General features: G+C 35.7%; 4 protein-coding genes across 5 annotated transcripts; 2 read left to right on the forward strand and 2 right to left on the reverse strand.

Annotated features, from left to right (window-relative positions):
- Positions 1 to 31426: 31426 nt before the first annotated feature.
- Positions 31427 to 38718, forward strand: LOC125838292 (protein FATTY ACID EXPORT 3, chloroplastic). Of its 2 annotated transcripts, none has more exons than XM_049517359.1 (7): positions 31427 to 31737; positions 33551 to 33944; positions 34129 to 34296; positions 35101 to 35147; positions 35259 to 35296; positions 36231 to 36333; positions 38166 to 38718. In XM_049517359.1, exons 1-6 carry the CDS (start codon positions 31540 to 31542, stop codon positions 36319 to 36321), a joined length of 936 nt encoding a protein of 311 aa, XP_049373316.1. In that variant the 5' UTR covers positions 31427 to 31539; the 3' UTR covers positions 36322 to 36333; positions 38166 to 38718. The 2 variants fall into 2 exon arrangements, with proteins under 2 accessions (XP_049373316.1, XP_049373317.1); XM_049517360.1 differs by having other exon boundaries at positions 38415 to 38432.
- Positions 38719 to 56307: 17589 nt separating this feature from the next.
- On the reverse strand, positions 56308 to 97665 carry LOC125838313 (uncharacterized). The gene is made up of 2 exons (XM_049517378.1): positions 96846 to 97665; positions 56308 to 56834 (listed from the first exon to the last, which is right to left on the reverse strand). The coding sequence occupies exons 1-2, from the start codon at positions 97663 to 97665 to the stop codon at positions 56308 to 56310; spliced, it is 1347 nt and encodes a 448-aa protein (XP_049373335.1).
- Positions 81506 to 91888, forward strand: LOC125838295 (transcription factor GTE6-like). Its single transcript, XM_049517363.1, has 9 exons — positions 81506 to 81557; positions 82013 to 82129; positions 85911 to 86126; positions 86226 to 86303; positions 86609 to 86833; positions 86974 to 87072; positions 87229 to 87287; positions 91256 to 91406; positions 91499 to 91888. The coding sequence occupies exons 1-9, from the start codon at positions 81528 to 81530 to the stop codon at positions 91703 to 91705; spliced, it is 1182 nt and encodes a 393-aa protein (XP_049373320.1). The 5' UTR covers positions 81506 to 81527; the 3' UTR covers positions 91706 to 91888.
- Positions 97666 to 100119: 2454 nt separating the features above from the next.
- LOC125838290 (vacuolar-sorting receptor 1-like) lies at positions 100120 to 106087 on the reverse strand. Its single transcript, XM_049517356.1, has 12 exons — positions 105576 to 106087; positions 104429 to 105121; positions 103649 to 103737; positions 103483 to 103552; positions 103315 to 103398; positions 102768 to 102844; positions 102576 to 102657; positions 102370 to 102452; positions 102077 to 102143; positions 101506 to 101634; positions 101106 to 101212; positions 100120 to 100475 (listed from the first exon to the last, which is right to left on the reverse strand). Exons 1-12 carry the CDS (start codon positions 105862 to 105864, stop codon positions 100380 to 100382), a joined length of 1866 nt encoding a protein of 621 aa, XP_049373313.1. The 5' UTR covers positions 105865 to 106087; the 3' UTR covers positions 100120 to 100379.
- Positions 106088 to 138618: the final 32531 nt, after the last annotated feature.

Here is a 138618-nt window from a genome sequence, read left to right on the forward strand (position 1 = left end):
CCAGGCCGACGACTGCATGAAAACTATCGGGGCAATGTCAATATTGCTGACTTAGATGGGCCTCTTGTCTTACCCTCTTTGCCTCCGGGGCACACATTTGTAGTGACCAGCAGCTTGATGCAGATGCTTACAGCAAGGGGCTTGTTCTCGGGGTCACCATCAGAGGATCCACATGCTCACATAGCCAAGCTAAGGGTGGTTTGCAAAAGCTGTGTAGGTCTACCAGACTTAGATATGGATGTCATCGGGTTGCGAATGTTCCCTCTATCACTGACAGGCGATGTTGCTTTATGGTTCACTGAGCTTCCTTATAATTCAATCTATACATGGGAGCAACTGAAGGATGTGTTCTTAGCAAGATATTATCTAGTGTCCAAGAAGCTCAATCACAAAGATAGGGTCAATAATTTTGTAGCATTACCTGGAGAGTCTGTGAGCAGCTCTTGGGACAGATTCACTTCATTTGTAAGAGGTGTTCCGAATCACCGTATTGATGATGAGTCGCTAAAAGAATATTTCTATCGAGGTCAGGATGACAACAATAAAGCAGTGCTTAATACTATTGTTGGAGGATCGTATGGTTAGTGCACATATGCGCAGATTGCAGAAAAATTGGAGAAGATCTCTCGCAACAATAAAGCATGGAGCACTAGGAAGTTGGATACTGGGAGAAACACATTTGTCGTTCATGCTACGAACAAACAGTCTACAGAGGAGATTCGTAAGAAGATGGCTCAGATGAGGACCGAGTTGGGGTTGGTATTGAAGCATGTGAGCGGAGGTGCGAAAAAGGTAAATGTTTTGAATTACTTAACTACAACGCCACCACCAGTTGAAGAGTGTTACTATGAAGAGGAAGCTTATGCGGTGAATGATTAGACGGGGGATTTCCGACCAAACGCCCAAGGATCAACACAAAAAATTGGCGCCAAGGTCAAGGAAATCAAGGTCGGAACTATGGTAACTACAACCGAGTGGGTCAATATGTTCGGGATGGGAACTTCAATCGCGACAACAATTACAACCGGAACAACTATGGCAACAGAAACGATCGGGTTAGATCCTATGTTCCTCCTCAAAATCAGGAATCTGGTACTAGGGAAGCTGGAGACAATATGGCACGTATTGAAGATATGATGCATAAGATGATAAGAAGGTTTGATGCAACTGATGAGAATGTGATGGAGATGAGAAACAACTTGTCTAGTATTGGTCAAAAGGTTGATGCCCATGTAGTGTCAATAAAACATCTGGAGCAGCAGATGACTCAGTTGTCTACTACAGTGAACCCTCGTCAACCTGGCACTCTTCCTAGCAACACCATCCAGAATCCAAAGAATGATGGTCATTGTATGGCAGTTACTACTCGATGGGGTAAGCAAACCATAGATCCACATATGCCATCTGTGGTGGATGTTGAGATTAGAAAAGAAGATGATGTGGTAGAGGTTAGGGAAGAGTCTGAGAATGCGACAGAGAAAAGAGCGGAGCTATCTCAGAAAGTGGTCTATATACCTAGACCTCCACCACCTTTTCCACAGAGATTAGTGAAGAAGACTGAAGATGGTAAATATCGCAGGATTATTATTATGTTGAAGCAGCTTTCCATCAATGTTCCTTTGATAGAGGCTTTGGAGCAAATGTCTGGGTATGCGAAGTTTATGAAAGATATGGTGACAAAGAAAAGGTCTGTGAGTTTTGAAGATGATGATAGATTGTAGTATTGTAGCGCTATTGCTGCAAAATCTCTTGTGCAGAAGAACGAAGACCCTAGTGCTTTCACGATCTCATGTACTATAGGGTTGTTACACTTTGCTAAGGCATTATGTGATCTTGGTGCTAGCATCAACCTCATGACATTGTCTATTTATAAGAAGTTGGATCTAGGGGATCCAAAGCCTACTACGATGCGGTTACTTATGGCCGATCGAACCGTGAAAAGGCCCATTGGTGTACTCCATGATGTGCTAGTAAAAGTGGAGTCATTCATCTTTCCAGCGAATTTTGTGATTCTTGACTGTGAGGTTGATTTTGATGTTCCCATCATCCTTGGGAGACCATTCATTGCCATAGGTCGTGCATTAGTTGATATGGAGAAGGGACAGATGAAGTTCAGACTGAACAATGAAGAAGCAACCTTCAATATTTGTAGGTCCATGAAGCAGAGTAGTGAGCTCCAAACGGTATCTGCTATAACTTATAGAGTTGAGAGTGGAACAGAAGTGCAAATTGAAGAGCGACTTGGTGTTGAGGCACTAGCAGCAGTGATGATGAATTTCGATAGTGATGGTATTGAAGAGTACGATGAGTTGGTAGCTGCACTAGATAGGTGTGAATATCAGTCAAAACAAAAGAAGTATGAATTAGACATGAAGAATCGTGAGTCTCCACCAGCGAAACCATCTATTGTGGAGGCACCGAAATTGGAGCTTAAGGCTCTACCACCACATTTGAGGTATGTATTCTTGGGCAGAGATAACACTTTGCCGGTCATCAATGCGGCAGATCTAAATGCGAGACAAGTAGAGTGCTTGGTTACTGTGTTAACGAGGTTCAAGCAAGCTATTGGGTAGACTATTACGGATATTATTGGGATTCCACATGGTATTTGTTCCCACAAAATCCAACTCATGCCAGATCACAAACCTAGTATTGAGCACCAAAAAAGATTAAAACCACCTATGCAAGAAGTAGTTAAAAAGGAGATCATCAAGTGGTTGGATGCTAGAATTATCTATCTCGTTGCAGATAGTAGTTAGGTATGCCCTGTTCAATGTGTGCCTAAGAAAGGTGGGATTGTTGTGGTGCCTAATGAGAGAAACAAGCTTGTTTTGATACGGCCCGTGACTAGATGGAGAGTCTGCATGGACTACCGGAAGCCAAAGGCTTGGACAGAAAAGGACCATTTCCCTATGCCATTCATGGATCAGATGTTGGATAGACTTGCTGGTAAGGGTTGGTATTGCTTTCTTGATGGTTATTCGGGCTACAATCAGATTTCTATAGTTCTGGAGGACCAAGAGAAGACCACATTTCACTTGCCCTTATGGGACTTTCGCCTCTAAACGGATTCCCTTTGGGTTGTGCAATGCTTCAGCGACCTTCCAGCGTTGCATGATGTCAATATTCTATGATATGGTGGAGGACACTACTGAGGTATTTATGGATGAGTTCTCTGTGGTAGGTGACTATTTTTATCGGTGTCTGAATCATTTGGCTGAGGTACTGAAAAGGTGTGAAGATTGCAATCTAGTGCTGAATTGGGAGGAGTGCCACTTTATGGTGAAATAAGGGATAGTTCTGGGTCATCGGATTTCTAAGAAGGTCATTGAGATTGATAGAACAAAGGTAAAAGTAATTGAAAAGCTTCCACCACCTATCTCTATAAAAGGAGTTCGAAGTTTTCTTGGGGATGCAGGTTTCTATAAGAGGTTCATCAAAGATTTCTCTAAAATTGCACATCATTTGTGCAAACTACTCGAAAAGGAGTATAAGTTTGATTTTGATGATGCTTGTCTGAGAGCATTTGGAGAGTTGAAGGAGAAATTGGTTACTGCACCTATCATTATTTCACTGGATTGAGGACAACCGTTTGAGGTAATGTGTGATGCGAGTGGAGTGGCGCTAGGTGTAGTATTAGGACAGAGGCGAGAGAAAATTCTCCATCCTATTTACTATGCTAGCAAAGCTATAAATGTGGCCTAGAAGAATTATACTATGACTGAACAAGAGCTTTTTGCAGTAGTTTTCGCATTCAAAAAATTTTGATCCTACCTGCTTGGTACTAAGGTCATAGTGCATGCTGACCATTCAGCATTGAGGTATTTGATGGCAAAGAAGGATGCAAAACCAAGGCTGATTAGATGGGTATTGTTGCTACAAGAGTTTGATTTTGTGGTAAAGGATAGAAAGGGGACTGAAAATCAAGTTGCCGATTACTTGTCCAGATTGGAGAAAGAGGCAATGTTAAAGCTTGGTGATGGGGCTGAAATTAATGATGCTTTTCCAGATGAACAACTATTAGCTGCTTCTCATGATCTTATTCCTTGGTTCGCAGACTTTGCTAATTATTTGGCAAGCGATATTGTGCCCCCGGATTTGTCTTTTCACCAAAGGAAAAAGTTTATGCATGATGTGAAGATATTCTTTTGGGATGAGCCTTACTTATATCGTTGTGTGCCCGAAGTTGAGATGTTGAGATGTTGAGTGTACTTGAAGCATGTCATTCATCGCATGTTGGTGGGCATCATAGTGGTATTCGCACTTCACATAAGATTTTGTAGTGTGGGTACTACTGGCCTAATCTACCAAGATGCTCATGATTTCGTCAAGTCTTGTGATCGTTGCCAAAGAGAAGGAAGTAATCAACAAGAAAAGAATTATCAACATAGATTTAGTGTGATACTATCTAATAGGCTAGTGTCGATTGGTGTGAAGTAATAACTAAGCCAAACATCGATGTGATGTCTAATATGAGGTAAAGGTAAGGGCTAGTAAATTATACACACGTAGCCGAACCAAGGTGCGGAGTGAAATTCTCTAGATACCGGACCAAGGATTTAGAGATACCTAACTTATCACTTTGCATATAGTACACTAGGAAAGGATTGTTATTACTAGGATTACTGTGTTATGAGCTTGTAGGGAACACGTATACCCTAGTTAATTCTCTCATCTTGATAACAACCTAAATTGACTTTTGATTACTGATTACTTATTGAGTTCTTACAATTTATTTCACAAACCCATCCCCCCTTTAATTACTTGTTTCTGGAAGTAATTTGACTAATTGAATATAATTGTTGGTTAAAGTAAAGTCTAAACCATTTTCCTCGTGGGATCGACCCAAACTTACAAGTTAGGTTCTTTACTTGATAACGATCGTTTATACTTCTTTAGGGAGGTGTAATTTGAGTGTATCAGAACTCCGGGAAGATCTTCTAGAAACACTTCTAGAAACTCATTAACTACAGGAACTGACTCAAGAGTTAGGGTTTCGGAGCTCAAATCCTTAACCCAAACTAGATGATAGAGATAACCCTTAGAGATCATCTTTCTGGCCTTAAGGTAAGAAATGAATCGACCCATAGGCGCTAAGCTACTACCCTTCTATTCTAAGATTGGTTCGTCTGGAAACTGAAAACGAATGATCCTAGTTCTACAATCGACTGAGGCATAACAGGAATGTAACCAATCCATGCCTAGAATGATATCAAAGTCTACCATTTCTAACTTTACAAGATCTACTGAGGTGATTTTCTGAGAGACTGTGACATGGCAATTTATGTATACCCGTTTAGCTATAATTGGGTCACCGACTAGAGTAGAGACTGAGAAGGGTTCTGAAAGAGTTTCTAGACTAACATTAATGTTGACTGTTATATAAGTTACAAAGGAAAGAGTAGCCCCTGAATTTAACAAAGCATAAACATCTAAGTTAAAAACTCGTAACGTACGAGTGAGTGACTACATCAGGAGAATCTTATTAATCCTAGTGAGCCTGAAGAGCATACAATCTATTTTGGCGCTATCCGCCACCTGTACCAGATGAGTTACCCTGCTGAGTCGGGCGACCTGAAGTTGTGGACTGAGCTCTACCATTGTTACCTCCTTGACCCTTTTTAGAAGAAGGACAATCTCTCAACCTGTGACCAGTCTGACCACACCCAAAACATCCTTCCTTTCTTGCAAAACACTCGTCTGGATGGTTCTTACCACACTTTGGACAAGTTGGGTAGGTTCTAGTGCCTGAAACACTCCGATCATGTCGGAACTTAGAGAATGGAACACTAGCTGAGGTGCGGGAGCTGAAGACTTTTGCTAAAACTGGAAGTGGTTTCCACCACCCGATTTCTGTTAAGAATACTCATAGTTGTCTGTCCTAGCCTTTTAATTATCCCTAGCCTGTTCCCTAAGCTTATCTCCCTCAACCTGCTAAGCATGAGTCATGAGCCTAGAGATGTTCATATTTTCCAGCAACATAGCATTCCTACACTCTGTATTCACCAAATTGGATACCCCATACAGAAACTTGTTCATTTGAGCCCTGGAATCGGCATTGGCTTACGTGGCATCCAAACATCTCCCACACTCCTCAACTACGTGGAGTCATGGAGTATGTCACGTAAGTTAAAAGGTGTATAAAATTACAAAACAAATGAGTTCGGAGGATAAGAGGACCTTAGTTTAGTTAAGGTGTGTCTCTTGAATTTCGATCATAGTCTAGGGGGGTACTTGTGCCTTATCCCTATAAATTAAGGTGATAATGTGAATTAATTAACTATAATTGATGATAAATTGTAAATGAAGACATGTGTCACGTGTTCATTATGCGTAAACATTGAATAAAGATATAATTTTACCTTAATGAAATATTATATTTGTCCCTGATATTAGAGATGACAACGGGGAAAAACAGGTGTGGTGAGGGGCAAATTGAAGTAGTCTCTTAATATCCTACACTTGACCCATATATTAAAATAAGTTTAAAGGGTTTGATATAGTACTAGTTATTGTATAAGCCAACTGCGGCTTGACTTCACGGATAAAAGGCTAAGGCGTCAACATGATTTCATTAATTACTTCAGGTAAAATTATAATCAAACCTTAATTCATTCAATTGTATATATGGATAGTGAATATATGATATTATTGGAATTGAGAAAGAAACAAATTAGAAATTTCAATGTTAGAGTTGCCGTAACTGTAGCATTTTGGGACTTGGGGATAAATAGTTTCATGGGTATCTATGACCAAGTCATTACATAATGATTATGCCTTATCATTGGACCATAATTATTATTATTATTGGGTGGGATATTGAATATAGATGAACCTTAGGAATAGGTTTGTTCAGCAATTCGTTTTCGTGGTGCGCCAGTGCTTTTTTAATCAGTTGGTTTCGACTTTAATTATTCTTATTTAATTATCACATTATGACTCAAGTTTTGATATACTGAGATATGTAATTAAATATTAGGTGTATTGCATTATAAGAATATAATTAGATTTATGATATTGGAGAAATTGGAGCTTAACCCTAGACTTGAATTTGAGAAATATGAGAGTTGACATGTTAATTGACATCAAGATTAGGAACTTGGTTATAGAGTTTAGTGGGTTTTTGGGTCTAGACTAGACATATAGTAATATGGGTGTTATTAGTTTTGAAATTTTATTGTGGTCATTTATTTGAATAGATTGCTTTGAGTTAGAAGTTCAACAAAAGGGGAATGCTCAAGTTCCGAAGTGAATTCTTGATTGATTGAGGAAAGTGGATTTCTAAACCCTTGTTAAGTGCATAGAATTGTGTATTTCCTTGTGATATGTGTTGGGGAGTAATGGGACTTGGTGATGGGTTGACTTATCCATGTTGAATAATTCTAATGATGGAAAAAGGGTAATAAAAGGCTATGTGATTAATTATTGGTGTGTGATGTTTGAGAATGATTTGAAAGGCTTATTGATTCATTATTGATGTTGTATCATGATTGTGTTGTTGTGAATTGTGCATTGTTGTGTAATGGTCATCTCCTCATTGTTTGTGAACATGCCATTTGCATTCGTGCTGAGACATGGTTGTGAAAAGTATTATGTGAATTGAGTAAGAATAATAAATTGAAGAGGATGTACCATTTCGAGGGATGTGTCGCGCGCCGCGATGGATACTATAATTTGAGGGACGAGTCATACACTACAATAGATTCTATTATCGAGGGACGTATCACACGCCACGAAAGATTATGTTATCGAGGGTCATATCGCACGCCGTGACGGATGTTGTAACAACCTGATTTCGTTGTTAGGAAAAAGCCAAAGGAGAAAGAATTGGGATCAGAAAACTTTTGAGTAGTAACTTGGGAATTCCTAGCCTAGCCTAGATTTGGAGGAAATTTGAGTCAGTGAGGTCTAGGTAAATCTGGTAATGAATGAGAGATCTAATTATGAATTTAATCACATAAGTATATAGCTAAGACGTTAAGGAACTCGTACGACTTTACGGAATTAAATTCAAGCGAGTAGAACTCCTCAAACTGATCTTAGCTTGGAAGGGTAATTCCAGAGTGTCATGGGATGAAGGTGTGTTGTGAAATGTGGGTTTGAAACTCTTAAATTAGCTCAATGGTTCCATGCAAGCCACCAAGGCAGGATTTTTCCTGCCGGGGCAGGGCCGTTGTAACGGGATAAGGTCTGCCACAGTGGGCCAGTCGTGAATTAAGTCAGAAATAAACCTTAAAAATGCCATTATTCTACAATTTTCGTTTTTGATAGCTAGGAGGCGACCCCAGGCGAGTTCTTGATAGATTTCCACGAATTTTGGTGCTAAAGGTAAGTTTTTCGATCCCTAATTCCGTTTTTCAATCCGTAGAACATAAAATCTTGATTGTATACCGTTGGGGGAGGGTTTTGAACGGTTTTGGATAGTGGGAGAAACCCTAGTTGCTCCTTAGGATCATAATTTGGATCTTGAGTTTATCATAATCCGTGTAAATTAGACCCTAATTAATGATCCCCGTATTGAATTCTTTGTTTGTAGACCTATAGAAAGCGGAAAGAATCTGAAAAGGAAAGAATCAAGTTTCTTAGGAGGATTCAAGCTTTGTTCGAGGTAGGTGATGGTTGTGATTTCATGTTGGTGTGATGTATGTTAGTAATTACTTCATCTTAATGCATGTATGTATGCGACTGTTGCACTATTGATCACACTAATCGTAAATGAGTATGATTGAATAATTGTATGCCATGAATCAACACTTGATTGTATAATTATGAGAATGTACATTGTGATTGTTATTGTAACTTGTTGAATGGATTAGGTGTTACATTCCAACACACTAACTTGGATCGGGTGCTACATTCCGGCGCATATATGGGATCGGGTGTCACGTTCGGCATACTAACTTGAATCGGTACCACATATCGATACATTAATAGTTTGTGTGTGGGTTCCATGAGAGGACCATTGACTTGTCATATTGATGTATTTTGAGAATGTGGAATTGTTCGTTGATCCTGATAAGATGACTGATATTGTACATGTTCGGTATATGCCTGTTTTATTATGTTGTGATTACTTGTATATGATTCTTTGATTGGAATAGTCGTGTGATCCTACGAGTACACTATGGTTGTGTACTGATATTGCCATTGCTCTTTCTTTGTTGAGTACAGGGAATCTTCAGGCGGCTACTAACAGACCTCGTCTAGGAAATCAATAATCAGGATCAAATTCAAGGGTGAGCCAGTTCTTCCGGGCTGCCATGAGTTCTCCTTTTGTTTATGTCCACATCTTCGGACTTAGACTAGTGCTTTAGATTCCTTGTGTTTAATTGGGTTGTACCCAATTTCTTTAGACTTATTGTTCGTTGTTAGAGTTTTGGTACATTGACTTTCAGGTTCTAGGGAATATTTTCCGCAATGTTTTGTTAGTCGTTGTTAGATCTTTTGGGAGTTTATGGGAACTCTATTTGACTCTTCCATTTAAATATGCTTCCGTAACTTTAAATGCCTAGTAATTGATTAAGTTGTGTAGTTCTTGGATTAGCTAATTAGTATTAATGGTTATCCCACTACAGGTTTCGTGTGGGTGCCGATCACGATGGTCTTGGTCGTGACAAAGTTGGTAGTAGATCCCTAGGTTTGTTGATCTCATTGTACCAAAATGAGTCTAGTAGAGTCTTGCAGAACGGTACGAAAACGACCGTACTTTTCTTCGAAAGGCTATAGGACTATGGGAAAAACTCACTTCTTTCTACTTTTTCGTGCTATGACTTGAATCCAATTGGTATCTAAGTGATACAAATTGGTATGTTTCCTCATTCACTCTATGGTCCGAACTAGAGCAACAAAAGTGGTAACACCGTCACTAGTAGGAAAGGATGTGTATTGACTACCGACAGTTGAATAAGGTCACCATTCGGAACAAGTATCCACTGTCTTGGATAGATGATCTTTTGACCAATTATAGGGTGCATCAGTTTTCTCTAAGATTGATCTAAGGTATGTCTATCATCAGTTAAATATTAGGCCTGATGATATACCAAAAACGACATTTAGGACCCGCTAGGGCACTATGAGTTTCTAGTTACGTCGTTTGGGTTGACAAATGCGCCTGCAGCTTTCGTGAGTTTGATGAATGGTGTGTTCAAACCATTTCTGGATTCGTTTGTTATAGAATTTATTGATGATATTTTGGTTTATTCAAAAAGTGAGGAAGAGCATGCCGACCATCCTCGTATTATTCTGGGCGTTCTTGAGAAACAAAAGTTGTATGCGAAATTTTCTAAGTGTGAATTTTGGTTGATTTTGGTTGCCTTTTTGGGGCATGTATTTTCAAGGTAAGGGGTAATGGTAAATACCTAAAAGATTGAAGTAGTCAGGAATTGGGTCCGACCTAGTTCTGTGATTGAAATTAAGAGTTTTGTGGGGCGCACTAGCTACTATTATCGCTTGTGAAAGGATTAAGGTCAGATTTGCAGATTTAAGTTTATAGGTGACAACATTCAAGAATTTTTTGTAACAGATGGCTAGATAATGAACACCAATTTTGGAAAATGCATTTAGTATTGTTGTCATAACATGTATGGGTTGTTTAGCGAATGATGAAATTAAGTTATGCCAATTGAGGTTAAAAGCTATACTATGATTTCCTGGAATGATTGTTAATCAAAGAGAGTCATGATACGACTACTATAATAGCAACAATGCTAACTTGGTTAAGTTATTAAGTGTGTTACAATCGTTGGGAACCTGGGCATATGAGGAGGAAATCAATAAGGTCGTGGAGGCCAGGAAAATGGTAATGTAGGTAGAGGAGCAGTGCAGCCAGGCAAGGAGGTTGCCCGTCCAGATGACATGGCTCAGTTTTATACCTTTTCGGGCCAGACCGAGGTTAAGGCGTCAAATGCAGTGATCACATGTACTATTCTTATTTGTGATCGGATGGCTACTGTTTGTTTGAATCTGAGTTCTACTTGTTCATATGTGTCAATTCAATTTGCCTTGGGATTTGATGCGGTTTGTGATGTACTTGATGCCCCATCCATGTTTCCACCCCAGTTGGAGAGTTTGTCATAGTCACCCATGTGTATCGTGTTTGTCTTGTGTGTTTATGGATTTTCAGACTTGGGTTGATTTGGTTATGCTAGATATGACTAACTTGATATAATCTTAGGCATGCTTTGGTTGTACCCCTATTATACCAGGCTTAATTGTAATACTAAGTCGGTAACTCTAGAGATCTTGGGTAGGGAAAGGTTAGAGTGGGAAGGGGTGTATACGCCTAAGCCATCTAGGATCATATCTTTAATGCGGGCTAGGAAATTGGTGGGGCAGGGTTGTTTAGTTTATTTAGCTCATATTCAGGATGTTGAGGTTGAGTCTCCCTCTATTGAGTCTATTCCTGTGGTGTCAGAATTTAGAGAACTATTTTCTACTGATTTGTCTGGTATGCCTCCGGATAGAGATATAGATTTCTGCATTGACTTGGAAACTGGCACTCGACCCATCTCCATTCCTCCTTATTACATGGCTCTGGTAGAATTGAGAGAGCTGAAAGCTCAAATCCAAGAGCTTCTTGATAAAGATTTCATCCGTCCTAGTGTTTCTTTGTGGGGTGCTCATGTCTTGTTTGTTAAGAAGAAGGAGGGTAGTACGAGGACCAGCGATTTTATCTTAAGCCATAAAAGAGTGGATTGATATCGGAATGACAAGCTTATGGATAAAGAAAGTCTCAATGAGTATACTTGGGGGAACGCAATTGAAGATTTTAGTAAGAAAATGCGTATAAAATTGGGTTAGTCATTTGAATTTGGTGGGTATACCAAAGTTGAGGTGTCATGTCGATAAAAAAGTTGACTTCGTAGTGATAACCAGGGCTAACCGAGTGTAATGGTAGTAAGAGTTCGTGATGGATTGTGATGGGATTCAACTATATAATAAGATTGTTGGTTAAGCGAATTTTGTATAGTAATTACAACTTGTGACTATCTAAGGTAGTGGTTTTCTAATATTTGGTGAGTAACGTGGTTGTATGGAAAGTTTTAAGAGATGGTGAGACACCACTCGAATAGAATTTTAAAGAGTTAGAGTTATAATGAAGGAAAATATAGTGGGATGTAGTACATCCTTTAGAGAGAGGCGAGTGTAACGACCCGAGAGCACCCCCTAGTCGTTACCGGCGTATTCGACCTCTCGGAGGTCATATACAAACCCTTAGCATTTATCATAGAAAAATAGTGGAAAATTTAAAAAAAATTCATAATATAACACAAGACATAAAAGTCACCTCATTAAACCTTTAATACAAAAATTGGAGTACTACGTCTCAAGGTAGCCATCTTAAAACATGACTACAACACAAGAGGGACACAGCCCTTACTATACAAAGAAACTACTATCTAGTACATAGAACTTAAGGAAACTCTTTAACATAAAGGTCCTTGAATCTTTAAGGACACACCCGAACTTGGGAATAGTAAGCCAAGCTCATCACTTCTAGGAAAGACCCTTTAGTCACCATCACCTACACTTGGTGTAAAACGATGAAGAAGAATGGTGTTAGTACAAGAATGCACTAAGTATGATAACCAGGTAAAACATGCTTTTAAAAGGACATTTAGTTGGAAACTATGCATCATGCCTTTTTAGAGAAACTTCAAGAACATTTAGTACATAGGCACAATATAGACCACATATATCATCATACACACGGAAACCATTCATAATAGCACATAGATCCACATATAACATTTTAGGCACATCCAATGCATACAACACATTACCTTTCTCCTTATCTTAACTCCTTTCCTCAAGTAACCCTTAGGGAATACTTGGTGTAATGTATCACCTTAAGGTTACCAAGGGTGAACTTACATATAGCCTTCATCAATCCAACCACGTATATTCATAGAGTCATAAGCATACCATAAGACATAGTCTTCACATATGAACCATCACCTAAGACAACCCCCAAGTAACACTAGTGCAATGTGCAAGTAGCATCCCATAATACTACTCCCACCAAGTGTTCCTAGGAAGCCACCATAGACTAGGCACATCATATTCAACAAGTCATAATATCTTCATTTAACATTAGACATAAGACCAACATACTTCATAACATCATATAAGGACTCATTCATTTACTACATCATTAGTCATAACCCATTTAGTTCATATCATAGGTAAACCACCCTCACAACCCCTTCACAAGCTCACTTGTGCAATGTACACATGGAGTCCCATACCCCCACATATACTAAGCAAACCCATTAAGAAGTCATAAGTGTAATTCACATGCATAATCATACTTCATGTCTTGACATAAGTAAAGTCAACCTTAACATGCTTTCATATTAACATACATAGACCATAGTCTTCATTACATAAAGAGCCTAATCATAACCTCCCTTAGAGTACACTTGTGCAATGCATAAGTAGGGTCCATAGTCCTACCTACACTAAGTAACTCTTCAAGAAATCATGACTAGAGTTCATATTCTAATCTTAGTTCATTTCTTAACTTTCGGGAGACATTGCCATAACCGACATAGACCATGTGAGCTACATGGAATCCGGTGTTCTACTCCCACACCGAAAAGAGAGGGTACTACTTGCCAAAGTAGGACCTACATACATAATAGCTATCTAGTGGATCCACTAAGCTAAGACCTACGGGGGCACGTAGTTATGGAACAAGGAGATTGCTACTAGAAAACCTTAACTTACTAAGTGTGGAGGTTTCCATCTCATGAGACAACATCTATGTTGGGAACCCGGACTTGCTAAATGTGAAGGGTCTCTTGTGGGAAGCCGGACTTGCTAAACGTGAAGCCCCCACTCTCATTTTAAACATCTTTAAGCCTTTATTTAACATGAGTTCATAAAGTAGGCTTTAGGGACTTAATCCTCATATCATATAGCTCAAAGGTTTCTAAGATGAGAACGACCTTTCATCATAGAACCTACATTATGTGAGAATGACCTTTCACATAATCATACCATATTCATAACATAGTCTAGTTTAGAGTACAATTAAGGAAACCTTTCAAGAGACTCACTTTCACTAGATTATCATAAACCTTATTCATTCATTCATGTGTGTGTGTACATATGTGAGAAAGCCTTTCACATAAACATCTTTATACAACACATATTCATACCTTGCTAATCATACAATTTGCATGCATAATAAGATGTAAGGGTGCATATAAGAGTTCACTTTTCAATAGACACCATAACATATCATATTCATAGCTATACATGTACAGTGTGTGTGCGCGTGCATATTGGTCCTCATAGTGACATATTAGCAACAACATTGATATTGAGTGTTCTTCCCTTAAAGGGATCACAACACATTCACAATGTCCCCAATTCATGAGCAATTCACATATAAAGCCCTTAGGGATTCTAGACCACACACCCACACTTCATCATAGGAGACAAGGACACATTCAACATTGAATAGGTACTCTTAACATGTATATGATCAAACATTCATATAGGGGTCATATAGGTATGGGTCATTCCACAATAGTACCTAACATAATCAATCATGTAGATCACACTTTATCCCTAAAATTATCATTCACATTATACTCCTCATCATTAACACACTTTAAACATCATGCTAGCATTGAGGATTTCATACATAACCTTCATATCATAACTTCATAAACATATGCATCATAATCATCAATTCGCTTCACATCTATTGCCTTCAAGGCCATGATTTCAACATGTATAGATAGACAAGAAGTAAACACCTCCATCATAAGTGGATCAAACCACACAACATAAATTCTCATAAGACTAAAAATTAGGTCAACTTACCAATTCTCCAAGCCATGATCACCATGGATCAATCCTCAACAATTAATAATCAATTGACATATATAGTAATAGGAATCAACAATGAAATTCAATAACATAAACATAGTCTAAGTACAATTTCATAAACAAATGGATCAACCCATAACTTTTCTCATAAGGCCATTATCCTCAACTCCTAAATATACCAACAATTCAACATGAATAAGTATAGATAATCATAGGAAACATCAATATAATCTAATCTAAACATAATTTCACCAATAGAGATCATCTTCATAAAGACCCACATCATAGGCCAATTTTCGAGAATTTGGGGATCATGGGTTCTTTAAGAATTCCTTTGAAAATTATCTTAAAAACCTTAAATCCACATTAATTCATCAATAGAATGATTTAGAAAATCGTTTGACAAGGAACCCATGTTTAGATTGAAAATTAGGAATTTTAGGTCTTTGAATCACTTTTGAAAATCTTTGATAGAACTCCTTGAATGAGAGGTTATTCAAGAATCAAGAGTTACCACACCTTAATTATTGAAGACCCATGAAATTAAAGAAGAAATTAGTTGAAAACCCATCTTTTAGCTTGAGCTTCATCAAGGTCTTTAATGGAGTTTTTGAGAGAATTTATTTTGAGAGGGAAGGGTCAATTGAAGAATAGGGTCTAATTTTAGGTTTTGGAGTTTTAACCAACTTAAAATACCCTAAAATAGGTAGAATAACCGTTTATAATAATTCCCCAAAGTACCCAAAACAACCCCTCACTTAGTTGGACCTTTTAAACAAGTCAAACTTGAGTTTTATTTTCGCAGATTTTGTCGGGAAACAAGTTCGCGACGCAGAGGTGTTCCCACAAGTTTTTTGGAAATTAAATTCGAGAGAGTAGAGTCTGTAACATGTCCGCGACGCGGACCAAGCTTTTGGCCCTTGGTGGAGCTAGTCCGCGACGCGAACATGCTACCCCCAAGCACAACTTCAAGCTGCCTTGACAGCTTTCTTGGCCAAGGTTGGGGTCCTCCTCGGGGACCCTTAGGGTGGCCCCCGGGGCATCGTATCCGAATGTTTTGACCTTAAAAACATTTATTAAGACACTAGGGTCAACTCCACTAATTTTAGACTCCAAACAACACATAAAAACATGAACAACATACTAGAACACACCAATACGTAAAAGACTAGTTTCCGAACGTCTTGGTCGTCCCTTGACATTTGACTTCCAAACTCTTTAAAACTGACTTAAAAGGCTATTCTTTATTATTTTGACAAGTTATTAATGCATAAAACCCATGTGAGGCTCTACTTTATCCTACTTTATTTTGAGGGTCGTTACAGCGAGAGCAAGAATATTTTATTTGATTGCAAAGGCTAAAGAGATATCTTCAAAGGGGTAGATAATTGGGTTCAGAGACGCGTGATTTCATTCATTTTGTTGTGGCTATGGTAATAGTGTCACAAGTCTGTCAGATTGGTTGATAACTGTTAAAAGACTTGAGAAAAGAGTGTACAGACATTAGCTCGAGTGTGATGATAAGTGCCTTGTTTTTGTTTTGAGTTTAGTAATGAGTACGATTGAATTGTTAGCGAAAGATATTGTAAGACCAATGGATATGCGATCCATGATAAGCGAAGATCCATGAATTCATAAAAATCTTCAAGGTATAAGCTAATGTTGATAGATAAGGGGATTGTGTTATACGGTTGAATTTACAATTCAATTTTTTTATTGTAAGTCTACATTCGCGATGATATATTTTGTCAAGGTATGAATTTGAAAGGTGAGAAATGATCAATCGTATCAGGGATTGAGCATTTGAAAGGACCTACACATGGGTTGAGTCGTAAAGTTGATTATTGTTGATTGTTAAAGTACCTAAGAAAGGTTTTCATTTAAAAAGTGTTGGTTTAGAGTAAGGTAATTGGTCAGAGTGTTCATGATGGCTGTTAGTATTAAGAGTGTGGAATTCAGTGGAATGATGTGAGGAGTATGTGGAGTCAACTGAATGGAAATGACTGGTATCGACTCTTCAGAGAAAACCTTTGGTGTTATTCAATACTTATTCCATAAATTCTTATGTGACCATCTATTTCATTTTGTACATAATTGTGAGTGTGATTCACTAGCTATGCTCATGTGTGTTTTCACTTTTGTGGGTAGATCCCTAGTGGTGGATCGGGTGTTCTGATCCTGCGATGTTCTCTTGATTGAGTGGGATGATTGGGAAGATTTGTTTATATTAGAGGACATACTTGGTGTCATCTTGGAGTTATTAAAGTATTTCAGTGGTTCTACATATATCACCTCGCTTATGAGAATTCATAGAAGATCTACCATGAGTAATTATACTTGTCTGATAACTTGTCGTCGAGGTCATGTATCAATTGTGTGTGGTTGAATGTGGGGATCATTGGATCCAAATCTACTATTCTTAAGGGTAATCTACAATCATAATTGCTAAATCTAGCATTCGATAGTGTGGTTAGAGGGTTTGTATACTTGGACATATCCCTCGACGAGTATATGATGTCTAAAGATCTAATTTTTTATAACTTAAGCTCATGGGAATTTATGTTGTGAGATGGAAAGGTTGATAAAACTATGATGTTTGGGTATTATGAATGTGTGTTGGTTGGTGCATGTCTACCTCTAATTGTAGCGAGTAGTGACTTAGGATTTTATCATGGTTATGTGAGAAATGATTCATCCTGATGATTGTGTCAAAGTCTTTGATAACATGTTGCAGACATGGGTACGATCAACTTTGGTGGTTATTGGGAATAGCTTTGTTGTTAGTTAAATTTACATACAATAATATTTATCACTCGAGTATTGTGATGACTTCATTGAGGCAGTGTATGAGAGGATGTGTAGGTATTCAATTGGTTGGTTTGAGGCTAAAATGTGAAACCTTTGGGGTTTGATTTAGTGATGAGATTGGGCAAGAAAGGCAAGCTTAGTCCTCGATACATTGGACCATTCAAAGTTCTTGACTATGTAGAGATAGGGGCATATCTATTGGCTTTACCTCCAAATTTATCTAGAGTCCATCCAGTGTTTCTTGCATCCATGTTGAAGAAGTATCATAGGGACGGGGATTACATCATAAAATGGGACTCAGTTTTGTTAGCCAAGACTTTCAGTATGAGGAGGAATTGGTTGCAGTTCTTGATCGCGATGTCTGGAAGCTAAGGACATGCAAGACAAGTATCCCTAAAAATTTGATGATTCAGATACTAATTTACCCTTACTTTAGCCAGTCTTTCCTAGTTGATCACTCGGAGAAGAGTGATGGGTAAATTGGTATCTATTGTAACGACCTGATTCCGTCGTCAGGGAAAACCAATGGGGAAAGAATTGGCATCAGAAAACTTTTGAGTACTTGGGAATTCCTAGCCTAGCCTAGATTTGGACCAAATCTGAATCAGTAAGGTCTAGAGAAATCTGGTAATGAATAAGACATATAATTATGAATTTGATCACCTAAGTAGATAACTAAGATGTTAAGGAACCTGTATGACTTTACAGAATTGAATTCGGGCGAGTAGAACTCCCGAAACTGATCTTAGCGTGGAATGGTAGTTCCTGAGTATCATGGAATGAAGGTGTGTTGTGAAATAGGGATTTGAAACTCTTAAATTAGCTCACTGTTTTCGTGCAAGCCGCCAAGGCATGATTTTTTCCACCCGGGCGGGGCTGCAGTAGCGGGATAGGGTCCGCCATAGCGGGCCAGTCATGAATTAAGTTTGAAAGAAACCCCAAAAATGCCATTATTCTGCATTTATTGTTTTTGAGAGCTAGGAGATGACCCCAGGAGAGTTCTTGACATATTTCCATGAATTTTGGTGCTAAAGGTAAGGTTTTCGCTCCCCAATTCCATTTTTCGATCCGTAGAACGTAAAATCTTTATCGTATATCATTGAGGGAGGGTTTTGAACGGTTATGGATGGTGGGAAAAACCCTAGTTGTACCTTAGGATCATAATTTGGGTCTTGGGCTATTGGGTTTATCATAATCCGGGTAAATTAGACCTTAATTAATGATCCCCGTATTGAATTATTTATTTGTAGACCTAGAGCAAGAAGAAAGAATCCAGAAAGGGAAGAATCACCTTTCTTAGGAGGATTCAAGCTTTGTTCATGGTAGGTGATGGTTGCGATTTCATGTTGGTGTGATGTATGTTAGTAATTACTTCATCTTAATGCATGTATGTATGCGAATGTTGCATTATTGATCACACTAATCGTAAATGAGTATGATTGAATAATTGTATGACATGAATCAACACTTGATTGTATAATTATGAGAATGTACATTGTGATTGTGATTGTGGCTTGTTGAATGGATCGGGTGTTACGTTCTAACACACTAACTTAAATCAGGTGCCACGTTCCGGCACATATATGGGATCGAGTGTAACGTCCGGCACATTAACTTGGATCGGATACCACGTACCGGTACACTAACAGTTTGGGTTTGAGAGGACCATTGACTTGTCATATTGATGTATTTTAAGAATGTAGAATTGGTCGTTGATCCTTATAAGATGACTGATATTGTACATGTTCGGTATATGTCTGTTTTATTACGTTGTGATTACTTGTATATGTTTCACTTATTGGAATAGCCATGTGATCCTACCAGTACATTGTGGTTGTGTACTGCACTTGCTTTTTCTTTGTTGAGTATAGGGCATCTTCAGGCAGTTATTGACATACCTCATCTTGGAAATCAGTAATCAGGATTGAATTCAAGGGTGAGCCAGTTCTTCCGGGCCGCCATGAGTTCTCTTTTTGTTTATGTCCGCATCTTCGGACTTAGACTAGTGCTTTAGATTCCTTGTGTTTAATTGGGTTGTACCCATTTTCTTTAGACTTATGGTTCGTTGTTAGAGTCAGGTTCTAGGGAATATTTTTCGCAATGTTTTGTTAGTCATAGTTAGATCTTTTGGGAGTTTATGGGAACTCTATTTTACTCTTGCATTTAAACCTGCTTCCATAACTTTAAATGTCTAGTAATTGATTAAGTTGTGTAGTTCTTGGGTTAGCTAATTAGTATTAATGGTTCTCCCACCGGAGGGTTAGTGTGGGTGTCAATCACGATTGTCTAGGTCATGACAGATGCAATCACGGACATGTCCTCAATAGGTCCCAGACCGAGAGACAACGGAGGTGTATCGTTAGGTCAGACATGCATCTCTATACTTGACATTGCACATCTTTATCATTGGGGAACTTGATCTTGTGTATTGCTGATCTTGTGAGTGTCTTTTCTGTGGAATTGTAATTGATGAATATTGAGCTTGTTTTTGAAGATATGAAATTGTTAGAGTGTTGTTGTGGAGTTCTGTGCTATGTAAATTGTGAACTGTTAAGTTGGTTTATGTAGGTTGTAGTTGTGGAGGTTCGGTTGGGGTGGTAAGGAGTACCCGTATTCTATTCCCTTAGCTTGTGTTTAGAAGTTTACTTGCTGAGTACCGTGTGGTTTGGTATTCACCCCTTGCTTCTACATTTTTGTAGGTTACTTGCCCGGACCTTCATGATACTTTCTCTTCTTTTCTTGTGTGAGGCTTTTTGTGGAGGTTTGTGACCCCAAGTTAACCATGTGTCTGGCATATATAAAGCATACTAAGAATAACTGAATAAGACATATACTATGCGGAAGCTAAAACAATAGATAAATGGAAATGGGGAAAACCCCAACTAATCTGAATGTATAAACCACACTAAGAGTTTAATAACAACTGAAAGATAAACTTAACAATTCAAGTTGATTCTACTACTATGTCTGAAAAAGCCTCTAACTGAGTTGAGTTACTAGGACATGCCCCCCAACTAACTCTAACAAAACTGAAAATTAAATAAGAAAACTAAAATGAAAAGCTGTCTAATGTCCTCGAAGTATGAGGACTTACCACTGAAATTGCTAAATGCGGACCGAGTACCGATCTAAGTGCGATCTAGATAGTAAGTACCTGAACCTACATCATAAAAGGATGTAGCGCAAATTATGTGTCAGTACTTGAAATGTATTGAGCATGCAAGGTATAGATATTAAGTTGAACAAATAAATATAAGCTGAGCAAGCATAACTAAGCAAGAATGTAAATACTGAAACATAACTGAAAAGCTAAGTTGAATACAATGACCAAGTACTAATTATGAAAATAACATGCTGAACCAAATGTTGAAGTATATATTGAACACCTGGTCAAATGCACTAAGAGTCTGACTGTGGGAGCTACTATTAACTAACATACACCACGTGAGCTAAATGTGGAATCCGAGGTATACGCCCCATCGAGAAGACCCAATATACCTTGCCAAGGGTATAATGCCATGACTGGCGTGATCACTAAATTTGATGCCCAACAAAGGGGACTTCTACTCCTACGGGGGCACGTAGTTCTGGACTATGAGGGTACCTTGAACCCTAGTCCAACTCGGTGTTAAGTCTACTCCCAACTGAATATATATGACACAAATACTACTGAAATACTGAATAGCTCAAAATACTGACATGTAATCTAAGAATGCAACATTTATATATTGATAATGCAACATTCGAAATCTGGATCATGATTATCTGTTTAACTGACCTAGCATGTATAATTCATGAACTAAGAAAATTTATACAAACTAGGGTTCTGAGTTTCATACAAGGAATTAAACAAACCTTTCAAGAAACAAGCTATTTCAATTTAGGATACTACAACAGCTAAATCACATTAAATATCCAAGGTTTAGAAACCCTAGATCTAAACAAGATATGGAGAATCAAGAAGCTGACTGAATTTTATGGACCTAGTGGATGAAAGGAACCCACTAGTGAAATTCCACATACCTGGTGACAAAATCTATGAAGAAATTCTTTGATTTAGGGCTGAAACTTGAAGAACACGATTGTTTGTTCTTGGGAGGTTTGGTCGACTTTTCCTCTTCTTTTAGCTACAAGTTTGGATGATTTTTGGAGAATGGGGATTTTGGGTATCTATGACTAAGTTATTAGGCTTAAACTGAGTAAAACATCGTAGTTTAAGAATCGAACGATGTAGTTTAAGTGCCCAACGCATAGGGGAAAAGACCAAAACGGCCCTGACTTAAATCTGATGAGTGCCTCCTACTACAGGACCGACGGGCCGTCGTTTGACCGACCAACCATCGTTGGGAGTTGTCGTTCATGCTCTGCCCGACAGGGCTTCACTAAAATGAGCATATTTTTTACTTTGAGATTAGAATTTAGCAAACTCGGTGAAGTTAGAAAGAGAATTCAATTATCTTCAATTTGATATGTCATGGGCCACCTAATTCATTTTGTGCTAAAAGATATGACCGTTTGAAGTTGACCCAACAGTCATTTTTCTCCAATTGGTTGTTGACCCTCACCTACGGTCTGTAGGTCCAACCACGGATCGTACTAGTCGATCGTGGGTGGGATCAGAGACCATCAAACTCCTGACCCAATGACATAACCATCCTACGGACCGTGGTTCATGGCCCTAGGTGTCATCTTTAGATTCTGAAATTCCCCTAAGTCTGGGACTAAACCACGGGACCCTACCTACGGTCTGTGGTTCTACCTACAGTCTGTGGGTGGTTTCCACTGGTTCTGACACCAGGTTCTGGAAAGCTGCATTTTTTTCATTTTCTCAAGTCTGAAGTGTTACATTAAAGGTGCCACGTTAGCATAAAAGGTGCACAAAATACGAAACAAGTGAGTTCTAGGGGTAATAGGACCTTAGTTAAGTTTAGGTGTGTCTCTGGATTTCGGTCATAGTTTAGGGGTACTTATGCCTTATCACATACTAAAAAGATGATTTATTTATTTATTTATTATGTGACTGTTTTTAATATGATACACCATATCATATATTTTTAGGGGCAACAATATGCAATAGCTATGAGAAATGTATCATGGATAATATTAAATCTTTCAAACGCGATAGAAATTTAAAATATTAATTAGAAATTAACAAACAGATATACACAAAAATAAAACCGTATAATTTTTCATATTCATTTATAATAATAATAATAATAATAATAATAATAATAATAATAATAATAATAATAATAATAATAACAATAATAATAACAATAATATTAATAATAATAATAATAATACTAATAATAATACTAATAATAATAATAACAACAACAACAACAACAACAATAATAACAATAACAATAACAATAACAACAATAACAAGAAGAACAATAAGAACAACAACAACGAGGAGGAGGAGGAGGAGGAGGAAGAGGAAGAAGAAGAGGAGGAGGAAGAAGAAGAGGAAGAAGAGTTTCATAATTTATTTTTTGTTGAATAAAAGGAAATTATTTATCTAATCAAAATAAAATAAAAAAGAATAGAATAGTATTAATTGAAATCAAAACAATACATGAACAAATCTTCAAAATATTTGAAAACCATTCAAACTTTTGTACTAATATGATCATCTCTCTTGATGAAATATTTTAAGATAATTAAGCCTCCTTCTTCATTTTGATGAACTTGTACCAAACTAATGTGAACATCCTTGCGATGAATCTTGAAGAATATTTCGATAATCTATGTGATGAATTTTTAAAGAATATATATATATATATGATCTTTATCAAAATGAAGACCATATAGTGACATTATTAAGTACATCATTGATGAAAAAGATGAAAAAAATAAAAAAGAGGAAAAAACTATACTAATGAAAAGAAAGAACGAGAAAATGAACATTCAACATCTCCATAGATAATTGCTATTTATAGATTTTATAAATCATAAGAACAGTTAGAAAGGAGTTGAAGAGACATGTTATTTAAGTAGGGAATGTAAATAGATGGAGGTTTTTTTGTAACTTATTAGATATAATTAGAATAGTAAATATGATTGAATTTTTTAATTAATAAACAAATTATTTAATGAAAAGAAATGAAGAAAAAAAGCCAAAAAAGGAGAAAAAAAGATAAATATGAATGAAGGTCATAGAGAGGTGTCACATCACCTTGTCTATGTTTCTCCTTTATATATATTATATATATGGATTAAGACTTGAATGAGTTGAGATTGAACTCAATTCAAATTATCTTGAGCCCAACCCATAAATTTTAGACAAATTAGGCGGGTTACGTATACTTGGGCTCATTTGAACACCCCTAGGAGAAATTTCACAAATAGCCACTAATATAAACTTAATTAGGCTCCATAACTATAGTTTGCTAATTACGAATCATAGCTACATATTAGAGGGAGGAGAGAGGTGAGCGAGATTTGGAGATGTAGGAGAGAGGAGTCATACTACAACTACCACAACACATGACATCAACATTTTGTGTTCATAATGTGAACTTGTAGGTGGGATGATTGAACTTGTAGCTCAAGACACGAATCGTGGAATGATACGTAGGAATTGAAGAAGTTCTACTGAGTTTTGACAAACCATGAGTTGAGATCAGACCATGAGTCATACATACAACCTATGACTCATATATTGCTAAAGGGTCTGCAATCCTATTTTGTTTAGGAAAAGATTTCTTTTGTCTATAATAATTTTCTTAGATTTTTACTTTTCAATTTATGCACCCTACATATATTATTGCATTTTTTGCTTGAAAACATACATTCTTTGATTTTTGAGCAATAAAGTACATTAATTCTTGATTCTTGAATTTGTTTCAAGATTTTGAATTTCAATTATTCATCTTGTAAGTTCATAATCATGTTTTCTACAATATATTCTAATTTTGTTTTTACAATCATTAGTAGCTAAATCACATAACTAGGATTGTGAGAATCATGATGAATTAATAAAGTATGTTAAATTAGCTAGTGATTATTGAATGGTGTTCATGAATGCATTATTCTTCTCTTCGTATGGATTGCTTTCTAATGGTTGCAAACGTTAGAAGTCACCTTAATTGTTAACTTACTTGATAAAATGGGTTGTGTAAAGGAAAATAGATTAACAACATAGATTAAGGCTACTAGCCATCGTCTAATGACTTGACCCTTAACAAGTAAAGTTAATTTGATACTAAAAGTTAGGGTCAAGATTCAAAGACTCAAAGACTGAGAGGTATTTAAAGTGATATTCATCTAATTAGGGTTGAAAAATGTTTAGGTGAACCAGTCTTACTAGTTTTACATACTAAGCATCATGATATATCACTAGTACGATACACTTATAAAGTTATGAAATCATGGAAACAAAGTGTAACACCTCAGTATTTGAAAGAGCTAAAACGAGAAAGAACTAAATTGGAAATAGCAAAATCTGAAATTTTGCAAGTTAGGCATAGCTTATAGTTTTGGGTCAACTTCAAACAATCATAACTTTCAGTACATGATGAGGTAGGAGGCCCATAAGATATAAAATGAAAGGTCTTGGAATCCTCTTTATAATGCCACCGAGTTTGCTAATTTTAGAGCTCGTATAAGGGAGATATGCCCGTTTGAAGTCAGGTTGTCCATTTAAGGAAAGTTACTCAAAAATATGAGGGGTATTTTGGTTTTTTCCTTACCCAATCAGCTTTAAGAAATTTAGTAAATAATTAGGGTTCTAAACTGATTTGTTCAGTTTTACAAATCCTAATTTATGCTAGGGTTTTGAGAGAAGTTCAAGAAGAGGAGAAAAAGGAGAAAAGTCAAGGCATTCTTCAAATTTTCTTGCAAATCGAAGGTTGTTTCGCCAAGGGTTTAATGCCTAAGAGGTATGTGAATTCTCATAGTGTTGGGTTCGTTCACCCACACACCAATCATGTTATTTTCAGCATAATTTCATTCTAGAAAGTTGAAGGATTTGAGTTCTTGATTAGTGTTCTTGAATCTTGCTTTCGTTCTTGAATTAGAATGGGTTTGATGAGTTCTTGAGATAATCGTATCGAGTTTAAGAGTTGTTTTTGAGTAGATTATGATATACTTGTATTGGGTAATTGAATCTAAGGAGAAATTGAGAAAAAGAAACGATTCTAGTCAAATTAAGATCAGAAAATGAGTTGAAAATTTTGTCGGAATCGTTTGGGGGATGGCTGGCGCACCCCAGATGCGCCAGAGGGTTTGGGGCGGCGCGCCAGTAGTGCACCATTTTTGGCTCTCTGAACTTTAGGGATTGGCGCCCCGCGCCAGCAGTGTGCCAGGGTTGCCTGCCCCCACCCTTTTTCGTCGTTTTACCTGTCTGAGTTCTCTGAAAGTGTACCTTCACTCCCTATTGATTCTAACTACTCTAAACTACTTCTAAACATCTAGAAGTCATTCAAAAACATTAATCATAACCTTGAATCCATCAATTCAAATTCAAGGTAGAGTTAAGAGTCAAGTTTTGAGAGTTCTTCAAGTCATTTTAAGAAGTCTTTTTACAATCTTTTGAACTTGTTTTAAGACTTGAGCATTGAGTTTGAGGAAGAGTAAAGTTGAGTCATTTTCTTTAAAATGATATATGGAAACTAGGTATTTCCAAGAGAAATGTTTTTTTACATTTAAGAAAAGAGGAAACACTGATTTCCAAAAGAGTTCAATAGCAGTTTTAAGTACTATCTCTTTTTAGAGAAAGTCTTTTGAGTAATAATCTCAAAGTTGAGGAAGAGTAAATGTTTTCTTAAAATCATATGAGCTAAGAATATTTTGGGACAGCAATATAGAATAATTATTACCCCCAATGAGCACAACTTCCCATATGTCGGATACAATGATGCTAACTAAATCTTTGATTCAAATGAGACATAGTGGGTATGTCTTTACCCTTGGAGGGGGAGCCATAACATAAAAATCAGCAAAACAGACCATAATTGTTAGATCAACTATGGAATCTGAATTTATTGCTTTAGAGTTAGTTGTTAATGAGGTTGAGTGGTTGATAAACTTCTTAGCAAGTATTCCAATTGGAATGAAACCAACACTTTCTGTGTCGATACATTGTGATTGCCAAGCAGCGATAGCTATAGCAAAAATAAATCTTTTCAATGAAAAGAATAGACATATATGTTTGAACATAATGTGATAAAGCATATGCTAAGAGATGAAATAATTTTCATAGACTTTGTGAAGTCAGAAATGAATTCGGCTATCCTCTCATTAAACATTTGCAAAGGAGGGTGATATTTGAAACATTGAGGGGAGTGAGACTTTTGTCAGCTTGGGAAAATCGACAATGATGGTAACCCAAACTATGTGATTGGAGATCCCATGAATTAGGTTCATATGGGTAATAACAAGTCATTAGTTGATTAAAAGGTGCACTATAAAATATGTCCCTTTCTATAGTGTGTAAACATAGTGCAAGAGTACTGTAACGCAAAGTGAGGTTGATTAAAATCTTAACTCAATTCATATCCTTTATAGGAGGTGTATTACCCCGCAGAATACACTTGATGAAGGGGCCTATATGAATGTGGAGTGAGGCCGGTCCTATGAAATTGTGACAAATTTCTAGAGCACTCATGAATACCAGACACATGCATGGCCTATTGGCGCAAAAATCGCGATGAACAACAAAGTGTGTGGAGGCATGATGTGATCAAAAAGACGCTGAATTTAGAAAAGAATTTTTGGTTCATAGAAGTTCTAAACTTCAACAACTGTTCTGTAAGTTTAATCTTATTTTATCTAAGATCTGATTTATAGTCTAAGTGACACCAATTTCAATACATTATTCTCTTTGTAAAAACCTAACAAAAATTCTTTATTTTTATTTATATTCTTTTTGAGATAAGTCGGTGATTGTTAGAAAAAAAATAATTATTATAAAAGTATTTATCTCAAAAAGATATATTAATTTTGGTCAAACTAATTTGTTGTCCAACGTTCCAATATAATGTCGTTGCCTTCAACGTTCCAATTTTCTTTACTTCAACGTTTCAATTCTTTTTATTGGATATCTTTACCTTTATGACATTTATCCTTTGGCAGTTTAGAGACTTTCTTTTTGGCATATATAAGTCATTCTTTGCTGATAGAGGAAGCAGTGGAAAACATATCAACAATTGCTTTATTCCTCTTCTTTCTTTTGCTGGATTTTATTGTTATAAAAATTTTGTTTTCTAGTTACTTTTAGAAGAATTTGTTGAATCCTAAGAAATACACCATATCTGTGAAACTTAAGGACATTGACTTACACACCTCAAGCTATCAAGAATTTGTGATTGTACAACAAGATTTACAACATAACCTCTTTTAGTTGGTATTTACAATTCTTCCATGTCATTCTTGATATGCATTTATAAATTTTAGAATGTACTCCAATTTGTTCCTATTTATATGTCACCATTTTGAATTTCACGTGCATTAAGAAACTAAGTAAGTTTACTATTTTATCCTTATATAATTTTTTGGAACTCAAGTTTTCAATTAATGAATATGAATTAATTTATTTAACCAATGAACATGAATCATTTGCTTAAGACCATCTCCAACCCATCTCTATTTTACTCTCTATTCTTTATATTTGAAGAGTAAAATAGAGAATGGATTCTCCAAGCACTCTCTATTTCACTCTCTATTCTTCAATTATAGAGAGGTGAATAGTAGTTCTCCAAATTTGGAGAACTACTATTCACCTCTCTATTTTACTTTTTGATTATTTTAATATTATTTCTATTATATTACTAATTAAGTCTTTATCATTTGTAATTATTTTCTAATGTAATATAACATCTAAAAATATATTATTAACAAAATACTACTTCGACCCAAATTAATATTTTTTATATTTTATTATTTTAAAAAGAAATTGTCACTTTAAATATGTAATTTAAAGTTATTTTATATTATTTATATTATATAAAATTATTAATTAAGTCTCTAATATTTGTAATTATTTTCTAAGTAATATAACGTCTAAAAACATATAATTGATAAGTATGCTACTTCCCTCCCGAATTAACAATTTTTTTATTTTTTATTTTTATTTTTTTTTCATCATTTTAAATATGTAATTTAAATTATAGTTATTTTTCATTATGAAGTATGCACAAAATTTACATGATAATTCAAACAATCTACTTTTATGTTATAGTGATAAATTATTAAACTACAGTTTTTAATGAGCATGAAAATATTTGATGCAATAGTTCAAAATGAAATAGAGGAAGTAAATTAGTACACGAAATAATTGGATACAAGATGAAATTGTTAATTAACAATTTTTAGCTACACCTAAATAAATAAGAACGAAAAATTGCACATTTTGAACTCCGTTATACATTAATCGAACATTTATGAGAGTAATGTAATAGTCTTGAAAGTTGATTATTTATGTAAAATTTAAAATAAATTTTACGATGAAACAATATTTACAATGTAATTATATTTCATCAATGATTTCACTTTTATTTGAATTGTTGGTTAATATGTATTATATGTAATATTTATTGCAATTTATGTTATTTAGAAATTTAGATTAAAATCTAATTTTATATTAAATGAAGAATTTGAAAAAAAAAATGAAATTTTGTATCACATAAAGATTATAGAGTGATTATTTGGAAAGAGAAGAAATGATTTATATTATGAAATAAGAAAATAAAAATGAAATAAAAATAATAATGTAATATTGAGGGGAGAGAAAAAGATTCTTTTTAGAGAGTAAAATAGAGAATTGGGTTGGAGTTGGTTGTCTGAAAAAATAGAAAACTCTATATTTGGAGAGTAAAATAGAGGATAGGGTTGGAGATGGCCTAAGCTTTTCTAAGTTGGTCAAATGTATATTTACAAGGTTAATAACTCACATGGGTAAAAAAAAAGAACAATATAGTAATTTATGCATTGATTTTATGATATGACAAGTATTATAGATCAACTATTTATAGAAATTGATGACATATAAAAACAAATAGAGGGAATATAATCTAATATCTGCATTGGCATTAAAGTAATTTATCTTCAAATTGACTAATTCGATCTTGATGACAAAGGGACAATCAATGTAGTCGTTTGCTGGCTGTGTTTTATGAAATTTGTAAATTTATATCTTCTTTTTTTGTTAGAATTTGGATCCTTTTTATGTCATGAGACGTTGCAAATTTTAACAATATCATCAAATATTTATGTATGCCTCATTCTCTGTCTTTTCTTATTTAGTTGTTTTATATGGTTTAGTATTTTATTTTTTTAAAATATATATTTTGTTGTTTGTTAACAAGTTTGCCTTATTTAAACTCACCATTAGATTTAATCCATTATAATTTTAATAAATCTTCACATCATGAAGCTCTTTAGAGAGTATATATTTGCTCTAAAATTGAAATTTTGTATATTTGATTTTTTTTAAAATAGTTACAATGACATTTGACTATTTCATAAAAAATCATTTAATAATCGAGAAGCTAATAAAATTGACCAATTAAATTAGAGAACAAGTGCTAAGATAAGTAGAAGATAAAGTAATCAAATAGTAGGACTTTTAAAATCATTAAAGTTTATGAGATATGTAAATGTAAATATACCAAATATTTTAATTTGGAATCATTTTGATGGAGTATCCTATAAGAATTATTTCTAAGCTTAATGAGATGGACAAATTAGCTAATAAATAAATAAAAAAGACTATTGTTATTGATAATACAGTAAAATCTCACTAAATTAATATAATTGGGATCGTAAAATATTATTATTTTATAGATGTATTATTTAATCAATAAATTAAATAATTATTAATTTATAGAGTGTTTTGAGATCAACCTTATGATACTCAGATAATAAAAGCTTTCAAGATGTATTATCGGAACATGTTTTATCGTAGGATATTAGTAGTTTATGAATGTGAGACTTGCAACCAATCCAAGAAAAAATAATGTTTTGGATGTTATGAATTTGACAATCTTGGCTTGGACGACAAATTTTCAGTAAAAGACAACAAAAAATTATTTTTGACAGTACAAAATATATTTGGAGGATGAAATTATAGAGAATTTGAATGAATCCACCCACTTGTGAAAATGTCATTCATGAAGCTGAGGTTATGATTAATGATTTCGGTTAGCGCAATAAAATGGACGTCAATAACTTATTGAATTATCTGAGTGAAAATGATACATATTCAGTGATCCAGAACTTGAAAGAAATTGTGGATATCATAAAAAATAATATTGACGATGAAATTGTAGATGATACGATACCTTTAGAACCAGTTATGCGTAAGAAAACACTTATCTTATCTAGAACTCTTCACAATATTATGATGTAGTTCGAAAAGACAACATCAAAACTTTTGGATGTAATAAGAAAAGTTAAAGATGAACCTTCAACTAGATTTAAAGTTTAACTCACATTTCACTAAATCGTCTTAGATATATTTGTACATCTAAAGAATTATTAATTTATAATATTAATAGGACCATATATTTATATAGGGGTCTTCTGAAAATATATTATGTTATTATCTTATTGAAATAAGTGATTTTTTCATTAGCGCAAATTGAGACTCGAAAAAAATATTATCTTAAAAAAATTATTAATTTATCAAGTATTAATTTATAATGAAGTTTTATTGTATCCTAATTGAGAAGCAAAGAATAGTCCACAGTTTTACCAGGTCACAGATTCAGTAGGGTCATGTGTCTTATTACGTGTCACAATACCTTTGCCTTTTTTCCCTCAAAACTCAGGTGATATTTTTGAGAAAAGTTAGCCATCTCAGCTACCTACGTCCCACTCCCCACTTCTGTATAAACTTTGACAAACCCTAAACCTAGCCTTTCTCCTCTCTTAAACAAAGCTTCTTCAATGGCGCTTTCTTATACTCCTACATCTCTAGGCCTTACTTCCACTCAGAGACTCTGTAATGTAAGAACTTCCCTTGTGGTTAGGTCTGTTTCCAAGGTTAGCCTTGGCTTTGGCTTCCGCTCCGGCTTGGTTCCGTTGGCTCAACATAGTTTTAGGAATAGAACGATTCTCCCCTTCGCAGCTTCACATGAGGAATCGGTGAGTGATATTCATTTAACTTGCAATTTCCTAAATGGAGTTGTTTCATTTATTATGATTTTGTTTGTAAAATGAGGAGTTTTCAACTTCTCCATTGCAGTCGAAAGTAATGGATTTATATTCTTAATACCAACAATTGTCAAGAATTTCTATTGTTTTTGAAGATTTTCTTATTGAGCATTTATCAATGGCTGTTTTCAGAGGAAAAAGGGTGCAAATTTTTCTTATTTCCGTGATGACTTTTTGTGCTTAGTAGGTCACGTGTATCGGATCAACTTAGGCATTGGTCATGGACCAAAGATTTTTAGTACTCCCTCCTCTCATTTATATTACGGTGTTGTATCAGGGGTGGAGAAGCTAGTTTAGTAGAGAAAATATCACATAAAAGTTCTGTTGCTGGTGGGGGAGGTCTCAGGTATCCCGTGGAATTAGTCGATCGAGGTGCACCACGATCATTAGAAAAAAACACAAAAATACCACATAAAAGTTTAATATTATTGGAGTGTTCTCAAACGTTGAGGTACCTTCCAAATTGGTTAAGGTCATACAAAATGTATTATACTATTCAAACTCCTAGTGGAAGTCTTTAATGTGTATTCCCAATTGACACACTAGGTGTTCAGGCCAACTTGCGGCAACTTTCACTATTCCACCAGTACGTACTACCTCCCTGCATAAGTACTAGGTAACTTAGGCAAATGAGATTTTTTTTTTAATCTCTGTTGGGATTTGAACTGTGGTCCCACGGTTTACACCCACTTTGTTGACCACTGGGCTACTCCTTTTCGGTATACCTTTCATTCACCTTTTTATGTGGTTGAGTATAATGTGAGGTCTAGAACATGGTCGCCAATTGCTATTTTCAGATTACATTACATACAAAAATGCTGGGAAAAGCTTATAAAATGGGAATTACAAGTTGTTGTTTCTTTTGCAAGCTTATACTTGCTTGTAGGCAGTTAAACATCAAACCGAAAGAGTTGTACATAATCATTGTAGTATATGTAGTACCTTTAAATATGTAAATTATATGTGAAAAAAATTGAGGGATGAACTGCTGAATTCACATAGAAGTTTAGATGCTCTACCCTCGTACCTCGAAGCCTGCCATTTCTTTTGGGACAGAGGTAGCATTATTTTATGTTACATCAACCTGATGTCTTTTTTTTTAACCAACTTCTTTACATTTCTTACCATTGTTTTGAATGAGTAGGCTGGTATGGACAGTTGAGAATAGAAAGAATATATCTATATTTTATCGACATACACACACATTTAGTTATTTGTATAGAGAAAACAAGTGTGTTTTGAGAATTAAGCAGAGCTCTATATGCTATCCCCTTTGTTATTAAGTTGGCCTTCTCTCCTTTCTGGTCCACCCCAAAGATTGACTGGTTTGCTTAAATGGAAAATATTTTCTTCTCCAAATATTGTAGTAGTATAAACTGTTTTTACGTTTTTCTTGAGAAGAATAATAAAACATGCTACATCAAGTTTGATATATAAAACAAACAAAAGTAAACTGTTTATGTTTTTTTATTATATCAAACTTGGTGCGACATGTGTTTGTATAACTATTCCACTTTCTTTACATCTCAAGCTATTATTCTAAAAACTTCCAAGCAAACTTAATATGATAATCGATTCCAATATTTCACTCTTAAACTCAAGCAAGTCAAATTAGGATTTTATTGAGAGAGGAGTAGTATGTTTAATCGGTGTGTATGACTATGTTTTGTTGATCTATATTGATCATTATGATGTTAAGCATAGTTCTTTCATGTTTATGAGTCAAAGGTTTTCATATTTTCAGAAGCCTTCAGATGTTGAATTGGAGAAGGACAATAATGATCTTAAGGAGGAGGCTGAAGCGCAAGAAGAAGCCTGGAAACAGACCCTAGCTTCCTTCAAAGAACAAGCGATGAAGGTGCAAGCTGTGTCACAAGAAGCGTATGAGGTGTATTCCGATAAAGCTATGATCATTTTGAAAGAAACTTCTGAGAAATTAAAAATTCAAGCGGATAAGGCAAGAGAAGATTGGACTATAATTGCAAAGGAAATTAGTGAGGAGAGTAAAGAATATTTAACCACTGCTGCTGAGAACTCACCTGAACCTGTGAAGGATATTGTTGAAACATTTGTTTCCTCTGCAGATGAATTGAATGACGTGTCGAAAGTGCGAGACTTTTATGTGGGAATACCTTACGGTATGTAGAAGTTATCTTTCCAAATGTTGTAGTAAGGGACCATTCGACACGCAGTTTTAAAATTTTGTTTTTATAAGTTGTTTCATGATTTTGTTTGGGTTACTATTAGTTTAAGTTCTTTAGAATGAAGCATGCAATGTCTTGAAGCCTTTAGCTTTTTCGCTGCCTTGGTGATGCTCTACAGGAACTCTTCTTTTTGCTGGTGGCTTTTTGTACTTCATGCTAAGTGGAAGCACTGCTGCCCTTAGATTTGGTGTTGTACTTGGAGGTGCTCTTTTGGCCTTAAGCGTCTCAAGTTTACGATCATGGAGAAGTGGAGAGTCGAGTTCACTAGCTTTAAAGGGACAGGCAGGTTAGCATTTGAGAGACCATATATCCTCATTTACTCTCCACTCCACATGTGCTCTTTCTAACACCTATATGCAACTCGTACAAGAATATTCTGATTTATTTGGTGCATGTATTAGTTTGCTATTACCAATTTCAGCAAAGGGTGTCATTAATTGCTTGTGAATTTGGCATGTAATTGTCATATGGAAACGATGCCACTATGTAGGGAAGACGAGTAAACTTGCAATATCAGTAAAAGAAGCAGAGAATCTCAAGTGTTAGAGATCCCTTATTTGTCTTAAATGACAAATGATCAAGTATTGAAGGAATCAGTTTCAAATTGAGTGGGATATATTAAGGATTCATATAGCTTTCCCAACTAGTTCAGGATTTAATCATAGCTGTTGTTGTACTGATATGCAAATTAGCCCTTAGTTCTATGTGCACAACTGTTAGTCTCGATCATGAACCCAAAAAAATAAAACTATTTCTTTTTACCTCAACGGAGCTTTCCAAGTTTCTTTTTCTTCTCGTTGTGAGCTGGACCTTACTCCACTGCTGCCAGCATGCTTGCAACATTTAAGGGTACACGCTGAGCATGTATAGGTTGGTTTAGGGATTTCATACCTCTATCCACTCCGTAATTTTCCGTTCTTACAGTTGTCCTGGTTGGGAAAAATTGACTTTCGGATAAGTTAACAATTTTGATTCCTCCCCTCCCTCTTTTATTTGTGATTTTAATGCTGGAATTTGTTTCTCATATTTCAAATTCTGTATTGATCAGTGCAACATTGCTTTACCTGTTATGTGCTTTCTCTTTTTGCAGCCATTGCTACCATCTTATTTGTCAGAGAATTTCGCTTGATGTTGCAGGTACGACTTCCTTTTCTTCCCCCCTCCCTTTCTCTATAGAGTCCTTATCCAGTAAATTCAATAATTTTTTAAGCAATGATTTCTGACAACTTATTTTCTCTTGCCTTGCAGAAACCGTTTATTTTCAATTTTATTACAGCCACCATCAGGTTTCATATTTCTAACCCCCAGCATACCTTGTTAATGCTACACTCTCTTTGTTAGTTTGCTGGTTTAGTTTTGCTCATTGTCCTAATAAAAATATTCTTCCTATCTTGTCTTGTCCAAATAGAAGGAAAAGAAGGATTAGACAAGAGGGGATCCGGGGGGGGAGGATTTGTCTTGATGCGAGCTAGCTCTAGATCGGGAGATATATACTTGCTACTGATAGTAGGACGAACATGTTTACTTAGAACAAGATAAACAAGTGCACCAGAGTTCTTCAAGTCCCTCAAGAAATTTTTTTCTGTCATGTTCTATCTGAAATGTTATTTGTCACTCCTTCCATCCCCATTTATCTAATGCAACTTTGACTGGACACGGAGTTTTAGAACGAAAGAAAGATTTTTGAAGCTTGTGCTACAAAACAAGCCATAGATATTTGTTAGTTATAGATTATCTCATTAAGGGTAAGATGAAAAGTTTAAAGTTAAATTGTTCGTAAATATAGAAATGTATCCTTCTTTTTGGATAGAAGGAAAGTGCATCACATAAATTGGGACAATAACATCAACATACCTACTGTAATCCCACAAGTGGGGATCACATAAAATGGGACAAAAGGAGTATTGTTCTTTTAAAATGATTTTCCTCGTTGTAAGTGAAAAGGTTGATTTTCCTCTTAATAGGAAAAAACCTTGTGTTCTGCTGTCGCTCTCTATCTTCCTGGTGTAACTTTTTGCATTCTTCCCTTAGCTTCCTCTTAAGATATTTCCATACATATGTTTTCTAGCTTGAGATTGAGCTGTAATCTTTATTGTATCCCATGAGAAAGTGATGTAGCTATATGACTTTTTGAAATAATGCATAATGTTCCCTTGCATTGTAGATTGTTGTATCTCAGGTGCTCACATTACTGTTGTTATTGGTTTTTGCTGTGTGTAGTGGAGGGGTGGCAGCATTCTATGCTTATAGGATCTTAATGGATGGTGAGCAGACAAAGGGTTCAAACTCGGCAGCACAGACAGATAGTTAAAGCTAATTCTTGGTAATGTTAATGTACATGAGCATGTTCTGTAGCAAATTATCAAATAAATGTTTTCTTTGACTTTGTTAGGAGCCCAGAAACTTTCCTAACCTTAATTCTATAAACTTTCAAACTCAACACAGAAATAAGAGCAACACTTCAACTGTTCTTTACTGTCTCCAACAAATAGAATAAGTTTTACAAATAGAGAAATAACTTCAATACATCTAACAACCAAATGTATTTAGGGGAATCTTAACCACTAAATCTGCCAGAGAAAATCCTACAGGTAACTGTTCGTCTTCCCTTCTTCCTAGTGCAATATAACACAAAATACCTGCCTAAGCACGCGTCTACTAACTGCTAGGTAACTACTAGAAATACATAAACATCATCATAATAATAATAATAATAATAAAATAAATAAATTAAGTTACAGTAAGACTTATTTTAACCTAAGTTGCGCGGGTTCTTCACTTTCGATGTGGCACCCGTGTTGGATTCTCCAAAAATACACTACTTTTGGCGACTCCGACACGCACCCCTTGACATTTTTGAAGAGTCCGGAGCAACATAGATTTTAACCTCTTCCTATGGTTATAGACCCTAGTAACAACAGGTTTAACATAATCTATCTGCTTGGAGCCTCTTGAATGCTTTTATAGATCACTTCGGCTTCCCTATTTATAGTTCCAGAAAAGTTCATGCCCACATGGTAATTAGAATTGGTGTGGTTACACAACCTAGTAATCATGGCGACCTGTTTGTTTGTCATAAAGTAATAACAATGTAATTACAAGCAGCATACTGTTTGGTTGCACAAGTGTAATTATTCAATTAAATTACTTTTAAGATAAAATTGATTGTCTAAACACTAAAGTTAATATTGAACAAATATGTGCCACTAAATGATATTAAATTAGGTTCTTAAGATACATATTGATTCATATTTTAATTTAATTTGTTATAAAAAATAAAAGAACACATTCTGTAAGAACATCATTAGATGAGATGTTTGATAAAACAATTAATATTTATAAACATAATGCCATAGCATTATTCAAATTTTTGATTAAAAAAATAATCAATCAATTGCAAGTGAAAAATGAACAACATGCAAATGTGAAAAAACAAGTTAATAGTACTAAAACAAATCAAATGAGTTTGAGCATATAACTTAAATTCAAAGTCCAAAAAAATGAAAATAAAATTAACTTACTACTCATATGTCAAATTCCAACATAATATAAAATGAGTTCAATATAACTCAAGTAAATATATTTCAAAAGAAAAGAAAAACATTAGTCTATAACCTCATTCAACAACAAAATTCTACTTTTCAGTCATTATATTCCAAGTTTGTTAAAGACTCATTCTTTCTAATATTAGGTGTAGTTTCAAAAACTAGAGTAATAATGCAGTTGCGCTAAAAGATGATAAATAAAGAAATAAGAAAAAAGTACGATCAATCACATGGAATCACTAGAGAAATAAAATGTTGGGAGATGAGATAAAGGAAATGAAACATAAAAAATATATTTAAAAAGTTAAAAAGAAGTAATAGAAATAAGAAAAGAATATAAAATTAGAATAATGATGAAAGAAATTAAAAAGTGACCTTATTATTACATAAAATGTAATTATAATTACACTGAATTCTCTCTCATACACACCCTCTCCCATAAGAATTAGAGAGTAATTACCCATCCCAATTACACCCAAATCCAATTATCAGGTGACTTTTCAAACATGCCAAACAATGCAATTACACTCAAATTTGGTTACCAGGTGGCTTTCCAAACAGGTCCACTTTCTTTCTCTAATTGCTTATTCTTGCTTCTTGAACGGTCCAGGCAAGAAACACATGCTATAGGAGTTGGAGGGAATTCAAGTTCACATCAATCTCAATCTGGTAGATAATTGCCCAATGTATGTGCTTTGAATCATCTGAAGGACCCAACACAACTAGTCCTAGAATGATAAATCTGCTCGTGCAAATCAGGCGATCTGCTGGACAAGGATGCGTCTTTCTGTGCGCCTCTAAATGTTGCAACTAGAGTATTTGTGCATTATTTCCCGGTACTAAAAAGTAGTGAGTTAAGATCTTGCTGGCAAGAACTGAGCAGGGGATTCTGCAATCCCTTGAACATTTTAAGACGACTATTATTAGGTTGTACTTGAGGAAGATTTGCTTCTTTGAGAACGTTGGTTGATGTATTAAGGCAATTGTATCTTCGTTTTAATATGTGATGGCATTTCTGCATCAGTTATCATTTCGGGGAAACAAGTGTCTAAAATTTCAAATTGGTTATGTAAGCTTCTTCAGCTGAAATTTTCTTCTTGTTCGCTCGCGCAAATCAACATTAGGACGATTGAATAACAATGCTAATAATAACTGCGACGTTTTGTGATTACGATGCTACTAGAGTCATATTTTTAACTGTTAGGTAAGAGAGAGATCTTCGCTCTACATAAATAAAAGTGGAACCAAATTTTATTGAGTATGGCCTTATATTAGTAGGCACTATATAAATTTCCTTTCTCACAATTCTTTGGCAGTTTAAATTCGTGTGTTAAATGATCGGATTGAGCGGTATTTGAACATTTTAAAATGAATTGATTTTTATTTTTAATGAATAAGTGTCAGTGATCTGTTCAAAAGTTATTTTAGTTGAAGTGGGCTAAAAATGGGATCATAACTTAACTCAGTACAATTATATTAGAACAACTTTTACATATAAGCAAACATAAATATTGTGTTATAGTAATAGTTTGTATAATTGCACTCCATAACAAATTTTATATTTGTTATGGAGCTTTTGATTTGTATAATTCACTAGATACATCAAGTTTTATACAAATTGTTTAGTTTTGTATAAATTCATTTATACATTGTAATTTGTATAATAAGATCTGTATTTGTAAAATTATAAGTGTATAGAATGAAAATATATGTATTTGTATTTGTATTTGTATTTGTATATACACTTTTCTCTCGCTTTATACAAACACAAACACATTTTATACATTTGTATACCGAATGAGTAATTGTATACCAAAAATAGCTAATTGTTATAGAATCAGATGACAAAAAAATTGGATGTTCGCTGCGAATTATAAATAAAATAAACTATGGCTATAACATTTAATTTGAATTAATAATTTGTTATTTCATACAATTTTCTCATTATATTACTACTAAGTTTTACATTCTTTGTTTTGTTAAAATTTGTTCTAGTATCTAATAAAATGTTTTTCTTATATTATGGCTAAATAAAACATGTCAAATAAAAAAAAATTATTTAAAAATATTTAGACAATTTTCATGGGTCAGCTCAATATTTAAAGGACAAATTACTTAACTACACTCCTTTACTTACCTTAATATCCATTTATTCCTACTTATTTCAAAATTTTCAAAAATCTCTTATTTACCTATATATCCCGCATGTATCCCGTGCACAACGCTATGTACCCCGCATGTATCCCGTGCACAACGCTATGTATCTCGCTATATGAAATGTATCAAACTTAATGTATCTCGTGCACAACGCTATGTATCCCGCTATATGTAATGTATCAAACCTAATGTATCTCGTGCACAACGCTATGTATCCCGCAAACATCATTTTTAAGGGATTTTTGATAAATAAAAAACTAGAAGGGATAAGATATTATTTAGTACCTATAATATGTGGTTCCTATAATTTATACATATTTAAATGGGTTGGATTAAGCACTAGTTAAAATCAATGCATTGATTGCCCCTATTTACTAGTCTTTGATTTTTGCTCCATAAATCAGCCGTATTTAATTTTTGTTTCTATTGTTCATTTAATAAAATTTCTTTACAATGACTTAATTTCACTAGGTAAACTTTTTTAGGGAATATTCGTAGTGGGTATGAATTCCGAAATATCAAGTTGATTTGTACTAGTTTGGTTTCAGTTTTGTAAGCTTCATTTGTTTTCATTTGATCAAGCCGTCTGAATTTGAATGCACATCTGAATATTAATATGTGCATTAAGATTTTGAAGTTTGAATCTGAATGCATATTTGAATATTGCGTTAAAATTTAGAGATTTGAATCTGAATATTAAGATGTTGCATTAAGATCTGAATATTAAATATAGTTATGAATTGATTATCCTTTTAATGTTTGAATATATAAAATTTGTCTTTGTTTAAAAATAATAAATATAAAATTTAAATAAAATACTAGATTGATATAATATAATATCAATAAAATATTTTAAAATTTTTATTTGGCAATTGGTGGTGGTGATAATTAATGTAAGTGATAAGAGCTTATGTCTTTTGGTGTTTTGATGATCTCCTCACAAGTGCAGGGACCTGGTCCTCTGCAGAGTACGCTCGTCCAGTGACAAAGTGCGGTACAGCTGTAAAAGCTGTTTGCGTCAGAGAGTTGGTGAAAGCTGCAGAGTACTTCACCAATCAGAAGCAAGGATGTTGCTTGTACGTTTGGTAATAACTTTTCATGGTTTATATCAAACATGAAACAACAATATTCATTCATTCATTCAAAAGAGAGAAAGATTTTCATGCTTCAAGAACAGCAAAGGGATCTAATCGATTGCTTCAAGAGCTTCTTGCATTAACTGTTATTTTATTTCCTTATAATAGTTCTTATATTGTAAGATCAGTTTGTCTTGTAAAAGAAATGTTTTCAAACTCGTTTGAATCATTGTAAGAACTAGGTTAAGGGTAACTTAGGCTCTTACTCTAAAAGGTCTATATTAATCAGTTAGGATTAGTATAGTAAGCGGTGGTGTGTCCGCTCTGGCTCATCTAAGTAATAGGAGGTATTGCTTAGAGTTGGGATTAGTAGGTTAATCCTAGTTTGTAAACTTGCTTTTGCTTTTTGCTTGGAGAAGATTAGTGAAAGAAGTTTTGAAAAGTCCTGGCAGGCCAGGTCGTGGTTTTACTCCCTTGAGCAAGGAGGTTTCCACGTAAAGTTGTTGTGCAATCTTTACTTTCAGCACTTTGTTTATTTTCTGTTATTGTAACTGTGCTGAGGACCTGGTCCCATCTAGACTAGTGGACGCATACATTCCAACAAGTGGTATCAGAGCATGTCTTTTCTCTCTGGTTAACACCAAGAAAAGGAAAGATCCTGACGGAATGGCTGCTCCACCAAATATGGAGGAAGGACAATCTTCTACCAGACCACCGCGTTTTAATGGACAATATTATGGCTGGTGGAAAAACCGAATGCACGACTACATCAACGCTGAGGATTATGAGCTATAGGACTGTCTTCAAACAGCCCATGAAGGAACTCAACGAGTAAAGGAATCTAAAGTTGATATGCTTACCACTCAGTATGAAAACTTCAGTATAAAGGAAGGTGAATCCATATTTGAGATGAACTCAAGATTCACCTCTATCACTAACGAGCTGAGAGGGTTGGGTGAGCCTATTCCTGTCCGAAAGCAAATTTGCAAGATCCTCAAAGTGCTTCCAAAATCTTGGGAAAACAAGGTGGATGCCATAACAGAAGCCAAAGATCTAACGACACTTTATATGGATGAACTGATTGGGAACCTTCAGACCTATGAGATGAACAAGAAACAGGGGACAACTGTGAAGGAAGGAAAGAAGGAGAAGTCCATTGCTTTGAAAATATCTCAAAGTAAAGAAACTGAAGAGGAGGATGAGATGGCATATGTCACTAGAAGATTTCAGAAGATTTTAAAGAAGCATGGAGGCTTCCAAAAGAAAATCCCTTCCAGCAGAACTGCTATTGCAAATGATCTCTGCCATAGGTGTGGTAAGCCTGGACACTTCATGAGAAACTGCCCAATACAAAGCAGGAAACTCATCTCATGACACCAGACCTCGCAAGAAGGACCTGGTCCCAGACCATGCTCGAAGGAAGGCACATGCGGATCAGATGGTGAGAAATGCCTTTGCGGTGTGGGGAAATGATTCAAGTGAATCAGAAGAAGATGAAAAAAATCATGAGGATGTCTCAATGATGGCCATTGAGGATAACGAAAGCATTTTTAACTCTATTTTCTCTTTGACGTCAAATTCTGACGATGAAGAGGATTCAGATGAGGTAACTCTTTTTTATCTTAAAGATGATCTAGATAATCTGCCTATAGAAAAATTGAGGAAACTTGTTGCTCTGCTTATTGATTGTGTTGATGAACGAACCACTGAAAACTTAATGTTGAATAAAAAATTAAGTCTGTGTGAAGACAGAAACTCTGCTCTTATGTCTCAAGTTGCTGAAATTAATAAAGGGATAGGTATTCTAGAGACTTGCAACATAACATCTGAGAAGGACCCTGGAAACTCAGTAGGTGGGAAGAGAAAGCTTAGTATTTTTGAGGAAGAACTGGAAGAAAAGCTAAAAAATTCTGAGTCCTAGTTAGTCATTTCTCTTGAAATAAATTCTCAATTAAGAAAAGATTTGAGTAAGGTCAAGGAAGAATTAAGTCACTCCCTTAAATGGACTGGCTCCTCTAAGATACTTTCTAATATGTCCAATCAAAGTTTCAATGGAAAGAAGGGGTTGGGATGCAGACCATTAGAGCCCCCCTATAATCCCCATAGCAAATATGTGTCTGTATCTGACAACCTTTTATGTACTCACTGTGGTCGAAATGGTCATTTGAAAGAAAATTGTGAGATTCTGAGAAAAGCTAAGGAAAGGCATGAGAGATTTGTTAGACCTGAAAATGATGATAAAAAGAGACATAAGGGACCTGATCCCCCGTATTGTTTCACAAATAACATCATGCCTCACTGGACAGAAAGGTCTCTTATCAGACCTCTTAATGATTACTGGGAACTCCGTCTGAAGTGGGTTCCTAAATCTAACAAATGATTTCTATGCAGAAGAGAGGAAGGAGTCAGTGCTGGTATATGGACAGTGGATGCTCAAGGCACATGACGGGAGACACTTCAACTTCCTCTCTTTGGAAGCACACCAAGGTGGTGGTGTGTTATTTGGTGGTGGAAATAAGGGCTCTATTCTTGGTATTGGCAGAATAGGGAGATCGGCTGATAATTCGATAAATAATGTACACTATGTGGAGGGTTTAAAATACAATCTTTTGAGCATTTCACAAATTTGTGACAAGGGAAATGAAGTCAAGTTCTTGTTTGATAGCTGTGTAGTTACAAACTGTGCAACTAAGAAAATTGCAATGTCTGCAAAAAGAGTCAAGAATATGTATGTTGCTGATCTTGATTCTATTGAAGGAGCCAGCTTGTCATGTCTGAGTGCTCAAACTGACGATGTAAATCTCTGGCATAAACGACTAGGTCATGTAAGTGCCTCTTTACTTAACAAGCTTGTTGCAGGGGACCTGGTCCGCGGATTACCAAAGCTGAAGTTCTCAAATGACAAAGTCTGTGACGCCTGTATAAAAGGAAAACAAACAAGATCATCCTTCAAGGCAAAAAGGAGTGTGAGCACTACCAGACCTCTAGAACTTCTCCACATGGATTTGTGTGGACCGGTCAGAATTCAAAGCAGAGGAGGTAAAAAATATATTCTTGTAATTGTTGATGATTTCTCCAGGTACACCTGGAATATGTTTTTGCGGAAAAAGGATGAGACTGCTGGAACTCTGATCACTTTCGTCAAAGCTATCCAATTGAAGATAAACTGCAGGATAGCTAGTATCAGATCTGATCATGGCACAGAATTTGAAAACTCTATTTTTGAAGGGTTCTGCGCAGAAAATGGAATCAACCACAACTTCTCAGCACCAAGAACTCCTCAACAAAATGGAGTTGTTGAGCGAAAAAACAGAACTCTGGTGGATATTGCTAGAACTATGTTGATTGATTCAGAACTTGCTGTGAAATTCTGGGCGGAAGCAGTTAATACAGCTTGCTATGTGACAAACAAGTGTCTTATCAGAACAATCATCAAGAAAACACCTTATGAGTTGTTAAATAACAAAAAGCCTTCAATAGCTCAGCTCAAGCCGTTTGGGTGCAAATGTTTTGTGCTGAAAAATGGAAAGGATGATCTAGGCAAATTTGATGCCAGAAGTGATGAGGGAGTATTTGTGGGGTACTCATCTACAAGCAAGGCTTACAGGGTGTTCAACAAAAGAACTTCCTGTGTTGAAGAAAGCATGCACGTCAAGTTTGATGAATTGGGCACAAGAAGACAGAACAATAAGGACTATGATGTTGAGGATCTGATGACTAAGTAGCAGGATGATCAGAGCACAGAAGAGAATGATGCAGGACAATTGAGAGGACCTGGTCCCTCAAATGTATTACAGGAAACAGTTTCTCAAAATCTTGAAGAAGATGAAGGAAATTCTGATGCTGACAGAGAAGAAGAGATTACCAAAATATCTGGATGGAAACATCAATCCTCTCATCCACTAGATAGTCTCACCTCTCCACTTGACTTAGGAATTCAAACTAGGTCTAAATCAAGAAATCTAGTTGCATATTCAGCATTCATATCATCCGTTGAACCCAAAAACATTAAGGAAGCTTTGAAGGATGTAGACTGGGTGACTTCAATGCAGGAGGAGCTTCATCAGTTTGAAAGAAGCAAGGTGTGGCACCTGGTCCCCAGACCACTTGACAGAACCATTATTGGGACCAGATGGGTCTTCAGAAACAAACTGGATGAGCATGGGATCATTACTAGGAATAAGTCAAGACTGGTAGTACAGGGTTACAACCAAGAAGAGGGAATTGATTATGATGAGACATTTGCTCCTGTAGCCAGAATGGAAGCTATTAGAATCTTAATAGCATTTGCCGCTCATATGGAATTTAAACTGTTTCAAATGGATGTCAAGAGTGCCTTCTTGAATGGAAATTTGAAGGAAGAAGTGTATGTCAAGCAGCCTCCAGGCTTTGAAGATACAGAACTGCCAAATCATGTGCTAAAGTTAGACAAGGCTCTGTATGGTCTAAAACAAGCTCCTAGAGCTTGGTATGAATGACTGTCAAAATTCCTTCTTGCAAATGAGTTCAAAAGAGGTAAAATTGATAACACTTTGTTTTTAAAATCCAGAGGCAACGAGTTGCTGATTGTGCAGGTTTATGTGGATGATATCATCTTTGGAGCCACTACAGATTTACTCTGCAAGGAGTTCTCTAATCTGATGAGCAGTGAATTTGAAATGAACATGATGGGAGAACTTACTTTCTTCCTAGGCTTGCAGATCAAACAAACCTCTCAAGGCACTTCAATATGCCAAGAAAAGTATATCAAAGAGTTGCTTACGAAATTTAATCTACTTGAAGCAAAGGTGCTGGATACTCCTATGAGCACAAGTGTGAAACTTGATAAAGATGAAAATGGTGTGGAGGTCAATCAGACCATGTATAGAGGAATTATTGGGTCACTCTTGTACCTCACTGCAAGCAGGCCCGATATAGTGTTCAGTGTAGGGATATGTTCAAGATTTCAAGCAGCACCAAAAGAGTCTCACCTTAAGGCAGCCAAACGTATCCTGAGATACTTGAAGGGAACTCAGGACCTGGTCCTCTTTTACCCTACTGATGACTCTTTTGATCTTATAGGTTATGCTGATGCAAATTATGCAGGTTTTCTCATTGATCGAAAAAGCACATCAGGCATGGCACACTTCCTGGGATCAACCTTGATTTCATGGGGAACAAAGAAGCAGAATTCTGTGGCATTGTCTACTGCAGAAGCAGAATATGTGGCTGCTGCATCATGTTGTGCACAATTGTTATGGATAAAGCAACAACTGGAAGATTTTGGGGTACTTACAGACACTATCCCTCTCGTCTGCGATAATACAAGCGCCATGACATGGCAAAAAATCCAGTCCAGCACAAGAGAACAAAGCACATAGATATAATGCATCACTTCCTAAGAGACAATGTAGAAAAGCAAAATGTGATGATGAGGTTTTGCAAAACTGAAGATCAGCTGGCAGACATCTTTACAAAGTCACTAAGTAAAGATGTCTTCATTAAAAACAGGATGCGGCTAGGGATGCTAAAAATTACCTGACCTTTCGACATTCTTTTTCCTCTTTATTTGATTATGTTAAGAAGGGCAGGTATCTATTCTTGTTGTAATGTCTGTCAAAATAGAATTCACTTTTGTACCCTAATGCAGGTATACACTCATGGTGTGTCTAGCTGAAGAGAATGTTTAATCACACTGATAGAGTTACAAACTGAAAGGAGGACCTGGTCCTCACGAGGTTAGTATCAATTATACTACACTGTCTAGAAGTCAAACATCTCTGCCACGTGTCTTTCGTCCATTCGTCATGTCAGTTCAAAACATCTTGTCGTTTTAATACCAAAGGTCACCTCCATTGGGACCCATTACCTTTCTATTTAATTTCTCTTGGAGAATGTTTTTTTTTCTTCCTCTTGTCTCCGTTTAAATCTAATTAACTTATCTCTCTAAACCTCTCTCCAAGTTCTTCCTTCTTCTTCTCAAAATGTCTATCACTGAGTCCTCTCAAAAACCTAACCCTTTTAACTTCCCTGATCCTCCTCCTGAAGAGTCTCCCTCCACCCCTGTCTGTGGTGCCGGCGAAATAGTTGAACCTCTCTGCCCGCCGGCCGACAATTTAGTCTCTCCTGTTCTTTCCTCTGGAAATACCTTGAAATGCTCTCCTACTCTGGTCCTATCTAGTGAAAAATCCTCCTTCTTGGAAGCACAATCTGTGGCAAAACCTAATGAGACCCCACCTGTCTGTGATGAACTGGTGGCCGTTCAAGGTTTAGCCTTTTTAAGAAGGGATATTCAACCCTTTTCTCTGGAGCGTGAGTTGGAGTCACCGGATCAGGTCCTTCCCAGAAGTGAGCCTATCTTTGACCAAACACCTAAATCTTTTGATGTTGGAAGCGATAAGGAAGAAGAAGAAGAGGTTCCGTTAAAATGGCGCTCAAGGGGAATGCGTGGAGCAAACCAATCTCAAATACAAGTTTCTGATTTGGAAGGAGTCAAAGGAACATCTGAGGCTGACATTGTTGAAAACTCTGCTGAAAGAGCAAAAGAACGACAGAGAAAAGGGAAGGGAAAGTTGGAAATGCCTGGTTCTAAAGGAGACAAAAAGAAGTATATTACAAGGAGTGAAGCACAAAAAGTTATGGGGAGTGCCATTGCTGCAAACAAAGCCCACACGGAAAGAACTAGGAAGAGGAGAAGAGAAGGGGTTAAGCCCGAACAACCTGCCTCTGTGCCTGTGTCTATTGCGCATAGTGATAGTGAATCTGAAGATGCTGTCAAAAATGTGTTAAAAATGAGAAGAGAAGGTGAGGAAGAAAAGATTAAATCGAAGGGAACTAAAAAGGGAGGAAGGAAATCTACTGCAAAAATTGGGAAGGAGAAAATTCAGCAATCTCTTGCACAAGGAGAAACAGGAAGAAAGCAGAGACCTGGTCCTACTCTTAAAAATCAAATCAAAGAAAAGGAGTTGACTAGAAAAGAGAGGATAGAGAATATGGAACAACAAAAGGTCTTGAATGGTAGAGTCTTTGATCCTGACATTAACACTCTGTTTGGTATGGGAAATTTGGTTGATGCTGTTACCATTCAAGGCTGGAATCATTTATTTGCACCACCAGTTCCATACTTACATGAACCTGAAGTGCGTGAGTTTTTCTACAAAATGGAACTACTGGAAGGTGGTGGAATCACAACGACTGTCCGGAATGTGGAGATTCATCTTGATGAAGAAACTCTGGGAATTATTCTTGGAGTGCCCGTTGTGGGTGTTCGAACTATTGAAGGATGCAAACCATTTACTGATTTCTCGAAGCTTGCCACCAAATGAGGAGACGTCAAGCGTGCAGGCCTTCCTAAGAAGTTCCTTAAAGGGGAGTATCAATTGATGTTTGAGTTTATTAACAAAGTAATGGTGCCCAGGACTGAGAAGAGAACTGTAGCCTCTGCTGCCGATCTTTTTCTCATGGAAAAACTTGATGAGCTTGAGGAAATTAATCTGCCAGCAATTATGCTTGAACACATGCATAGAGTAATGACATGGAAGAATGCGAAGCATGGAATTCCTTATGGGTATTTGCTTAACTTTGTCTTTAATCATTTTGAAGTTCCAGTGGGAAGAGGGGTACCTGGTACTACCAAACAAATGTTCACTATGTCTACTATACTAGAATGTGAGTGCATTGAGGGACCAGCTAAGGGCAGATCTCAGGTGGCAGATGTTTTGGAACAGCAGGCTACTCTTCGAAGGGAGGTGATCGATCTCACTAAGATTCTGTGCGATAAGGAGGTTGAAATCACCAGACTGAAATCTGAACTGCAGAAGGCAGTTTCCAGGGGACCTGGTACCAGTGAGGGTCAAGACCTGCTGCTCAAAGAATTAAGGGATGAAAACACAATGCTGCTGAAGACAAATGCTTCTCTAAATGAGGATATTAAGTCCCTAAACAAACAACTGATACAGGCCCATGAGAGTGCAAATGAGCGCATGTTGTTGTTGATGAGTACTCTTAATCCCTCTCCTCCTCCGTCCTAAATGTGTCTTGTCTCTTTTCTTTTATCCTGTGTCTCATTTTGTTTTGACTAAACTACAGTGGTCAGTATATATGATATAATGCTTTGCTTTTGTTAAGTGTCTTGTTCATGTGTGGTTTAATATTCTCTTTATGCTTACATACTCATGTTCTGTGTGGACCAAGGCCCTGAATTCTTTATTGCCTAGCATTTAACTTGAATATGTTTACTGCTTCATCTTTTCGATGATGTCAAAAGGGGGAAGTTTGTGTTGTAAGGGGATCTAGGCATCTATGGTTGTGGTTGTTAGGGGCATTGAACTAAGGGGGAACGGACTATGATTGTTAGGGATCTAGGCATCTATGGTTGTGGTTGTTAGGGGCATTGAACTAAGGGGGAACAAACTATGGTTGTTAGGGGCATTGAATTAAAGGGGAATTTGTTATGTATTTGAATGAATGCTTGTTCACTCACGTGAGGAGTTATGCAGGTTGTTTGTCATCATCAAAAAGGGGGAAATTGATAAGAGCTTACGTCTTTTGGTGTTTTGATGATCTCCTCACAAGTGCAGGGACCTGGTCCTCTGCAGAGTACGCTCGTCCAGTGACAAAGTGCGGTACAGCTGTAAAAGCTGCTGCGTCAGAGAGTTGGTGAAAGCTGCAGAGTACTTCACCAATCAGAAGCAAGGATGTTGCTTGTACGTTTGGTAATAGCTTTTCATGGTTTATATCAAACATGAAACAACAATATTCATTCATTCATTCAAAAGAGAAAGATTTTCATGCTTCAAGAACAGCAAAGGGATCTGATCGATTGCTTCAAGAGCTTCTTGCATTAGCTGTTATTTTATTTCCTTGTAATAGTTCTTATATTGTAAGATCAGTTTGTCTTGTAAAAGAAATGTTTTCAAACTCGTTTGAATCATTGTAAGAACTAGGTTAAGGGTAACTTAGGCTCTTACTCTAAAAGGTCTATATTAATCAGTTAGGATTAGTATAGTAAGCGGTGGTGTGTCCGCTCTGGCTCATCTAAGTAATAGGAGGTATTGCTTAGAGTTGGGATTAGTAGGTTAATCCTAGTTTGTAAACTTGCTTTTGCTTTTTGCTTGGAGAAGATTAGTGAAAGAAGTTTTGAAAAGTCCTGGCAAGCCAGGTCGTGGTTTTACTCTCTTGAGCAAGGAGGTTTCCACGTAAAGTTGTTGTGCAATCTTTACTTTCAGCACTTTGTTTATTTTCTGTTATTGTAACTGTGCTGAGGACCTGGTCCCATCTAGACTAGTGGACGCATACATTCCAACAGTAAGTAATTGTGTGTATCGATTTGAGATGATTACTAATAATGGTGGTTGTAGGTAATATCTTATAATACATTGATTGATTGTAGTGATTAACCGTGATTGTTGGTGATGATGGTTGATAATTAGTAGGAGGATGACGATTGACTTTGGTGATCAATGATAGTGACGGTTGCGGATGGGGTAAGGATGGTGGTTGTAAATGGAATGCGGTGTTGATTGACACTGATGGTCGTTTTGGTTGAAATGATGGTTGTGGGTGGTGGATCCAAGTGGATGGAGTAGTTATAAATTGTTATTGTTGTAGAAATTCTTAAATAGACATCTTAATAATAAACTTTGCTATAGATTGTAATCATTCAAACCTATTCAGACGCATTCAGTGGTTGTAAAATAAGAATAACAAACACACTTAGAGGTAGTTTGTAGAGTCTATTGGCAAAAATAATACATGCATTAACTCTGTGTATTAGTAATATCTTGTTTGGTACATTTTTTCATGATATGTCATTAGTTATACAGTCTATTGTGTATTAAGATGTGTAGTATCATTAGTATGGATTTTTAGGTATTAGTAATGCAGTGAATTTTATTGCATGCATTATAGCATGGTTAAAGACAACATTGTGCCTCAAAATCTTTTTTTACATCTTTTCTATCATAATTGTGAAGGATATCTTTGTAAATAATTTTTTTTATGCTATGCATGCTATTTTTAGTACACCAAATTAAGCAATGCTTAAGAAATAATATGTATATTATTAGTGCAAACATTACTAATACAAACATTATTAATGCAAGCACTACTAATGCACTCTATTTAGCATCTCTATCAAACGGTTCCTTAATGTTTTAAGATCTAAATGATTAAGATTCAAAGCTTGAAAACAAACTCAATACCTAAGATCTAAATGATAAAGATTCAGATCTTGAAAACAAACAGACTTAATAACTAAGATCTGAATTATTAGAATTAAGATCTTCATTAGGTGCAAACAAATGAAGCTTAAGAGTCATGATTTTTTGGTGCACCAAAGAACCAGACTTTTATTAAAAAGATTTTAAAATAATATTAGATTTACCTAAGACATTTTAGGGGAAATTACCTGATTAAGAAAATATATACTAGTTAATTAGTCACCATAGCTATAGTATAATTAATTACCATTCGCGATCAACATTCAGTGATAATTACATGGACTGGTTTTTCAAGATTGTATAATTTGCACATTTGTATAATATAATTTGTATAACTTTTGTATAATGTAATTTTGTATAATATAATTTGTATAACTGTTTAAAGTTCAGATGTTTGTGTTTGTATAAATTCGTTATTTCAAGTCTATACAAAAACAACTCAATTATACAAACGTACCCGCGAATTATACAAACTCACCAACAAATTATACAAACCCGTGAAAATGCAAACTATAATTATGAAGCATAATTAAATTTATTATAATGACTATTTACAAAAAATTCCCAACATTTTAAGACCCAAACCACTTATATTTTATTAAAAGAGTTTTTTCTTTCCTTTCCTATCAAGTTCGATCATTTCAATTGTGACTATTGAATTTTGTAGTTCTCAGTAATGCTGATAAATGCATTAATTATTCAGTTGTGACTGATGAATGCATTACTTGAGAGTTTTCTTTAGTTTTCAATGGCACAATACATAAACATGACCCTTAACTTGGTGTCAACTGACAATTATGACATTTAACTTTGGGTGTGCACAAGTAGACACTTAAACTTGTATAAAATTGAACAAATATAGACATATTCGTCCTACATGGTGCCCTACATGACAATTTTGTGTCCTACGTGGCATCCTACGTGTATTATGCCATGTAGGACACATGTGTCTACTTGTTCAATTTATACAAGTTTAAGTGTCTACATGTGCACACTCAAAGTTGGAGGTCATAGTTGTTCACTGAAGCCAAGTTAATGGTCATGTTTATGTATTATGCCATTTTCAATTGTGAATGATGAATGCATTAATTATTTATCACCACAGCCACGGTCTGCGGCCCTACATTGTTAGTAGGGGTGAACATAATCAAATAAAAAATCGCATCAACTTATGAATTGAATCAAATTAAAATATTATGCATTAGTTATATATGTATGTGTTTACTATGATATAATTTATAAATATTTCTTATACTTTTCATAATTTTGATCTCATAGTATATTACTTTAAGTTTGATTTAAAATGTTAATAGTCCATTTCATAGATATTAGTAGGGTTGTCAAAAGGGCGGGTTAAGTTGAAATTGGAGATATTAAAATAGGTAGAAATAAAAATTGAGTTGGGTCATGACCCGTCCTAATTTGCTTTGGGCTCAAAAAGACTCAAATAGACTTTCTCAAAATGTTCGGAAGAACTCTCAAAACTTGACTCTTAAATCTACCTTGAATTTGAATCATGAATTATGATTTATGATCGGAAAGATTTCGTGATGTTTAGGAGTGTTTTTAGATAGTTAAACATGAGAAACGATCAAGAAATCACTGTGTGGAAGCAAGTCAGTGACGCAGAGATGCATTTTGATATTTGTTCGCGAAATAACTTTTTTGGCAGAGGGGTCCGTGACCTCTCCCTGACGCAGAGAGAAAAGTTCTATTTCTGAGGAACAGGTCCGCGTCGCGGACCTGGTACCCAGATTTGCCCGGCTTTTTCCTTCTTCATTTTCTAACCCCAATTCGCCTAAATTCAATTATTTTCCTCAATTTCTCTTTAGATTCAGATACCCACTACATGTACACAATAATCTAATCAAACACAACTCTAAAATCGACACGATTTCCTCAAGAAACTCATCAATCTTATCTTAACTCATGAACGGAAGTCAATTTCAAGAACACAATTCAAGAACATCAAACCTTCAACTTTCTAGAACGAACTTAACACTGAAATTAACATGATTGGTGTGTGGGTGAATAAATCCAGAACTATGGAAGCTTACATACCTCTTAGGGATCAAATCCATGGCGAAAATCCGCAACAAAACTCAAGAACCTCGACGAATGCTTTGATCCTCTCCTCTTTTCTGCTATTTTCACTTCTTGAACTCTCAACTAAAACCCTAGGCGTATATTAGGATTATAAAACTGAACCTAATCATATTAGACCCCTAAAACCTTACTAAAGATGAATTAAATCTGATTGGGTAAGGAAAAGACCAAAATATCCCTTACTATTTTCGGGTAACTTTCCTTATTTGGACAGTCCGACTTCAAACGGATATATCTCCCTCATACATGCTCAAAACTTAGCAAACTCGGTGGCGTTGGAAAGATAATTCAACGACCTTTCATTTAATACCTTGTAAACCACCTAACTCATTCTGTACTAAAGGTTATGGTCATTTGAAGTTGACCCAAATCTTAGAAGAACTTAGGAATGACTTGAGTGAACTCTCTTTAGTTCTTCTTGAAACTCAAGGTACTACATCTAGTGACCTTAACACTTAAGAAATTTTTAATTCCTTGGTAGAACTTACTCACTACGAAGGATGATTCAAGTCTTAGCCCAAAAAATTTATGGGTGTTACAGACACCCTAGGTATATATTAATAACTCTAATAAAACTCAAACCAAATAAAATCAATACTAATGCTAACAAAACAAAATCAATTCAATACTAGAAATGACAATAATGTTAAATATTTGTTCTTTAGTTATATATTGGTTAGATAATTAAATTACATATCCTAATTTTAATTTTTTTTTAATATTTAGTCATATATTAATACTTATTTTGACATGGTTTAGTACTTTAAAGTTATGATCATTTTCAATTAAATTTATTCATTTGCAATTTTTGTTTTATGTGATTTCGTTGTTATCTTTGTTGAATATTTTAATATCATCACTCATATTATATTTTGATAGGACTAAAAAAAATATTTGAAGCGCAAATTAATTATATGTTTGTATGAATACTTTACCAAGAAAATCTGAAGCCCAAAAAAAAAATTCAAGATTGAAAAAATTGAGTTTTATTAATTTGATTTGATTTATAGATTTCAAAACCCAACACAAATAATTTTATTTGGTATCTGAAAATCAATTCAACTCAATCTATGTACTACCAGCAAAGATGTAACACTACCATGCTGGTATAAATATAATAAATAGGTCCCTATCTTCTTTATTCCAACTTTGTCAGTGCGACCCTGTACTCTATCATCGCCAATGCCACCGACTGTTAGCTATTCTCAGCCTTTGATCATCTGGCGAAAAAATTATTATATCTGAAGTATAATATGATGTGTCAGATAAAATTTGTATGAGGCTCCTTTCACATAATGGCAAGTGGATTATTGGGTCCCATTTTTAGAAAAAAAATGGGTCAATCCCTCCTCTCTCTTCTTTTTTAACTTTTTCTTTTTTAGTTCAACTAGAATACGTACCCGCACGATGCGCATATAATATTAAAATTTTATTTTGAAGCATTTTTTATTTGATGTTTTGTTCAAACATTTTAAAAGATATCATTTTATATATAAAAAAAACAAACTATTATATTGTTTCTCAATGAAACGTACTCCCCCTTCCCCACCCCCTCCCCCCTCGCACCTCCCAATTTCCCATACCAAAACCATATGAACATGAATAGACAACGAATCATACAATTATCAGATAACATTAATAGAAAATGAAGAATATTGAAGAATGCAATAAATAAATTCACCAATTAAGAATATGAAGAATGCAGTAAATAAATTCACAAATAAAACTAATGATTAATAACAAAAAATAGGAGAAATAAACATAATATTATAATAACTTTAGGAGTATATATCGGAGAAGCTAAGAAGTGAAAACTCTATTACAATTCAAATTTCATTTAAGTTTGAATTCAAATATCATAACTTTTTAAATACAATGATATTCTAATTTTTTCATAGGGTATATATTTAAACTAGTTTCACGGCAGGTGCGATGCATGTGTGTATCGTATAATATAATATACGATGTTGTAAAATGAAATTAATATTACTATATTAAACCTTTTTTAGTAGATGATTATAATTGCAAGAACATAGAAAAAGTAATTTTAAATGATTAATACATATTGTCATAGAATTACTTGCTTTTTGAGATCAAAATAACCAGAAATCATGGAAACATTTCAACATACATTAAAAGTTTAAATACCGGGAGAAAGTGACATTTCTTTAGTAGTATTTTTCCTTCACTCAATTTTGTAAACAAATTTAACAAACAAAATAGAAAAAAAATATCAATATAAAAACTGTCACCAATAGCTTTTCGTTTTAAGGTTATCGCCATAAATGATGGACATCATTGAAGTATAATTTTTCTCTTAAATATTCATAATTGAAATTTAGTATGTGCATGACACTAATAACGATTGCCACGTAGAATTTTTTGTAAGTGGTGTTTATATTTAAAAATAATAAAATAATAAATAATTGATATAAAACTATTAAATTAATAAAAATTAATTAAAAATGTACTAATAAAACATAAATCAAGTAAACTACTACAACTCTCCTCGACGAGTTTTCATATTTTGAAATGTATTCATAATAGCCTCATTGGGGATAGTACTAAATATTTCTTTCTCTATATAAGGCACCAAACAACCACTCAAAAACTCATCATCCATTCGATTTCGTAAATCAGTCTTAATCAACTTCATTGTCGAGAAAGCTCTTTGAACTGTAGCAGTAGCCACCGGCAAAAGTAAAGCAAAGTTAACTAGTCGAAACACAAGAGGATAAGTTCTGTGTTTTTTCGTATCTACTAGTATCTTGGAAAGATTAGAAAGTCCCTTAAGACCAAAGAACCTTTTATCATGATCTCTAACATCAACAATGTAATTTTCAAGCTAAAAGCGAAGGTCAACTATAGAGTATTTATCAAAATCATCAGGTTATAACTCAGCCAATCACAATATCTTTTCCATCTCAAAGTTAGAAAAAGAATCAACTGGGTTCAAGCAAGCAATTCCCAGAAGCAAATCAGTTGTCACCACATCAAAGCGATTATTGAGTTCTTGACGTTGCCAATCAATAATTTTATAAAATACTTCAACTTGATAGTGATGTAAAATAGTATACTCAACAATTCTACAACGTGATCTTCCACGGATAACATAAAGCTCATCAAATTTAGGTATCAAAATATCATATTTGATACAAAACTTATATACCTCATTCATAAGTGAATCCCAACCTTCATCTCATAGTTGTTGCAATCAATTCTTTGCCACTCCAATGAGTAAGATGGCATTTGCAATGTCTTGCTCTTTCTTTTGAAAAGCAACATTTAGATCATTTGTAATTGCTAAAACAATGCGCATGAAATGCAACATGAAGACAACATCAAATGTTAAACATTCTATAAGATATCCTTTTGCCCTATATTTCTCTTCAAAACGAGTATTAGTAGCAATATCATCAAGTACATCAATGATAGGACCAAACATGAGGATAAAATTGTTAAAAGATTTGTAATGAGATCCCCATCGAGTATCACCTGCTCTAGCAAGACCTAATTCTTGATTCAAGCCCTTACCAGTTTCAAGTTCACCTTTATGTAATGCCTTTTCAATTTCTTTTGCTTGAGCTTCGCGAAGTTCATCTCTACGCTTGAAAGAAGCTCCCACCATATTTAGTATATCAAAAACCAATAATAAAAGTTCTTGCACTTCATCACATCTTCTAGAAACCGCAACAAAAGTTAATTGAAGTTGATGAGCAAAACAATGAATAGAATGAGCACCTTTACTTTCTTGTTGCATCAATTTTTTTAGCCCATTTATATCATCTTGCATATTATTCGCTCCATCATAACATTGTCCACGTATAAAAGATTGACTTAAAGAATGTTGAGCAAGTAAACCAATAATTCCATTCTTTAAAGACAAAGCAGTAGTATCACAAACATGAACAATACCAAGAAATCATTCCATCACACTTCCCCTTCTATCAACATATCGTAAGACAATAGCCATTTGCTCCTTACATGAAATATCACGAGATTCATCAACTAGGATGGAAAATTGATCATCATTTAAATTCTCAATTATACACTTAATTGTTTCAATCTTACATGCATTGATAATATCTTTTTGAATACGTGGAGAAGTTAGTTGATTATTCTTTGAAGCTTTTTTAAATGCATTGTCAATATTATCACATAGCTTCGCATACCAAGTAAGGAGCTCAATATAATTACCTCTATTAGAAGAGGATACATCTTCACGATGGCCCCGAAATGACAATCCTTGCTTCAAAAGATATCTTATCACATTAATTGCAACTTTCAAACGAGTACGATATTCTAACTTTTCCTGATAAGATTTTTTAGCAACTGCACTTTGAATGGATTGCTTTTGTCTTAATAAATCTTCACAATTTCGTCTCGATTGATTATGAACACTGTTGCTTACCAATATGCACATCAAGGTTGTGATTCTTATTCCAACTTGTAAACCCTATGGTTGAAAATACATCGCCTCCTCCTTGATTAATGCTTTCATCTTGAAACAAATAACAATAGATACAAAATGCTGCATCTTTTGTTACACTATACTCCATCCAATCATACTCACGAAACCATTCAACATTAAAACGACGTAAGTCACCATAAAAATCTGACTGAGGAAATTGATGATTTTTTGGTTGAAAATGACCATTTTGAAGATACATTCTTCTTACTGCATCACGCTCATGCGGATGATACTTTCAAATTGGTAACCTTTCTCCGGGATTAAATTTTAAGGAAGTTAAATTGTTACTCCCAAAATACACGCAAGTGTACATGGTCGTATAAGTAGTATAGATTATTCAAGAAACGAGTTATCGTTCCCAAGGGACTTATGATCAACTTATATTCACTCAATTCTACAACTAAAAGTAACCAAATAACCTTTTTAAGAGTTGTGATTTAGTTAAGTATCTACGAATAATTATGCACTAATTGAAATTAACTAATTGTGAACAAATTTGATCTAATATGATTCAAGCAAGTTTAAAAACAATTCCAGGGCTGCAACATACATTGAATATCATGCATCATATCATCGTCTTAGAAATCACTTCAGTTGTCAAATTACTGGTTTATAGGGTTGATAGTATGGTCCGGGTGGTTCGCCTCTCGCCGCCTACCCCAGTTAGCCATCTAACTACATCGTTGAGCGGGGATAAATAAACTAACTAGCGAGCATGTATATTTCATCCTATTTCGTAACCAAGCAAGGTGTTCGTCTGGGTGTCACTCCTGAACACTAATCACCTCAATTTAATGGGTGGACCGAGCTCTCTATATTCTCTGGTCTATCTAATCCCTCCTCTTTTGATTTTAATATTAGACACTAGATTTATTCTATGGTGCGCAAGCATAAAATAGTAAAACAAGAATATAGAAGTAATTTGGATTGACAACCGAAAATCAATTCATAAAGCCTCAAACATTCAACACATAATTCGTAGCTTCAGCCCCAGAACTAAGGCGTTTAGCTACTCATGCTATTAGAAAACAAGAAAATACTATATTTCATGCAATTTCCAAAAAAAAGAAGAGTTAAAGGATCAAAGCCTATTACAAACTTGAATTCTTGCCCTTGCACACTAAATCAAAACTCGTTCTCCTTTTTGGATCCCTAAGGATCTATTTATACTAGTAGGACAAGTTGGTAACCAATCCCACTCAAATTAGAAATCCTATCTTATGTTAAAAACTTGAAAACGTCGGAGAACAGGTGGCGTGTCGCGCACCTTATCGTGCCTCAAGGTTTCTTTCCTCATTTTGCTCCTGGCGCATCGCGCCTGAGCAGTGCCTCTGAGGTTTCCCTTCTGGCGCGTCGCGCCTCTCAGTACGCCTCAACAGGCTCTCTGACGTACCATCAGTGGCGCGCCGTGCCAACCAGTGCGCCAACCACTGGTGATTGCTGCCTTAGCCATTTTCCTGCATCTCCTTGCTCCTTCTTCCCTCTTCCCAATTCATATTCCATCAATATTTCCTGAAACAACTAATCACGTGTGTAAGTATGCAATCATAATAATTTAAACTAGAATTCAAGCTAATAAATCAAGATTGTCATCAAACATCATCACTTCGTAGGCCAATTTCGACTACTTAGGTATATAAATATGCCTAAGATCATAAATCAACTCTTTCACTTTGTCGACCTTGTTCCTCATTACCGTTTTCTTCTTCTTAGTTAAAAGAATTTTGAGGTGTTGAACTTGATTTTGAAAGATTGCAAGATACTTTAAAATAATATCTCTCCATTGAATTGGTTTGAATTGAAAATTTAAATAAATTAGATAACTCTAAACAATTTCAAGAAATTAAATCTATAAAAGTTGATATTTCAAGAAATTTCAATGAAAACTAAAAAGATGGGAGATAAAAAGAAAAGAGAACTTATAATTAAAGAAAAAATGACAGTAGCATCAAGCTATCAACGCAGACCGCAACAACACTTAAATTTAAAGGTTTCTTTTCAACTTAGATTTTACTTTATAACTTATTATTGTATCCAATTCTGATTTGAATAAGTAATTAAATTTCTATAGTAGGTTATATGTAGTATTCTAGTTTAACTGGGTTGCTTTAGCCTAATTTGAGTAGGAATAGGGAGGTTGGAGGTTGGAATCCTTCTTAAACTTTTCTCTTTTTCTCTGAAAAAATGCTCAAAAATTAAAAGCAAAAAACGCACCTACTGAGATTCGAACTCGGGTATGTTGAATGACATGATAGCTTCGTTCGCAGCATGAACCAACGAGCCATGGCGCTTCCTTGTTCAAGGAGTGTCATTTATAATATTTACAGTTCTGTTTTTATTTTTTCAGATTTATATATATATACTAATAAAATTCAACGAAGCCGTGTCGGCTGACCCCCCTTGATATAAGGTGGGTCCTCCCCTGACGATTGCCACAAATATTTCAATATTTTATCTTTATACGCAATATATACATATATATATATATATATATATTGTTAGAAAATATTTTTACTCAATTAATATTTGAGTAAGGCTATCATAGAGAGGTAATTTTACAAAAAGGTGCACTTCTATAGTGGATGTCTACACTGTTATAAGTAGAATTTTATATAGATAAAAAAGATAACATCAAAAATTAGTTTTAAAAAAATTAGGATGTTACAGTGAAATGTTCTTATAATGTATGTCAAAATATTTAGCTTGACCAATTCTTTGTTTTATATATATATAATGTTAATATATGAACAACATCACCTATGGTGAAAAATATTTCATTTTTTTAAGTTTCTTAACTTATCTTTGCGGAATTGTAGTCTTCTCCTTTTTCTACTGCATACATATCATATAGTTATTGTCTAATGAAAGTATCTGGTATATTATAGAAGTTGTATCGTGATATAAAACATTAAACTTTTTCAATAAAAAAAGTGATATATGAATAAAATTTAAAGTATTATTTATAGAATCATTAATTTTATTTAAGATAATTTTATGATCAATCACTATTTTCTTATCTATTTTTATATAGCTAGCAAGGAGTGTATCTTGTGACATAACATTTTCCTAGATTAAAATGAACACAAAATAACACGAAATTCATACCTAAATTTTTATACTCAATATAAAAACATATAAAAATGAAATAATATATGGAACACAATTCATAGCCAATGAAGAAGGAAGACGAAAATATATGTTCATGTTATATTCACTCTAGTGTTCCATTAGATTGAAATCTCTTCCCAACAATACTTTACTTTCTCCATTTATTTTTACTTACATATCTATTAAAAAAATTAATATCATGGCTATATTATCATATTATAAGCAAAAGGGAAAATCTATTTTTGAAATAATGGACTTAACATCAAAAGTAATAATTCAATGGACTACATTGATGCCCGTTATTTTAGAAAAATTAGGAAGAAACTCCTTCGTTTGAGGGTAAAAGAATAAAAAATGGATAAATAAAGAAGATCATGTTCTTTTTTGTATTTATTTATTACTCCCTCCATCCCATTTTATGTGGCAACATTTACCGGGTACGGAGTTTAAGAAATAAATGAAGACTTTGAAATGTTTACCAAATTGACCTTCAAAAAATAGTCATATTAAAAAGTAGACTCACTTTTATCTCTCCTCATAAATGTATTGGAGTATTATCTTTAAGATTAAGTGGGACCAACAAGGGTAAAAGATGAATTGTACCTTTAAATACTTACCATATATGGAAATGTGACATTCATTTTGGGACTGACCAAAAAGGAAATGGTGCCACATAAAATGGGACGGAGAAAGTATTATTATTGTCTCTACCACAACTTGATCTATTAGTTTTATTAGAAAAAATAATTCACAATGTGTGTATTCGTCACTATTCACTTGTTATGCTAACACTAATTATAAAATTCTTTCTCCAATGAAAACACAAAAGAAATTAATTGAAGAAACCAAAAAAAAAAAAAAGAGATGAAAACTCTGGTGCACTATATATAGAAGTTTTTTGTGTGAAGTAAAGCACTCTTAATTGCACATTTCTCTGTTTTTTCTTCTTCTTATTTTAATAGAAAGCAAATACCTAAATTTTCATGCTATGAACTTCGGCGAACCATATCAACGGATTGGAGATTAATCGTTTACAAAAAAATTTAATGATCTCAAATTGACGCATAAAATAAATCCTTAAGAATTTATAAGAAGTGAATGGTTGTGATTAATGACCGAAGAAACATGAAGGTTGAAATTATTGTGACTATTTGTAGTAAATAAGTATTTTTTTTAATAAATAAAATATGCAGGTTAACTAAAAGGGTTTAAATGTTCTAAAATGATATAAATAATATTGAAGTATGTATGTGATGAAAATTGTAATAGGAATTAATGAGTGTGAAATGATGAATGATTTTTTTACAATTTGTTCACCAACTCTTTCTTATGTGTTACCTCACATTTCATTGAATTTTGACTTTAATCAATTGTTGCAAATAACATTTCATATTTTTTAAGAAGAAGAAGAGTAGAAAACTTTAAAAATCATACATTAAAATTTAGAGGAAACACCCTCTATTATAACTAAGAAATAGTAGTATGAAGCGGTACCTTACTAGAAAAGTCACAACCTTTCGAAAAATTCACTGCTCATCGGAAAAGTTACAACACTTTGAAAAAGTCACAACTCATCGGAAACGCACAACCCTTTGAAAAATACACAACCTTTCGAAAATCACAACCCTTCGAAAAAGTCACAACACATCGGAAATGTCACAACCCCTCAAAAAAGTCACAACCTTCGGAAAAGTCACAACTCATTGGAAAAGTCACAACTCTTTAATGTGAAAAGGTATCTACTTTTAATATAATACAATTAATTAAATAATATATAAAATAATTTGAGTACTTTTATTTGGGGGTATTATAGTAATTCAACATTGAAGTTTGGGAGTTCATGCTTTTAAGGTAGGATAGATATAGATAGATAGATATAGATATAGACAGATGGATGGAGAGAAAATCTCCTCTTTTTTCCTCACTTATCTTCTTTTCTTTATTTGCTATTTTTTATATTTTTAATTATTATTTTAACTATTATTATTATTATTATTATTTTATTATTATTAGTACTACTACTATTATTATTATTACAATATTACTATTACTATTATTATTATTATTATTATTATTATTATTATTACTATTATTATTATTATTATTATTATTATTATTATTATTGTTTTAAACCTTTTGATATTGTTTTTTTTTTAATTCATATTTGTTATCTACATTATTAAAAATAGTTATTAAAATTACTTGCCAATCAACAAAAATGATCATTTTTATTTATAATTTCTTAATGGACTCATTAAAGGAAAAACAGACAAATAATATGTAAAACTCTAGGGGTATAAATTTAATTTGTTCTCTTGTTCATCTCTCAACAATTTTATAATTTCTAAACACTTAAATCTATAAAATATTCTCCCAGAAGAAAATATAACGGAAAGAGCATCAATGATCTTGACAAATAATTAAGTAAGTTTTGACTCTATTTATCATGAACTTCAAAAAACATCTATAAACACCTACATATATACATGCACTCTCCGTCAATTTATATGATATTTTTATTCATTGTATTAACACAAAAAGAATTGCAACTTTGTGAGAGAATTTATCTGTGAATTTTTTTTTATTTTATAACTTGAATTTCGAGAAAAAAAATATCGAATAAATTCATGAGGAAGAGAGTATGTATATATGTAGGTAATAATTTACTCCTTAAGAATTGTTTTGCAAATTTACAAAAAAAAATTACATTTTTAAGAAGAATTAATTGTTACGATAAAATAGGAGAAAATGCTTAATTATATTTTAAATTTGTTAATCATATATATATATATAGAGAGAGAGAGAGAGAGAACCCTCACCCGGTGACGTGGTGCCACCAGAAGCAATGATTCTCTTCTTATTTATTTATTTCCAACATTGCCCTTCCCCTCTACAATAAGAACGCCACTTCAGCCTTCAACCACCGCTTCTCCTGCACTTGCAGCTCTTCATAAACGTTGTGCCTATTTACAACAGCGGACTCGACTATGTGGCGCCCTCACAATTGAAAATGCTTATTTAACCCTTTATAAATGTCACAACATTACGGAAATGTCACAACTTTTCATAAAAGTCACAACTCTTTAGAAAAGTTAGAACTCTTCATAAAAGTCACGACTTTTCATAAAAGTCACGACTTTTCATAAAAGTCACGACTTTTCATAAAAGTCACAAGTTTTCACATAAGTCACAATTTTCAATAAAAGTCACAACTCTTCATTTTTCATTCACACCTTTTAAAACCCAACACTTAATTCCAAGTCACCAAAAGAAGAAATAATAAACAAAGAAATTGATTTAATTGCAATGCGACATTACTACTCTTGCACCTCTCAGTCCACAACTCACAACGCTACTTGAATGGTTGGATTCATTAATTTGGTTCTTTAGAAAATAAAACTTCTATTTCTACTACAATTATTTGTAGGTTTTTTCCACTATAGGGGAGTCGAATTCAAATACATTAATTAAGCTTCTTATGAAATGTGTTTCCTTTCTCAAAGTTTTCTTCCTCTTATTTCATGTAACTATTTTAATGACTTTTTTTTTTAACTCTGTTAACAATTCCAGTAAGGATGATTGAAAATTGATATTCTTTTTTGTCCCTTTCTACAGGTTTTTGTATATACTTTTTAGGACAATTGCTTGTGGGTTGTGCTATATTTGATAGTACACAACAACAAATATCTGATAACTTATACGGAACCAGTGGTGAAGTTTGTTTAAAGAACCAAACAGATTATTCTTACTTGCCACAATTAGTATATTATTTTGATTGTTTTATATTAGGTACAAACATTTTGTATGCCATTGCACTCTTCCTAGAATATTAGTATAGAGACAATTAGTCCACTTCTTTTATTGCAAGTTGACTAATTTTCCATGTTTCTTCCTCTCTTATTTTTTGGCATAATAAGATTTTTCCTGAAATTAACATATGCCCAAAATACACTATAACAAAAACATTATCGGCAAAAAATATGCACATTAACGAAGAGTGTTAGAGTCTTTACCGACATTAATTAATTGTCATTAGATTCAATGTCGGTATAGACTTTAGGGACATTTATAGAGAGTACTTACTGCCTCTGAAATACATATTTAGTGACAATTAAACTATTAATTTCCTCTAAAGATCATTTTTGTTATAGTGATAACTCTCTCTTTTGGCTTCTTTCAATTAAATTTGTGAACTGTAAACTTAGATACAACACGATAGACTATCTTTTTGAAAATATGTTAAGCAACATGCCTTTTTCTTCTTGATTGTTAGGAAAAGTAAGGCCGTCTTTATTATTATTTGTGGATATTTGTGAGTTCAAGTGATCACAAAATTATGCTGTGAGATTTTAATATGTTATATATCAAAAATTTTGTTTAGAATATCCAGTTGTAAACAGTACATTCAGATATCACCTACTGCTTCGTTGATCATTGCATTAGTTCTTTGTAATTGCATACTATAACCATAACAATAACTTTGGGTAAATTCCAAATAAGTTGGGGCCGGTGATATGAATTCTAAGCAATAGTAATGACTATTCTGAGACAATGAGGAAAAACCTTTATGATACTAACAATTTTAGGGTCATTTTCAACATATACATGATACAACATACTATAATAAAAAAGAGATTGATGGAGGTTCATAAGAAAGAAGCTGAAGGTCCTCCATTTGAATTTAGTTAATTATGTTCTTGCATGGACGTGATGTCTCACTTTACTTCGGAGTGTTGTTGTTTGAGGCTTTTTCGTCTCTTCTTTAATGTATGATGTTGTTCTTTATAACTTCTTGAAATTTAAAAAATTTCGTTACTTCTGAGTTTTGACCAACTATTTCCATGGAGATTTTCTTAGACATCTTTCTTATGCTTAAAATATCTATATGACTCATAATTTTTGTATAACAAAAGTAAAAATTAAAAAAATACAACACTTTAACATTTCGGAGGAACGCTTTGCCCGGAGATAAAATGTTCTTGACAATATAGTGTATGTATCGAAAATATGAATATTACCAAATGATCATATGTAAGCTTAATAAACTAGTTCGCACAGGTAATTTACCTAGTTGACAAGTAATTTTAAATAACTATTTTTGTTTATCTTAAAAATAGTACAATTTATTTTTAAGAGCACATGTTTTAATTTAACTCTTTTTAAATACATAACAATTTAAATTTGAATTAACATTAATTTATTTAATTTTTGATAAATAAACTTAAAGAACTATTATAAAAATAATAAAAGAGGAAAATAAACTACATCGAAGGAAAATTAAGTGGCGCAGGTGCCTCTTGAGACTGGCCAACCTCACTTGTTACAATACGATGACTTTCCACCCTTGAATCTACGTAGCAATCCAAATATTATCAAACCTAGTTTGCCAATCGGGCCTATTCTTCCTATCGAGTTAGTGAGCAATAATAGCACACAACTGCCGTACTCAAGCATAGTAAAGAACTGGAAGGATAACATGGTAGCCAACAAGAAGGTTGTACCTATCCCCATGAAACAAGTTTCATACACAAACGGTGTTCCTAGAGTACAATGGACGGAAGAGGAAGTAGATAGGATGAACTGTATAAAAATTTACAATATGCAGTGGTGGGTAAATTTTCCTATGGATGGACTGACCTAGAGGAACTCAGGGCTATAATTCCACAACAATGCAGCATTAACAGAGACTGCAAGATAGGCCTACTTAGGAATAAGCATGTCATGATAAGGTTTGATCAACATGAAGATTTTATCAATGTAATGGCAAAACACATATATTATCTTCTTGCTAAAGATGGATACTCGTACACTATGAGACATCTCATTTATGATGCTAAGTTTAAAGTAGAAGAAGAAACTACACATGCTATGGCTTGGATATCCTTTCTGAATCTCAAGCCAACCTTCTTTGTAAGCGAATCTATATTCCCTTTGGCAACTGCAATTGGGAAGCCTCTACATCTAGACATGGCAGCAATAAACAAAACTAGATCAAGTTGTGCTAGAGTAAAGGTTCAGGTTGATTTGTTAGTTGTTTTTTCGAAGTTTGTGGAGATGGAAATAGTGAACGAAGACACTTAGGAATCAAGAATGGAACGAGTCAAGATCCATTATGACATATTGCCCAAATATTGCTTGCACGGTAAGGTTCAAGGCCATACGCAAGATGAATTTAGAAATCTATAGTCTAAACTATAGAGATCATTTACAAGAGAGGAGCTTCTAGATAAGGGACTCGATAGTCAGCAAGGGGAATACGGGGAACAACAGAATAAGGAAGCAAAAAAGGAACTGGAGAATTATCAACATAGGAGGAAAAGGAATACTAAGAGATATTGGCATTCGACCAATAAAATGTTTGTGAAGGAAAATGGTGCTAGCATTAGTGAGAAAGCTTGTACCCCTGTTAAAGGGGCAGTTACGGGAAACTCATTTGCCGCTTTGGGGGAGGAAGATAGTGAAGGGGAGCATCATACTCAATATAGGAGGACTGATACACAAGAGCAAGCACATAATAAGGAGGGAGAGAAGGTACAATCCCATGGGATTTCAAGAGTATCAAAAGACAAGCAACCAGAGTCCACTAAAGACTGGATAACAAAATCTTTTGGTAAGCAACAAATGCAAGCAACCCTACAACATAGCAGCAACAGTACATAAACACCAACCAAAGTTTTAAGCAGCACCAACATTACAGATAAGGATAATGATCAAGATTTGTCCACTGAAAAAGCTGCAAGCAACAAGGGTATGATGGTACTTGTACATGAACAAGCTATTAGTAATGCAGACAATGAAAGGGAAGATGAGGGCGGCACCAATAAATCTGAAGAGGATAATCATGGCATGAAGATAGTTATGCACCAACAACAGGAATCAAACATGCCTCATGTAATTTATACAGAGCCTCTAGTTGTGGCTTCATGTGAGGGCAACATATCAGAACATAAACATAAACAGATAATGCAAATAGAAAATAATATTGGTGTTGCATCTGTAAACTGTCAGAAGAGTATAGCACAAGTTGGGCCTAAAAAATGACCCATATTGAAACTCTTCATTCTATAGTGTCACATCAAGTACTACATGATGAGAATTTTGATAGCACTCTAGGGATTGTACAAAGAGCAAAGGTACTGGAATAAGGAGTGGAGGATAGTGATGAAAATGATAGTGGCCGGTTAGACTCCCTAATATGCAAAGAAGCTGGAATTTCTCCTCAAGTGTTAACTAAAGGGAGAAAGATAAAAAGCAAGAAGGAATCTGACTTGAAGCCAACAAGGATACAAGCTAAGAGGATGGGGAAACATATTGTTAAATGCTACACAAAGCATTATTTTGGAATATTAGGTCTCTGAGAACTCAAAATGCTTTTCATCGAGTTCAAATGTTAAATAGACAGCATAAGTTTACTCTTATTGCATTGATGGAACTATTTCAAGATACTAGACAACTACAAAGCTACAAAAGAAGGTTGGGTATGCGATATGTCAACTACAACACTAATGGGCAAATCTAGGTGTTTATTAAAGAATGCATTAGTGTAGGTGTTATCGCAGACACATCAACAATTGACATTGCAATTAACTCTAGATAATGGGTATCAATTCATGATCCTATAACGACCCAGACCGTCGTGATTGACACCCACACTAACCCTCCGGTGGGAGAACCATTACTACAACCCAGACTAAAAACCTTAACCAAAAACTATGCATTTAAAGATACAGAAGCTGGTTTAAATGACAATAAAAATGCGGAGTTCCCATAAACTCCAAAGGTTTAAACAAATAACTTAACCAAACTAATGCGGGAGAACAACCCCTAGAACCTGAAAGTCATTGTACCAAAACTCTACTAACGACAAGTATAAGAACAAGGGGTTCAACCCCGAAACTAAACAAAACACCTTAAACAAATAGTCTGAGTCCGAAGAGAGTGGAATTAAACAAGAGAGATCCATGGCAGCCTGGAAGAACTGGCTCACTCTTGAATCCGGTCACACTCAATAGCCACCTAATATAGGTCTATTAATAGCCGCCTGAAGATGCCCTGTACTTAACAAAGAAAGAGCAAGCGTAGTATCAGTACACAACTACATTGTACTGGTAGGATCACACGGTTATCCCAATAAGTGAAAACACATGCAAGTAAACACAACATTATAAAACAGACATATACAAAACATATACAATATTAGTCATCTTTTCAGGATCAATGTAGCATTCCACGTTCTCAGTAATACCCATTGCTTATCATTTTATAGCAACAATAGTATTTCAATCTCAATCACCATTAGATATGAACGTATTCATCACAAGTAGATACACAACACAATTCAGTGGTCCTCTCATAGAACCCAAACCCAAACTGTTAGTGTACAGGTTCGTGGTACCCGATCCAAGTTAGTGTGCCGGACGTGAAACCCGATCCCATGTTTATGAAGGAACGTGGCAAGCGATCCAGATGTTTATGCCGGTACGTGGCAACCGATCCCAAGTTAGTGTGTCAGAACGTAACACCTGATCCATTTAACAAACCACAATTACAATCACAATGTATATTCTCACAATCATACAACAAGAGGTGATTCATGGCATACAATTATTCAATTATCCTCATGTACGATTATGGTGATCAATAATGCAACATTCACATACATATATGTATTATAATGAACAATTACAACATATATCACACCAACATGACATCAGAACCATCACTTACCTCGAATCCAAGCTTGAATCCCCTAAGGCACTTGAATCTTCCATTTTCGGATTCTTCCCACTTGTTCGTGGTCTAAAACATACAATTAACTCAAGGATCAATAAACGAGGCTTAATTACCCGAATTATAATCAACATTATCAACCCTAGGCTAGCCCAGGATCCCATTACCCAAATTAGGGCTTTTCCCACCATCCAAACAGTTCCAAAACCCTTCCCCAACAATAATCACCCAAGAAACCAAGTTCTACAGATCAAAATATGGATTCGGGGAGTGAAAACTTTACCGTTAGCCTCAAGAATGGTGGAAAATTGTCAACAAAACCCCTAGGGCCGTTCCTTAGCTCTCAAAGTCGAAAAGTGTAGAATAAAACATTTTTTGGATTTATTTCTGACTTAAATCGCGATTGTCCTGCCACAGCGGACCTTATCCCGCTACAGCGTCCCTGCCGTGGCGAGAATAATCCCACTCTAGCGGCTTGCACGGAAACAGAGAGCTAAATTAAGAGTTTCAAACTCCCATTTCACAACACACCTTCATCCCATGACACTTAGAAAATACTCGTTCACACTAAGATTAGTTTCGGGAATTCTACTCGCTCGAATTCAATTTCGTAAAGTCGTATGGGTTCCTTAACGTCTTAGCTATCTATTCATGTGATCAAAATCATAATTAGATCTCCCAATTGTTACCAGATTTCCCTAGACCTCACTGACTCCGATTTCATCCCAATCTGGACTAGGTTAGGAAATTCCAGGTTACTACCAAAAAGTTTTCTGGCCCTAAATTTTTCCCTGTTGGCTTTCTATAACGACGGGAACAAGTCATTACAATAGATATCAATTTACCCATCACTCGTCCCCGAGTGACAAATTAGGAGAAAAGGGCTAAAGCCAGAATATAGTATTATCTGAATCGTCGAATAACCAAGGATACTTGTCCCACATGTCCTTTTTACCGAATCTCATTACCCCCTAAGGGTTTCCCATCTCCAACCTCAAACCAACCTATTGAATACCTACACATCCTTCCATACAATGCCTTAATGAAGTCATCTCAATACTCGAGTGATAAATATTGATGTATGTAAACTTAACTAACAACAAAGCGATTCCCAACAACCACCAAAGTTGATCGTACACACGTCTGCAACATGTTATCAAGGACCTTGACACAATCATCCGGACGAATCCTTTAGTACTTAAGCATGATAAAATTCCAAATCAATACTCGTTACAATTAGAAGTGAACCTGAAACAACCAACGCACACTTATAATACCCAACAATCATAGTTCTTATCAACATCTCCATCTCCCAACATAAATTTCCATGAGCTTAAGTTACAAAAATTTCAATCTTTAGACATCAGATACTCCTTGAGGGATACGTCCAAACATATAAACCCTCTAACAACACTATCAAAATGTTAGATATAGTAATTGTAGGTTACCTCTTAAGAACAGTAGAATTAGACTCAATGATCCCCACATTCAACCACACATAATTGATACATGACCTCGACGACTAGAGGAATATTAAGATTGTCAGACAACCACAAATGCAAATGGTAACTCTTTTATGAATTCTCGTAAGCAAGGTGATACATGTAGAACCACTGAAATACTTTAACAACTCCACGACAACACCAAATATGTCATATGAAATAACCAAGTCATCCCAATCATCTCACTCAACCAAGAGAACATCGCAGGATAGGTACACCTGATCCACCACTATGAATCCACTCACAAAAGTGAAAACACACGTGATCATAGCTAGCGACTCATACTCACAACCATATACAAAATGAAATAGATGGTCACATACCAATTTTATGAAATAAATATTGAATAACACTAAAGGTTTTCCTCTGAAGATTCGATACCAGTCATTTCCATTGAGTTGACTCTACATACTCTTCACATCATTCCATCGAAGTCCACACTCTCAATACTAACAACCATCATGAACACTCCGACCATTTACCTTACTATAAACCAACACTTTTAAATGAAAACCTTTCTTTGGTACTTAAAAATCAACAATAATAAACTTTACAACTCAACCTAGGTGTAAGTTCTTTCAAATGCTCAATATCAGATACAATTGATCATTTCTCACATTGCCAATTCATACTTTGAAAAAATATATCACCACGAATGTAAACTTATAATGAAAAATCTGAATTGTAAATTCAACTATATAACACAATCCCCTTATCTATCAACATTAGCTTGTACCTTGAAGATTCTTATGAATTCGTAGATTTTCGCTTATCATTGATCGCATCTCCATCGATCTTACAATATCTTTCGCTAAAAAATCAATCGTACTCGTTACTAAACTGAAAAACAAAACATAGCAGCTATTATCACTTTCGAGCTAATGTCTGTACACTCCTTTCTCAAGTCTTTTTCAATAGTTGTCAACCAATCTGATGGACCTGTGACACTATTACCATAGCCACATCAACACGAAATAAATCACGCGCCTCTGAACCTAATTACCTACCCCTCTTAACCTAATTACCTACCCCTCTGAAGATACCTCTTTAGCCTTTGCAATCAAATAAAATATTCTTGTTCTCGCCTCGATCTAAAGGTTGTACTACATTCCACTATTTTTTTTCTTCATTATGACTCTAGCTCTTTAAATTCTATTCGAGTGGTGTCCCACCATCTCTAAAAACTTTCCATACAACCACATTACTCACCAAATATTAGAAACCACAACCCTAGATACTCGCAAGTCGTAATTACTGTACAAATTTCGCTTAACCAACAATCTTATTATATATTTGCATACCGTCACAATCCACCACGAACTCATATTACCATTATGCTCCGTTAGCCTTGGATGTTACTACGAAGTCAACCTTTTCATCGACATGACACCTCAAACTCAGGTATACTTATCAAATTCAAAGTACTAACCCAATTTATACGCACTTTCTTACTAAAATACTTCAATTTCCTTCCCCCAAGTATACTCATGGAACGTTCCTTATCCATAAGCTTGACATTCCGGTATCAATCCACCCATTTATGGCTTAAGATAAAATCACTGGTCCTCGTACTACCCTCTTTTTTCTTAACAAACAAGACAGAAGCACCCCACGGGAAAGAACTAAAATAGATGAAACCTTTATCAAGAAGCCTTTGGATTTGAGCTTTAACCTCTCTCAATTCTACCAGAGCCATGCGAGGATGGATGAAAATGTGGCAAGTATCCTGTTCCAAGTTAATGCAGAAATCTATATTTCTATCCGGAGGCTTACCAGGCAAATCGGTAGGAAACACTTCCTTAAACCCAGGCATTACATGAATAGACTCAATAGATGGAGACTCGACCTCAACATCCCGAATATGAGCCAATTACGCCAAACAATCATGCCCCACCAGTTTCCTACCATGCACGAAAGATATGACCTTAGCTGACTTAGGCTTGTAGCCCCTTCCCACTCTAACATCTCCCTACTCGGGATCTCTAGAGTTATCAACTTAGCATTACCATTAAGCACAACATAATAGGGGGACAACCGAGTCATGCCTAAGATTATATCAAGTCAGTCATATCCAGCATAACCAAATCAACCCAAATCCAAAAATCCATAAACACAATAGGACAATACGATATGCATGGGTGACTATGACTGACTCTTCAACTGGGGTAGGAACATGGATGGAGGCATCAAGTTTATCACAAATCATATCAAATTCTGAGGTAAATCACATGGACACATAAGAATAAGTAGAACCCAGATCAAACAACACATTAGCCATCCGGTCACAAACAATAATAGTACTTGTGATCACTGCATCTGACGCCTCAATATAGGTCTAGCTCGGAAAGGCATAAAACTGAGCCCTGTCATCTTGACGAGCAACCTCCTTGCCTGGATGCACTACTCGTCTACCCGCATTACCATTTCCCTGGCCTTCACGACCTCGCTAATTTCCTCCTCATATGCCCAGGTTCTCCACAATTGTAACACACTTAATAACTTAACCAAATAAACCTCGATGTTTTTGGAGCAATCGTATCCTGACCCTTCTTGAAATTCAATCAATCCATGAACTCGCAGTATATCTTCTAACCTAAATTTGTTGAACACTGATTGGATTACAGGGGTTAGTTCAGATTAAATTTGGGTTCTATAAGGAGATCTGGGAAAAACAGAGAAGACATGGCTGAGGTTCTGTCTCGCCCTATCCCGCTCTGGCAGGGAATTTCCACTCTGGAGGCTCGCGCTAGCGAAAAATTCCGCCCTAACGGCTCAGACTGAAATAGTACCCCGCCAATAATTTTTTTTAGGGTTCGTATCTTTTCTACGATTTTCATCTTTACTGAGCAATTTAGGATAATCCTCTAAACTAGGATAATCATTGTCTACCCCGAGTCAATCCAACGATACACAATCCAACTCATTCTCATTAATTCAACACCATAACCCACACATCCCCAAGATACACCCAGACACTCATGCGGTTATTACTCAAGCGCAAGACATGTCTAGATCTTTTTTACGAATCACCTCGTACATTATCGAGACCCTTGCATCGAACTTAGTCGTGACCTTCTTTTCACAACTAGTTTCACAATACTCAACAGTTACAACTTGCATAGCTTCAATCAATTCAGCTAACATATTGCACATATCAAAATTCAGACCCACACTTATTGTGCACCTGATCATATCATCACATCCAAGCAAATTCAACTTCCACATTCACCGTTAATTCAGGCAACAAGGAACACACATTCACAATTTTCAAGTTACAACTCACAGACAAGCCCGATTTCTTAATTAGTTTGTTCCATAGATGACTATTACCGGTCTCCTAGTACAAGAGAAAAATGTAAACTGATGCACCCTGCAACTGGTCAAAAGATCATTTATCTAAGGCAGTGGATACTTGTTCCGAATGGTGACCCTATTCAACTGTCGGTAGTTTATACACATTCTCTCTTGCTAGTGATGATGTTACCACTTTTGTTGCTCTAATTCGTACCATAGAGTGAAGGAGGAAATATACTAATTTGTATCACCCAGATACTAATTGGATTCATGCCATAACACGAAAGAGTAGAAAGAAGTGAGTTTTTTCCTAAAGTGCTATAGCCTCTCGAAGAAAAGTATGGACGTCTTTGTACCGTTCCGCAAGACTCTACTAGACTCGTTTTGATACAATGAGATCAACGAACCTAGGGTTCTGATACCAACGTTGTCACGACCCAGACCGTCGTGATTGACGCCCACACTAACCCTTTGGTAGGAGAACCATTACTACAATCCAGACTAAACAATTTAACCAAAAACTATGCATTTAAAAATACGAAATCTGGTTTAAATGACAATAAAAATATGGAATTCCCATAAACTCTAAAGGTTTAAACAAATAACTTAACCAAAACTAATGCGGAAGAACAACCCCTAGAACCTGAAAGTCATTGTACCAAAACTCTACTAATGACAAGTCTAAGAACAAGGGGTACAACCCCGAAACTAAACAAAACACCTTAAACAAATAGTCTGAGTCCAAAAAGAGTGGACTTAAACAAGAGAGATCCATGGCAGCCTGAAAGAATTGGCTCACCCTTGAATCCGGTCACGCTCAATAACCACCTAACTGAGGTCTATCAATAGCCTCCCGAAGATGCCCTATACTCAACAAAGAAAGAGCAAGTGCAGTATCAGTACATAACCACAGTGTACTGGCAGGATCACAAGGCTATTCCAATAAGTGAAAACATATGCAAGTAACCACAACATTATAAAACAGGCATATACCAAACATATACAATATTAGTCATCTTTTTAGGATCAATGTAGCATTCTACTTTCTCAGTAATACCCATTGGTTATCATTTTAGAGCAACAACAGTCTTTCAACCTCAATCACCATTAAATATGAATGTAATCATCACAAGTAGATACACAACACAATTCAATGGTCCTCTCACGGAACCCAATTCAATGGTCCTCTTATGGAACCCAAACCCAAACTGTTAGTGTACCGGTTCGTGGTACCCGATCCAAGTTAATGTGCCAGACGTGACACCCGCTCCCATGTTTATGCCGGAACGTGGCAACCAATCCCAATGTTTATGCCGGTACATTGCAACCGATACCAAGTTAGTGTGTCAGAACGTAACACCTGATACATTCAACAAACCACAATCACAATCACAATGTATATTCTTACAATCATACAACAAGAGGTGATTCATGGCATACAATAATTCAATTATCCTCATGTACGATTAGGGTGATCAATAATGCAACATTCACATACATACATGCACTATAATGAGCAATTACAACATATATCACACCAACATGAAATCACAACAATCACCTATCTCGAATCCAAGCTTGAATCCCCTAAGACACTTGAATCTTCCCTTTCCAGATTCTTCCCGCTTGTTCGTGGTCTAAAAACATACAATTAACGCAAGGATTAATAAACAAGACCTAATTACCTGGATTATAATCAACATTATCAACCCTAGGCCAACCCAAGATCCCATTAACCAAATTAGGGCATTTCCCACCATCCAAACAGTTCAAAAATCCCTTCCCAAATAATAATCACCCTAGAAACCAAGTTCTACCGATCGAAAAATGGATTAAGGGAGTGAAAACCTTACCTTTCGTCTCAAGAATGGTGAAAACTGTCAAGAAAACCCCTGGGGTCGTTCCTTAGCTCTCAAAGTAAAAAAGTACAGAATAAAATGTTTTTGGGGTTCATTTCTGACTTAAATTGCGACTATCCTACCACAACGGACTTCATCCCGCTACAGTGGCCCCGCCGTGGCGCGAATAATCCCGCCCTAGCGGCTTGCATGGAAACAGAGAGCTCAATTAAGAGTTTCAAACCCCTATTTCACAACACACCTTCATCCCATGACACTCAAAAAATACTCGTTCACGCTAAGATTAGTTTCGGGAGTTCTACTCGTTCGAATTCAATTTCGTAAAGTCAGATGATTTCCTTAACATCTTAGCTATCTAGTCATGTGATCAAAATCATAATTAGATCTCCCAATTGTTACCAGATTTCCCTAGACCTCACTGACTTCGATTTCGTCCCAATCTGTACTAGGTTAGGCAATTCCAAGTTACTACCAAAAAGTTTTCTGGCCCTAATTTTTTCCCCGTTGGCTTTTCTATAACGACGGGAACAGGTTGTTGCAGGTCCCCATGATATATGCTAAATGCACAGCTTGGGAAAGATTATGCTTATGGGAGGATTTGTACTCTATTAGGCTCAACTTATCATTGCCTTAGATGGTTGGAGGAGACTTTAATGTTATTATGGAGGAAGATGAGAAAATTGGTGGACTTCTGGTGTATCCACAAGAGTATGAAGATTTTGCATTGTGTATTAGTTCCTGTGAATTATTTGGTCTTCATTTCACAGGTAATCCTTTTACTTGGTGGAATGGTAGGGCGGATGGAGAATGTATATTCAAAAGGCTAGATAGGGTGGTAATTAACCAGGCCTTACAAGATTTATTTGGTCAACTGGAGATTCAGCATCTAGCTCGAATAGGATCAGACCATGCCCTTCTTTTACTGACATGTGAAGGATCTACTCAACACTACATCAAACCTTTCAGGTTCTTGTAGTTTTGGGCAGAGAGTGATGACTTCGTAGAGGTGGTGAAACAAAACTGGGAATCTGAATTTTCAGATGACATATTTACGCAGTGGAAATTGAGACTAAAAATACCAAATTAGCTTTAACTAGGTGAGTAAAGCTAAGTATGGGGACATTTTTAAGAAATTATTGATCAAAAAAGAAATTGTTTAAGTGAAAGAACAATTATTTGAAGAACATCCTACATCTCTGAATAGGATGGTTCTCCAACAGGCTCAGGCATAATACAAACTATATTTGCACTATGAAGAAGAGTTTTGGAGACAAAAGGCAAGTATTCAATGGTATAATGAGGGGGACAAGAACACTAAACTCTTCTATAGTCTGGTAAAAGGAAGAAGGAAAAGACTAGCTTTACAGAGAGTGCTAAGATCAGATGGCATTTTGGCAGAAGGAGAGGAGGAGGTTGCAACAGAGGTAGTAAAGTTTTCCCAAGATTAGTTTACTGGGAGAGATTGTAGAGAGGATCTTAATTTAATCCATTTTATTAAGCCAACTATCAATAGAGAGGAAATTTCTTTGATCAAAGACATACCTGAATAAGAGGAAATTAAATCAGTGGTGTTTAGACTAAATGGAGATAGTGCCTGTGGACCTGATGGCTTTACAAGTCATTTCTTCTAGAAGTGTTGGTCAATAGTAAGTCCAGATGTTGTTGGGATTATTCATGCTTTTTTTAAGGGTCAGACTCTACCTAAATTGATTACTCATACTAATCTGGTCTTACTGCCTAAAAAGAAGTTTATTCAAACCTTTTCAGACTTAAGACCTATTAGTTTTGGTAATTTTATTAATAAAATCATATCCAGAGTCATTCATGATAGATTGGATGGTCTTCTTCCCAAACTAATCTCACAAATCAGGTTTTGTGAAAGGAAGAAATATTGCTGAAAATGTTTTGTTGGCCTAAGAAATTGTTTTAGATATTAGAAAAAGGGGGAAGCCAGATAATTTTGTGATCAAACTGGATATGGCCAAGACAATGACAGGGTTAATTGGAGGTTCCTGGCAAGTGTATTGGCTCAAATGAGTTTTGATGTTGTTGTTATAGATATGATATGGATAGTTGTGGCAAATAACTGATATTCTATTCTCATCAATGGGAAAGCTAAGGGTTTCTTCCACTCTACACGAGGAGTAAAACAAGGGGATCCTCTATCTCTTGCTTTATTTATTTTAACTACAGAGGTTTTATCTAAGGCTTTAAATCATCTATTTGATCACAATGATTTTAAATGTTTTGGAATGCCTAAGTGGAGTGACAGGTTAAATTATCTGGCATATGCAGATGATACTATTATATTTGCAACAACTATAAAGAAATCTTTAGACTTGATAAAGAATGTATTGCAGGAATATGAAAATCAATCTGGTCAGAAAATCAACAAGGAAAAAAGCCTATTTTACATGTTCAATAAAGCTGCAAATGAGTGTGTGAAGATAGTGGAGGATACTACTGGTTTTGAAAGAGGTAGATTTCCTTTGATGTATCTTGGATGTCCAATTGGACATGCCAAGAAAAGGAAATTTGAGTTTAGAGAACTGATCAAGAAGATGCAAAGTAAGCTTCATTTTTTGGAAAGGAAAGTTATTGTCCTTTGGGGGTAAGGCAGTTCTCATTAACCATGTGTTGCATAGCATGCCCATATACCTCCTGTAAGTTATTGTCCCTTCTAAAAGTATCATAAATGATATTCATAGAATGTTTTCTAAATTTCTATGGAATTTTAAAGAGGATGGGAGGGAAAAACACTGAATTTCTTGGAATGACATGTTTGTTCCTAAGAAGGAAGGAGGTCTTGGTTTTAGGTCTTTGATAGATGTCTCAAAAGCTTTATTTGCTAAACTCTGGTAGAATTTCTGGACCAAAAATACTTTGTGTTCAAATTACATGTGGAATAAATATTGTAAGAGACATGGTCCACAGACAATAGAATGGAAAGGAGGATCTCAAGTTTGGAAATTGATGTTTCAGGCTAGAGATTATATAGATCAAGACATATGGTGGGAAGCTAGAGGTGGTCAGGCCAGTCTTTGGCATGACAATTGGACTCAATCAGGGGCCCTACACTCCCTGATGCCTACTTCACATACCAGAAATCATGAATTTGCTGATGTACGTTGTGTAATGGATACTAATGGGTGGAATCAAAATTTGTTAAAAGAGTTGTTCAATGAAGAGACATGTGAGCAGGTGAAGAAGGTACTGGGTATGGGTCAAATAGCTGTATAAAGAGATCAACATTGGTGGATGCCAAATAGCAAAAGATTACGGTGAAAAGTGCTTGGGATCTAATGAGACAGGAAGGAAATTCAACAAGACATCATGCTTATTTGGGAAAAAGGCATTCCTTTCGGTATCTCCTTCTTACTTTGGAGAATGTGGTTTGAGAGAATTCCCATTGGTGAGATTCTGGTTAGGTTTAACATAAAAGATACATTTAATTGTGTATGTTGTAATAACTCTACACCGGAAACATTTGATCACCTATTTATGTCCTGTCCAGATGCAAAGTATTTATGACAAACATTTTCAGGAGCTGCTGGAGTTCAAGGACCTTTCATTCAGATGAAGAAGACTATCTATCAATGGTGGGGGAAGAATGCAACCCCAAGCTAAAATCATTGTTTAGATCAGTTCCTATATTTATTATATGGCAGATTTGGAAAAAAAGGAATAGAGTCAAGCATGGAGGAAATATGTCTAGACAGGCTATGGTAAGAGAGGTTAATAGGAATATCTACCTAATGGCCACAACTAGATATCCTTGGCTATCCAACATGCCTACTCAGTGGCTCATAATTATCAAATTCTTGGAAGATTACATTTCTATCCTTTCTTGTAAAGTGGTGAAATGGATTTTTCCTCCTGAAGGTCATTTTAAATGCAACACTGATGGATCTTGCAGAGATCAACTACACCTTAGTTCAAAGGCATTTAGTGTGAGAAACAACAATGGAGACTTGGTCTATGCAGAGACGGAAAGTGTGGAGTTATGCAGTATTTTAGAAGAAGAGGTAGGAGCCTTTAAAGAAGGATTACAATATTGTGTTAATAACAACCTCATGCCTCTAATCATGGAAACATACTCTCTTATTCTGAAGAAAATCATTGATGAAATATGGGAATACCATGGAGCATATCAATGGACGTAAGGTGCATCAAGAAGATGTTGAAAAATAAGGATGTGGTAGTGATTCATATCTTTAGAGAGGGGAACTGTGTAGCAGATTGTTTAACTAACCATGTTTTTAGTTTTGCAGGTACAACAATGATCCAGTTCTTATCTAACACTGAACTACCAACACAAGCACGAAAATTGTTACAGATAGATAAGCAGGGTATTCCTAATATTAGAATCGAAAAATGCCAAAACGGAAACTTCAACAATCAATGAAGCATAGAAGAGTGTATGATAACAAATGACTAGTTCATATAAAAACATGCTTGAATATAATAGTTGCAACTCATAGCTACTGAAAAATGTAATTCGAATATTTGTTTACAAGATCAAAAAGGAGAGGTTACTTGGTATACACGAGATTTGAGGCAGTGGTATCAGCTCTTCAGAGCTCAACCTGCACAAATTGGGGGTTTATCAGTTACATCTCTCAAAATTGATTGAGCCAAATGTGTGCTTCAATCTTAGGGATTACCTAGATTGGATATGTCGGAAGAAGGATATGAGCTGAAAGAGTCTTCATAGGGTTGGATCCATGGCATTTGTGAGAATTTTTGAATGCCCAAGTGGATACCGCCCAAGCTCATGACTTTTTTTATCGCCCTTTCATCAAAGAAAAACCATCGAAGAAGCTCGACGTCGGTCGGAGAGGAAGCGGATCAACTGGAACTAGCATCGAAGGAGAAGACTTTCCATTTCTAGTTTACTTTGTCAATATAAGATGTGGTATTATGTATTTGGGCTTGGGTCACTATTGAACCCAAGTCATCAGATTTTTTGAATAAATGGGCCTGTCCCACACTTTACATTTAAAAAAAAAAAAAACTACATCAAAGGAGAATTGGAGAAGTAATGTTAAAGAGAGAAAAATAAGAAGGTAATACCAATTTTCGGAGATTACTTTTGCTCACTGCGCCTTTATCTTGTTATGTTATTTTTAATTTGTGCAATAAAATAATTTTAAATAAATTAAGAAAATACATTGTAGTTTATGTTTTAGAGAGAGATAAATGGAAGCAGAGGGCGTATATATAAATGGGGGAAGACAACTTTTTCAATTAGAAATGTGGTAATTGTTCCCTATGAAAATTGGGAAGTTTTGAAAGGTTAGGGGGTCAAAGTAGAAGATGAAGAGAATAATATTTTTATTTGTCTGAGAGAAAGCAACTACTACTGCAGTGCGGCCGGCGCCGTAATCTCCTCCATCCAGTCGACGGTTACCATATATTTTAACGGTACAGTTGTTCTATTCCTCAAATTGATTTAACAACTTCATGACTCATGATCGTCTTTCAAATGCAACTGCTTAGCGTCTGTTTTGGTTAAGTTGCTGTGCTTCCATTTTTATTCCATATTCGGATTGAAGATTGATTGATTCCGCTGCTATACGACCTAAACTTGGAACCAAGGGAGTAGCAAATTATGTACACACTATTGATTTCTGTGAATTAGCTTGCTTCATGTATCTGCAACCTTAACTACTAAATGTGTTCAAGTTTCTGATATTTATTGGATAACCCTAGTGTCGTCTACATTAATGATAGATGGGAGGAAATCAGCTAGTGTTTTTTTGTCACACGTGATGGTCTCAACCCACTTCATTGACCACTAGGCCACACACTAGGGTGCTAAGCTTCTAAGAATTTTATTGCTATTATTGCCCATTAGCACAAGGCACTGGCAAGTTAGTTGTGATGTTCCTACTAATCAAAAACAGATAGTTGTGATATTCTTGATAAACTGTAATTTGCTTGTTCTCTTATCAGATGGAATGTGCGGATGCATCCAATTTGGACTTAGAAAATGTAGGACCACGAGTTAATGGTGGGGAAGTGGATGGTTTTAGATGCAGTGTTGATGAGCTACTCATGAAAATTGACAAGGTACATTTCTTGAATAAAAGTGAGAATCTCTACCTTATGCGATTCTCGATTCTGTCTATTCCGTTCCTTTTTCTGTGCAGGATACATATTGTAATCCCGGATTAGTATCTTTTACTTTTTAGTTAGTTTCGTGTAGTATCGGAGAGGTTGTTGCTCCACTTTCCATTCTCCTTATCTGTCAACAATTATGCGTCCTGCTGAGAAATTCTTTGGGCATGGTAGCAGGGAATGTGTTGACTCTGTGTAAAGTTCCCACTTCTCAGCTTATCAACTCACTAATATGCTGGTCATCCATACTCTAGTATCTACTGACGGAGTATCATACTTATTGACAGTGCCTTCATCAAGGGCCTGATTTGCCAAAGCATCAACCAACTTGTTTCCTTCTCTCATGATGTGTATATGTGATCTGCATAAAGCTATTGATTTCTCTAATTTCTAGAGAGAAGGTTGCATATACCTCTCAACTTTGCAATTTAAAGCGGATATACCCCTCGTTAAAAAAGTGGTGCATATATACCCTCGCCATTTAACAAATGTGCAGATATACCTTCACCGTTTAACAAATGGTGCATCCCTTTTTGATAACAAACTAAATTAAGGAAACCCTAAAACTGTTTTTTTAATTTCAAAAAGTCACATGGCTTTAAAATATTATTTCTCCCATTTTCTTAACCCCTTCAGACTCGATCCAACTAAAAAAACCCAGCTCCTCTCTTATTCAGACCGGACCGATACCCATTTTATTACTGAGTAGAAGAGGGATTCGTTTTTTTCCATTTGAGTGGGGTCTGGGTTGGGTAAAAGAATAGGTGAGGTGATTTTTAAAGCCATGTGACATTTTTGGAATTACAAAACCAGTTTTAGGATGTATTGATTTAGTAAATATAGGTTTGTTAACAAAAGGGGTAAATATGCACCATTTGTTAGACGATGGGGTATATGTGCACCAACTTTTAATGAGGGGTATATCCGCTCTAAATCGCAAGGTTGAGGGGTATATTTGCCCCCTTTCCCTTTCTTTTATCCGTATAGCAATGTTCCATGGTGTTCCCATCCTTTTGCCAGTATCTTTTGTATTAATTTGAATCAGTCTGTATGATGATGTGATCTAGCTGTTTGCTAGAGCGATATTTGATAACTTCCACTATTGCCATTACTTCAGTGTTTGTTGTGTGCCCTATCTCTTTTGCTTGTGCATATACAAAATTACCTTCTGAATTCCTCACATAAAATCCATATGCATTTCTTCTTGGATTCCCTCTTGAAGCTCCATTAGTGTTGCCTATAATCCATCCTGTTGGAGGGAGTTTCCAGTTTCCACAACACCTCAGTGACTTTCACTTTAGGCTTGCATCTCTCTAACTTCTGAATCAAAGCAGACCATCTGTTTGGTATTTGCTTGATGGATGGATTCCTGAACTGTGTTAATCTTTGTATTGTTTCATAGACCTGGTAAATGCATCTGCCAACTGATCTCTGTTCTTCATGTTTTATAGCATTTCTCCTCTTCCAAAGTTCCCAAATGATTATAGCAGGTACAACTTGAAAAATTAGTTTAAGCTCATTTGTCACATGGGCTTGCCACCATTTCAGTATGATTTGCTGTAATTGTAGTCCATTTCACATTGATACCTACAAAAGAACAAAAATAGGACCAAGTCCTCTTAGCAGAAATTGATGTGGCAAATAGATGTTGTATTGTTTCCTCCTGAGAACTTGTACAACACCAACATCTAATACTATATTGTATCTCATCCTTCTCAGTACATCATCAAGTGGTAACGTGTATTTCTAACACCCCTATATAAAGAATGAGGTTTTGAAAAGAAGCCCTTTGATCCACATATATTTGTGTATCTCCATTTTCTGTTCTCTAAGCCTTAGATATTCTCAATCAGACTTCACTGAGAATTCCCCTTTTGTGGCCTGTAAACACCAAGGTGTATCCATATCTTTCTCTAAGCATGGGGCCTTTATAGTATTTGTGATGTGCTGCACTATATCCTCTGGTAGAAATTCTGCCAGCTTGTCGTTATTCCATCTTCCACTGTTCATCACCTCATAAACTTCTGTATGCTCTCATCAAAGTAGTCACCAGATGTAGCGTAATATAGTTCACCCAGACCTGTCCAATTATCAAACCAGAAAATTGTATTCCCCATCTTTGTTTGCCACCAAAACTGATGTTCAATTAACTCTTGCCTGTAATATCTTCTTGCATGTCTGGGATCCATATTTCCATTGTGCCGCTACTGCATTCACCTTTTTGCAGTACTTGTTACTTAGTCCTTGATTAAAAAAAATGATGACTTAGTCCTAAAATTCCATCAAAATTTGCAGTATAAAGCCATAGAAACATCATGTAGAGATCAAAAACCTACCCCCCTCATCCAGCACTGGTAAACATAAGTGTGGCCATTATGCCCATTGTCTACTCTTCCTCCTATATTGTTACTCCTATATTGGACCAATCACAGCCTTCTAAACTCGGTGGATAATGGGCCCGCCCCTCTACCCTTCTCCACTTAAATACCGGGCTTCGCTTTGCATGGTGTGGGGCTTGAACCTGCGACCTAAGCCACAAATCCTCCACTTTTTGCCACTTGAGCTAGGCCTTGGGGGCACCCTAAAGAACCAGGTGGTTTAGGAAGTCTGGGGTTACTTACAACCTCATCATTTTCCTTGCCAGAATATTTTAGCATGACAAGGAACTATATAGTTTTGGAAGCAGGTCAAGTTTTCATTTACATTTCTTAAGCCATTTGGTTTTGAAATGTGTTAAGCCAACAATATCTTAATTGGTTTTCATCTTTGGCAATTTTTGTGTTGCGAATAGACCTCACGAGGAAAGACTGTCAACACTTCTGTAGATATGCAGTCTAATGAACTTTGTGATGTACTCACCATGTGTTGCAGTTGTCCATCTATTTTTCTAGGTGATGATATTTGATATGTACTCTGTCTTCTCAATCTTCTGAAGATGTCTTGGTTGAACTTTCAAGTACATCCTTGTTGAAAGTTGAAACAGAATTCCCTGATAGCTGATCTCTTCAATATTCAGAATTTGAGATATTCTTGTGAACAATAAGTTGGATGTGGACATCATAGCATTAAAAAAGGTTTAGTTTTTCCTTGTTTTTAGTTAGTTGGAGCTAGTGATAGGATGATAGAAATTATTGTCACGTTTGATAGCACCACACTATAGTCACAGATCCATATTATTCTGCAGATACCACAGTAGACTTTCTAATTTTCCAATAATTGCACTGTGGTCTGAACGAAAAAGAGAAGACTATATGCTGAGATTCTAAATTAACCTTTAAACCCGAAGTGTTAATGCACTTTTTAAGACCTGCTTTTTTGGAATGTGCATTCATTTCTTTAATATTGGTTTATATTGTTGATGCACATAAGTGGTACTTAACTAGGAGTTATAGCCCATGAAATCCCTCTGGTTCTTAGTTAAAACACATTACAAACTTCTAATTAAGTCCAATATTTGCTTAACTTTGACTTTCATGAATTTCAAATTCATACTTTTTGAAAACCATGTCTACTGAAAGTCATAGTTGCGCTATCCCCTTGGGTAATCTTTCTGCACTGCTACAATTTAGGTTTGTTCAAAATCCCTGCAACTTCTAGTCACTCATTGGTGCATTAACAGGTTTTGCTTCCTGTATAAAAACAATTTCAACTACTAATTACTTCATAAAAAAAAAAAAAAAAACAATTTCCATAATTTTTCATGTGAGTTAACTGCGTGATGCTGTACTTTCAGCTTGAACAAAGAGTGAATGAAGTTGAGAAGTTTTACTTGAATACAAGTATAAAGCAACCAAACACCTCAAAGAATGCTTCTTCAGGGAAACACAAAGATAAGGATAAACATGTTCCTGGCTTTAAGAAGCTACAACAGGAAGCATCACGCAGAGAGGCTGCTGCAGCTAAGAGGATGCAGGAGCTTATGCGCCAGTTTGGCACAATATTGCGCCAGGCAATTCTTAATAATTGCAGTTCCAATTTTGTCGATAATTTTTGAATTCTTGATTGACCTCATAGTAATAGTATATTCTGTTTTTGATGTGCATGCCAGATCACTCAGCACAAATGGGCTTGGCCTTTTATGCAGCCCGTTGATGTTGCAGGACTTGGGTTGCATGACTATTATGAGGTAAAATATTTTGGTTCATTTTCTTTTTTTCTGCAACTTAAAAATCTTTTTTGATTCTTTTCTACATTATGATTTTCTTATTTTTGTGATACTTTTATATATCTGCTATCTGCTTAGCAATGTTTTGAAATTTAATGTGGGGTATTGGGGGAATTTCTTTAGGAGGTCTCAGATATGGTTCCGACTTATCCCACCTGTTTTCTTAGTCTGAAAATATCTCTATGAATTTCTGGATTCATTTCTGTCAAAAACGATGTTTCTGTTCAAGGTTCATTTATGCAGTTGAACTGATTTCTGTCTATCAGATTATTGACAGACCCATGGACTTTAGTACAATAAAGAACCAAATGGAGGCCATGGATGGCACCGGGTATAAGCATGTCAGAGAGATTAGTGCTGATGTTAGGCTGGTGTTCAAGAATGCAATGAAGTACAATGATGACAAGAGTGATGTTCATCTGATGGCGAAAACATTACTCGAAAAATTTGAGGAGAAATGGTTACAACTTCTGCCAAAAGTTAATGAGGAGGTAACTATTACTTTGGACATTTCTGGTCATTGGTATGGCTTCCGTAATTTCTTAATATAATGATGCTTGTGTTTCAATACTCCATATTTTTATCTGTAAATATTGCATGATCATCTCTTAAATCTTTCCATTTATTCCAGGAAAAAAGACGAGAAGAGGAGGAAGCTGAAGCCCAACTGAATATGCAGCTTGCTCAGGAGTCTGCTCATGCCAAACTAGCCAGGGATTTGTGTAACGAGGTAAAATCCAACCTACTCTTGAAGCTTAGCTTTTCTAAATATGATGGCTTAGTAATTCCCTCAAACAAGCTTTGATAATTCATAATGATATCCTCTGCCTCTCATTAGAGCTTGATCTGGCCTATGGTGAGTCTGAAATTATGTAATTATTCACAGCTTTATGAAGTTGACACACACGTGGAGGAACTCAGAGAGATGGTGGTCAGAAGATGCAGGTTTAGTTGAATTACTGATATTCAAATCTATAATTGCTACCTTTTATTTGCTCGATTTATTCTCTTTTTTACGATTGCTGCCTCCTGGCTTCTCTCTCCCAGGGTTTGAGGTTTTGTCTTGCATGACAGCTTCAAAAATTATGTCATGAAAATCTGGCAACCCAAAAAGAGAAAATCTGGTCAAATGTTTCTTACATATAATTTCGATTTTTTTATGTCATGATATGATTAGGTGGCTTTTCCATTCAATATAAAATCTGATTAAGTAGATCTTTATATTTTTAATCCTTGTTGACATATACCAACTGATGTTGTTCCCATATATTCCAAACTAGATTATCTATGCCCGTGCTTACGCATGGACCCAACAATCTGGATTCAGTCAAAGTGTGTTATCTTCTGTCTATGAATATGTTCTTATATGCCTTTTTTCAATGACATTATGGGCGGGGAGGGAGAAAGGAGAAGGGGATGTGACACTACTACTTCCTCTGTCCCAATTTATATGACTCACTTTCCTTTTTAGTCGGTCCCATAAATAATGACACATTTCTATATTTAATAACAATTTAACTTTTAAATGTCCATTTTACCCTTAATGAAATTATTTATAGCGACGAAAACATTTATGACTTATTTTAAACCACAAGTTTCAAATGTCTTTTTTTTTTCTTAAACTCGCTGTCAAGTCAAGCTAAGTCATAAACATTGGGACCGAGGGAGTAATAGTTAAGATGATGTTAATAAGTTTTGGTATTTCAGTTTGTTGCTCGATCAATATTAAACTTCTTTCAACCTTGCATATTGTTGGCAAGGTTCATTCTTATTTATACTCACTATTATGGTATTTTGAAAAGTTGTTTTTCCCCATTGGTTTTATATTGTTTACTTGAGCATAGCTATATTCTACCGACACCATTTGTTATTTTGGAAGTTCTTGTATTATACCTTTCTCCATAAATGACTTCAACTTTTATTCAATTATAGTCTCCAATTCTTGCACAAGGTAGAGGTAAGGTCTGCGTACACACCACCCTCCCTAGACCAACTTGTGGGATTACACTGGGTATGTTATTGTTTGTATAGTTATCAAATGTAATTTTCAATCTGCTTGTGGCAGCTTTCCTTACGAATTAGATATATTTTTCACGGTTAAAAGCCTGTAGACAAACAACCATCAATAATCGTTACATTGTATACTGATTAATTATTGAAAAACTTGTTTGAGAAGGAGAGGGGAACCCAAGATTTGAAGATAGGGGGGGGGGGGGGACTATTAAGAGTGACGCAAGGGTAAGGTTAGCATAGAACTTGTGGCCTCAATGGATATTCTTTCTCTCGGATTTGGTTTAAGTGATTGCAAATCAAACTCATCTATAAAACGCGAAGAATTGTCTCTAAAACTAGCACTTGGTTGAGAAGAATTATGTTTCGTCAAAAATCTATCCATTTCAAATCAGAAGAATCAACAACAAATTCTTACAAAAAAAATACGCTTAAAAAGAACTTACCAATTTATGCAGAGATAATAGGAGTAGGACTTCAATTATGCAGTGAAGAATACTTGTAAATTGTAAGTTGTAGAGTTTCTAGCAGTCCTATATTTTGTTTAGAATTGTGCTAGGGCTTTTATTTGTTTTTAATTTCAATTAAGAAAGGAATGGGGTCAAGCAATAATAGGGTGGTTAAGAAAGGGGGTGGGGCCAGATGAGGTGGCAAAAATGAGTTTTAATAAAAGCAATTTTAAAAAGGTTAACTCTAAAGAAAAAACTGATTAGAAAGTTAAAAAAACGTTACCTTTCGTGGGAATCGAACTCGCGCAGTCGCGGTTCGATATGGCGACTTCGACCAGTGCACCAAAGTGACTTTTGGGTATAAGGGTGCACAATCAAATATATTATCGTTTTATCAACTATCTATACATATATATACAAAAATTTCTTAAAAGTTACCGGGTGCACGTGGGTCCGCCTCTGTTGAGAATTACTTTAGTTGAAATAAAGTTCCCTCAGTAATATTCATCTTTTAATTTCAAAGGAAATTCATGTCCAAAGACAATTACTTTAACTTCCAAATATTTTATTTTCAATTTCACACCTTTTTTTTGTTTCAAACTCAATCAAATATTGTCCAAATACTTATAACAAATTACAATATTTTTTTTGTTAGATAATTAGAAAACAAAGTTAGCACACAAGGAGACATAAAATTAATAAAGAGTATCAAGATAGTAATATGGCAAAACAATGTTGGGTAAATAAATAATGCTTTCATTAACTTAAGTACTTCAATATTTTTAGTTGGAAACGAGACAGATTATGGTCTAGCCAAATTGACTCTAGCTACAATTAGTTAGGATGACAAAACTGACTGTGAGTTGTCAGTTGAAAAGACAATGTGGTGGTAATTAATGATGTAAGCGAAAGGGTAAATCTGTCAAGTCATCCAAATATTTGTATCACAACAACAGTAAATTATTATTTAGGACATAACATTGCTCCATTTTAGTGCATTTATAGAGATATCCTCCGGGTCCACAGAAATACCAGATTGCGTACTGAAACGATATTTCCGAAACTAAAAACAATCTTATGTTCTAGATAAGAGTCTCTTGAGCCAGCCATAGTTCTCAAAACCTTACAGTGCCATTTGTGAGAGGCTGAGAGCGTCATGCAGAAGAAAAATCTTGGTAAAAGTCTTTCAGCTGAAGATCCAGGATACAATTTTTTATAGAACTCTATTGGGAGTAGCTATGTAATACTCTTCTTGCATTAGGACATGAGATTCTCATGCTTGGAAACCAATAAGAACCGTACCTGTCACATTTTTAAAATGTGGTTATTTTCCCCTGATATTTCAGTATTAGTGAGATGTGATCACCAAAAACTGGTTGCTATTCAGTGGGCCAAGTTGCTTTTACTCTGGACTAACCAAGTTGGAACTTCATTTGAAATCTTGAATTTTTCTGGGATATGCAAATATAGCAGCTCTTGAAAGTGGCAAATAGAAATGGATGTTATGCAATTTAGTCACCATGACATAACTAACCCTATAAATACTCTCATTTCTCTGTTGCAGCAAAATTTTGATAAGTTCATTTCTCATTGATTTCGAGACCACACAATGTTGGCCAGCCTATTATGTGTGTTCAAGCTCAAGGCAAACATGGCCTTTTTCTCCATTGCAGTATGATAATTCTTCCTTCTTTAGCCATCTAAATTGATCCCTTGACACCAGGGGCTTCTCTAGTGCCGATTCCTTTTCGCCTGTGTTGATCCACAAGTACTTTCATGGATTCCTGTGAGATGTGAAATGCAACAATTGTTTATCTCGATTTAAGCTGAAACTAATAAATTGGTATTAAATGTATTCAATTGGGTTTAAGTTACTCTTCTGGACGGCCAAGTGATTTTTTCTGTCTGCAAATGGTATAGTTCTCCTCGGTCAACTTGGATATGTTTCACTTGGTGCTAAGACTTTCTATAGACAGTTTTTGGCTTGCAACAGAATTTGCAGGTCAACGGCTTGAATCACTATGTTGAAGATGGGAGTTTGATGATTTGTTGGTTTTATCTTGTGTTAGTGCTGTTTCATAGGTGAATCTAATTTCTGTACTTAATTCCCTGGTAAAAAGTGCATCTCTCTTTCAATTTGAATGTAGGTTTAAATTCACCTTTCCAATATCAATTTCTTATTCCAGCATCTATATTTAATAAGCATTGGGTCGATCTTAGCAATTTATCCATCTCTCTGACTTGGTGCTGGATGTGTGTTATACATAACCTCCAGATTAAAAAGAAGAAAGCTTCATCTTTTGGTGCCATTCGTCTGGAGAGCTCTCTTCATGCTTAAACCTTTTTCTGTGACCCTGCTACTGTAAACTTCATCTGATTCTAGTTTTTCTGTGGCACCAATGCTAGTTCTGCTCGTGTATGGCACCTATTCTAATTCTGAAATCATTACCTCAGGAAAATATCAATAGAGGAGAAGAGAAATCTAGGGATAGCTCTCACGAAGTTATCTCCTGATGATCTTAGTAAGGCACTGGAGATAGTAGCACAAAATAACCCACTATTTCCAGCTTCAGCAGAAGAGGTGGAACTTGACATTGATACCCAGGTTCTCATAAGACTTGAACATCTCCCCCATTCAAAAATTTATATATCACTTTTCAATATTCTTATCAGTAGTTTATTTTGTGGTTTCTGTAGAGCGAATTGACACTGTGGAGGCTAAAATTCTTCACCAAGGATGCATTAGAAGTTCATGGTAAGAGTTCAAGCAAAGGTGACAACAGTAACTCAGCCAATGTTGCTGCTGCTAATCTTAATATTAGTGCTGCCTCCAGAAGAAAAAGGGTGATTTGTGATGCACTTGTGAAGAATGCCAAGAAACGAAATAAAAAACCCTCTAAATGAATTTGTTTATGAAACGGGCTGCAGTATAGGTGTTTAGTTCATGTGTATCATCATCAGAAGAAAAGGTTTATTTGTCTTATCGCATTCATTCTCAAATGAAAGAATGAATGAGACATTTGATACTAAAAGTTGACTATTTTTCAAGCACTGTAGGAGGAAATGAAATGATGTTGGTGTTCAATATTTCTGTGAATATGTGACTTCCATTCTTTCGTATTTGGCTTGCCCTCAGTGAAGCTATTTTACAAAGAGGACTAGTCTTTCTATTAGAGAATACACTGATATTCATAATTGTGCAACAGAAAATAATTTATAATCTCCTAGGTCATTCAACCACCACCTTAAGATCTTTATTGGATGCTTAGATCATTTCATACGGTATCGGAGCTAAACTGTAGTGAGCTCACTTTTACAATGTTCCCTTTACATGTTTTATTCCTCTAAGCTTCCCCCTCAATTCAACCTATTAATTTGCTCTCTCTCTCTCTCTCTCTCCCTCTCTTTCCCTCTCTCGTCAAGTTTAATGTTCAACCATGATTTTGAAAAAAAAGATGCAACCTCAGGTTGAAATCCCAAGAGATGAGTCATATGTGTAGGAGGGTATTAAAGGATACCATTTTTTTTTCCACATTGGTCGTATGTTATTTGATTGCAGGAATTCACAATGAATTCGAGGATGGAAGCACTATTCAGGAGTTTCTCGAGAAAATAGTTAGTAAGGAAGAAGAATTAAGAGAGAAGAAGAGAGTTCTAGGAAGAGAAGAATTTTGTATTTTCATATGTGATTGTTCAATGAGTTAATTACAAGCTATATAGTAATTGAATTGAACTAAATTAAGCTCTTAAGCTAATAACACAATCAGTTACCAATTAACTGCTCCGAACTAACTTTCTGTAGCTAACTAACTATAATATTATATGATGTAATACTCATTTATAAGAGATTCTTGACCTCAAGGATCTATAATTTTCCCACCTGCTCCGCCAAGGTTAAAGTCATTTTCATAGTATTCATGTGCCTGTTCGGAGCTATTGATACCTGCAAAAAGGTCATCCTTTCTGCCCAAAAGATGCAGTCCCTTCGACAGTCGGACTCGTGTTTCAGAATAAAGGGTACGGAGAGCGGAATAACATAAACAATTGATTGTAACGGTAGAGCCCAAAAGATGCAGTCCCTTCGACAGTCGGACTCGTGTCTTTTCAAGTGAAGGCGTAGAAAACTGTAACGGTAGAAATTGAGTGCATCCCTTCCCCTTGAGATCACCCTTGTTCTTAACTACGAAATATAAACTAGAAATTTGATAATTGGTGACTTCTAAATGTGCAACATTGTGCCAGTTCGCAAGGTACATCATATTGGTCATACATTCTCATCCTCAACATTATTGTTTTCTTGTTCCCACTCACATCCCAAGTTGCCAATGATAGAAAATCATCAATCCATACTTTTACTATTTCCTCTACAGTTAGTATTGGTTTTTCCTCTATTATTAGAAAGAGCAATTTCTCAATCTCTTAACATTGACAAGTCTTCTTATTACTCTCCAAGTTTAACCAAAAATCATATGAAGTCATGATCTTTGAAAGAATTGTATCAAAACAAGCTTTCCACGAGAGCACTTCTTTCCAATCACTATCTAAGAATTTTTTTTATCCATATAAACACCTCAGAAATTGAAAAAGGGAAGAACTTCATGTTTTTGCTATTGGTTGTATCCTATGAAATCAGTCTACAGTTCATAGAAGTTTCTACGAGTCGTAGATGACACTCGTAGGAATGAGGTTGAGATTAGGGAAAAATCAAGTTTATGAAGTTTGACCTATGAGTGAACAAGACGGGTCGTCGTTTGTACTACGGGTCGTAGATGAGTTTCGTAGAAGGGTCCCAGACTTAATGAAATATTGATCTTGAACTTGAATTCTACCAATTGGCTGTATGAGCCGTAGAAACTTCCGTTGTAGGAAGGTCTCGTGGAAAGTTATGTGAATTTGGATTTCTAAAGTTGGTTCTACGGTTGACTAGTACGGACGGTAGAAAGTTCTTTTACAGTCATTAACGCTTCAAGTCATTAGAGCAAGGTTCCAAGAGGAGAAAAGCTAGGGTTCAAGCGTTCTTCGAGTTTCGTCGATTTCACTAAAGAACTTCGTTCTTCTAGGTATGTAAGGCTATCATAGTGTTGGACTAGTTCGTCCTCACACCCCCTACATCTACTTTCAAATCAGTAAAAGAATAATCTATGGTTCTATACTTAGATTTGAGTATTCTTCAGATGAGTTGATATGGAGTTCTTGAGTTGTTGATTATTAAATTCCTATTTCTAATCATTGAATTGTCGTACATTTTGTATTGCCATTATTGAGTTGATTGTTTATGTCTATTTTTCAGCATGAACCCTATTCTTGAGTATTCATTGAATTCTTAATGAGAATCTTTTAAGCAAAACATAATTGTTTAAACTGAGTTTTGAGGAAGTAATAAAGAGGAGTTTGAGAAAGAGTGTAAGGGAACTAAGTATTTCCCAAATGTTTTATTTTTTACATGAAGAAAAGGAGTACACTTTCTTTTAGAAAAGTTAAAAGAGTTTTCAGAAAGATTGAATACATAGTAGTTACCTCTTAAAGAGGCCCCTTTTGAGTAATTATCTCAACCCAGAATGCATTTTTACATTGAGCAAAGAGAAACCTTATTTTCTAAATGAGCAATGAGTTTCAGAGATATTTCAGAGCACTTACCTCTTTTTAGAGGATAGTTTGAACAATTATATCAAGCCAGAGAAAGAATATGTTTTTATACATTTGAGCAAATAGTATATAATATTGAGAGTACTATTGAACACCGATATGGGAGAGAGTTCAGACAACTCACAGCCCCCATAAACCATGTCTTGCCAACATGGGTACATGATCATACTTTTTAGATGAATCCTTAGTGCCTTCGGGCAAAGCTTAGTGAATCCACTTAATTGAGCGGTTCTATATCCTGACACGATATATGACAGTTCTGACAGCGTGGACAAGACGATGTATCATCACGTAGCTCATAGTGATGGTTGTCGGTTGAGAATCTCTCAGTAGAGTTAAAGTGTAGTTTAAATATATCACTTATTATGTTGAAGTTCAGAGATGAGAGTATTTTGTAGAGTTAAGTGATTTCATTCCTTTAATTCTTTACATTCAATTGAGTTTATGCTATATCTATTGCAGTCCTTTCATTCATTTATTTTGTCTCGGCTATATGACATACTTGTGCATTTAATGTACTGATGTCATTCAACCTGCATCTTTTATGATGCAGATACAGGTGTTCAGGATCATCAATAGGCATTTCGTTGAGATCACTTTGCGCTTCAGATTTGGTGTGCCTCCTTGCTTTCCGGAGGATTTCATATTTATTTTCCTATTCTTGTTGAGTTGTCGTGGGTCTTGTCCCGATATCTATCCTAGTATTAGAGGCTTCATAGATAGTTAGAGTTGAGGAGTTTCTCAATATTTCTCTTTTATTTTGAGATGTTTTGCAAACTGTTTTATTTATAACATTGAGTACTTCCAGTCTTTGAGTTAAGTCTATTTGAGATATATGAGTTAAGCTCTACATATAAAGCTTCTTTCTGTTTGAGTGAGTCTTCTGCTAAATAGTTAGAGAAGCTAAGGGTTAGCTTGGGGATTAGAAATGGTTCTCGAGTGTCGGTCACGTTCAGGGTGTAGGCTCGGAGCGTGACACTCGGGACCTCTCAAAAATCAACCAAGACCTCACCTAGGACCAGTGGCGTACGCAAGATTTTTTGTAAGTGGTGTCGATATTTAAAAATAAATAAATAATAAATAATTGATATAAAAATATTAAATTAATAAAAATTAATTAAAAATGTACTAATAAAATATAAATCAAGTAAACTACTACAACTCTCCTTGACGAGTTTTCATATTTTGAAATGTATTCATAATAGCTTCATTGGGGATAGTACTAAATATTTCTTTCTCTATATAAGGCACCAAACAACCACTCAAAAACTCATCATCCATTCGATTTCGTAAATCAATCTTAATCAACTTCATCACCGAGCAAGCTCTTTCAACTGTAGCAGTAGCCACCGGTAAAAGTAAAGCAAATTTAACTAGGCAAAATACAAGAGGATAAGTTTTGTGCTTCTTCATCTCTACGAGTATCTTGGAAAGATTAGAAAGTCCCTTAAGACCGAAGAACCTTTTGTCATGATCTCTAACATCAACAATGTAATTTTCAAGCTGAAAGCGAAGGTCAACTATAGAGTATTTATCAAAATCATCAGGGTATAACTCAGTCAATCTCAATAGCTTTTCCATCTCAAAGTTAGAAAAAGAATCAACTGGGTTCAAGCAATCTATTCCCAGAAGCAAATCAATTGTCACCTCATCAAAGCGATTATAGAGTTCTTGACGTTGCCAATCAATAATTTTATAAAATACTTCAACTCGATAGTGATGTAAAATAGTATACTCAATAATTCTACTACGTGATCTTCCACGGATAACATAAAACTCATCAAATTTAGGTATCAAAATATCATATTTGATACAAAACTTAGATACCTCATTCATAAGTGAATCCCAACTTTCATCTCGTAGTTGTTGCAATCGATTCTTTGCCACTCTAACGAGTAACATGGCATTGCAATGTCTTGCTCTTTCTTTTGAAAAGCAGCATTTAGATCATTTGTAATTGCTAAAACAATGCGCATGAAATGCAACATGAAGACAACATCAAATGTTAAACATTCTATAAGATATCCTTTTGCCTTACATTTCTCTTCAAAACGAGTATTAACAGCAATAGCATCAAGTACATCAATGATAGGACCAAACATGAGGATAAAATTGTTAAAAGATTTGTAATGAGATCCCCACCGAGTATCACCTGCTCTAGCAAGACCTAATTCTTGATTCAAGCCCTTACCAGTTTCAAGTTCACCTTTATGTAATGATTTTTCAATTTCTTTTGCTTGAGCTTCGCGAAGTTCATCTCTACGCTTGAAAGAAGCTCCCACCATATTTAGTATATCAAAAACCAATAATAAAAGTTCTTGCACTTCATCACATCTTCTAGAAATCGCAACAAGAGTTAATTGAAGTTGATGAGCAAAAAAATGAATAGAATGAGGACCTTTACTTTCTTGTTGCATCAATTTTTTTAGCCCATTTATATCACCTTGCATATTACTTGCTCCATCATAACATTGTCCACGTATATAAGACTGACTTAAAGAATGTTGAGTAAGTAAACCAATAATTCCATTCTTTAAAGACAAAGCAGTAGTATCACGAACATGAACAATACCAAGAAATCGTTTCATCACACTTCCCCTTCTATCAACATATCGTAAGACAATAGCCATTTGCTCCTTACATGAAATATCACGAGATTCATCAACTAAGATGAAAAAGTGATCATCATTTAAATTCTCAATTATACACTTAATTGTTTCAATCTTACATGCATTGATAATATCTTTTTGAATATGTGGAGAAGTTAGTTGATTATTCTTTGGAGCTTTTTTAAATGCATTGTCAATATTATCACATAGCTTCGCATACCAAGTAAGGATCTCAATATAATTACCTCTATTAGAAGAGGATACATCTTCACGATGGCCCCGAAATGAAAATCCTTGCTTCAAAAGATATCTTATCACATTAATTGCATCTTCCAAACGAGTACGATATTCTAACTTTTCCTGATAAGATTTTTTAGCAAATGCACTTTGAATGGATTGCTTTTGTCTCAATAAATCTTCACAATTTCGTCTTGATTGATTATGAACACTGTTTGGCTTACCAATATGCACATCAAGATTGTGATTCTTATTCCAACTTGTAAACCCTATGGTTGAAAATACATCGCCTCCTCCTTGATTAATGCTTTCATCTTGAAACAAATAACAATAGAGACAAAATGCTGCATCTTTTGTTACACTATACTCCATCCAATCATACTCATGAAACCATTCAGCATTAAAATGACGTAAGTCACCATAAAAATCCTACTGAGGAAATTGATGATTTTTTGGTTGAAAAGGACCATTTTGAAGATACATTCTTCTTACTGCATCACGCTCATTCGGATGATACTTTCAAATTGGTAACCTTTCTCCGGGTCAAATTTTAAGGAAGTTAAATCAACTCTTTCACTTTGTCGACCTTGTTCCTCATTACCGTTTTCTTCTTCTAAGTTAACAGAATTTTGAGGTGTTGAACTTGATTTTGAAAGATTGCAAGATACTTTAGAATAATATCTCTCCATTGAATTGGTCTGAATTACAAATTTAAATAAATTAGATAACTCTAAACAATTTCAAGAAATTAAATCTATAAAAGTTGATATTTCAAGAAATTTCAATGAAAACTAAAAAGATGGGAGATAAAAAGAAAAGAGAACTTACAATTAAAGAAAAAACGACAGTAGCATCAAGCTATCAACGCAGACCGCAACGACACTTAAATTTGAAGGTTTCTTTTCAACTTAAATTTTACTTTATAACTTATTATTGTATCCAATTCTGATTTGAATAAGTAATAAAATTTCTATAGTGGGTTATATGTAGTATTCTAGTTTAACTAGGTTGTTTTAGCCTAATTTGAGTAGGAATATGGAGGTTGGAGGTTGGAATCCTTCTTAAACTTTTCTCTTTTTCTCTGAAAAAACGCTCAAAAATTAAAAGCAAAAAAAGCACCTAATGAGATTCGAACTCGGGTGTGTTGAATGACATGACAACTTCGTTCGCGGCGTGAACCAACGAGCCAAGGCGCTTCCTTGTTCAAGGAGTGTTATTTATAATATTTACAGTTTTGTTTTTATTTTTTCAGATATATATATATATATATATATAACTACTAAAAAAATTCAACGAAGCCGTGTCGGGTGACCCCCCTTGATATAAGGTGGGTCCGCCCCTGCCTAGGACTAAAATCATCCCCCGAATCCAACGGAACACTCGAAATTTCGATCCAAGCATCTGAACCCCAAATGTTGACCAAAGTCAAGTAAAAGGCTAAATTTCCAAAATTTCATAACTTAGGACCTCAAATTCTCAAAAAGACTCTGAATCTGAAACCGAAAACTCTCACCGACCATATCCCATATTCAAGAATTAATGAAATCGACGAAATTCCATTCCAACACTCGAAACTCCAAAAGACTTCAAAATCACTTTTAAGTAATTCAGCCTTTCAAAATCACAAACTAACTCAAGTTCTCAATTTATTACTCAAATTTCGAAAGCGAATTTTCAAAACTTAAACATAAAAGACTCGGGGTCACGATTGGGAGGGGCAAAAAGGTAAATTCATGAAACTTTCCAAAAATAATCGATCGGGTCATTACATATTTTTGATTTTGGTACATGGAGCAGTGGTTCAAATCTTTTAAGATACCAATAATTTCGTCAGAACTTTAAAGTACCTGCACTACCGGAAAGTTCAAATCTATTATAAGATAATCTCAAATATGCATGATAAATGAGAAATATTAGAAACTAGTGGGAGATTGTTGGATAATTTGTAATAAATAGAGTCTTGAATTGAACAAACAAATCTGTTCATAAAAGAATATGACTATTATGAAGTCATATGTACATGAAAAAATATGACTATTATGAAAAGTCATATGTTCATGAAAGAACAAGACTATATTATGAAAAGTCAATTATTAAGTTCTATAAATATAAAGACTCTCTAGAAGTGGCCAATAGAAAAATCTGCAAGTAAATTCAAAGGCTTTGTTGTATCCAGAAGGAATTTGTTTGAAGTTACCCCAATATGTATATAAGCAATATCTCTTTAAAGAAAATGATTCTTCATGCCTCAAAGTTATCTTCTTCTTCAATTTATACTTCCTATTATTTTTCTAACAGTAATCGATATTGGCTAAAATGTTTTAACAACATTGACCAATCAAATCTCAGGAAACTACACTTAAATGACCACCAAAGAAAGGATGTGGTGCAATCAGAAGTATACTATTTGAACCCTAAATATAAAAAAATTCTTGGTATGGAGTGCTTCCTCTGAATGGGACCCTACGCAGCGCAAATCAGAATAGTCGGGATTCAATACGAATACCGAACACCGAATGGAAAACCAAAAAAGAAAAGGTTTAAAGTCAACTTGTTAGATTTCAAAACTTATCATGCAGAGGTCAAAAGTTCAAGTGTAATCACCCATCAAATCTTCAGCGTGCCGATTGAGAACATTGTGGCAGTGGCCATATCTGACAACTGGTATATAAAATTCTGTTGTTGGAAAATCAAAATTGATCTTTTACAAGAGCAAAAGAGAAGATATCAATCAATTAATTAATCATGCCTCACTCCAAAACAGGAAGTGATGGCATAATATGACACCTTACCATCCATTCATACCATATTGTGCAATGCAAAATGATGCTTTCAAGTGGAATACAAACTGATATTGCGCATTTCCTTATTATTAGAAGTCAAACATCATGCGCAAATCCAATTCAAGGACAATTCCTTTTATTGGGTTTATGTGCATTGTTGGGACATACATGTACATAAATAAGATGTAATTTGTTTCGATGATGATTGGCACAAAGAACTTTAGGCTGACTAACTGGTGGCAGACATCCAGTGGAGGCTGCATTCTACCCAAGCCATCATCACTCTTCAGTAATGGTCTATCATTAGACGTTCCCGTGGGGAACATTAGTTGCCCCCTCTCCTTGATCCAAAGGCATATATTGTGCCATGATGGCACGAATCTCTGAGTCCATGTATCTCTGCACATACAAGGTTCCAGGATTTAATGAAAAGGTGAAAGCAACATTGAACAAGAAAACACGCTAGTGGATATCATGCTAATTCCAAGAAAGGAAAAAACTGCTTGAACAGAAAAGATGAATCTGTCCCAAAGATGGTGATCGGGGAGAAATACGACATAAGAAAGAAACCTTTAAACACCTCTCTGAGAATCAAAGAAAGAAACCCCACTCCAAAAACTTGATATTTACTCAAAAAGTTCTTTCTTGCTTTTATTATGTGGTGGGATTTGGAGGCACATCTCATTCTGGGGATATTTTCACTAGACTTGAGTGAAAGATTATAACTGGGATTTGTGGTAGAACAAAAGGAATTTGCTGGCCTTCCCATCAACCATGTATATTTAAGGATCGAACGACTTCAACAGGTAACTCAAATGCAAAATCCTAGAAGATTTGTCTTGTCTAAGTATTTATAAATTCCCAAATCACTTTCTAACATCATTAGTTCTGAAGATCATACGTTAATTACTATGGAAAAACTGGTTAATTAGCACCAGCATAACATTTCAAATGCTTTTACTTCTGTGTTTTCAACAGGTAACAGTTGTCTGTCTTTGATGAAATTAAGAACATTGTACAATGACATACCCGGATTCTATACTTGTACACAGCATATGCCGAAACCCCTGCAACAGCCAAACCCAAGATGATAGTCCAAACAAGGCCCCAGCTGAACTCTGACTTGGCATCTTTGCCTGCAATTTCTCCAACAAACTTAGTCGCAGAAGATATCGACAGACATGCAACTTTGGAAAAAAGTAGATCAAATTCTTCGGTATGCAGTTGGCAAAATTCTATTACATTTAAATAAGCTAAATCATGCTAATATCAGAAACATCACATATAAAAACTAACCTATTTTAAAGAAACATCATATTATGAAACTTAACTACCTTCACCAAAGCCAAGTATATAAGAAACCCTATGTCTACCATTACAAGTATATTTTCATTACATTGATCATTACATTGACAGCTTCTAAACTTACTTATACACGTGTCATGTTCATGCATGTACAACAAATTGGCGTTGCAACTGCAATCATAACTACCCCAAGTGTTCTTGCATTTGCACTCAGCACACTGGCAAGCCAACTTCTCCTTGCATTCATCAATATCTGAAGAAGGGCCAAAATTGAAATGAACTTTAAGAATAACAAGATAATTGTTCAACAGAAGTGCTATAAAACAGAGAGCAAAACTACTCAAACTCCACCTCGATCACTTATATTGATTAATATGTTCCTATGCCAGGAAGCTAAGTTGTGTGGACTCTTCACTTTTGATACTGCACCAGTGTCAGATTCTCCAACAATACATTACTTTTGGAGAATCTCTTTAGGAATCCAACACGCACCCGCTGACATTTTGGTGAAGAGTCCGAGCAACATAGACAGGAAGTTGAAAGATTTGGTCTCTTAGAAAGAAAAAGGTGCAAATATTTTTGGGGCAATTAAACAGACACAGACAAAATCCAAAGAAATAAAGAATTAAACGCTGAAATGTTTCCAGGAACAATATATGTCGACAGATTGATACATAATGAACAATTCTACATACCCTCACAACTGTTAACTCCATCCCCTTTGAATCCTGGTGGACATTTGCAACCCTTTGTGTGATCGTCCTGACAAGACAAGGATATGACAAATAATGCCTCTGTATACAGAAAGTCATTTGAGATAAATGCCTAATGAACCCAAGAAAAAAAAACATCTTTAACTTTGGAGCACTGCTCAAGTAAAAAACAAAAAAGAAAGGAAAGGGTTAGGGCATCCCACAAAAGAATGAGAGCTGCTATGGAGGACAGTTCAAAAGGTAACACTAATCGTGCTTTAATAAAAAACTCTTACAATGCAAGCAGAATATGCCCTGCCATTTTGGGTTCCCTTCCAACAGCCTCCATTGTTTATTTCACACCGCAATGCTCCAGATGCTGTCAAACCATGTCAAACCACAAGCTCAAAAGATTAGTCTATAAAGACAACATGCATGCATCACAACAACACCAATTTGTGTGTGAGAAAAAAAGATGACAATTAGTGGATGAAAAGCTTACCTTCACAGTGAGTATAACCATCACCAACAAATTTTACTCCCTGAACTACTGGGCATTCACATACTCTACCACGGAAAGTATCCTGCATCACAATTTTGTACATGGATTGGAAATTGAACTAGAAGCAAATAAATCTGGAACTTCACAAAATGAGGCTTATCGTATAAACAGTCTTTAGACAAATAACTCTACCTGGCATGCTGTAATGTTAGCAGTCTTGTCCTGCCAGCACCCACCATTTGATTCTAAGCATTCATTTGTTTCTATTTCTGCAAAACAAGTATTAAAATCAACTTTTGAATCACCTTGTTGGAAGAACGCATAAACTACAGACTAGCTGGTCCTTAAGACCTGTTCTTTATTTTTTTTTATCAGGTAATCTGAGTTTTATGTAGCAAAGTAGCTAATGTAGTTTTTGTCTCATCAGGTTAAAAGTAGAAATATGTCGGGTAGGCAAGCACATCTGCAAGAATTTATACCGGCAATGTTTCTCATATATTATAATTTCACTAGTATTTATACCGGCAATGTTTCTCATATATTATAATTTCACTAGTCTTTGCAACCAAGAAAACGATTCAACACCATTGGAGATTAAAAAGAACCGAGGAAGATTCCACCAGTAAGAGATATCTCTTTCGGACTTCTGTCCCATCTTAAAGAAAAGTCACAAACAGCAACAAGCTGATACCAAATAATTGCTAGCCTTCAAGACAGAGAAAAGATCAAGGAAAATGACCTTCAGTTAAACAAATTGCAGGCTCGGTTGTCTCCTCAAAACCTGAACAAATTGCCTTGAGGACTGCTCCCTTGTCCAGCTTACCTAAGATGAAGACAAATATGCCAAAATAAGAATCTTTCTATTTAAGTCAAAACACAATTTCCCTCTAAATCAAACAAGGTATACCTCTGTACTGTCTATTGTTTATAACGAGAGTTGGCAAGATAGTCACATCTCCACGAGAGCCCTTACCTATCTGGAAAGAAGCAATATGAAAAGTGAAAATTCAACTCAACATAGTCTCAAGAGGCAATATAGAAGATCTGTTCTATCACTTCTGTAGGACACACACCTGGGTGTCCTGTTCAGCCTTTAGAACAGGGTTGTCAGTATCTGCTTCAGGATCTCCAACACAATTTTCAATCTGTTTGACGTCAAAGCCTGCAGAGTCCATTAAAACAAAAAGGAAAATTCAAGACATCATTTCAAGTTCCTATAAAGAGCAAGGAATATTAATTAATGCAGAAGAACCACATAACAAGGAAAAAAAAATGTAAAGTCATCACAACATTGACCTTAGCCCAGAGAGAAAAAGTGGAGGGTGAACATGTGGCCCATTTTTGATACTTGAATGGTTAAGTAAAGGAATTAGTATTAAAAGTGCATAGAAAAACTATCACGTGCTATCGTGATCTCTTATTATCATACATAACTTTTCGGTATACTATTGTCAATTGAACTATTAATATGAAATCAAAAATAGCATGCAAGAAAGAACAATTATTCAACTGTGTATACTTTTTTTATTGCACTCAAAAAAATCCATCTAAGTTCAAGCAGGATAAAAAATATATGAGACCAAGTTCAACAAAACTAAGATCTGTTGATAGATTATAAACAGTGCACAATAATAATGATATTTTCTAGCTCTCACAGCTCATACAGAAGGATGGAAAGACAGAAACACCACCAGTAGCAATGAATGATCAGCACCACAACCTTAAAAGAGAGAGGAAATATGGATTGTGCTAAACTTATGGCTTCATCAACTCTAAATGTACAACAGTAAAGCAATGATGCATCAAGTGAAAAACACCAACAGAAATATGAAAGGAAAGAAACTCCGACCTACCAAGTGACTTGATTACTTGATCAGCACATTCTTTTGTGTATTTCTTCTCTTTCATTGGACACCGTATTGCAAAGTCAGTGACATAATCCCACCACAACCAGGGTTTTCCACTTTCATTTGCAACCTTAAAAAAGCAAGCTTGACGTAAATTTTGCAAAACAACATCCTTTCCATCATAACCTTTACTGAAGTCCTGCTCAGGGTCTGGAGCACAGTATCTTCCATGGTTGATGCACTGAGACTTGCATTGCTTGCTCAAAATAAACGCTTCCGGGCAATACCAAGTTATATAATGGGGACTAAACTGTGTATAACCTTTCTGCTCAAGTATCTGGGCAGCCCCCTTGAAGGTTTTGACAAACTTTCTCTGGCTTTCACACTTGGGGCCACACTCATCGTTACTATTGGTCCAAAATTCGTACTCCACTCGATCGTCAGGATGTGGAAGAGCCTCTCTCCAATCGAGGTTTATGTTAACCATTTCTCCTTTAGATAGTTCCTTCTTAATGCTATCCCCAAGTGATTTGCTAATTATAGCCGATGGAATAGTTATATCTTGCAAATAATCTGCCTTTGCATCCTCTTCCTCAGGGGTGTCCATGGTAATTAAAGGTTCAACACGGTCATCAGCAACAAGAATAGCACCTGCTCCAGCTTGCTGAGCATTCCAAGCCTTCAGTGTGAAAAAGCAATCTGCCAATACAGGAAAAACCATAGGCACCAACAAAGAACAAGAAAACACAAGTGAAATGTAAGAGGATAAATAGTATATACTCTTATATGTTTATGTAAGTGGATACATTGTGTAAATTTGTTTCAAGTTATAATAAGTTAACAAGCAAAACCATTCCAAATACAAAAAAACAGGCATAAATAATACTCCCCGATTGTTCAGTGCAAGAGCCAAACAAATACATGCTCACAGCTGCATTACACTATTTAGCTTCAAAAGACCTCTGATTTATGTTTCTCTGAGCACTAGTCTCCTTTTTCTCTTTTGGGGTTAGGCAATTTTTAGAAAAGAAAAAAAAGTAGAGGCAATTCTTCCCTAAAACAGGCAGCATAAATTTGTCCTGTTCTATTAACATCCAATTATGTAGGCAGAAATGTGATTTAAAAGGAAGTAGGAATGTCATCAAAAGTTTACCTCCTCTATCAACAAGAAGGAAAACAGGCATGCCACCAGGCTTAGATTTGTAGAAGATATCAAAATCTGAGAAATTCTTGCATGATTTTTGATTAGTTTTTGGGTACATAACATTACCAACCATGGTTCCTCCATACTGTGGTACCCCAAAGTTGCCAATTGCACACTCATACACCTCTTTGATTGAGTCTGGTGATGTTACTCTCAAGCTGTTCTTCTCCACCACAAATCTTCCCATACAACAACCACACAACACAAACCATATACACACTAAAAACCCTACCTTCATCTTCACTTCTTCCCTCAGATGGAGAAAAATAAAGATGACCCAGATCAGCTAAACCCCTAAAAACTGCAAATTTACATGAAAAATCAAATCTTGATGTCACCCAGATCAAAGCATTCAGGTGAATAATTAATTAATACTGTGAAAAAGCTCCAGTCTTTGAACAAGTAAAGGGAAGAAATTACAAAAGGGATGTAATGGTAATGACCAAAGCACTCTGAGACGTGTAAAATGTGCTAAACTGAGGAAAGCTACATGTATATAAATTTTTTTTTAATATATATAAGAAAATATCATCACAGACACAGATATTTGCTTTTGTCTATATTTAGAGTTTTCGCTTTCGCAGTAATTAACGTTTGGATGTGGATGAAAATAGTCGTTCAAGATTGGAGTCATAATTAGTTACGTCCACAAGAAATAAACCGTTATACTAAGATTATAATTATTGAATTTTTAATTTTTATTTTTTTTGAAATTTCTCATTTTATGTTTATATATCCAGGTTGAAGCTTCAACTAAATTCGAATATTACATTATAGGACCCATTTAGGGTGACACTCCCAACAATTTTTTTTTTTCTACGATCTTTGAATTAGATTGGAGTGAATATGTAGTAAAATATGTGTTAATAATTTTAGAGATATTATTTTCAATTTTACACGTGTTGTAAAAATATAGGAATAATTTTAAGGATGTCATTTTCAATTTAGCATCATACTACTTTTTCTTTTTAATTTGTGATATTAAGCTTGTTTATTTACAAGTAAGGTTTTGAGGATAATATAATCGAATTCGTCTGAAGCAACAAAATAAAAGAATAATGCTGAAAATGAAGAGGAAAAATTAAGCAATCACACACACACAAACACACACACACACATATATATATATAAGGTGATGTGACGCCTCTCTATGACCTCCATTTCTATTTGTTTTTTTTTCTCTTTTTTTTGGTTTTTTTCTTCATTTTTTCATTAAATAATTTGTTTATTAATTAAAAAATTCAATCATATTTACTATTCTAATTATATCTAATAAGTTACAAAATAACCTCCATCTATTTACATTCCCTAATTAAGTAACATGTCTCTTAAACTCCTTTCTAACTATTCTTATGATTTACACCATCTACAAATAACAATTATCTATAGATATGTTGAATGTTCATATTCATTTTCTCATTCTTTCTTTTTTATAAGAATAGTTTTTTTTTCTCTTTTTAATTTTTTTTTCATCTTTTTCATCATCATGTACTTAATAATGTCATCACATGGTCTTTATTTTGATAAAGATCATACATATATTCTTCAAAAAATCATCACATAGATTATAGATATATTTTTGCAAGATTCATCATATGGATGTTCACATTAGTTTGGTACAAGTTCATCAAAATGAAGAAGGAAGGTTAATTATCTTGAAAGATTTCATCAAGAGAGATAATCACATCAGTACAAGATTTTGAATGGTTTCCAAATATTTTGAATTCCTTTTGTTCAGAAAAAATTAAATTTGAACAAAAAATTAAATTATGAAACTCTCCTAACCAACTTAAGAAAGCTCAATTAGCATTTCTTTTACTCACTTAACTTTGAAGATGAAAAGTTATACGGTTTATTTTTGTGTATATCTATTTGTCAATTTTTAATTAATATTTCAAAATTGTTGTTGATTAAACGTTTCAAAGACACTTCATTCAATTCTAAGTGTCAACGATTGCTAGTCAGTATAAAACCCAACTAAATGAGTTGGGGTCGAATCCCACAGGGAGCGGTACGTGTTTAAGATTCAATAGGAAAGTGTGAACATAGTCAAATTAGTCATAGGAATAAAAATTATCGAATAAAAACATTATTCAAATCAGGGGGTGACACGAATGTCAAATGAGGGGTACTCAGACTTTTCCCATTAGGCTCAGACCCATAAGACCCATGCCACTAGGGTACTTAGACTTTTTCCGATTTGGCCAAAATTGGCCATTTGACGACTTAAGCCCTTAGGAATGACGTCAAACGCTCCATCATTGGGCAAAGCATATCATTTAGCACAAATATGGGTTACTCAGACTTTACCTGACTAGACCCAACAACAATTAAGCACAACCCAACAATTTAGATCAATTTTAAAGCACGAAATTTGGGAATCAGCAATTAAGCATTTTAGGCATGATATTGAAATTAAATCAGCACACAAACAAGGATTCAGAGAGGCCCAACACACATAATTAAAAACAATACAATTGCAAATGAGTATAACCGCTAAATGCGAGTTCGAGGTTCAGAAAACCAATCCTTAATGCCAAATATAAGAATTTGTAACACTAGGCGGCAAAGTGTCCAACTCCAAACACAAGATCAACAACCAAAAAGCAAGAAAATGTGGGAAAAGTAGGCAATATAGATTTCGGGTGTGATTATAGGAAGTAAAAAAGTGAGGGAATGTGAAAGAGTTTGAACTTTTAAACCTTTGGTTTTTTAAAAACCGTCTAGTTCTCTCCCTTTCAGCGACATTAATTTTCTTTGCCGAACCACTCGGCGACACGCCGAGTGGGTACTTTTCTCGCCGAGTTTTACAAGACCTCCAGTTAATGTGGGGGTCCAAACGGCGGACTAAGTCGGGATCGGCGACCTGTTCGGCGATCCGCCGACTAGTCCATGGCTCGCCGAGTTTTACAGACTCCAACTTCATAATTTCTTGAGTTCAACAACAGTTCAAGTCGGGCTCGCCGACCTCTTCGATGAGTCGTCGACTAGACATTTTCCTCGTCAACCTGCATATTTCAAACACATTCCACTTTTTTACCTGCACAATTAACACACGATTATTCTATGAACACAAAGAAAGCAATAAAACTTGGGTTGCCTCCCAAGAAGCGCCTTAGTTAACGTCGTGGCATGACGTAAGTCCTCATTCAAGCTTCATTTTTGGGGTTTGCCCTAGGACCACTAGGCAACCCCTTTTTTGTCTCGAGTAGAGATGAGATAACATATGACCCATTTGGGTCTCTAGTAGCTGAATCGACACAGAATGAGAGGCAGTCATCTGATTTAGCATCGAGACATTCTCTTTTATCTCTTTCAATACTCTATCGTGTTCTTTGACTTTGTGATGAATGAGTAAGAGCACCTCTTCTATCTGCCCATCCTCATACTCCTTAGGTATTCTACGCTCGTGAGGGGGAATGTACCTATCATTTTTCTTATACATTACTTTTAGTTTCATAATCTTTTTGGCCAAGAGATCCAGTTGATTCAACAATGTGGCCAATTCTTGGTCCTTCTTTGTCTCCTTGTTGGTCTTGGTCATGTGATCAAGGAGTTGGGTTGCTGTTGCTATTGCATAGGGTAGTCGTGTGAGACCACTTGGAGAAATTTGGTCATCCACTCCTCTGTTCTCAGGACCAAGACCTCTATAGTAGCAGTCCAGTAACATTTTATCTGAGATTTCATGAGTTGGACATTGTAGCATTATTGTATTAAATCTCAGCCACAACTCATGAATTGACTCACTCTCCAATTGCCTGAAATTTAGGATGTTATCCCTAAGAATCATAATTTTTGAAAGAGGGTGGTCCACGTGGTTAGCGTTGCTACAAGACATGCTCCTTTCTTCTGTTCTAAACAAGCAACATACAAACCAAAACTAAAAATAAGTGGATTCAACTATAACACAAAATTCAACTTCACCAAAAGAATCTTAACCAACACCACTCCCCGGCAACGACGTCGTTTTGATTAAACGTTTCAAAGACACTTCATCCAATTCTAAGTGTCAACAATCGCTAGTCAGTATAAAACCCAACTAAATGAGTTGGGGTCGAATTCCTCAGGGAGCGATACGTGTTTAAAATTCAGTAGGAAAGTGAGAACATGGTCAAATCAGTCATAGGAATAGAAATTATCGAATAAAAATATTATTCAAATCAGGGGGTGACACGAATGTCAAATGGGGGGTTTTGGTTTGAAATTATCAACTACAACAATAGCAAACAATACGAAATAACAATAGTGAGACGGGTTCTTGGGATGTGATTCGATTATAGGCAAATATAGACAAATGGATAATTGCAACTATTAGAAAATAGGTAGATATTAGTGAGTAAGCTAGACTATAGAAGTGGTTAGCTTTCTCTCGAACAATTTACCCCGAATCAAGTCGATTTCTCTCGAACATCGACAAACATGCAAAATAAGAACAACCCACACCTTAGTCCATTCACTCTCTCGAGCTGATGTGTGGAATTGGGTTTAGGATTCATTCTCTCGAGCTGAACCCATGACAACCCAATACCCAGAGACAATCAATCAATAATCTTAGTTTTAAAACCTCTCTCTCGAGCAAGCCAAAAACATAAGGGTAGAACTACATTTGCAACTACAATTCTTAAATTAAACCACAATTAATGATTGAGCTCACTTCTAAACAATATTTAAACTAACAATTAGCAATATCCATAAACTAAATCAGCCCATAATCACATAATCACAACCCAAGAATTGGGGTTTTATCTAGACATTATAAAAAGATAAAAATTGTTACCAAATTGAGTTTCCATCAACTAGGTAAGATTGTTTTCGTCGTTACAATGGTCTAAGTTGAAGAATCTCAAAGACCCACTTCCAATTTCTCAAAACTGAAAAACTTCAATTCTTTAAAACTAAGGAAAAGTAAAGAAAACTTGTGTCTCAGTTCAAAACTTAATAATAGACTAAAATTATGATTTCAGATACTATTCAGAATGAATAATGATACTAAACTAAATGTTCAAAGATGTATTTATAATCGCCAAAAATGTGTTGCGAAGAGCCACTCGGCGTAGTAAGTCAGGCTAGTTGAACCACTCGACGATCCGCCCTTTGGTCATTTCCATCGCCTTTCTACCTTGGCCTTCAGCATCCTCAAGGTTTGTAACTTTGGGCGATTCAACACTGCATCGCGGAACCACTCGGCGATCCATTGACTGCTCCTTTCTCTCGTCTACTTGGTTCTTTCCTTCAGGGCTTGGCACACTGGAACTTGAGGCGGTCAAGTAGCTGTTCGACGACTCGCCAAGTGGACTCGGCGATCACCAGACTTGCTTTTCTTCATTCTTTCAGCTCACTTCAGTCCTTTTTGCAAATTAGTGTCCTTGCTTTGTTCATCAATCCATATACCTGGAAATCAAGGGTTTTACATCAGTTGTTGACACAAAATAAACATTTGAGGACACTAAGTCATTGTAAATAAAGCCCTAAATGAGTCCAAATCTCGGACTTATCAGTTGTCGCGGTTGAAAGATATTATATTACCCATGATACGTTTATCATGGCTATTGCATATTGTTGCCTCTAAAAATACATGATATGATTTATCATATTAAAAAACAGTCACAACATAAATAAGTAAATAATAAATTATATTTTTAGTATTTTTAAAACTTTTAATCAATAAACAAATTATATAATGAAAAGAATAAAGAAAAAATTCTCAGTTTCATATTATAAAAGCTTAAAAGTCAACTTATTGTTTCCTCTTAATCACATTAATTATATTAAAATTTTTAAAAATTACTATTTCTTTAACTTCCCTTAATTATTGTAAAGAAATACTTTAAATTCCCTCATTTATGTATATATATTATAATAAAAAATATTTTATAGTTCTACTATGATAAATGTGCATATGTGATTAGTGTATACAACTTATAACTATTTAAAGCAAAAATAATTTATCTTAAAATTTCAATATTAAGAAGAATTATCTTTTGAATAGTTATTATCATATATATATATATATATATATATATTTGTGATGACTACAATAATAATTATCTTAACGTTATAAAACTCTTCCACTGCTCTACATGTGTTAGGGACAAATATTGATTCAACTCTTGATATACCTTTCTATAACTTGATACTTTATGTATTCTCAAAAATTTAATATTTTTCACTCTATGATAATCATTATATAATCGAAAACATAAGTAACACATCAAATAACTAATAACATTATGACTTCTTATAATATACATTTTATTTTTAATGTTATGTTTTTCAATTCTTTTATTTTCTATTGCAAAATATGATTTTCGATGTAATATTATATAATTAACTTAAATCTTTTTTCTTGAGATGTTTTTTTCAAAAGATATTATATATAAATGAAAGTTGAAATATGTGATCCTTTAATATTAATAAATCATATACAATGCATACACATTATATTCATCTCAATACAAAAAATTAAATATCAAAGAAAGCCAAACAAAAAGAAGAAGATCTCACTAACTTTTTAATTTCATGTATAACTATGTTGAATCATAGTTCAAGTATTTTTCTTATTTTTATGCATCACAAATATATTTTAAATTATTTTTATTAAGTGGTTTATACATGAATAAAGTCATGTAATTTATAATGAATTAAATTTAATGTTACTTTGATTGAACTAATATTATTGTTATAAAATTCATTGAATTTAATAAGAAACTATGATAATCAATTTACCAAAAATTTTCAGATTAACATTTTTCTACTTCTTTTTATCGATAATATTAAGCGAAAATTACAGTTTGAAAATATCTCTCTAGCAATTTTTTGAACAAACAACAACAAGGTCGTGACTCGATTTGTAGTTTTTTTTTTCTTATACACTATTTTAAAGAGAAATACTCAATTAAGAATATCAATTATTTAAAAAATATATTTAATTTCGTGCGAAGCGCGGATGTGTACACTATTTATTATATAAAGATTGATATAGCCTGAGTTAACTAGAGCTTGATGATTCGTAAACAAGGATTGTAGCCGATACAGACTAGTTGACCAAAGCTGAAATAACATTTAGATTCTTTTACTAGTAAATTATTTTGTTTAATTTGTCATTAGTTGAAAAAAAAAAAAATTTAAAATGCTGGACAAGATTCAAGAAGAATAAAAAAGTGAAAGAGAGAGGAAGTTGGGGGACGGGGGAGTGTAGATAGTAGAGGATTAATCTTTTTTTTAAAAATTCACTATAGAATAAAAAATTAGGGCAATCATATGAGCTCATGCATCAAGTATTACAATGTGGAGACTATGGAAATTCAAAATTCCGGTGGATGATAGAGTGAGGAGATGGGGATTGGAAGGTCCATCTAAATGTTGGTGTTGTGATTAGGCCTGCACAAGAAACACTATCACATGTGTTTCTAAGATCCTTTGCTGCTAACAGGACTTGGTCCTATTTCTATTCTTTTGCAGGTTATAGCACGGAAGGACTTAACTTGAGAGAAGTTATACTGTTGTGGTGGGGAGCAGAAGTTAAAAACGCTATGAGACCATACTATAGAGCTTTGCCCAGCTTTATCATTTGGGAGCTGTGGAGAAGAAGGAATAAAATGAAGCATGAGGAAAAAAGGATTTCAGTGGCAAGAATTATACACAATGTCACCAGATGCTTATTCGTGATGTTGCAGTTAAGAAAGCCAAATATGACAAGATCCAGTGACTGGCCAGGAATGATAAGAGAAATGGAAACATACTGTCCTAAAATGAAAGTCAAGAAGGTACTATGGGAATTTCCACCAGAAGGATGGGTAAAATACAACACAGATGGGGAAACCCAGGTCTGAGCTCCTATGCTTTCTGTTTAAGAGATGACAGAGGAGACATTCACTATGCAGAAGGAGCTACTTTGGAGAACACTACTAACACAGTTGCGGAAACTAAAACGATTCTAGAAGCATGTAACCATAGCAAGAAGTCACAGTATAACAACATAATCATTCAGACGGACTCATTGCTATTGTGCAAGGTACTAGAAGGTACATGGGTTGTTCCGTGGTTAATTTCAGATATGGTGAATGGAATGAAATCAAATCATGCATGCAGGGTAAACATCATGTTTTTCAGCATATAATGAGAGAGGGAAACAAGCTAGCAGACTATCTAGCTAATAAAGCCATTGATCATGGAAATTTCAAATATACAAACTTTAATAGCATGGAAGTGCAGGGAAGAAAGATCATCAACAGTGATAAACTAAAATGCCCATACTTAAGAGTTTCACCAATAAAGGGATAAGGGGACAGGGAAACCTCAGCTTATTGATGATCCACAACAGAAGGAACCGAAGACTACTGTTCATCCAAAGAGGGAACATCATCCTAGGGGAAAGTGGAAGAAACGAAGGAAGAAAGACAAGGAGAATGATGCGGATTTCTGATTTAGGAAACCTACCTAGTTTTTTTTTTACTGAACTAAGTTGGGTTTGGACTTTAGGAAAAGAGGATTAGAGTTTATTTGTTTTCGTTATTTGCAGTTGGGCTTGTGATGGGATTGGGCTTTGCCCGATGAGGTGTATGGTGGTGTAATTTTCTCTTTCTAGTTCATTAATAAAATACCACATTTAATTTAAAAAAAAATCAAATTATATTAATGGAGAAGGGCCTAAAATGTCCTTAAACTATGAGATTTGGTATACATTTACCCTTCATCCTCATTATGCGTGTGAGCCGTTAGAAATAAGGGTATTCTTGAGCCAATAGGTTGACATTAGGGGTATTTGGGGCCGAAAGGTGGATGGAGGATAGTTTTGTACCAATTCAAATAGTTGAGGGACATTTTAGGCCTTTCTCTGAATATTAAATAGCAAATCATCATATTAGTACACGATTGAATATCTATTCTTTGTATTAATTCCATGTTGGAGGAATTCATGATTTTTTTTTGTTTTTTTCATTTTCCAATTGGAAAAATGAATGGTTATGTTTGCACTTCACAAAAAGAATATATATATATATACACACACACACACTAGTTTTTTGACTTGTGCGTTGCACGTAATTATCAGTTCATAAAATTTAAGCAAAGATTTGAATAATAAGATTTGATAATTAGCTAATTTTTATTATTTATTTAATAGCTAATTTTTATGAGATAAATCGTGACAATTCTTTAACTCTTGAAAAGTTAAATAACTTTTGAAAAAGATATTCAGAAGCATATATCTGTATCACAAGAGAAAATAGTTAAAAAAAAAGAAATGAATTTAGACTACATCATGTTAACTTCATATATTGGAACATTATATACTGATGTATATACTAAGCAAAAAAATAATTATTATATCATCAAAATTAGTATATCACGATTTATCTCATAAAAATGAGCTATTAAGAAATGATAAATTAGTAAAATAAAAGGGCAATATTTACATAGTAATAACTATTTTGAAGTAAACTTCCTGACAATATAAATCACATAAGTAGCATGATAAATAAAGTCATTCTTTTTTATTGATCATAAAAATAAATCATGACAATTCTCTAACTCTTGAAAATTTTAATAATTTTAGAAAAAGATATTCAGAATATATATCTACATCACAAGAAAAATTGTTAACAAAAACAAATGAATTTAGACTATAATAACAATTAAACTAATACAATCTCCAACTGGTGTTATTACAAGTCATATGAACTTTCTTCGTCGAAAATACTGAAATATTAAGAAATAGTAAATCAGTAAAACAAAAGGGCAATGTTTATATATTAATAACTATTTTGAAGAAATTTTCCTAACAATCTAAATCACATGAGTAACATTGATAAATAAAGTCCTTCTTTTGTCTTGGGCATCAAAAAACAAATCATGACAATTCTCTAACTCTTGAGAAGTTTAATAATTTTGGAAAAAGATATTCAGAAGTATATATCTACATCACAAGAGAAATTGTTACCAAAAACAAATAAATTTAGACTACAATAAAAATAAACTAATACAAACTTCAGTTGGCGTTATTACAAGTCACATATAAATTGTTTTTCGTCGAAAAATACTTATATATTAGGAAATAGTAAATCAGTAAAACAAAAGGGCAATGTTTATATAGTAATAATTATTTTGAAGTAAACTTCTTGACAATCTAAATCACATAAGTAACATTGATAAATAAAGTCATTCTTTTATCTTGATCATCAAAATAACAAATTGTGACAATTCTCCAACTCTTGAGAAGTTTAATAATTTTTTAAAAAAGATATTCAGAAGCATATATCTACATCATAAGAGAAATTGTTAAAAAAAAGAAATGAATTTATACTACATCATGTTAACTTCATATATTGGAAAATTACATACTAATGTATATACTAAGCAAAAAAATAATTATTATATCATCAAAATTATTTTCCTCAAGTACTGGAGGTTAAGGAATATATCCTCTTAGGATAGAACAATTTACTTCATCAGAATAGTGGTACCTCATATTCTACTGAACTTCGAACTCATGCAACGATAATAAATCACACGAAAATTTTAAAATAAAAGAAGCAGAAGAAGAGTAGAAGATTAAAAAAAGTTGTGGTTGAAAAATGAGAGGAAACCCCTCTATTTATATCAACAAAGGGTAGTATGAACAAGTGTATTTTATGTCTTATCTTAAAATTCATGACCTTTCCGAGAAGTCATATTCCTTTGGAAAAGTCACAACTTATTGAAAAAGTTACAACTTTTTGAAAAAGTCACAACTCATCGAAAACTCACAACCCTTTAGAAAATTAGTAAAACAAAAATTAGTAAATAACTATTTTGAAGCAAACTTCCTGACAATATAAATCATATAAGTAGCATTGATAAATAAAGTCATTCTTTTTTATTGAGCAAAAAAAAAATCATGACAGTTCTCTAACTCTTGAAAAGTGTAATAATTTTGGAAAAAGATTCAGAAACATGTATCTACATCACAATACAAATTAAAATAATACAAACTTCAATTGGCATTATTACAAGTCATATGAACTTTCTTCGTCGAAAATATTGAAATATTAAGAAATAGTAAATCAGTAAAACAAAAGGGCAATGTTTATATAGTAATAACTATTTTGAAGCAAACTTCCTAACAATCTAAATCACATGAGTAACATTGATAAATAAAATCCTTCTTTTGTCTTGGGCATCAAAAAACAAATCATGACAATTCTCTAACTCTTGATAAGTTTAATAATTTGGAAAAAGATATTCAGAAGCGTATATCTACATCACAAGAGAAATTGTTAACAAAAGCAAATGAATTTAGACTACAACAAAAATTAAACTAATACAAACTTCAACTGGCGTTATTACAAGTCATATAAACTTTTCTTCGTCGAAAAATACTTAAATATTAAGAAATATTAAATCAGTAAAACAAAAGGGCAATGTTTATATAGTAAGAACTATTTTGAAGCAAACTTCTTGACAATCTTAATCACATAAGTAATATTGATAAATTAAGTCATTCTTTTATCTTGAGCATCAAAATAACAAATCGTGACAATTCTCCAACACTTGAGAAGTTTAGTAATTTTTTAAAAAGATATTCAGAAGCATATAACTACAGCACAAGAGAAATTGTTAAAAAAAAAGAAATGAATTTAGACTAATCATGTTAACTTCATATATTGGAGCATTACATACTAATGTATATACTAAGCAAAAAAATAATTGTTATATCATCAGAATTATTATATCAGAATTTATCTCATAAAAATTAGCTATTAAGAAATGATAAAAATTAAGAAATAGTAAATTAGTAAAACAAAAGGGTAATTTTTAAAAATAAAAGAAGCAGAAGATTAAAAAAAGTAGTAGTTGAAAAATGAGAGGAAACTCCTCTATTTATAGTCAACAAAGGGTAGTATGAACAAGTGTATTTTGTGTCTTATCTTAAAAGTCATGACCTTTCCGAGAAGTCATATCCCTTTGGAAAAGTCACAACTTATTGAAAAAGTTACAACTCTTTGAAAAAGTCACAACTCATCGAAAACTCACAACCCTTTGAAAAAAGTCACAACTTATCAGAAAAGTCACAACTCATCAAAAATGTCACAACCTAAGTTAGGGATATTATAGTAATTTAACATTCAAGTTAGGAGTTCATGCTTTTAAGGTAATATAGAATATAGATATAGATATAGATATAGATATATATATATATATATATAATATATATATATATATATATATATATATATATATATATATATATATATAAAACTCCCACTAATTATATTAATTATAGGTTTTACTCCCATCTCTCATCCATGATCTCAAATGGATTAATGTCATACTAGTGAAATTGTATGTGCTTCGCGCGGCTATAAGAAATATTTATTGGACAATAAGATCTAATATTTATATTCATGTTAGTAGCAAATATATAGACAATATTGATATTCTCTTCATCTGTAATATGATACATTTTTTCATCTTTTTAAGCATATAAAATAGATTTTTTTTGCATCTTTTAAGTGCAAACTATTCATATGTATATAGTAGAATAAAATATTTACCATGGTGAAGTAAATGAAATAAGAGATCATATTTTGAAATAAAAATATATTGTATTACATATTTTTTATGATCCTCTATACAAATTCTGATTTCCTAAAATAAACTTTTGAAGTTCTTCCTTGTGTCTTTATTATTAAATTTATTTATTATAATTTTTTAAACATTAATTAAATATTTATAAAAATTATGAAAAAGAAACATGAAAAAGTTATAATAATATTTAAAAGTAGAGGTTACAAGTAAGTAGAAGAGACATGAGTTATGAATTTTATTAGACATTAATTGCATTAATAATCATGTATTAATTTTATTTGTAAAAATAAATAAATAAATGTGAAATAAGTGTCACGACCCAACCCAACCCACCGGATCATGCGGGCACCCACTCTAACACCTAAGTAGGAGAACCTTCATATCCCAATAGTAAAAACATGCGGATATTTAAAGAAAATAGAAATACATATAATACTTAAGATTTTATAAAGAGAAAAGACATAAAGTGACACCTGAAGTTGTCTCGAATTTTCAAAAAGACACCGTAACTATGCAAGTGTCCTATTACCCCACAAAAGTATTAAATATCTTTGTAAATAGATCAATTTTCTCCCTATGTTTGTGAACACGCTGATGACAACGCGTGAATGTATCACTTTACTTCCAAAAACCAATTAAAAAGCGACACATTTTAGTTATTTTGTCCATTAATTAATTAATTCATTTTTAAATGCACCATCTTCCCCAAAATTTCAAGAGAGCCTTTGGTTGAAGGTTTTAATAGAAAAAACTAACACTCTCCCTCTGGTGAAATCGGCTAAAAAAGATAAGAATTCGATTTAATTTTCAATCCAAAAAATTAATTAGAAGCCATTTGATAACAAAGTTGGAGAAATAGTAATAAGAGAAGAAGAACCAGTTAGGTAGCTATGCTGACATTGAAAAGTTGTTCCACAGAGGGAAAAAGGGAAATAGCCGTCATTGTTGTATATTGTAGGAGCAATAGTTAGATATTTTTGAGTCAATTTAATCGATCTAAGGAGTAAAATTGTAAAGTGGGTTGATGAATTTGAGTTAGAATTTTGTGGGTTGAGGAATTTGAGTTAGAATTTTGTGGGTTGTTGATTAAAAATTGGAAGTTTGAAGGAAATTTTTATGGGTTTTTCTATTTTTAAGTATTACCAAGATTTTTTGTTTATGAAACGATTCGGATCAAGTTAATCTGCTTTTTAGATTAAATTTATTACTTAAAAGGGGTAAGAATCACGCACTTGTTCATAGATGAGAAAATGGTTCAAAATGCTCTGTTTATAAAGGTATTTAATACTTTTGTGGGGTAATAGGACACTCTGATAGTTAAAGTGTCTTTTTGAAAATTCGAAACAACTTCAGGTGTCACTTTATGTCTTTTCTCTTTTATAAATAATACCCTTAGACACACTTTTTGGTTTAAGTTGTAAGTAATTTAAACAACTCCCATGAATCTAGTCTAAACAGGTACAAAAGCTATTAAGAGTACATCTGGACAAGATAAATAAAGACACAACTCCCACCATGCGGAAGGAAGAATATAAGCTGCTGGAGAGTTCTTTGTCTTCAACTAATGAAATGTCCCCAATCCTGCATCCAGACTATGTTAAAAGACATAGAAAGAGTAGTATCAGTACAAAACACACGTACTGGTAGGCATCATTGGTCAACCCGACGCCCACCACATAACATAAGAAACCAACTAGTACAAATATATGATAGACCACTCGCTTCTCCACCTTTACTCTCTCTTGAAGTACTTCCAATATACACTAGTATTCTGACCACTAACATTCTTCTCAATCAACCTACCTACCAAGTACTTGATCATAGCCTAACCATTCTAACACATAGAGAAATTCCCCAATTACAACCACCAACATTTCAACTAACCGTTGACGTCATACCCCTACTTCCTAGTCACCTTACCCAACCATAGTCACCTAATACATTACAACAAACTCCCTTAACACTAAACCCAATCTCTTTCCCCCATGGTGAAATCCACCTAAGCATATTTCATCACCCATGCTTCCTCTACTTCTCGCCATTACAACACACGAACAACCATTACTATCTATTACTCGCCCCTTAGGCACTTAACCCTTCCACTAGACCCAACAAGTCTAACATGTATAAGTCAAAGAACAATATAATCACATGTATAATGAACATATACGATATCATCAACATTTACGAACGACTAACACCTTTCTCAAGTCACACAATTAAGCCACATCATTGGTCCTCTTATGGAACCCAAACCCAAACAGTTAGTTATGCCGGAACGTGGCAACCTATCCAAGTTATTTATGCCAGAACGTGGCAACCGATCCCATAGTTATGCCGAAATGTGGCAACCGATCCAATAGTTATGCCGGAACGTGGCAACCAATCCAAGTTACTTATGTCGGAACGTGGCAACCGATCCATTCAACACATCACAATCACAAAACACAAGTATATCCTCAAGATCATACATTTAAATCATGATTTCATGTCAATGATAATTCACCCCATCTTATTCACAACAAGTGTGATCAACACTGCAACATTATCAACATACGCAATTTGTCATGCTTAACCCTAGTTCATCATCTAAGACTTCTTTCTAGGGTTTAATCACAATTTATATAATTCCTCAATCAATCACCCCAATTTATGGTCTAGTATACGTTCATAATTCTAGTTCCATTATGATTCCATATTCTTATTCTTGAAAACAATTCTATCCAAGATAGCAATTCTAGAAGCCCTAACAAGTCATCAATTTCTCTTCTCAAGGCATAAACCAAATTACTTTGATTTCTAGGAATTACCCAGGGAATTCACTCAGTGCACGAAGGTCTACACATAAACCCTACCATTGATTTACATATATTATGTGGGGAGCATATATTTAAACTACTAAATTCATAAAACCTAGCCGTCCTGGGTACCAAGCAGTTGCACAGAGTTTTTGACTTCGATCCGAGTTTTTCGAGCTCCGTGACAGTGGATTTGTCCAAGAATCCGCAAGATTTCACCATCCTTACGCCTATAATCTCCTTCTTCTTTCTTTCCAAGATTAGAGCAGCTTTTCTTAGGTTTTTAGGGTGTTTTACGAGTTGTTTACGTATTTTAGGAAGATGGAGAAAATAAGATTTCTCGTAATTTATGTTCTGCCTCGCCTATCCCTTTATGGCGCCAACTTATCCTGCCTTAGCGGCATCAAGCCCGCTGTGACGGGACAGTGGCCCAGAATTTTCCCAGATTTTTGTTCCTCCTAAATAATGACGGTTCGGGTCGTTACAATAGATACCAATTTACCCCTCATTCGTTCCCGAACGACTAGTGCTCGGGTAATCACATGCCCTAATTTGCAGAGTACTTCCAAACTAATGGGTAACGTCATCACGATACCACCACCACAAATGGTGACTTTTCAAATAGCTGATACTAGTAAGGTACTATACTCAAAGATTGGAAGAAGACTGAGACAACACACGAGGAAACGAAAGTGGTTAACTACACAGTTTGGCCCGCCAGAGCGATAGCCCTCCCGTTGGGGCGGGGTCGCTGTGGAGGGGCCACTATGGCGCGATATCTCCTGCTATAGCGGGGATGCTGTGGCGCGATATCTCCCGCTGTATCGGGAGATCGGATCCAGTAAAGGGAAAAGGGAAAGGTTTCCTCATTTTCACCCTCTTCTCACTAAATCCTCCCAAAAATCCTCTCAAACCCCTCGCTCCGACGTCGAAAACAAGGTAATTCTCGTTTCCCTTCACCCTCTACTTAATTACTTAACTAATGACGATTGCATGCTGATTAATTGATCGAACAAGATGGTTTTTGGGGTTGTTTATTTTGAATTTTAACTAGGTTGGTAGATTGATATAATAAACGTAGCATGGGTACTTCCCTTACGTCCCAAACGTTCCCACAACGTCCTGGGCGTAAGAATTTTGCAAAAATACGAGTAAATCGGTACAAAGATGGGTGGGGGAAGTTGAAAGGTCTTTTTGGAATAAACTCGAATTTGGCCCTGTTTTAGGGGTTTATTTGCTAAAATGATTGCATATCTACATTCTAGGATAGTTATAATACTCTGATCTTCTGGAATTCTATCGAAAACGGGGCTTTTGGGACCAAAAGATGCCATAATTGTGTCTGCTGTTCGTCCCGGATGAAGTCTGCTCTGTAGGCCTTCATCCCACTATGACAACCATCATAATCCCGCTAGGGTGGGATTTTGGTCACTGTGGCGGGATGCGCCAGACCAGTGGCCTGAACCCTTAACACAAAATATTTCTTTCTTAATTTTCCAGCCTTACACCGACTATCCTATTGCATTTCTAACTGATTTCCAACTTATTGCAGGCTCTCTAATGGCAGGACAAAATGACGAACACTTACCTTTCATCCCGTTTCCTGATGCCGCCAGTCGGGAGAGACATCACGACAACCGCAAAATAGGGTTCTGTTGCGAGAGAGGTTTCGTGTTGCACAAGCTAGAGGTTAAGGTGCCTGCATTTTATGCTCGCCTGATGGAGTTCAGATGGGCTCCATTGACTGAGGCTCCCCCAAATGGACGTTCTACTTGGGTGAGGGGGTTTTATGCCATTCTTCCTACTGTCCGTTGGGATGACTCTTACCCTATCATCCGTGTCTGGGGAGTTGACATCCCCTTGAATGCCACTACTATTAATGAAGTATTAATGTTTTCCAATGTCCCAAATGCGGAATTCGAGGCCAAGATATGGGAGATGGATCTAGAGTGGCTGAGAGACACTCTGGTTGAGCCCGCGCGTAGGGATCAGGTATACTGGGCTACTGCGTAGGGTATTAGTAGCACAGATTGGTCACCCGATGCTAAGAGGTGGCTACACTTGGTGACTAAGAGGATCCGCCCGTCGGGCAACCGCAGAGACGTGACCTTTCCTCGGGCTCCGGTGGCGGCGTGTGCTATACAGGGCATACCGTTAAATGTGGGGGCGTAGATCATCTCAGAATGGAAGATGTTTTACCGAGGCAACAAGAAGCCTTTTTTCCTATCGAGGCTTATTACTGCGCTGTGCAAGCGGGCGGGAGTGCCATTTTTTGACTCTGATGAGGTACTTCCTATGGATCCTACCTTTCACCCTCTTTTGGTTAGACATGGCTCTACTTCTAGGAACAAGAGGAGGAGGACGGGCAGGGCTAGCAGCAGTAAAGTGGCCGTGAATTCAGACGATGATGACCCACTCTCAAGTGCACGGGTCGAAGAGGATCTGGAGGCTGTCCGAAAGAGAATGGGGAGTGCCTACGCCGACTTCATGATGTTTGCGTAATCCAGACACAACTTCCAATTCAAGTGTCTATGATTGTACAATAGTAATATAACCCAACCAATGGTTTAGGCGATCCTCATGCCTTCGTTTCTTCATCTTTTCAACCGTTTTGTTCCTTTTTGCCAAGTAGTGTCCATGCTTTGCGTCAAACTCTAAATACCTGAAACTTAAGGATTTACGCAAAATATGCATTTGAGGACACTAATTCTATTAAAATGAAGCCCTAAATGAGTCCAAATTATGGACTCATAAACACCCCCAACTTAAACTTTTGCTTTTCCTCAAGTAAAACTCAAGTTCGGCAAGTAAAAAAGGATGTCTCGAATAGTGCTGCACAAGACTCAATCATGAATGCACACAAAAGACTCAATTTACTCATGCGAAGATCAAATGTGCACTCAAAGTTTCAAATTGTGACACACCATTATCAAAGAATCTCAAGCTCACTATACTTGCTTCAAATGCAAGTTCAAGCTCAACTAAAGTGTTCAAATGCCCTCACACAAAGAATGATTCCATATTCCCACACAATGGTTCAACAATTTAAAGTTCCGGAATCAAATGCAACGCTCACACTCACAAAGAAGAACACAATGCATGCTTTCATCCATAGGTTTGCCCGTATTTTCCAATTGACAATTGCTTCAGCTCACTCAAGATCAAAAGGTCTTTTCAAGGCTTGTAATGGGGCTGAGTGCAAAGGTATGGTTATTTAGGCTCAGTGACTTTCATCCTCATGAAATGTGGTGCTCACAACACTTCCTTTCCTTTTCTTTCATCATTTTGTTTAGTGCTCATAAGTCATTCCATTATTCACTTTCCATGGATTGTTCGGAAACCCCATTTCTTTTGTACTTTATTCCACAAATTTTTCTTTCTTTTTCTTTTTCATTATTTTCTCTCTTTTTTTTTATATGGAGGGGTTTTATTTTTCTCAAAACCATGGGTTAAAAGAGACTTTTCTTGCACTTCTTGACTTGCCTTCTCTTTTCACCACACCCCCAACTTAGGCTTTTGGCCTAAGTTGGCTATTCAATCAACTACAAATCAAGAGGGTTATGGGTAGTGGATTTAAGAAAGGTTATGTTTACATCAAGTTTCTTCCAAAGAAAGGTAAGGGTTAAGGGGTGTTCAAATGAGGTTCACACACTCACAAGGTAGGTCACAAAAGAGGTATATGTCAAATTGGCTCACACTCTTCGAAGTTGCCTAAGATCATATCAAGAGATAGCCTTACTTAGTCGACCGTACCAACGGTGCAAATTCTAGGTGTTATCATGCATGGTTCACAGTAAGCTCATCACACTAGGCATTGACACCAAGGTCAAACAAGACTCCACACTTTTGCTAGTGTGCAACGCTCATCACAAGAGACTCGATTCGATAATTGTCTAGTCAAAGCGAGATGCAAAGAGTTCACATATTGTCTATGCAACTTTATTTGGCCTTATCGTAGCTGCACATTCATGTTTATTAGATTATGAGAACTATTCAAGTCATCGATATTGATCAAAATCGATACTCAAATTTGCCAAAGAACAACCACATTCAACACATACAAGAGGTGGCAATTTTTTTTGGAAGGGTCAAAAATAATTTTTAATTAAAAACAAGGAGCCACAAGCTCAAACCTTCCACAAAAAGTAGTACAACACAAATTTAGCACAAAACCCAAATAAATAAACAAAACAAGAGTCATAATCAACACACAAAGGTGGGCCTCACCTTACCACAAATAAAAACATTTGTCCTCAAATGCAAATAAAAATATCCAAAAGTGAAAAGAAATAAAGACAGAGAGGGAGGTAAGAGGGGATCCTCTCTAAGCAGTCGCTCCATTTGTTTGGGCATCAGTGCCCGGTGTATCCGTCTATACTTGGGTCTTAATACTCGGAGTCACCCCAGAAGAGCCAACTCCACTAGAGACAACAAACAATGTATTTGCCAGGGAAGCCTGCATAACTGCATCTATCATGGTTGCTTCAGTCTCAGTCAGGTCCTCATCTGCAGCTCCTTCAGTCTCCTCAAGCATCTCCTCATCAGTCTCTGCCTCTGACTCAGGATTGGCTGTCTACTCCATTATATCCTCATGTCCGGTGGTAGTTGGAGGCACATCGGGCACATCTGGAATCTCCACTATTCCAAAGACCATGGACATATCAGTGGACTTCAGGTAGTCCACATTTTTTCTCAGCTCAACAATGGTAGCTTTTAAAGCCGTCACCTCTTCAGTGGCTCCTTAACCATGCTCACACACCGCTATCCTTGCCGCAAGGGTATTAATGGCAACACTCAATGGTGTCATAACATCACTCAAAAAAGCCTAAATCATGTCAGAAATGGAGGTCTCGAGCCTGACTGCCCTACGATCCACATAATAGGCAAGCTGTCCCATCTGAAGTAATGACGCCTTAGTGATAGGAACCCGGGAGACAGTAACAACAGTGGATCTGGGAGGCAGTGCAACAACAAAAGAACCTGGAGTCTCAGCAAGAGTAGCAGTGTCATTAGATGTACCTAAATGCTCGTGGGCTGGAGTAGGCAAAGATGCCTCTATATGTAGTGTGTCTACAGTCGAGGAAGGGTCCACCGGGGCTGCCTTATTCTTCTTCGCCTAATCCTTTAAATATTCTGCCTCGATCCTCCGGATATCGGTAGAAGATATGGGAATCACTTCCACATCTTTCTTGGTATCTTTAGGCACCCGAGCCCGTCTGCACAACTTGGTGATCAATACCGGGAAGGAAAGAGAGGTCTGGCGCTGCTTGGCACACATGAGAATCTCTGAAACAATGATCATCCCCAGATTTAGTCTTGTCTCATCAATGATGCAACCTAGACAAGCTGTTTTGGCATGGAAGAGTATGGACTCATTCTGGGATGGCATAATGGTACTGCTGATGAAGCCAAACCATAATCGTGCAGCGATGTTCAAATCCTTCTTCTCAATAGGTGCCCCAATATCTAGCCACTTTGGAGCACTGTCTCATATTAACGGGGCTAACCACTTCTTCATGTTCTCCAGAGTCTTTGTTCTAATCATTTGATGATAGTCGTCTTCAATGTCCGTTGAGAACTCCAGAACTGCATTGATTGCACCAGCATCACACTTCACTCTTTTACCTCTAACGACCACGTGGGCTACTGGTTTGAAAGCAGCTGCCTGCTTCTTTCTCTGTGGTATCAAGGTTCCATAAGAGGCATAGAACTCCCTAACCCAATTTGGAATATACGGGCCACGTGGTTTTGTGAAAATCTGGAACTTGTGCAATTTCAAGCAATTCATTATTTCCGAGTACCTGTCGATGACCCCATCTGTGGATAGACGCTATTTCTCAAGGATAGTCTTCAGACCCTCAGTCTTTATTCTGTTGATTGACTTGCTCCGAGGACCTTGTACTGTGGGTGCCAACACCATGCCTGTTCTGGGAATGGAGGAGTAGGAGCGGTAGGCTGAGGATTCCTGATCCTAGATGGATCATTCATCTTTTTAGATCGTAACTCCGCCCTCTGTGCTATGACAAACTCATCATCCTCAGACTCTATAGTTTGAGGCTCCTGATGCTCATCCTCATCCTAAGATGGGGCGAGGTAAGTGGCATGAATGCCTTCACTGTCAGAGCTTGCCTCTGGTGACGCAGGTGCTTTGTCTTTACCCTTGCCTTTCCCACCAGTTGTGGAAAGTTTAGTAGATTTGCTCTTTGATACGGCTGCACCTTCATTGAGTTTAATCCCTTTAGCCTTGTTTCGGGGTGACATGTTTCTTCCTGCAACCTTAGGTCTAGCAATATCTGCAAAATATCAAGAGAAAATTAAAACAAGCTTAATCAAATTTATAAAAACCAATTGCAAAGAGGCTTGCCGAATCCGTCGGCGAGTCACCAAATCTCTTTGGCGAGCTAGATCGGGTTCGCCGACAGGGTTGGCTTAAAGATTGTGACAAACTGGCGATGGGAAATCCCTTTCGGTGAATCTCCGACAACCCTCGGCGAACAAGGCTTCGCTCGCTGAAAGTTACAGTGCAAATAGGGTTTAGAGGTACAGACAAAGGGCGATCACAACTACCTTCAGTGAGTCGCTGAGTGCTTTCGGTGACCTCAAGCTTCTCACCGAAAGCTACAGACTTTAACTACTCATTTCACATGAAATTAAAGGCGAGATGGGGACATTACGTGAACCGCTGAGTGGTTTGGCGAGCTCTACCCAGCTCGTCAAATGACCCAACATGCCTACCTTCAACCCATTTTCTCGAATTCAACCCCACAACCCCCGAAAATAAAATCAAAGCATGTACTAGTTCAATTAAGCTCAAACCCATAACACCCATCACCCTGGGATACTCAAACTTTTCCCGATTTTGCCAAATTTGGCCAATTGACAATATATGCCCTTAAGAAGGACGTCACCCGCTCTATGATTGAGCAAATTACGTCATTTAGCACTAATACGGGCTACTCAGGCTTCGCCTAACCAAACTAAACAACACGCAAGCACAACCACACAAACTGTAAATCATTTCAATGCATAAGCACATGGGATTTCAAAAGTCAAGACAAAATGAGCAAAATTCTCGAATTGAAATAGGCATTTGAACAATCTAATCTTATCAAAGAGGCCCAGCACACGACAATACAATAAGATCATTCGCATAAGAGAATAAATTATTAACAATAAGTTTGGGGTTCGGAAGACCAACCTTATATGCCGATTAAAATGATATTTGAATTGCTATGCGGCAACGTAATCCAACCCCAAGCACATATCAACACTAATAATACTCTAAAAATTCAAAACTATTTAAAATACTAACTTGGTATGAGTTTACGAAGTTTGAAAGCGAGGGAAAGCGAAGAGTTTGAAACTTTAAAACTTTTGGCCCTTAATAACCGTCTAGTTCGCGTCCATTCGACGCCGTTAGTCACACTCGCCGATCCATTGGGCGATACGCCGAGTGGTCATTCACCCCGCTGACTTTTACAGGACCTTCAGTTGCTTGGGGGTTCAAACGATGGGCAACATCGGGATCGCCGAACTAGTCGGTGAGTCGCCAAGTTGCTCCTGGACTCGCTGAGTTTTATAGGCTCCAGGCTAAAATTTTGTTGAGCAAAACGGCAGATCAACTCGAGCATGCCGACTTCTTTGGTGGTGCGCCGAATGGAACATTCGCTTGCCAACCTGCACTTTTCAAACACTTTCCACACTCAAACCTGCACAATTAACACACCTTTATTCTAGAATACCAAATCAAAATGATAAAACCTTAGGTTGCCTCCCAAGAAACGCCTTAGTTAACGTCGTGGCATGATGCAAGTCCTTACTCAAACACCATTATTGGGGTTATCCCTAGTGCTACTGGGTAACCCCAATTGCTCATTTGGGTGGAGCTGAGGCACTACATGACTCATGAGTGCTTCGATCAATTGGATAGATCTTGAGTGAGAGCCAATAATCTGATTTAACACTTCAATATTCTCTTTCATCTCTTCCAACATTCTATCTTGCTTAGTGTTCTTTTAGAGAATGGTTAGTAGTGTATCCTCGACATGACTGTTCTCATTGTCTCTAGACTTTTTCTGCTCATGAAGGGGTATGTACCTTCCTTTTCTTTTGCACTGGACTTCTATGTCTGATATTTTAGCGGCCAAATCATCCAACTGAGTCACCAGTGCAGTTAACATGAAGTCCCTCTCGACTCCTTGTTTCATCTCAGCCAATTTGCCACCATTTCTATCGGCCATGCTCAAAGTATCTGCTTACAATGGCAACACAGAGAAAAACAAAACTAAAACTTAAGTAAGTAAAACTACGACTAACTAAAGCGGAATTCGACTCTACTAATAATTCTCAAGTAACACCACTCTCCGGCAACGACGCCATTTTGATGTTTGCATAATCAAGACACAACTACCAATTCAAGTGTGTACGATCGTACAATAGTAATATAACCCAACCGAATGGGTGCGGGTCGAATCCCAAGGGAACAGATTCTAAGAATTAAGAGTCAAGCGAGAATATTCTAGAGTTTACCATAGCTAAAAATATTATCGAGTACAAACATCATAAATTAAGGGGTTTACACGAATGTCAATTATAAATGGGGGGGGGGGTTGTAGTCGATTAACAACTAAAACAATGAAAATACAAAAATACGAATATAGGGAGACAAAATTCTTGGGATGTGATAGGAATATGGGATAAACTACACAATCAGGTAAATGCTATTGATAGTCAATTGCTGAATATTTGTAACTAGGCTAGACTTTAGTGGGATAAATTCTCTCTCGAGCAACTTACCCTGAATCAACTCGGTTTCTCTCGAACACCTAGTTGCTGCTTTTAAGCACAACCTCCGCCTTAGCCCATTCACTATCTCGAGCTGAATGTGTGGGAAAAGGCCTAGGATTCACTCTCTCGAGCTGAACCCACGACCACCCAATAACCACCGGCTATCGATTTAGTAGTCTTAGTTTTAAAACCTCTCTCTCTCGCAACCCAAAAATACTAAGATGAAATCGTATTTGCAACTACAATCCCATTAAGTTCAAACACAACTACTAAACAAAATCATGTTTAAACATAAAATAAACTAACAATAAGAATTACACAACATGTAATTTAACCCATATTCACAAAATCACACCCCAAGAATTGGGGTTTTAGCTAGACATAGAGAAAAGGAAGAAAATGATACCAAATCGAAGTAACATCAACTGGGTATGATTTATATTCACTTTAAATGAGTCTAGGATGAAGAATCTTCAACATCCACTTCCAATTTCTTGGAATTGGAAGTCTTCAAATCTTCAAAGGCTAAGAAAAATGTTCTCTACTTGGAAACTTAGAAAATAAGATGTTGTATTTGAAATTGCATACTAAGATAAAAATTCAAACTAGTATTTATAGTTGTCAAAAAATGTGCTACGAAGGATCACTCGGCGCAGTTAGTCGGGATCGCCGATGCATTCGGCGATCTGCCATTTGGTTTGCTTCATCGCCTTTCAACTTTTGCCTTCAGCATCTTCGCGTTCTGGATCATTGGGAGATATAGTACTGCTTCGCGGAACTGTTCGGTGAAGTACCGACTGCTCTTTTTCATTGCCGACTTGATCTTTTCCTTCGGGGCTCAGCTTACTGGAACATTGGGCGAGGTTAAGGCCATTCGACGAATCGCCCATTGGTTTAGGCGATCCTCATGCCTTTTTTTCTTCGTCTTTTCAGCCGTTTTGTTCATTTTTCCCAAGTAGTGTCCATGCTTTGCCTCAAACTCCAAATACCTGAAACTTAAGGATTTACATCAGTTATTGAGACAAAATATGCATTTGAGGACACTAATTCTATTAAAATGAAACTCTAAATGAGTACAAATTGTGGACTCATCACTTCACTCCGGTTCCACCCAGCTCCGCCCTAGAGGTCGAGATGCTCCGTCGCCAGCTGCGCCAGGAGGAGAGGACGAGTGTGGAGAGGGATCTCCTGATGGCCCGGATGTGGAAGACTATTAAGGCCATCTTTACTTGCATTGCCCCTGGCAAGGAGATTCCCTAACTTGATCCGAAGGACTACACTCAGTTCCCTATGCTGAATGAGGCCTGGGCCCGTGTGATACCCCTAGAGGACCTTGACTCTGACGTGGACACTACCCAGTTTGAGGGATCCTGGTCTGATTTATTATTTTTCCCTTTTGTTTGTAAATTTTAGACACTTTGTTTTCTATCTTCCGACTCTGTTAAGTTTTTGGTAGCAAATGGATGCTTGTTTTTGCTGTCTGATGCAGCCTTTTACTTAATCTTAAGGCTTTTATAATCTATTACTTCTGTTGCTGAACACTGTTAGGATTGTAGGGGTTGTTTGGACCCCAATTGGGTTAACATTTCAAAGTTCGGGAAACAAAGGAGGTTGGGTTGAGGTTCTGTCTCGCCCTATCCCGCTCTGGCGGTGCCGCTATGGCGGGAATGATCCCGCCCCAGCGGCTCAGAGGGGACCAGAACCCAGGCTAATAATTTCTGGGTTCTCTTCATTTTTTCTAAAATTTCCCCAAGGTTTCCAGCTTAACCAAACAATCTAAGATAAATTTTCAAGCTAGGAAAATCATTAACTAATCCGAATCAAACTTAACGACATGACATCCCACTAGTTCTCATTAATTCAATGTTACACCCACACATTCACACGATTATTAATTGGTTGCGACACACGTCCAAATTCCATTTTACGAATCACCTCGTAAATTAGCTAGACCCTTGCACTAGCTAAATTCTGACTTTCTTTTTCTCAACGATTTTTACGTTACACGAGTAGTTGCATTTAATAATTCCCACAACTCAGCCAACACTTTGTGCATATCAAGGTTTAAACACACACATTTATAGCACACATATTCACCTCATAACATTCAAGCAATTACAACTTCATAGCTGCAGTTAATTCAAACAACAAGAATCACACATTCACAGTTATTTCAGGCAACAAGAAGCACACATTCATAATTTCCAAAATACAATGCACATGCAATTGCTATTTATTCGTTAGTTCGTTCCATAGATGACCATTACTGGTCATCCATGCTCCTTATAGCACCTAAGGCTAGATACCAATTGAAACCTTCCCAATTCAAATTACCTTGCTTCTGCTCCTTCAGTCGTGACCACGACTTTCGGTTCACTTTGTTGAGATACCAATTGGAATCGGGAGATACCAATTGGACTCAACTCATACCACAAGCGACACTTCGCACGAAAGGAGAGAATGAGTGGAACAATTTCCTAGAATGCTTCCTAGGTTCCCGAAGATTAGATGTGGACGTCAACACACCAATCCACATAAGTCTAGTCCATATTTTGCTTTTGTACGGGGAGACCGGTAACCTAGGCTCCGATACCAATTTGTCACGACCCAACCCACCGGATTGTGCGGGCATCCACTGTAACACCTAAGTAGGAGAACCCTCATATCCCAATAGTAAAAACATGCGGAAATTTAAAGAAAACATAAATACATATAATACTTATGATTTTATAAATAATACCCTTAGACACACTTTTTGGTTTAACTTGTAAGTAATTTAAACAACTTCCATGAATCTAGTCTAAACATGTACAAGAGCTACTAAGAGTACATCTGGACAAGATAAATAAAGACACAGCTCCCACAATGCGGAAGGAAGAATAGAAGCTGCTAGAGAGTTCTTCGTCTTCAACAAATAAAACATCACCAATCCTGCATCCAGACTATGTCAAAAGACATAGCAAGAGTAGTATCAGTACAAAATACACGTACTGGTAGGCATCATCGGTCAACTCGACGCCCACCACATAACATAAGAAACCAACTAGTAGAAATATACGATAGACCACTCGTTTCTCCACCTTTACTCTCTCTTGAAGTACTTCCAATATACACTAGTATTCTGACCACTAACATTCTTCTCAATCAACCTACCTACCAGGTACTTGATCATAGCCTAACCATTCTAACACAGAGAAATCCCCCAATTACAACCTGATGTTTGCGTAATCAAGACACAACTTCCAATTCAAGTGTCTACGATCGTACAATAGTAATATAACCCAACCGAATGGGTTGGGGACGAGTCTCAAGGGAGCGGTTTAAGAGAATTAAGAGTTAAGTGCGAATATGCTAGAGTCAACCATAGCTAAAGAATTATCGAGTAAAAATATGATAAATAAAAGGGGTAGACATGAATGCCAATTATCAATAGGGGGTTTGTAGTCGATTAACAACTAAAACAGTGAAAATGTAAAGATGTGAACATAGGGAGCCGAGATTCTTGGGATGTGATAGGAATACGGAATAAACTACACAATCGGGCGATTGCTATTGATAATCAATTGATGAACATTTGTAGCTAGGCTAGACATTAGTGGGGGTAAATTCTCTCTCTCTCGCAATTTACCCCGAATCAACTCGGTTTCTCTCGAACACTGAGTTGCCGCTTTTAAGCACACCCTCCGGCTTAGCCCATTCACTCTTTCGAGCTGAACCTATGACAACCCAATAACCAACGACTATCGATATAGTAGTCTTAGTTTTAAAACCTCTCTCTCAAGCAAGCCAAATACACTAAGATGAAATCGTATTTGCAACTACAATCCCATTAAGTTCAAACACAACTAATAAACGAAATCACATTTAAACAACAAATAGACTAACAATAAGCAATACCTAACATGAAATATAACCCATATTCACAAAATCACACCCCAAGAATTGGAGTTTTAGCTAGACATAGAAAAAAGGAAGAAAATGATACCAAATTGAAGTAACATCAACTGGGTATGATTTATATTCATGTCAATCTAGTCTAAGATGAAGAATTTTCAACACCCACTTCCAATTTCTTGGAATTGGAAGTCTTCAAATCTTCAAAAGCTAAGAACAAGGTCTCCCTACTTGAAACTTAGAAAATAAAATGTTGTATCTGAAATTGCATACTAAGATAAAATTTCAAACTAGTATTTATAGTTGTCAAAAAATGTGTTGCGAAGGATCACTCAGCGATCCGCCTTTGGTTTGCTTCATCTCCTTTCAGCTGTTTCCTTAAGCATCTTCACGTTCTGGATCATTAGCCGATACAGTACTGCTTCAAGGAACTGTTTGGCGATGCGATGACTGCACATTTTTATCACCGACTTGATCTTTTCCTTGAGGGATCAGCTCATGGGAACTTTGGGCGAGGTTAAGGCCATTCGGCGACTCACCTAATGCTTTAGGCGATCCTCAGACCTTCTTTTCTTCGTCTTTTCAGCTGCCTTGTTCCTTTTTGCCAAGTAGTATCCATGCTTTGCCTCAAACTCCAAATACCTGAAACTTAAGGATTAACATCAGTTATTGAGACAAAATATGCATTTGAGGACACTAATTCAATTAAAATGAAGCCCTAAATCAGTCCAAATTATGGACTCATTAGCTCCCCCAACTTAAACTTTTGCTTATCCTTAAGTAAAACTCAAGTTTGATAGTTCAAAAAGGATGTCTCAAATAGTGCTACACAAAACTCAATTATGAATGTATACAACAAGGCTTAATTTACTCATGCAAGGATCAATTGTATACTCAAAGACTCAAGTTGTGACACACTATTATCAAAGATTCTCAAGCTCACTATACTTGCTTCAAATGCAAGTTCAAGCTCAACAAAGGCATTCAAATGCCCTCACACAGAAGAATGATTCCATATTTACACACAATGGTTCAACAATTTAAAGTTCCGAAATCAAATGGAACGCTCACTCTCACAAAGAAGAACACAATGCATGCTTTCACCCATAGGTTTGCCCGTATTTTCTAATCGACATTTATTTCAGCTCACTCAAGATAAAAAAGGTCTTTTCAAGGCTTGTAATAGGGCTGAGTGCAAAGGTATGGTCATTTGGGCTCAGTGACTTTCATCCTCATGAAATGTGGTGCTCACAACACTCCCTTTCCTCTTCTTTCATCACTTTCTTTTGTGCTCATAAGTCATCCCATTATTCACTTCCATGGATTGTTCGGAACCTCATTTCTTTTTACATTTCTTATAACTTTATTTCACAACTTTTTCTTTTTATTTTTCTTTTTCTTTTCTTTTCTCTTTTTTTTTTTGTATGGAGGGGTTCCATCTTTCTCAACACCACGGGTTAGAGGGGACTTTTCTTGCACTTGTTGACCTGTCTTTTCTTTTCACCACACCCCCAACTTAGGCTTTTGGCCTAAATTGGCTATTTGATCAACCATAATTCAAGAGGATTATAGGTAGCGGATTAAAAAAGGTCATGTTTTCATCAAGTTTCTTCCAAAGAAAGGTAAGGCTCAAGGGGTGTTCAAAAGAGGTTCACACACTCACAAGGTAGGCCACAAAAGAGGTATATGACAAATTGGCTCACACTCTTTGAAGTTGCCAAAGATCATATCAAGAGATAGCCTTACTTAGTCGATCGGACCAACGGGGCAAATTTTAGGTGTTATCATGCATGGTTCACAATAAGCTCATCACATAAGGCATCGACACCAAAGTCAAACAAGACTTCACACTTTTGCTCGTGTGCAACGTTCATCACAAGAGAATCAATTCGATAATTTTGTATTCACAACGAGATGCAAAGAGTTCACATATTGACTATGACATTCACTTGGTCTCATTGTAGCCGCACATTCATGTTCGTTTGATTATTAACACTATTTGAGTCATCGATATTGATCAAAACCGAGACTCAAATTTGCTAAAGAACAACCATATTCAAGTGCATACAAGAGGTGGAAATTTTTTTGGAAGGGTCAAAATCATTTACAATTTAAAGCAAAAGGAGCCACAAGCTCAAACATCCGCTAAAAGTAGCGCCAAACACAATACTAAGGCTTTCAACCCAAACACACAATCAAAACATTAGTCATAAAAGCACACAAACGTGGGTCTCACCCTACCACAATTAAAATAATTTGTCCTCAAATGCAACTAACATAATATCCAGAATTTAAAATAAAGAAAGAAACAGAGGGAGGTAAAAAGGGGATCCTGTCTATGCAGTCTCTCCATCTGTCTGGGCCTCAGTGCCCAGAGTAGCATTCTATACTTGGGCATCAGTGCCCGGAGTCACCTCAGAAGGAACAACAGTGCCAGCTTCACCAAGTTCTACTTAGTGTGAGTTTGCCAAAAAGACATTCACCGCTCTGCAGACTCCTTGGGCCCACGAATGAATATTAGGGTCTAGGGTAATGGTATTCCTAGTAGAAGTGGGCCTCTTGCCCTTGCCTTTCCTAGTGGTTGTGGGTAGTTTCGTAGCTTTGCCTTTTGACGTAGCTGCATCCTCATTTATCGCAATCCCTTTGGACTTCTCTTGGGCTGGTGTTATTCTTTTAGTAGCTTTTGATTTAGTCATGTTTGCAAAATCTCGAAGAGAAGTTAGAAAAACTTAAACAAAAGCACAACAGAACAATTTCAGATATATTCGCCAAACCAGAGGGTGAATCGCTGAATTTCTTGGGCTAGCTAGATTGAGCTCGCCAAAGGAATTAGATCTAATACTGCAGAAAGTAGGCGATGGAGGAACCACTCAGCGTGTCACCGATAGCTTTCAGAGAACAAGGATAGGCCCACCAAAAGTTCCAGTGCATAAAGGTTCAGGGGTGCAGACAAAGGGTGAAAGAAAAGCCTTTCGGCGAGTTGTCGAGTGCTTTTGGCGACATAAAGCTTCTCGTCGAAGGTTACAAAATCAATCATCAAATAAAGCATGAAATCAAGGGTGAGATGGGGACATTAGGCGAGCCATCGAGTGGTTCGGCGAGCTCGACTCAGCTCGCCAAATGGCTCAACGTGCCTATTTTCAACCTAACTTTTCGAATTCAACCCTGCAACCCCCGAAAACAAAAATCAATGCATGCACTAGTACAATTAAGGTGGGACCCATAGCATCCAAACACAACCCTTCAAATTTTAAACCTATTTAAGGCATACAATTACGGGAATTCAACAGTTACAACTACTCGAGCAAGATTATCAAATTAAATCATGCATGTAAACAATCTAATCCTATCAGGCAGGATCATAACACTTCAACAAGATCAGGCTATTGCAAATGAGTATAATTTTTGATAAAATAAACTAGGGGCATAGAAAACCAACCTTTGGTGTCGATAAAGAGAAGATTGAAACGCTAGGCGGCAATGTAATCTAATTTTGAGCACAAATCAGCAATAAAATACTCTAAAAATGGGAACATATAGGAACTAGCATACGGGTGTGAGTTTGGAAAGATAAAAAGTGAGGGAAAGTGAATTAGTTTGAAACTTTTAAACCTTTGCCCTGCAAAATCGTCCAGTTTTCACCCATTTGGCGACATTAGTCGAGCTCGCCTATCCTCTCGGTGATTCGCTGAGTGTTAATTTACTTTGCCAAATTTTACAGAACCTCTAGTGAGTGTGGGGGTCCCAACGGCGGTCTCCGTCGAGATCGCCGATATGGTCGGCGATTCGTCAATAATTTCCTAGGCTCGCCGAGTTTTACAGACTCCAATTTGAAGATGTGTTGAGTCAAACGACGGATTACGTTGGGTTCGCCGATCTCTTCGGTGACTCACCGACTGGACCTGTTGTTCGTCACCCTGCACTTTTTCGAACACTTTCCACACTTCAACCTGTACAAACAACACACCATTATTTTACCAAAACAATAATAAAAAGTAATAATGGGTTTTGGGTTGCCTCCCAATCAACACCTTAGTTAACGTCGCAGCACGACGCAAGTCCACCTTCAAACCTCATTCTTGGGGTTGACCATAGTGTCACTAGGCAACCCCCCTTTTTGTCTCGGACTTAAGTGAGACGACATCTGACCCATTTGGGTCTCTAACTGCTTTATCGACACTGAATGAGAGGTGACGGTCTGGCTAAGGGTGGACACATCTTCTTTCATTTCTTTCAAAATTTTGTCTGACCCTTCAACTTTGTTGAGGATACGAGAGAGCATATCCTCAGACCTACAACCTTCCAAATCCTTCGGCTTTTGGCGCTCATGGGGAGGCACATACCTGTCTTTCTTCCCATCCTTCTAGTTAGGATTTCGGTCCCTCCATTCTCTGTCTCGATCCTTCCAACCATCCTCTCTAGCCCAACCTTGGTTACCACCCTGCCTCGGGTAGTTTGAACGATAACCACTGCCTTGGTTGGCTAGAAAATTTACCTCCTCATTATACAAGGCTTCAAACTTTGTCTTTTTAGGATTTGCACACCCAACCCCAATGACATTGACACCACGGGCACCAGGCGCCATGACATTTTTGGATAAAATGTCAAGCTGTGTCATGATCTTGGCCATGTTTTGGTCTCTCTCATGATCTTTCTCCATCTTCTCCTTAGATAGCTTGAATGTGAGAGGGGAGACCTGGTCTTCGCGAGTGTACCAAGCTCTGTTTATGGCCGTCATACCATCTAAAAGTTGGGTTGCTATTGCATACAGTTGTTGCATCAAGCCTCCAGGTGAAAGTTGGTCAGCAACACCTTTATTTACCGAGTCCAGACTGCGGTAAAAATACGGCAGCAAAATGTTGTCGGGCAGACCATGAGTTGGGCATTGGAGCACCAACTTTTTGAATTGCAGCCAAGTCTCATGGATTGGTTCACCCTATAGACGT

The sequence above is a fragment of the Solanum verrucosum genome, unplaced genomic scaffold (genome assembly GCF_900185275.1).
Source record: "Solanum verrucosum unplaced genomic scaffold, falcon-dt-bn FXZP01000110.1, whole genome shotgun sequence".
Classification (NCBI taxonomy): Eukaryota; Viridiplantae; Streptophyta; class Magnoliopsida; order Solanales; family Solanaceae; genus Solanum; species Solanum verrucosum.

What these genes read in the sequence shown, in the direction of transcription:
- LOC125838292 (XM_049517359.1), top strand. Translation starts at nt 31,540, where the DNA reads ATGGCGCTTTCTTATACTCCTACATCTCTAGGCCTTACTTCCACTCAG. An exon ending in TTATGTGGGAATACCTTACG is followed by an intron (nt 33,945 to 34,128) that starts GTATGTAGAAGT and finishes GATGCTCTACAG; the next exon opens with GAACTCTTCTTTTTGCTGGT. An exon ending in TTTATTACAGCCACCATCAG is followed by an intron (nt 35,297 to 36,230) that starts GTTTCATATTTC and finishes TGCTGTGTGTAG; the next exon opens with TGGAGGGGTGGCAGCATTCT.
- LOC125838290 (XM_049517356.1), bottom strand. Translation starts at nt 105,864, where the DNA reads ATGAAGGTAGGGTTTTTAGTGTGTATATGGTTTGTGTTGTGTGGTTGT. An exon ending in CCTTCTTGTTGATAGAGGAG is followed by an intron (nt 105,122 to 105,575) that starts GTAAACTTTTGA and finishes CTGTATTGGCAG; the next exon opens with ATTGCTTTTTCACACTGAAG. An exon ending in AAACAATAGACAGTACAGAG is followed by an intron (nt 103,399 to 103,482) that starts GTATACCTTGTT and finishes TCTTCATCTTAG; the next exon opens with GTAAGCTGGACAAGGGAGCA.
- LOC125838313 (XM_049517378.1), bottom strand. Translation starts at nt 97,665, where the DNA reads ATGGAGTATAGTGTAACAAAAGATGCAGCATTTTGTCTCTATTGTTAT. An exon ending in GATGCAACAAGAAAGTAAAG is followed by an intron (nt 56,835 to 96,845) that starts GTCCTCATTCTA and finishes AAGAAAGTAAAG; the next exon opens with GTGCTCATTCTATTCATTGT.
- LOC125838295 (XM_049517363.1), top strand. Translation starts at nt 81,528, where the DNA reads ATGATCGTCTTTCAAATGCAACTGCTTAGC. An exon ending in TTGGCACAATATTGCGCCAG is followed by an intron (nt 86,127 to 86,225) that starts GCAATTCTTAAT and finishes TGTGCATGCCAG; the next exon opens with ATCACTCAGCACAAATGGGC. An exon ending in CCAGGGATTTGTGTAACGAG is followed by an intron (nt 87,073 to 87,228) that starts GTAAAATCCAAC and finishes AATTATTCACAG; the next exon opens with CTTTATGAAGTTGACACACA.